The 144,179-nt window shown below is 43.0% G+C and overlaps 4 protein-coding genes and 1 pseudogene across 4 annotated transcripts in view; 3 read left to right on the forward strand and 2 right to left on the reverse strand.

Annotated features, from left to right (window-relative positions):
• Positions 1–16,336: 16,336 nt before the first annotated feature.
• LOC139565170 (CCN family member 5-like) lies at positions 16,337–27,664 on the forward strand. Its single transcript, XM_071385320.1, has 5 exons — positions 16,337–16,605; positions 20,143–20,362; positions 24,797–25,051; positions 25,948–26,207; positions 26,636–27,664. The coding sequence occupies exons 1-5, from the start codon at positions 16,549–16,551 to the stop codon at positions 26,921–26,923; spliced, it is 1,080 nt and encodes a 359-aa protein (XP_071241421.1). The 5' UTR covers positions 16,337–16,548; the 3' UTR covers positions 26,924–27,664.
• A 4,038-nt stretch (positions 27,665–31,702) lies between these two features.
• On the forward strand, positions 31,703–33,201 carry LOC139565180 (P2Y purinoceptor 1-like). Its single transcript, XM_071385330.1, has one exon. It carries the CDS (start codon positions 31,857–31,859, stop codon positions 32,901–32,903), a length of 1,047 nt encoding a protein of 348 aa, XP_071241431.1. The 5' UTR covers positions 31,703–31,856; the 3' UTR covers positions 32,904–33,201.
• Positions 33,202–67,841: 34,640 nt separating this feature from the next.
• On the reverse strand, positions 67,842–69,768 carry LOC139565189 (general transcription factor II-I repeat domain-containing protein 2B-like). The gene is made up of 2 exons (XM_071385343.1): positions 68,461–69,768; positions 67,842–68,334 (listed from the first exon to the last, which is right to left on the reverse strand). Exons 1-2 carry the CDS (start codon positions 69,651–69,653, stop codon positions 68,328–68,330), a joined length of 1,200 nt encoding a protein of 399 aa, XP_071241444.1. The 5' UTR covers positions 69,654–69,768; the 3' UTR covers positions 67,842–68,327.
• Positions 69,769–85,441: 15,673 nt separating this feature from the next.
• LOC139565199 (3'-5' exoribonuclease HELZ2-like) lies at positions 85,442–129,697 on the reverse strand (annotated as a pseudogene).
• A 6,538-nt stretch (positions 129,698–136,235) lies between these two features.
• Positions 136,236–144,179, forward strand: part of LOC139565209 (stathmin-3-like) — a 22,742-nt gene continuing 14,798 nt past the window's right edge. Inside the window, exon 1 of the mRNA XM_071385365.1 lies at positions 136,236–136,427. Within this exon, the coding sequence (XP_071241466.1) occupies positions 136,409–136,427 (19 nt within the window). The 5' untranslated portion in view covers positions 136,236–136,408. The remainder of the gene's footprint in view (positions 136,428–144,179) is intronic.

Raw genomic sequence — 144,179 nt, forward strand, 5'->3', positions numbered from 1 at the left:
GGTCCAGAGCACGAACACCAAATATCATACACACGTAACATAAAAATAATCCCGCACAAAACAAGGGAGGGTAAACGTACTATAAATAAGGAAGCCCATCAAGCACACAAAATAGACACAGGTGCAACTAATAAGACAAAACAAACAGACAACGAAAAAGGGATCAGTGGCGGCTAGTAGACCGGTGACGACGACCGCCGAGCACCGCCCGAACAGGCAGGGGAGCCAACTTCGACGGAAGTCGTGACAGTTATTCCTCTTGTCCAGATGGGATAGGGCAGTGTGCAGTGCGATGGCAATTGCATCGTCTGTGGATCTATTGGGGCGGTAAGCAAATTAAAGTGGGTCTAGGGTGTCAGGTAAGGTAGAGGCTATCAGCTGAGCCTTGTCTGACAGCAAAACAGTTAATTCAGTCTCTTTTACTTCCTTTAAAAAAAAACTGCTGATATGGCTGACTTGCTTAAACAAATGTAATTTTTACTGACAATTGAGATGTACAAACTATGGCATAAGGAGACGACGAGTGGATAAGAGGCAATCCGTAATTTTGATTAAGACATTAATGAGCGAGCTAGGACGGATGTAGTCAGTATAACTATTTGTTCAGCACTTGTGAAATGTACAGCGGCAGAATTTAGAACATGGGCCGTTCTTACAGTATTCTCCCTGTACTCCAAGTCAGAACCGTAGGATAAATAAAGGGGGCATATAAGCACACAATGAAAGCTCTTCTAATATTCAATGATTACATTAATCTTAAACAGGCTATAGGCTACATATGCACAACAAAGTCAGAACAGTACTCTAAATTATGAGAGGAAAAGGGACCAAATTATTAGGGTGAGGCACATGGGCTACTAACAGTTTACTACACAATATACACTTGGCATTACTAGACAAAATGCCCGAGTTCCAGACTTGGAATTCTGAGTTGGATGACCGGTCAAAACTTATTTTTTCAGTCGGAGCTAGTTTTTTTCCCCAAGTTCCCAGTTGTCTTGAACTTACAGAAGTCTGAGATTATCCAGTTCCAAGTTTCCAGTTGTTTTGAACAAGGCAGAAGTCATGCTGGATTGACATGCTGGATTGACAGCATGGACACTGTTGAATGTTTATCCTTTTAAGCTTGGAAAAGAGACCCTTAAACCATGACTTGGACCACACACCCACTCCTCTGAATAGCAGGCTAGTGATTGCTTTGCAAGGCTTGCAGTTAGCCACTGATTCCTTCCAAACCACACATTGTTGAATTTGCAATTTCCAACTTGTTGTGTAGTGTTTATATCCAATGGGCGATGAGCACTGATACGTTTTATCTATGAATTCTCTTCATAATTACTCTTCAAATGACAAGAATTGAAAAGGATTTGCCAGTAGATTGTCGACTTGATTCATGATCAAGAACAAGTTATATTTGAAATATGTTCTACCCTCTTGTGGCTTTGAGTAAGTGACTCTTATCACAGTGAAATTTGAAGGTAGACATAACGTGATTTGACATAATTTTATCTGTGGCCAATGATCTAGAGATTTCTTGGATGGGCACTTCTAATATAACTCTATGGCAGCACCCAAGGGGTTTGAAATTTCAAGCTTCACCGGTAGACTTTGCGGTGATGTAGTGTCCCCATGATTGACAGAACACTGAGCCAATTACGGCGCAACTAGAGAAAATTACCAACCCCTACGTTCCGTATTATCCGCTGGCTTCCCCACCACCACAGAAAGCACTGAGCTAGGCTGGAAACACCAGCATTTTGAAGCTGCCTTACTCAAGAAAGCAAAAAAGAGACCATGTTTGTATGCAGCTTTATTAACTCAATGATATATATATATATTTTTTACATTGTTTGCAAACTGATATGTGACACCTATTAATGCCAAAATAACATGCAAAAGAGGTGGGGCTCAAAACTGAATGACAAGTCGCCGCTGCATCAGTCACTCAGCATCATTCAAAAATACTCCTTACTTCGCAGGGTGAGAGGCTGGAAGAAGACAGCCTAGTGGTTAGAGCTTTGGGCCTGTAACTAGACGGTCGCTGGTTCAAATACCTGAGCCAACAAGGTGAAACATCTGTAGATTTACTGTACTACTATGGCTGACCCTGTAAAACAACACATTTCACTGCACCTATCTGGTGTGAGACAATAAAAAAATAAGACTTCTCGAACTTGACTCTGCTCTTGGCACTGCCAGCTCTGTCACCTCACAACCATAGTCGCGGGAAGTACAGGTGCTGAGGGTGCAGCAGCACTCCCTGATAAAAAAATCAATAATACATTTTAAATACATTTTCTTTCCCCCCCCCACAACATTTGTGAACTAGGCCTTTATTACTCCTGTATGAGCGGAGGAAAAAATACTCCTCAATGGTGGAGGGAGCCATTCGAGACCTTGTGGGGCCCCTCTAGCTAAGCCTCTTGTTCATGACGAAGGCAAAGGTCCTCTGCTCCTCGCTCAGCTGACGCATGCGGGTTTTCCATTGTCTCTGTCAGGTCCACATAGAAAAATAGAGAATTGCTATTAAATAGTAAAATATTTCAGTTGTGTATATTATTTAGATTCATTTGACGGCTTTATCATTTTTAATTCCTCCACAGAATCTGGACAGAGGGGAAATGGAGGAGAGTGAGTGAGAGCAAGGGAGGAAGTCACTAAATAGCCAATGGGCATAAGTGTGATAGGTACTGTTGAGCAAGTGCATGAGATATTTGTTAACGTCTTGTTGATACAGTTAGGGCTAAGGTTAGGGTTATGGTTAAAGTTAGGATTAGTGGTTAAAATTGCTTCAAATCACATGGTTGTGGTTAGAAAGTGATGTACTCCCACCCTTCCCAGCCTGACCAGCCTTCCCAGCCTGACCAGCCTGACCAGATAGTGAAGACTGAGTTGGAATACAGTTTTTCCCCCTCTCTCTTTTTGTTTGGAAGTGGATATCCTCTGCAGGACAACATGCTTTACAGATTAGATCTAACCGAACATGAATTTTTGGGGACGTCACGTTTGCCAATTGATTAGCACCAGTGACATCAAAGGACGTTGAGCTATTAATAAGACGTTATAAAGGCTCATACATAACAAGTAACATAGCATTATAGGCCTACCTGCAGACTTTAAGTATTAAGACTCTTAAGACATGAAGTGTAACCACATTTTTTAGACACCATGAAAATGGTAAGCTTAAAGGGCCCGTTTCAGACTTAGGAATTTATGCCTTTCCTACACACGCCTTTCCTATGTACTTCTCAGTATTTTGGTATTCGGACTCACCTATTTCAGTCACGTAAAGTGCTCTGCATGTGTGGCTACCTTGCGTGCTCTGAGTACATTTCATTCAACTGCTGAAAACCCTCCCACTTGCTGGCCAACAGATTTTCATTCAACAGATGTATCTGTTTTTCAGGACATTGATCTAAAGCAGTTTATTTAAATACGGACTACCTTGAATTCGAGTTTTGTCAACAGACTCAGTGGAATCCATAGAGAGAACGGGTCAGAATATAGGGATCAAGGAAAGAAAAGCCATCTAGGCATATCCGTCTGTTTCAGCACAAAGTGGTAGTTTAAAAAATACTCATATCTTGTAGATTACTTAGGCAAATGTTAAGGTTATGAAAGTATGGGTGAATAAATAAATAAACAATTTGGAGAACCTCTACGGACAAAATATATTGTTGAATAAAAAAATACAGTGGTTTGGTTCATCCTGAAAGCTGTCATATTCAAGTTCAATTCATAAAATATTGGAAGGTGGAAAAAACGTGTACATTAGAGGTTGAACAATAATCCTATACATCTACCCTAATTCTCACTAATCATGGAACTGTATGACACCGGTCCAGTTGTCTTGAACCGTGTGCCAGGCTCCAGGTTTAACCTGCTACGTGTGGTCTGAGTTCCATAATGATTCAAATAGGCTACATGTCCCAAATACAATCAGATCCCCAAATGCGAACATTTATATGCCTACATTTGCATGCAGGCCAGGTAGCCTATAAGCCTATAGGTCTACTTCTATGCGTGCCCGTCCATACTCAACATTCACAGGAAAGCTGCAAACAAATGACAATGACTAAATTGACAGAACTCATAAAAGGAATTAAATCAACCAAAAATAGTTTCTCACAAGTGTAGCCTAGGTTGTGCACTCTGCAAACAATGTGTCCACTCTGACAATGAGAACAGGAAGACTGGAATAATAATATTAAATGCATTAAAAGAAATGACTGTAACCAAAGTAACAAACATTGTAGATTAGAAATTATAGGAATTAATGGTAAATGTACTACTGGTGATATATGTAATGGGGAACTGATATACACTAACAATCAAAGGCAAACAATTCACACAATGAAATGCTCATGCTTAGGTTCAAGGTCAGAATACGCATAGAGAGAAAAGCGCATAAAAAGGGAATTACGTTCCATTTAGGCGAGCTTAACTCGGGTCGGAATTGGGGCCTAAATCACCATCTGAAGTCGAACTGCCTAGACAATTATTTACACAGTTAACAGAGCCTTACTTGAGTGGTTAAAGTCACGTGATTCCATGAAAGTGAATTTATTTTTATGTTTTGAATATGATTTTTTTATGTTTTGTTTTAGAAATTGAATATGCCTATAGAAAATCATTTTAATAAATTCCAAAGGGACATCAGGAGAAACTTGATTAAAAGTGTTACAATTGCGCCATCTAGAGGGGATATAATATAGTGTTATTGACCAGTTGTAAAATGGAAAAGATTTGGTAAATAAACCCATCTTCAAGGTTATGATGTTTTTATTTGATAATTAAGGATTCTCCACTAACGAACAGCGGGAGTTTCATTTGATTATAATTTGTGCCACATATTACATCGATACATTTTTTGTATTTTTTTTGTTGTTGTCAGAAAGTAAGCTCCAAGAACAAGTGTTGCACAAGGTCATGAAACTGCAGTATGCGGTGGTAGCCATGCTCGTTAAGTGTGCCTGATTCATGCAGTCTCCGCTGAACAGTTGATGTTGAGATGTGTCTGTTACTTGAAACTCCGTGAAGCATTTATTTGTGCTGTAATTTCTGAGGTGCAGTTAACAGTAATGAACTTATCCTCTGCAGCAGAGGTAACTCTAGGTCTTCCTTTCCTGTGGCAGTCCCCATGAGAGTTAGTTTCATCATCGCGCTTGATGGTTTTTGCGACTGCACTTGAAGAATGTTCTTGAAATTTTCTGGATTGACTAACCTTCATGTCTTTTAAAGTAATGATGGACTGTCATTTCTCTTTGCTTATTTGAGCTGTTCTTGCCATTGTGTGGACTTGGTCTTTGTAACTAGTGCGCTGAGAGTCGGGAAGCAAGTACAGGGAGTGAGTGTTTTAATAAATAAACAAAACAAAATAATAAACACGAAACACAAACAACGCACCGACATGGAACAGAGTCCATAACACCTGAGGAAAGAACCAAGTGGAGTGACAGATATAGGGAAGATAATCAAGGAGATGATGGAGTCCAGGTGTGTGTCATGAGGCACTGGTGCTCTTGACGATGGTGACAGGTGTGCGGGATAATCAGCAGCCTGATGACCTAGAGGCCGGAGAGGGACTATATGTGACAGTCTTTTACCAAATAGGGCTATCTTCTGTATACCCCCCCTATTTTGTCACAACGCAACTGATTGGCTCAAACACATTAAGAAGGAAGGAAATTCCACAAATTAACTTTTAACAAGGCACACCGGTTAATTGAAATGCATTCCAGGTGACTACCTCATGAACCTGGTTGAGAGAATGCCAAGAGTGTGTAAAGCTGTCATCAAGGCAAAGGGTGGCTACTTTGAAGAATCATACATTTTGATTTGTTTAACACTTTTTTGGTTACTACATGATTCCATATGTGTTATTTCATAGTTTTGATGTCTTCACTATTATTCTACAATGTAGAAAATAGTAAAAAAATAAAGAAAAACCCTTGAATGAGCAGGTGTGTCCACACTTTTGACTGTTACTGTATATATAATTCAAAGGCAATGATTGATACATTTACAGAAATGTACCTTAGATCATTTATTTGAGAAAATGCATTAAATGTCCATAGAGGACATATATTAATAAAAAAAATGGTTTCCTCATTATGTTGAGATCACGACTGATTTATCTCATAATCACTACATAACAAACGCTGTTTTGGTAACGTTCTTCTGGTATCCACCGGGCTGACAGATGGTGATGCGTGATTCGTCACTCCAGAGAACGCGTTTCTAGTGCTCCAAAGTCCAATGGCGGTGAGCTTTACATCACTACACCCGACGCTTGGCATTGTGCATGGTGATTTTAGGCTTGTGTGTGGCTGCTCGGCCATGGAAACCCATTCCATGAATCTCTCGACAAACAGTTATTGTGCTGATGTTGCTTCCAGAGGCAGTTTGGAACTCTGTAGTGAATGTTGCAACTGAGGATACACGCTTCAGCACTAGGCGGTCCTGTTCTGTGAGCTTGCGGCGGCTGAGCTGCTGTTGCTCCTAGACAATTCCACTTCACAATAACAGCACTTACAGTTGACCGGGGAAGCTAATTTGAAAGGGTGTCCACATACTTCTGTATATATAGGTGTCAATCCTGAATGATAATTCTTCACGTTTTACTGGTGAAACTGCATCGGCATGCCAATCATTTGATTGATCTCAATCAGTTTCATGGGAATATGCATTTAGATCTTGAATTACTGCTTTGTGAGCAAATTAGAGCAGATGGTGTTAACAAACTCTTAGTCTTCTTGTATTTTGTTTTAATGAAAGCACATACGCTCTGCTGAGTTTTGGCGCATGAAAAGAAAATTGAGACTTCAGCTTCGGCTAACTGCTAACCATCCTAAAATCTCGTTAGAAATTAGGAGGTGTTTTTGGTGTAACAGTAACATTATAGGCCTACTATCCTATGCTATTATATTTGGTTCTCTTATGTAAAATACAAATTAATCATTATGTGATCTTGCAAGCATTGAATCAAGCATTGATCTAACTTTATTAAACAAGCACCATTGTGAGAAGTGATAATCTTCTATTGGCAATAACAATAATAAGTGATGAGGAGGACTATTAGACGTAGGCAACAGATCTTGATGAGTGTTATTTTAAACGATTGGAGCCCTTCGTGGTACTGAAAGGACAGCGCCAGGATCACGCAATGATGTTAAAGAAGTTGAACCAACTTGTGGTGGTGAAGGACAGCTGAATGATAGCTCTGCCATTCGGCCAGTTCAGAAACAAACAATAGTATAGCCTAATAGGCCTACGACTACGTGGTATACCAATTTGCAGGCTATGGCCTAATGTAAATACCAATACATATAGCTTAATATCATTGAACTGTTTGGGAGGAGAGGTTAAGTTGCAAGTAGGCATTTCATTGTATTTTGAAGCTTACACTACCTTGTATCATAAATAGACGTTGATTTGATTAGCTTGAACACATGGTTACAATATACCCTATTACAGAATAAAATAAAAAAGAGAGGTAAGCTACTAATTCATAGAATGTATTTGCATAGATTAAACATGCTATCAAATCAATTGAGAAAGTCGTGAACATAAATCATTACTACATAGAATTGCAGGAAATGCATTTTTTTTATACAGCCATAAAATCAAGCTTTTGGTGTGGTGTATTCATGCATCTCAATAAACTATAACCTAAATGCATTATTTCCTTCAACTTGGTCCAATTCACAATTCCAATTTCTCGTCCCTGACATCTAGAACAGGCCCTGCGTTGCGGCTCAACCAATAGACAATATGGGCTAAATGTCCCAAGCATGATTACAGCAACTTCCAGAGAGGATCAGGCTCCTTGGGCTTTGCGGTGGCCACTCTGGTTTGGGTGTCTTCGACAGAACGGTGTCGCCGTAACCAAGTGGTCACATATCGTTCTAGGTTCCACTGCGCAAGAGGAGGTCCGTGGAGTTTTAGGAACATCAAGGCAGACACACAGTGAAGTTGGATTTTATCATTGGCCAAAGTGGTCAAGCCTCCGATTGGCCTTCACAGTGCACACACATAGAGACACATTTGTCATTCCATCGTTTTTCGTGGAAATTAAGTATTACTTATTTAGAATTTATCAGAATACATTTTCAGGAAATAGTTTTACCAGCTCCGTGTATTCTCAAATTGAAAAAGGTGAGGGAGCGCCGCTCCCTAGCGCTCTGGCAGCACTACTACCCTCTAGCAAACAACGTTAGCTAGCTCAACTTGGCTAGCTTGGCGTGTAGTGGTAGGCTACTAGCAAGCCCCATTATGGCCAAATCGATCACAAAATTATACTGTAGGCCTACTGAACAACACTGCCTTGTGTGAAGAGAGAGCTTAGCTATATTCAAATCAAATCGTATTTGTCACATGCGCCGAATACAACAGGTATAGACTTTACAGTGAAATGCTTACTTACAAATCCTTTCCCAACAATGTAGCGTTCAAATTTAAGACAAATTTGCTAAATAAAAATGGAAATAGTAACACAATAAAACAACAATAACGAGGCGATATACAAGCAGTACCAGTACCGAGTCAATGTGCAGGGGTCTGAGGTAGTTGAAGTAACTGCGGTAATATGTACATGCAGGTCGGAGTAAAAGAGACTAGGCAATCAGGATAGATAATAAACAGGGTAGCAGCAGTGTATGTGAAGAGTGTGAAAGAGTGTGTGTGTGTGTTTGTGGCGTCAATATTCATGTGTGTGTGTGTGTGTTTTGTGTGAGCGTATGTATTGTATACGTGTGTGTGCGTATTGGAGTGTCAGTGTAGTATGTGTGAGTGTGTGGGTAGAGTCCAGTGAGTGTGCATAAAGCCAGTGCAAGAGAGTCAGTACAAAAAAGAGGTCAGTGCAAATAATCTGGGTAGCCATTTGATTAACTGTTAAGGGGTAGAAGCTGTTTAGGAGCCTTTTTTGTCCCAGACTTGGCGCTCCAGTACCACTTCCCGTGCGGTAGCAGAGAGAACAGTCTATGACTTGGGTAGCTGGAGTCTTTGCCAATTTTTGGGGCCTTCTTCTGACACCGCCTGGTATAGAGATCCTGGATGTACGCACTACCCTCTGGGCTGTACGCACTACCCTCTGTAGCGCCTTACCGTCGGATGCCAAGCAGTTGCCATGCCAAGCAGTGATGCAGCCAGTCAAGATGCTCTCAATGGTGCAGCTGTAGAACTTTTGAGAATCTTAGGGCCCATGCCGAATCTTTTCATCCTCCTGAGGGGGAAGAGGCGTTGTTGTGCCCTCTTCACAACTGTGTTGGTTTTGTTTGGACCCTGATAGGCTCTTAGGGGTGTGGACACTGAGGAACTTGAAGCTCTCAAACCACTCCAGTACAACCCTGTTGATGTAGTCCACGATCAACTCCTTTGTCTTGCTGACATTGAGGGAGAGGTTTTTGTCCTGGCACCACACTACCAGGTCTCTGACCTCCTCCCTATAGGCTGTCTCATTGTCATCGGTGATCAGGCCTACCACCGTCGTATTGTCGTCAAATTTAATGATGGTGTTGGAGTCGTGCGTGGCCACGCAGGCGTGGGTGAACAGTGAGTACAGGAGGGGACTAAGCACGCACCCCTGAGGGGCCCCCGTGTTGAGGGTCAGCATGGCGGATGTGTTGTTGCCTACCCTCACTACCTGGGGATGGCCCGTCAGGAATTCCAGGTTCGTTGCATCACAGACATTCCTCTTCTGTTGGCATGGCTGGACAGCACCCTGCTGTCAGACACCACCAGTCGGAGTCTGACCGTAGCTCCCCTTCGTTACTTGCTGGTCTCGCAATTCTTGTTCTCGCCGTCTCAACTCCTCTTCAGTGTATTCCGGCTCAAATTAATAGGGGTGTATATTCCTATGTTAGTATGTAAAAGAACATCAAAAACTGTTTTGTTGTCCAGCTCTTCTTGGAAAGAGGAATCATCAGAAGTAGCCATTGTAATTATTTAGCTAGCTATCTCAGATAAACAGTGCACTGTAACATAGCTCCTGTGAACCTGTAGAAACTAGTACCGCTTACCGCCCCCCATTTTGGAAAGCCTGCCTTCGAGGGTGGGAACACAATTGGACAAGGAAGTAGGGCTCCCGTCTGGCTGTAGTCTTTACAAAGCAAAGGGAAAATGAGTCTACCTAGGTATTCTACAATGCCGTGGCCGAAAGGAACATCATTGAGACAAGTGTGAGGCTAGTGTGATCGTGCAATCGGTTAAGCACAATTGCCACAATAACTGCTACAAAACATGACTTTATTTATTTAATATTTTTAAAATGAAAAATATGTTGTATTGTATCAATGTTCTGTCATTATTCATTTAAAAATATATATATTTTGCATTAAAAAGCAAAACAGTTACAGTGAAATATATCTGTTTTTGCACATACATATACTGTAGACATTTATAAAGCTATCTACCTCATATGGTGTGCTTGTCTGTATTATAGTAAGTTTTACTTACTATAGTATACTACTCACCACTGAACAGCAGGTAATATACAGTCACTAGTGAAAATGTACACACCCCTTATAAGGGCACACGGCGAGACCCAGATGCGGACACGGGAGGCAGATGGTTTGAGTCTCTGATATTTATTATAATCCAAGGGGCAGGCAAGAGAATGGTCGTGGACAGGCAAAATATCATAAACAGGGTCAGAGTCCAGGAGGTACAGAGTGGCAGGCAGGCTCGAGGTCAGGGCAGGCAGTATGGTCAGGCAGGTGAGTTCAGAATCAAGGGTCAAAACCAGGAGGACTAGCAAAAGAGAGATAAGAACACCATGCTGGTTGACTTGACAAGACAAACAGGCAACAGACAAACAAGGAACACCGGAATAAATACCCAGGGACTAATGGGGAAAACGGGTGACACCTGGAGGTGGGTGGAGACAATCACAAGTGAAACAGATGAGGGTGTGACACCCCTTGCACAGTCTTCACATTTTCTGCTTTAGAATTCAATCTAAAAAGGGATTACATTTAATTTGTTCCTACTGATCGACCCAACCAACTCCACATTTTTAAAGTGAAATAAAAATTCTGGAAAAAAATTCAAAATTAATAAAACATTTAAAATGAGGATGTATTGATTGCGTATGTCTTCACACCCCAGAGTTAATACTTGGTGGAAGCACCTTTGGCAGCGATTTTAGCTGTGAATAATTTTTTTATGATTCTATTAACCTTGTATAACTCAACATGGGCCTTTCCACGAAATGGGTGCCTTTTTTGTGCCTTTGGTATTTAATGTAGAAATTGTGCACCAATATTACATTTTAAACACCTGTTATATAAAGTGAAGTGCCCTTTAATATAGACCACATGGATAATACAATAAATCAGATTGTTATTGTGAATAAAGGCTTGCTAAATTGCCAAAATTCAGCATTTTGATATGTCCCTCCAACACTGTGTCACTTCTAGGAAGATTTAACCCAGTTAATCCCTACACTTCTCCAATATTCACTATTATTGTAAAGCTCTAGTTATTTTGTTGACAATGTCATTTCTGCAAATTATTATTTATTTTATGTGATTAGAGATTAATTTACCCCTGTCCTTCATCTTAAGGTCAACCCTGTTACGTTAACTGAACTCTCATTTTAATGGTGAAACGATTCATTTTAAAATATTTTTTCCAAAGAAAATTTTTCAAATAATTTAGTAAAAGCAGGTGAGCTGGTTCTGGTGTTTTTGTTGGAAAACGAAGTGTGTCGAGCATAACATGTCAACCGTGTAACCCATAGATAGACAGGCTAGATAGTTTTACAAATGACATTTTTTTTGTGAAGCTTGCTTTCTATTGCTACTCCCTGTTGCACACAACAAGCTTCCATTCCCCCGGTCACAAGGGGATTTATGCAGTACCATATATCGGCAAGTATTGTGGTGGAAGCATCATGTTATGTATCACGTTTCAGGAAAATACCCAGATGCAGACAGTGTCGAAGTAACAAAAGTTTATTACTAGAACAAGGGGCAGGCAAAACGACAGGCAGAGGTCAGTACAGGCTGGCCGACGACCCAATGAGTGTGCAGAACGCCTTCCAGAACCGGGACGCGAACTGAAGACCCTGGTCGGATACCATGTCCACTGGGAGTCCATGGATCCAGAATACGTGCTGCACAATGAGCTGGGCCGTCTCTTTGGCAGAGGGTAGCTTGGGGAGAGGAATGAAGTGGGCGGCTTTGGAAAACTGGTCCACTACTGTCAGGATGGCGGGGGAAGACCCCAGGGATATGTGAGACCAGAGACGGTGAGGAACAGGCAGAGGTTGAAGGAGACCAGCTGGAGCTTGCTGGGGAGTCTTGTTCTGCACACAAATCGTGCATGCGGCGACGAATGCGTAGACATCAGGAACTATGGCAGACCACCACAAGCGGAGTCGCACAAAGGCCAGGGTTCGACGGGAACCCGGGTGGCAGGCAAGCTTGGAGGAGTGGGCCCACTCCAGGACCAAGGAGCGGACAGCGTCAATAACAAACATCCGGTTATCTGTGCGCCCCCGGGGTTCGGCATTGAACGCTGCGCCTCAGGAACCTGCTTCCCTATTCCCCAGCTGAGTGCCGTCACCAGGCACTGGTCTATAGCGGTGTGACAGCGCATCCGGCTTGACATTCTTGGATCCCGGTCGGTATGAGAGGGAGAAGTTGAACCGGGTGAAAAGCAGGGCCCACCTAGCTTGCCTGGAATTGAGACACTTGGTGGTGCGGAGATATTCCAGGTTTTTGTGGTCTGTCAACACAATGAACGGATGTTCTGCCCCCTCCAGCCAGTGCCTCCACTCCTGCAATATCATCTTCACCGCGAGAAGCACACGATTCCCCACATCGTAGGTTCTCTCCATGGCGTTGAGGTGATGGGAGAAGAAGGTGCCGGGATGTAACTTGAGGTCAAGGGCAGAACGCTGGGACAGGACAGCCCCCACTCCAACATCCGAAGCATCACCTCCACCACGAACTGGCGGGGCGGGTCAGGATGAACCAAGATGGGAGCTGTGGTGAAATGGGGTCTGAGATCCCGGAATGCCCGGTCATCAGCTGGGGACCACGTGAATGGAACCTTAGGAGGGGTGAGTGCAGACAGGGGGGAAGCCAAGGTGCTGTAACCCCGGATAAACTGGCAATAAAAGTTGCCGTATCCCAGGAAACGTTGCTGTTGCACTCTGGACGTAGGCTGGGGCCAATCCACCACCACTCTCACCTTCCCAGGATCCATCTGTACATTCACTGCAGCGATGATGTAACTCAGGAAGGGGATGGTGGAGCGATGGAATTCGCACTTCTCTGCTTTCACAAAAAGTTCGTTCTCCCGGAGGTGTTGGAGAATGTGTCGGACATGGAGCATGTGTTCTTGTGCGGAGCGGGAGCAAACGAGGATGTCGTCAAGGTAGACGAAGACGAATCGGTTCAACATGTTGCGGAGAACATCATTCACCAGAGCCTGGAACACAGCAGGGGCGTTGGTAAGGCCAAATGGCATGACCAGATACCGTAGAGACTGCTGGCCGTGTTGAAGGCAGTCTTACACCTGTCCCCTTCCCGTATCCGCACCAGGTGGTAGGCGCTCCGTAGGTCCAGCTTGGAGAACACGGTGGCCCCCTGGAGCGGCTCGAAGGCCGAGGAGATGAGTGGTAGCGGGTAGCAGTTCTTCACCGTAATGTCAGTTGAGCCCCCGGTAGTCGATGCACGGGCATTATCCTTCTCCACAAAGGAAAACCCTGCGCCGGTGGGGGAGGCAGAAGGGCGGATGAACCCTGCAGCTAGGGAGTCCTCAATGTAGGTCTCAGTCGTGGCAGAGTGGTTCCTGGGAGAAGGTCGATCCTGCAGTCATAGGGTCGGTGGGCGGAAGCGAAGTGGCCCGGGCCTTACTGAACACCTCACGGAGGTCCGCGGGACTAGCAACTTCCGATCCCCGAGGAAGATACCCCGGGGTAGGCTGCGCTGACTTCAGGCAATGAGCGTGGCAGAACGGGCTCCAGCCCATGATGGCACCAGCAGACCAGTTAATAAGGATATTGTGTCGCTGGAGCCAAGAGAATCCCAATACCACGGGAACCTGAGGAGACTTAACAAGCAGGAATTGGATCGTCTCACTGTGGTTCCCTGACACACGTACGTTGATCAAATCAAATCAAATCCAACTTTATTTGTCACATGCGCCGAATACAAGTGTATACTTTACCGTGAAATGTTTACTTACAAGCCCTTAACCAACAGTGCAGTTCAAGAAGAGTTAAGAAAATATTTACCAAGTAGACTATAATAAAAAGTAATAATAAAAAGTAACACAATAAGAATAACAATAACGAGGCTATATACATGGGGCACCGGTACCAAGTCAGTGTGCCGGGGTACAGGTTAGTTGAGGTAATTTGTACATGTAGGTGGGGGTGAAGTGACTATGCATAGATAATAAACAGCGAGTAGCAGCAGTGCACAAAAACAGAGGTGGGGGGGTCAATGTAAATGGTCCGGTGGCGATTTTATTAATTATTCAGCAGTCTTATTGCTTGGGGGTAGAAGCTGTTGAGGAGCCTTTTGGTCCTAGATTTGGCACTCCGGTACCGCTTGCCATGCGGTAGCAGAGAAAACAGTCTATAACTTGGGTGACTGGAGTCTCTGACAATTTTATGGGCTTTCCTCTGACACTGTTGATTGTATAGGGTCTTAGATGGCAGGAAGCTTGGCCCCAGTGACGTACTGGGCCGTTTGCACTACCCTCTGTAGCGCCTTATGGTCAGATGCCGAGCAGTTGCCATACCAGGCAGTGATGCAACCGGTTAGGATGCTCTCGATGGTGCAGCTGTAGAACATTTTGATGATCTAGGGACCCATGCCAAATCTTTTCAGATTTGGAAAGGAAACAAACAAAAATGTAATTTTGTGATTTTTGGTGAACTATCCCTTTAACCCTGTCAATCACACAAATCTTGAAATGAGTTCTGAGAAAAAAATGACTTCTTTACCACAAAACCTAGAGCAGTGCCAAAGGATGTGTATGGATTCAACATACCTGCAGATGTTCAAATCTAGAACGACGGTGTCCACAGTTGTGCCAGGGATGGTCTTTGCTCTGTAGGTTTTTGCCAACTCTGTGATAAACACACACACAGAGAGAGAGAAATGCGTCACATGACCTCCCCCATAGAGAAACTGTGAAGTCATGGGGTAGAAGCTGCTTTGTGGGGTTATGTTATTGTAACGGCAGATGCTTGAGAATGTTTCAGCAGACAGCGTCATTTATACTTCCTTCATACTGTATTGGTGGGCAAAAATACATCCAACTTTGAGGAAAAGGCTTGTTTTTGGAAGCAGGGAAGCAAACAGTAGTCTAGTCTTTGGTCTGTCTTTGGTAGACAGATGTGGCGAAGTCTGTTGCTAGTTGTAAGTGTAGAAGAATAGTGGTCATATAACATTTTAGCTACATTGGTGGGGCATTGTACCCCTACAATGTAAAGTACTTTGAAACCTAGTGAAATAAAAAATACTGTATCATGTAAATGCAATTCATGATCATTATCTTTCAGGTGTCTGAATAGTTATGTATGGACTAGCGTGTTATTTCTTCTGTGGGAATGCTGTGTGGCAATATACTGTATGCCAAGAAAAATCGGTCAAATCCATTTGATTCATTATTGAGAATACGTTTCACTATGACCTGCCCTGCTTTTACACTGTAGTGCATTGAGACAACAATAGCTGATATTTCACATGCAATACATAGACATAGGCAAGCGTGGGCTAATTATTGACACATACATGTATCTACAGGCTTCTGAGGGCTAAGCTGTTGCCTTAATTCAAATGCAATGATACACCATTTTAAAGTGACTTTTATTCGCCTGTAGAACAACCACAAGTTTCATCACAGTGAAAATAACTCAAATCAAATCCAATTTTATTGGTCACATACACATGGTTAGCAGATGTTATTGCGAGTCTAGCGAAATGCTTGTAAACTTCAGCTGTACTTGTAGTGGTTGAGAGTCACTTAAACTCGGCACCCAGAACAGAATCTCGCCGTCTAATATTTAAATGTTAAAGTCTGTCACAAGAGACTAAAAGTCACTCTAACCAAAGATTGGGCATACAGTAGAAGTTACCTTGGTAAACCTCTGTCTATTACACAGTGCCAACAAAACACCAGGTCAAAGCAGGAACATCATCCCGGTAAGAAATACAGACAATTTAACTCAGCCACGACCAATCGCAAGCACAATTCACCACCTCAATACACAGTATTTGGACCTCAGTCTAAACTGACCCCAAAAGCCATGAAAGTCTTCGGAAAAAGTGCTTGGCTTGGAGAGAAAGAGAGAGAGCGTGAGACTAAGGAAATGGGTAGCAGGAATGTGGAATTACAACTATTTTTGATTCCTGTCCAGTAACTATTTACATTGCAGTCCACCGTCTGTGACATCAGAAGGCAGACTTTATAAATGAATGGACAGAGGCAGGCAGTTTGCTAACACACAGCATTAATGGCATCGCGGCTTTCTTGAGGAGATAGAGCGACAAGAGAGAGCGAGAGAGAACTAGCTAACCCCTGAAGATGGACCGAAGAGATGCTACGCTCCTTGGTTACCTGCTGTTGTGTATCATCACTCAGGTGAGGGTTGACAAGCTCAAGATTTTCCTTAAGAATTCAAGTTGTCAAACATCTTTCATTTGTCAAAGTAAGCTTGTGATATTTTGGGGAAGAAATGGAATTTAATATTTGAGGGATGTCATGGGATGATGAACTTGTTTGCACTTGTTTTTGGTAAGTGAATAGTATATGGTGGTTCACAAACTGATACTAAACGTTATCAATACAAATAAAAACATCCATATACACTATCAGTGGAGGCTCCTCAGAGGAAGAAGGGGAGGACCATTCTCCTCAGTGAATTTCAGTAAAATAAAAATAGTGAAACAATGAAAAAGTTATCCTTTTTAGATAAAACTATACTAAATATATTCACATCACCAAATAATTGATTAAAACACACTGTTTTTCAATGAAGCTCTACAGTAGCCTCAACAGCACTCTCTGGGGTAGCACCATGGTGTTGTACATTGACTTCAATACAAAACCGAGGAGGCACATGGTGCTCACCCCATATCTTAGACTTCCGGAGGACTTCCGGAGGACATCCTCCAAACTATCAGAGCTTTTGCAGCATGAACTGACATGTTGTCCACCCAAACAAAGGATCAGAGAATGAATTTAGCACTGAAAGCATAAGCTACAGCTAGTTAGCACTGCAGTGCATAAATTGTGGTGAGTAGTTGACTCAAAGAGAGAGAAAGACAGAAGCAAGAGAGAGAGAGAGAGAGAGAGAGAGAGAGAGAGAGAGAGAAAGAGAGAAAGAGAGAAAGAGAGAGAGATAAAGCTAGCTATATTTTGTTGTATTTTTTTTTCACTTTCACTTACTTAGCTAGTGAATGCAGCTAGCTAGTTTAGCCTACTCAAACATTCGGCTCCAACAGAAAGGGATGCTATGTTAGCTAGCTGGCTATGGCTATTCAACGTTGAAACTCTTCCAGGTCAAGGTAAGCTTTTGGTTTTATTAATTTATTGCCACCAGGGCCCGAAGGTGTAACTGCTAAACTGCTTGCTGACTATACACTGTACTGCGTGATTGAAGCGGGTTTACTAATGCCTTAGTTCTAGTAGCTATGTTGACTATGACGTTAGCTAATATGGTGACAATGATGTAGGCTGTGTGTAGAGGTTAGCGGTTATGGTATGAAAGTTTGGCTTGGAAAGGTTTCTTCGCCTGGTCACAGACAGCTGTTGTGTTGTGCACTGAAGTCCACAAGCGAATGGAAAAGGTGAGAGGAGGACAGTGCATAAATGCGAGAAGGAATTATACAATGAACAAAGTGATCATGTTGTTTTTATGTGTGCTGCTATGAAAGTGAACTGTATTTGTGGGTGATCAGGGGTGTATTTATTCCACCAATTCAGTTGAAAAACATTTCTTAAACGGAAGCAAATAGAAAGAAACGGGGATAAACATACTTGAATTTGTCCAATCGAAACTCTTGTTTGCAAATGTTGGACTAAATGTTGGACTAACACCCTAGATCAGTTAGATACAAAATAGCCTCCAATACCCTACTCAATAAATTGGATGCAGTTTATCACAGTGCCATCCGTTTTGTCACCAAAGCCCCATATACTACCTACCACTGCGACCTGTAACCTCTCGTTGGCTGGCCCTCGCGTCATACTCGTCGCCAAACCCACTGGCTCCAGGTCATCTACAAGACCCTGCTAGGTAAAGTCCCCCCTTATCGTATCTCTCTGGTCACCCCCAAAACCAATTCCTCCTTTGGCCACCTCTCCTTCCAGTTCTCTGCTGCCAATGACTGGAACGAACTACAAAAATCTCTGAAACTGGAAACACTTATCTCCCTCACTAACTTTAAGCACCAGCTGTCAGAGCAGCTCACAGATTACTGCACCTGTACATAGCCCATCTATAATTTAGCCCAAACAACTACCTCTTCTCCTACTGTATTTATTTATTTATTTTGCTCCTTTGCACCCCATTATTTATATTTCTACTTTGCACATTCTTCCACTGCAAATCTACCATTCCAGTGTTTTACTTTCTATATTGTATTTACTTCGCCCCCATGGCCTTTTTTGCCTTCACCTCCCTTATCTCACCTCATTTGCTCACATTGTATATAGACTTATTTTTCTACTGTATTATTGACTGTATGTTTGTTTTACTCCATGTGTAACTCTGTGTTGTTGTATGTGTCGAACTGCTTTGCTTTATCTTGGCCAGGTCGCAATTGAAAATGAGAACTTGTTCTCAACTTGCCTACCTGGTTAAATAAAGGTGAAATAAATAAATAAATACAATTAAAATAAAATAAAAGATGCAGGCAAGAGTGTGCAAGGTGGTATTGAATGTGTCACTGTCTGTCACCTTGATTACAAAAACATTTCTGTCGACCTGTGCACCTGCGCTGTAAACTTTCATTCGTAGGCTAAGTTGTAGCAACCTCATGATGGGTAAAGTATCATGTACATTAGTAGCCTAAACCTGTCGATGTTACATTGAGCTGGGTGAATGAAATATGAATGACAGTCATCCAATATGCTGTAATAGACTTAAGGCCATGCTCATCAAAAAAGAAGTGTTCTCCCTCATCGTAAACGGCACCGAACACCACTGACACATCAATTATACACCAATATACACATCAATATTCACATCAATACACTAAAAGCAAAACACAATCATAGAAAACAAACACATTTTTCTGTAGAAAGGTCCTCAATCAGCCTTTTGAATTGCCCTAGAGGCACCATTTCAACCAGTTTTAGAGAGCGCTGGAGGTTACAAGTATCTTGCAAAAAAACTAAATGCAGATTTACATAACTCAGTGGAGATTGAAGGGATTTCCAGAGTTAGCCATCCCTGAGACCGGGTCTAGTATCTTGTACGTCGATTAGCTAACAATAAAGTAAGGTAAGGCGGAAGTTTATGCAGCAGGCCTTTATAAACAAAAAGAGTGCAACGCGTTTGGACTGCAAGAGGGCAGTATTTTACCAGAATTGTCGCAGCAAAATAATCCTGCATCAACAGGATTTGAATGTTTAGTCCATAATGTTGCTTGATTGGTGGTTAGGCTATTAGCTGAACAAAATTAGGCTACATGACAAAAGTGCAATACTGTTAATATAACTGTGTTTGTTAGTGCTGGGTTTCAGTGAATGTAATTACATTACAAAGCTTATCTGCATTTCCTGCAGTGAAAAAAGTGATCAAATTAAGATTCTACGTAAATTTAAGGGACGCTATGAATGACCAGCATACGGTTTTTGTGCGTACTATGTGTGCAATATATCCTGTAGGATGTTCATGGTTAAAAAATTCCAGGTTAGAGGATTCCCTTGCAGCTTATTCCCTGCTGATTCCGGAATACCTCCATTGGGATTTGGGGAAGCTGTAAGGATTTTAACCCTACAGGTTACACAAACAAATACACACAAAAGTAACATTTATAGTACAGTCACAGACAAAAAAACTTAACCCATACAGTCAACAAAAGGCTACCGGTGAACACTGCAGTCTCACACATATTTTATCCACAAACGCTACTGCAGTTAATCATCCTACTGTCAACCCACATGTGTTAGGTGTGCTGCCAGCTATGCGGGGGCCCGTGTCACAACTGCCCCTGGGCCGCACCACGCTGCCCACTGGGGGTGCCCACGGTGCTGGATGGGTGCCGCTGCTGCCAGGTGTGCGCCAGACAGGAGGGCGAAGACTGCACGGAGAGGTTTGTGTGTGACAGCCAGCAGGGCCTGCAGTGTGACTACAGCGCCAGCTACCCCGGTGGTCCTGGAGAGTGTGTCAGTGAGTACAGCGCTACCCTGTTAAACTGGTCCCAGGTCTGTTTGTGTTGTCTTGCCAACTGTGAGATATATCTGTTTGTGGTATCTTGCCAACTGTAAGATCCAACTACAAGACAACAAGGCAGTACAGTTGGCAAGACAGCGCAAACAGATCTGGGACCAGGCGACTACTTTGTAGGGTACAAATACTGTACAAAGCCTCAAAGCATTTCCATTATGTGATCATGATAATGATATTAAGAACTCAAATGGAGTGACATGTAAGAGTGTATCCCAGTTTTCATGCACAGCAAATCTTTGACAAAGATGAATGTTGAATGTTCTATTTCATAGCCATAAATAATAGGAAAATAGCCAAGTACTTAAGTTATTTAGGATTGGGAATGGCAGCCATGGGTAATAATCCCACAATATCCAGTTGGATACAACAAGTATTGCGACATTGATGTTAAAGGGCAGCCATTAGAAGTGTTAAACAAATGATGTCGCTCTGGATAAGTGTCTGCTAAATGACTCAAATGTTATTTTAGTACACATGTCTTCTCCCTAGATTTGACACCACATACAGTGCCAAGAAAAAGTATGTGGACCCTTTGGAAATACCTGGATTTCTGCATGAATTGGTCATAAAATTTGATCTGAGCTTCATCTAAGTCACAACAATAGACAAATATAGTGTGCTTAAATTAATAAAACATACATTATTGTATTTTTCTTGTTACTTTTTCTTGCCACTGTACGTTGTCACAAGCAAAAATGAAAGCAGAACGCACCAGTCACTCGATCAATAAAAAAGTGGTCAGATGAAGCAGATGCTAAGCTACAAGACTGTTTTGCTAGCACAGACTGGAATATGTTCCGGGAATCTTCCTATGGCATTGAGAAGTACACCACATCAGTCATTTGCTTCATCAATAAGTGCATCGATGACGTCGTCACCACAGTGACCGTACGTACATACCCCAACCAGAAGCCATGGATTACAGGCAACATCCGCACTGAGCTAAAGGCTAGAGCTGCCGCTTTCAAAGAGCGGGACTCTAACCCGGAAGCTTATAAGAAATCCCGCTATGCCCTTCGACAAACCATCAAACAGGTAAAGTGTCAATACAGGACTAAGATCGAATCGTACAACACTAGCTCCAACGCTCGTCGGATGTGTCAGGGCTTGCAAACCAGTACAGACTACAAAGGGAAGCACAGCCGGGAGCTGCCCAGTGACCCAAGCCTACCAGATGAGCTAAACTACTTCTATTCTCGCTTCGAGGCAAATAACACTGAAACATGCATGAGAGCACCAGCTGTTCCGGATGACTGTGTGAGCACGCTCTCCGTACCCGATTTGAGTAAGACCTTTAAACAGGTCCACATTCACAAGGCCGCAGGGCCAGACGGATTACCAGGACATGCGCTGACCAACTGGCAAGTGTCTTCACTGACATTTTCAACCTCTCCCTGTCCGAGTCTGTAATACCAACATGTTTTAAGCAGACCACCGTAGTCCCTGTGCCCAAGAACACTAAGGTAGCCATGAAGTGCTTTGAAAAACTGGTCATGGCTCAAATCAACACAATTATCCCAGAAACCCTAGACCCACTCCAATTTGCATACCGCCCTAACAGATCCACAGATGATGCAATTTCTATTGCACTCCACACTGCCCTTTCACACCTGGACAAAAGGAACACTTATGTGAGAATGCTATTCATTGACTACAGCTCAGCATTCAACACCATAGTGCCCTCAAAGCTCATCAATAAGCCAAGGACCCTGGGACTAAACACCTCCCTCTGCACCTCCCTCTGCGACTTCCTGACGGGCTGCCCCGAGGTGGTAAGGGTAGATAACAACACATCCACCATGCTGATCCTCAACACAGGGCCCCTCAGGGGTGCATGCTCAGTCCCCTCCTGTACTCCCTGTTCACTCATGACTGCACGGCCAGGCACAACTCCAACACCATCATTAAGTTTGCCGATGACACAACAGTGGTAGGCCTGATCACCAACAACGACGAGACAGCCTATATGGAGGAGGTCAGAGACATGGCCGTGTGGTGCCAGGACAGCAACCTCTCCCTCATCGTGATCAAGACAAAGGAGATGATTGTAGACTACAGGAAAAGGAGGACAGAGCACGCCGACGGGGCTGTAGTGGAGAAGGTTGACAGCTTTAAGTTCCTTGGTGTCCACATCACCAACCAACTAACATGATCCAAGCACACCAAGACAGTTGTGAAGAGGGCACGATAAAACCTATTCCCCCTCAGGAGCCTGGGTCCTCAGGTCCTCAAAAGGTTCTACAGCTGCACCATCGAGAGCATCCTGACTGGTTGCGTCACTGCCTGATATGGCAACTGCTCGGCCTCTGACCGCATGGCACTACAGAGGGTAGTGCGTACAGCCCAATACATCACTGGGGACAAGCTTCCTTCCATCCAGGACCTCTATACCAGGCGGTGTCAGAGGAAGGCCCAAATAAATTGTCAAATACTCCAGCCACCCTAGTCATAGACTGTTCTCTCTGCTACCGCACGGCAAGCGGTACCGGAGTGCCAAGTCTAGGTCCAGGAGGCTTCTTAACAGCTTCTGCCCCCAAACCATAAGACTCCTGAACATCTAATCAAATGGCTACCCAGACTATTTGCATTTCCCCCCTCCCTATTTTACACCACTGCTACTCTCTGTTATTATCTATGTACATATTACCACAATTACCTCGACTAACTGGTTACCCCGCACATTGTCTCTGTACCGGTACCCCTTGTATATAGTCTCGCCATTGTTATTTTACTGCTGATCTTTCAGTACTTGTTACTTTTATTTCTTATTCTTCTTCATATTTTTTAAACTGCGTTGTTGGTTAAGGGCTTGTAATAAGCATTTCACTGTAAGGTCTAAACCTGTTTTATTCGGCGCATTGTGAGTAATGCAATGTGATTTGATTTTGTTTTGTTTTGATCTGCTTCACCTAAAACTCAGCAAAAGAAGAAACATCCCTTTTTCAGGACCCTGTCTTTCAAAGATAATTTGTAAAAATCCAAATAACTTCACAGATCTTCATTTTTAAGGGTTTAAACACTGTTTCCCATGCTTGTTCAATGAACCAGAAACAATTAATGAACATGCACCTGTGGAACGGTTGTTAAGACACTAACAGCTTACAGACGGTAGGCAATTAAGGTCACAGTTATGAAAACTTAGGACACTAAAGAGGCCTTTCTACTGACTCTGAAAAACATCAAAAGAAAGATGCCCAGGGTCCCTGCTCATCTGCGTGAACGTGCCTTGGGCATGCTGCAAGGAGGCATGAGGACTGCAGATGTAATGCAATATCCATACTGTGAGATGCCTAAGACAGCGCTACAGGGAGACAAGACGGACAGCTGATCATCCTCGCAGTGGCAGACCACGTGTAACAACACCTACACAGGATCGAGATACACCAGGAACGCACAATCCCTCCATCAGTGCTCAGGCTGAGAGAGGCTGGACTGAGGGCTTGTAGGCCTGTTGTAAGGCAGGTCCTCATCAGACATTACTGGCAACAGCGTCACCTATGGGCACAAACCCACCGTCGCTGGACCAGACAGGACTGGCAAAAAGTTCTCTTCACTGAGGAGTCGCGGTTTTGTCTCACCAGGGGTGATGGTCGGATTCGTGTTTATCGTCGAAGGAATGAGCATTACACCGCCTGTACTCTGGAGCAGGATCGCTTTGGAGGAGGAGGGTCCGTCATGGTCTGGGGCGGTGTGTCACAGCATCATTGGACTGAGCTTGTTGTCATTGCAGGCAATCTCAACGCTGTGAGTTACAGGGAAGACATCCTCCTCCCTCATGTGGTACCCTTCCTGCAGGCTCATCCTGACATGACTCTCCAGCATGACAATGCCACCAGCCATACTGCTCATTTTGTGCGTGATTTCCTGCAAGACAGGAATGTCAGTGTTCTGCCATGGCCAGCGAAGAGCCCGGATCTCAATCCCATTGAGCACGTCTGGGACCTGTTGGATTGGAGGGTGAGGGCTAGGGCCATTCCCCTCAGAAATGTCCGGGAACTTGCAGGTGCCTTGGTGGAAGAGCAGCAAAAACTGGCAAATCTGGTGCAGTCCATGAGAAGGAGATGCACTGCCGTACTTAATGCAGCTGGTGGCCACACCAGATACTGACTGTTACTTTTGATTTTGACCCCACCTTTGTTCAGGGACACATTATTCCATTTATGTTAGTCACATGTGTGTGGAACTTGTTTAGTTTATGTCTCCGTTCTTGAATCTTGTTATGTTCATGCAAATATTTACACATGTTAAGTTTGCCGAAAATAAACGCAGTTGACAGTGAGAGGACGTTTTTTTTGTTTTGTTTACTTAACTGATCAAAGTTCACTCTCTCACTTCCCCATCTGTCTCCCCATCTATTCCTCTCTCTGTGACCAGGCCAGAACATGCTGGGATGTGAACTGAACGGCATGCAATTCGAGGAGGGCCAGACATTCCAGCCGTCGTGTGCACAGCTGTGCCACTGCCTGGGTGGCGGGGTGACCTGTGTGCCACTGTGCAGCGATGACTTACAGGTTCCTGCCGCAGCCAACTGCCCCAACCCTCAGCTAGTGCGCCAGCCTGGGAGGTGCTGCAGGGAGTGGGTCTGTGAAAGCCTGGACAACAACATTTACACAGACACTATGGCTGCAGGTACAGTAGGCAAAAGGTACTCGATAGGCAAAAATATGAAAATTAGACTTTGATTAGGGATGATTAACAGTAATAATTTATTACATTTGTAAAGCACTTTTCATTTGACAAGTCTTGAAGTAACTTAGGTGCTGCAGTGCGATTTACTGCTTGTTTGCCAGGATAAAACACCCAAGTGCACAACACAGAGGAATTTGGATGTATCACTGATCTTTAATAATCTTTACGTATCGGCCTCACAGCCTTCGCCAGAGCTTTGACGAAGATCAGTGATACTATCAAGAGCAGTATACCGCTTCCTTTTTCCCTCAACTACTTCCTCTTTGAACAAAAGGGTGCAGTTTAATTGCACCTGAATGGCAGTGTTTACGCAGTAGCATTCAGAGGGCAAAATAACACCATGGGATCGTTTTAAATACTATTAATTACAGGTAGACTATTGTTTTGGAGTAACTCTTTAACTGAAGCACTCATTATACCTTCATGAAATACCAGCTTCGTGAATGTTACAGTATCATTAAAAATCTTAATAACAACGTTCTTAACACATGTTATGAATGGTTTCATAATGGTGTTATGAATGCCTTATGTACGGATACCCCCTTCAAGTAAAGTGTTACCCTTTTTTGTAGCTAACCTGTTGATGCTTCAACGGAAGACACGTGTGTGCAAGGAGTAGTCTCATCATACAAATAGGCAGGATGTATTGAATCCAGAAGTCACATATATTTAAGCATTTAAAACCACAATATTCATATTTAATGGACAAGAAATGTACATAGCATTTCCTTTGTGTGTAATAGCATAGCCATATCAATATCCTCACATAACAAACCCAATGAGTATACAAATGGACTAACAGCATCACATTGCCCTTGTCTTTCAACACTACCCAGTGGAGAGACCACCAGAGAGGGAGAGGGTGCGTCAGGGCTTTCGTGGTGATGGTGGTGGGGCTCAGTCTCCGGGCCAGGGCCTGAACTCCAACTGCATTGAGCAGAGCACAGACTGGAGCCCCTGCTCCAGCAGCTGTGGTCCAGGTGTCTCCACCCGCAGCTCAAACAAGAACTGGGCCTGCCGCCCGCAGACCCAAACCAGACTGTGCCAAGTCAGGCCATGCCAGGCCACTGCTGTGCCTCGCAGCAGGCCGCATGTGGTGAGTGGGAGCAGCGGTCTCCGCCTTTCTTTACCTCAAACACTCTCAAACACTTTGCAAATACTCTTACTGCTGTCTGACCATTTTGTTTTCGAGGTTAGTTGAGGTAGAATGGATTGCCACTTGAGGTGGGTGGACAGTTTGGCCATTAGAAATGTTTTGCTTTCATTCTTGTACCTCACTTTTTGGCAAATGGGATGAATTACTTAATATAATTTACATTGTACCTTTACTTAGATACAGCATTGACCATAAATTGACCATAAATGTGTGCCATCAGAAGAACTGCATTATGAAGAATTGTATTGAGAGTTGTCAAAATGTCCTAATATTTCAAAGTCCATGTTGATCAACTAAAAGTTGAAGTAAGAGATCAATTAAAATCATTCAATGTTTTTAATTGAAGTCCACGGTTATGTGTATTGCAGGGAACGGGTGCCTGCGATAGTAGCTTCAGGTCTCCCGTGCCCATTCATCTGGAGCACCAGGGCTGTTTGAGCAAGTGGGCCTACAGGTTCCGGTTCTGTGGCCTGCAGTGTCTGGAAGGCCGCTGCTGCAGCCCCTACCGCACCAGGACCGTTAGCATGGCCTTCCGCTGCCCCCAGGGCAGGATGATCCACCAGCAGGTGATGATGATTGAGTCCTGCTCCTGCCAACACTACAATTGTCCCCAGTCCCCATTCACAGCCTACAGGAGAGCCATTCCCTGGCTTTAGAGTATAGGACCGTGGAGAGTGAAATAGCCCCAAAGCCAGAGATGGGCAGGCCCTGTCAGTGAAGATACTGGACAATGACATACGAATAGGAATCGAAGGGTAGGGTAGGATTCAATCAAACTTGCACTCTGGGAGAAAACACATGGTTCCTGCACTGTTGAAAAAGTACCATTAGTTTAACACAGTAAATATAGTCAAATGCTTTGCATTGATTAGGATATGTGTAAAAACAGTGTTAACAATTTCCCGCAGTGCAGGTTTGATTGAATTTCATCCTCTATTTGATTTTGAATATTGATTAGGGCCATTTAATTTAAATGAATACCTCCATCATCAAGATTCTTAGAAAAGGTGTGTGTGTGACAGAGAGAGAGAGAACGAGAGAGAGAGAAAAAGAGGGAGAGAGAGAGATGATGAGTGACTAGTTGATTGATTGATGCATGGTGGTGGATGGAGGTGGAGGCCTATTGCGGACGTTTCGGTAACCTCAAAGTAAATATGGAACTGAATGTACAGTAGGTAGTTACTGTAAGTAAGAATAGGTTGGTGTCAACTCCAAGTGACTTTCATGTGCAAGCTAAGCTGTCAGTCATCATTTCTATAAACTGTAAGTATTAGGTTATCAGTCAAATCATTTTTTCAGTAATATTGTTATTATGCTATGTTACAATGAGCATAAAGACACCTGAATTACTGTCTTGTAGATTGGTATGGTTAATAATTAAAACATCATCAATTAAATATTGAAATTCTCACATTCATGCCTTAATAGCCTATTCACACTGCGCACACACTGGTTGAATCAACATTGTTTCAATGTCATTTGTCAACCTATTGTGATGTGGACTCTACATGGAAAACATTTACATTTACATTTACATTTAAGTCATTTAGCAGACGCTCTTATCCAGAGCGACCTACAAATTGGTGCATTCACCTTATGATATCCAGTGGAACAACCACTTTACAATAGTGCATCTAACTCTTTTAAGGGGGGGGGGGTTAGAAGGATTACTTTATCCTATCCTAGGTATTCCTTAAAGAGGTGGGGTTTCAGGTGTCTCCGGAAGGTGGTGATTGACTCCGCTGACCTGGCGTCGTGAGGGAGTTTGTTCCACCATTGGGGTGCCAGAGCAGCGAACAGTTTTGACTGGGCTGAGCGGGAACTGTACTTCCTCAGAGGTAGGGAGGCGAGCAGGCCAGAGGTGGATGAACGCAGTGCCCTTGTTTGGGTGTAGGGCCTGATCAGAGCCTGAAGGTACGGAGGTGCCGTTCCCCTCACAGCTCCGTAGGCAAGCACCATGGTCTTGTAGCGGATGCGAGCTTCAACTGGAAGCCAGTGGAGAGAGCGGAGGAGCGGGGTGACGTGAGAGAACTTGGGAAAGTTGAACACCAGACGGGCTGCGGCGTTCTGGATGAGTTGTAGGGGTTTAATGGCACAGGCAGGGAGCCCAGCCAACAGCGAGTTGCACATTTGGATTAGTAAAAAGTAATCAACCAGTACTGTTTTCATTTTATTTCAACCAGCATTGTAAACATTAAAATTACAGTAAAACTTCAACTTAAATACAACGACTTCACCTGACTCACAGGTTGTTACGCCAGTCTAATTTCAACATTATCATCAGAACTATGTAAACATTGAAATTGTGTAGAAAATTCCACATAAAAAATAGTTTTCATCCTGTGCTCATGCATTCGGAAGGAGTCAGACCCCTTGGAGTCAGCCAGAGCCCAAGGGGTCTGAATAGAGTGTGCAAAGCTGTCATCAAGACAAAGGGTGGCTACTTTGAAGAATCTAAAATCTATAATATATATATATATTTTTTAACACTTTTTTGGTTACTACATGATTCCAAATGTGTTATTTCATAGTTTTGATGTCTTCGTTATTATTTTGTCTCAGAACGTATCTCCCCCAAAGCCGAAGTAGGGAGTGACTGGGCACAGACATTGTGGAGACAAGTAATTAGTTCCCTATTAATCACGCCATCCCTTTACATGGTTTGTAATAGGTAAAGATACATATCCACATATGAAGACAATGTTCCCTTCTGTCCTCTTCTCTTTCTGATATTATGTATAGCAACAGGGACATGTGATAGAGAAGCCTGACTTCTCCCATTTCTGGGCCCCAGGTGACTGAGGTCCATCTGAGGGAGGAAGTGCAACTGTCAACACCAGAGTCCGAAGGGATACATTCTAATAACAAGAGTTCAACAGTTCAATCATATAAGCATATTATGCAGATAAGACATCTTAATTATCTATGTTACCGAGCGAATTCTGATAATTCTGCCACACCACTGTGTTCTTGTTGACCTTCAATGCTGCAGACATTTTTTGGTACCCATCCCCAAATCTGTGGCTCGACACAATCCTGTCTCGGAGGTCTACGGACAATTCCTTCGACCTCATGGCTTGGTTTTGCTCTGACATGCACTGTCAACTGTAGGACCTTATATTGACAGGTGTGTTCCTTTCCAAATCATGTCCAATCAATTGAATTTACCACAGGTGGACTCCAATCAAGTTGTAGAAACATCTCAATGATGGTCAATGGAAACAGGATGCAGCTGAGTTCAATTTCGAGTCTCATAGCAAAGGGTCTGAATACTTATTTAAATAAGGTATTTCTGTTTTAGATTTTTTATAAATTTGCAAAAATGTCTAAAAACCTGTTTTTGCTTTGTCATTATCAATCAATCAATCATTCAAATGTATTTGTAAAGCCCTTCTTACATCAGCTGATATCTCAAAGTGCTGTACAGAAACCCAGCCTAAAACCCCAAACAGCAAGCAATGCAGGTGTAGAAGCACGGTGGCTAGGAAAAACTCCATAGAAAGGCCAGAACCTAGGAAGAAACCTAGAGAGGAACCAGGCTATGAGGGGTGGCCAGTCCTCTTCTGGCTGTGCCGGGGAGAGATTAACAGAACAAGGCCAAGATGTTCAAATGTTCATAGGTTACCAGCAGGGTCAAATAATAATAATCACAGTGGATGTCGAGGGTGCAACAGTTCAGCACCTCAGGAGTAAATGTCAGTTGGCTTTTCATAGCCGATCATTGAGAGTATCTCTACCGCTCCTGCTGTCTCTAGAGTTGAAAACAGCAGGTCTGGGACAGGTAGCACGTCCGGTGAACAGTTCAGGATTCTATAGCCGCAGGCAGAACAGTTGAAACTGGAGCAGCAGCACGGCCAGGTGGACTGGGGACAGCAAGGAGTCATCAGGCCAGACAGTCCTGAGGCATGGTACTAGGGCTCAGGTCCTCCGAGAGAGAGAGAGAAAGAAAGAAAGAGAGAAAGAAAGAAAGAGAGAAAGAGAGAGTTAGAGAGAGCATACTTAAATTCACACAGGACACCGGATAAGACAGGAGAAATACTCCAGATATAACAGACTGGCCCTAGCCCCCCGACACATAAACTACTGCAGCATAAATACTGGAGGCTGAGACAGGAGTGGTCAGGAGACACTGTGGCCCTATCCGACGATACCGCCGGACAGGGCCAAACAGGCAGGATATAACCCCACCCACTTTGCCAAAGCACAGCCCCCACACCACTAGAGGGATATCTTCAACCACCAACTTACCATCCTGAGACAAGGCCGAATATGGACCACAAAGATCTCCGCCACGGCACACCCCAAGGGGGGGCGCCAACCCAGACAGGAAGATCACGTCAATGACTCAACCCACTCAAGTGACGCACGCCTCCCAGGGACGGCATGGAAGAGCACCAGTAAGCCAGTGACTCAGCCCCTGCAACAGGGTTAGAGGCAGAGAATCCCAGTGGAAAGAGGGGATGGGGTATTATATGTAGATTTCTGAGGAACAACATTTATTTAATATATTTTATAATAAGGCTGTAACGTAACAACATTTGAAAAAAAGGGAACGGGTTTGAATACTTTCCGAATGCTCTGTGATTTAAATTAATTTCATATTTGATTTAGACATATTTTATTTGACCTTGTTAGAATGTTGATGGTAAAAAGGTATGTTTGATTCAATGTAATTGTTTCGACGTCATGCCATCAACCTAAATAAAGGGAATATTTAAATAAAATGTGAAGCCACAGTCCAACAATTCCTGCCTGAACAGTGACTACTAGTATATGAGGGATAATGCACTTCAGTGAGAACAAGTCTAACATCTAGATGCGTACTCCTATGTACCCTGCTTAGCTTTGGAAACACGCTGCGTTCATTTAAGCTAAGCTATCATGTCAACACATTTAGATGTTGAACATACTCATTTGCGTAGACTACCAAAATAACATTGACTAGTGGAAAGTAACTTCTCTAACTTTTCTTACACAAGCTGTATGTGAAAGTGAACGTAAATTCGGAATGAGGTTTGGCTTATGTGGGCTACATTGACATCTGATTTGCCCAAAGGACACAATCATTTCAGCATGAAGCTAGGTATACTTTCATTCATCCATGGTTGATTGGATCTTTGTAAGTTTAGAAGTAGTAACATTAGCCATATAAATAGGATACCAAATTCATGATATTAGCAATAAACTTTTACCTTTGGATATTGTTTTTTATATATGTTATTCATAATATATACAGTATATACCATCCAAACGGAAGATACATCTCCCTCAAGTGTTGCCCAGTGGGTTGTTACTCATATCTTGACTTGCAGTAATAATTGCAGGATACTATAACTCTGCTAATTTACCTTTCGAATACAGTATCACATTACATCCTGTAAACTAATGGAATAATACTTATATCTCTGGAAATGGGTGTATACACTTTTAGTTTCACATTAGGTCGTCATGCGCAGCATGTTTGTGGACGGCTACGATTTCAGAAGTGTGTCTATGTGCAAGTTTGATCTTATTAACTTTTGGGCGTCATCGATTGACATACGAAACATAGCTTGTGTCTTGACTTCACTCTGATTGAAAAGAACGAAGATGAAAATGTCAGAGGACCACGACGCGCACGTTCTCAACATGACCACATGTGCACAAATTAACCTGTCTTTTACGCGCATATTTTTACCAGCTGTGTTCGTGCTGGTGTTTGTCGTCGGAACTTTTGCAAACTTCTGTGGGTTAAAAACTGTTTTTACAAGCTGGAAGAAAATTGGAAGTATTAACATATTTATTCTCAACCTTGGAATAGCGGACTTGCTATACCTATTTACATTACCATTTTTGGTTGTCTATTACGCGCTAAACAGTAAATGGATATTTGGACAAACATTCTGCAAGATCACCAGATTCTGTTTCAATTTGAATCTCTACGGCAGTATCGGGTTCCTGACATGCATCAGTATTTATCGATACCTTGGTATTGTGCACCCAATGAAGGTGATGGGAAGAATCAACACTCGCCACTCTGTGGCAATAAGTTTTCTTGTCTGGATTTTGGTTTTTATTCAGATACTTCCCGATATGTTCTTTGACAAGACAGCGCCAAATTCCTCAGATGCGTGCTATGACTCAACAGCCGACCACCTTATCAAGGATTACCTGCGGTATAGCATTGGCTGGACCGTTACCGGATTCGTTATACCATTGCTCGTCATTCTTGCTTGCTATGGACATATAGTAGTGGTCCTTGCCACCAAAGCCAACGTCAATACTTTATTGAAACAGAGGTGTCTAAAACTAGTCATCATCTTGACTGTGTTATTCTCAATTTGCTTTATCCCTTACCATGTTTTGAGAAATCTCAATTTGAAGATAAGGATTTTGAAAATGGAAGGCACCTGCAAAGCAAGCTTCGATTACATCTATGTTGCTCATCAAATCAGCCGCGGCCTAGCTTGCCTGAATAGCGCAATCAACCCGTTGATTTACTTGATTGGAAATGATGATTTCCTCATGCGCTTTCATATTGTCAGCAAACGAGCCAGGATGTATTTTGTTCATTGGACTGGTGCTGTAATCTACCGCAAGGCAGATCCACCAACAGAAGAATTTCAACCAGCAAACTTTGACCAGCTAGTTATTTAAACCAATAATGTATCAAAAGCCTGTATGTAAACATGCTGTACTTTATGCTTTATTCAACATTCTCAGAGTATTTTATTGTGTTATGTGAGAGCCTATGAGTGGCTGAATGCACTTGTGTAAAGTGATATACTGTTCAATTTAGTCAGTGATATGTAGAGCTATATCACTGAAAAAAACTAACTCAATATGCATTTCCGATATTACATAAGAATGACAGGTATTCCAGCATCCTATTACATACCAATGACTGAAGTATTCCTCTGTTTTCAATAAACAGTACAAATGTGTCAAGCTCAAAGGCCTTTGTCCATCTTACCTTGTCCTTGAAATAATATGGTAGTATATCATGCTATCTACTTGGCTTCCCAGGGGAAACAAAAGATTTTAACTGAGGGCAAAAATCCCTCAACACCAACATGCACAGGAAATTGATGTCATACATGTTTATTAATTGCATATGACTGTTCAGTAGGGTTTTAGGTGCAGGTTAGAGAATGGGGACTTGAGGCTCACTTTATTTAGAAGACTCAGCAGACAGACATACACAAAGTTGCGTCCCAAAATGCATCCCAAATGGAACCCTATTCCCTTTATAGTGCACTCCTTCTGACCAAGACCAATAGGGCTCTGGTCAAAAGTAGTACACCATAAAGGCAACAGGGTGCCTTTTGGGAAAAATTCTAGAACCTAATGACAAATAGTGCAGTAAAAATAGGAAAACAGAAACGCTTTCTCTCAACATTACTTAAAAAGAGGGGGACTGTTTGACTGGCTAGAATGATAACACACAACAGTTTATACTCTGCATAAATAACTTTCATTTAAGAACAGTTGATAAAAACAAAGCCAAGTCTGTTTGTGCAAGCATTCGAGTACAAGACGTTGGATGTTTCCACAAAACAGGCTTAGTGAAAAGTCTCACTCTCCAGCAACGCAAGCATGCGGTGATATTTCACTCCCTTCTGTTACCTTCACAGACCACTGAGAGCTGGGGTTGGCGTGAGATCAAGTCCTAGCGGAGGACTAGTTTGTGTTATGAGAAAATGGTGCCAAGAGAAGTCTAAATAAAAACATCTGCAATGCAATGTTTTGAATCTATGACCTACACCTTTTATCGATAGAGTATGACCTCAACCGGCAGGCACTCCATTGCTGTTAGCAGTTCAAGAAAACTGTCAGACTACAATTTGCCATTGACAGCATGACAATGAGTGGCAAAGGAGTTCACATGATAGCACAAACAGATCTGGGACCAGGCTAGAGCACTTCTACCAGTCAAACATACTGTAGAGCAGAGTTCCATGTACTCATTTATCTAAAACCTTGTTTAACACGTGTCGAAACACTTGTTAAAGCATAACCAAAATAAACCCAGCCTGGTTTCCAGTCTCTGTTCAGCTATTACATTCCACTCATGTTTAGCATGACAGGAGTGGCAATGAGTGAAATTATAGCGAAACAGACTGGTACCAAGGCTGCAATACACCACCTTAAATACAGTAATACAGGAAAGAAGCATGCTGTATTGTGTTAAGACTCAACGTGCAAGACAAGGGAAACAGTGACTGTGAATGAAAGTCAAGCCGATATTTCCGTTTCATCTGGAATACCCCCCAAAACCCACGAATTACTCATAGTAATTCCAGTCCATTACAATGAGCCAGTCCTCCTATAGCTCCTCCCACCAACCTTCACTGATGTGGGTGTAGTGCGCCTATGGGAGAGCTAAGCAGCCTCTTGGTGTGAAACGTCCACCGAGGATGGACTCAAAAATTTGAAATGGCAGCTCTAGCAGGGCAGCCATTTGACGAACTGACTTGTTGGAAAGGTAGCATCCTATGACTGTGCCACGTTGAAATTAACTGAGCTCTTCATTAAGGCCATTCTACTGTCTATGGAGTTTGCACGGCTGTGTGCTTGATTTTATACACCTGTCAGCAACGGGTGTGGCTGAAATAGCCGAATCCACTAATTTGAATGACTTTTGTATATATGGTGTATTTCATAATACCAAGGGCACTGCTTGTGGTTTCTCATAGTTCATGTTTTCCTTAACACGGCTAGTTCAGACCATTCTCGGCATTTAAAATACAGACAAATCCAAGCACTGATTCATCCACCTCAGTCTGTCTGATACGTGGGAGGGCAGAGATGAGAAAGGGCTGTGTCCCAAATGGCACCCTATTTCCTATTTAGAGGTGGCTGTCCCAAACCCTTCCTCCTAAACTTCATGTATGAAAATAAGAAATAGAACTTCTTGAGTTGTTCTATTACATTGAAAGATACTGATCTATTTTTACTTTCTCAATAAAAATGCTGTCCCACCTTTTGTTGGTAGTACCAAAACACACGATTAAAAAACTCTCTGTGCTCTACTGTACTGTACTATACTGTACTGTACTGTACTCTACTGTTCTCTACTGTACTGTACTGTGCTTTACTGTACTGTACTCTACTGTACTCGAGTTTATTGTACTTAAGTTTCTTACAATTAAAGAAAGGGCCCATGGTCTCTTGACCTAGTGGTCTTGGTCTTGAAACCATTCAAGACCATATCGATTCAGTCTTTAACTAACTTGTCATGGTCTCAACTTACTGGGTCTGGATCTTGGGACCAATGTCCTGGAATAAATCTTGGCCTTGGCTCCTGGATATTACTTTAGACTTTGGTTTACAAACCATAGGTAACCCAATTTGAAGAAGAAAATGCTCTCTGATCACTGGCTGATCACTCCCAGCCCATTGGAAGCCCACTCAGTTGATTACTTTTAAATGGGGAAAGCCCTCAATGGAAATGTTGATACTAAAACGAGTTATATCTTCCATTATATCCTCCATTTATCTCTATGATTGACACTTGACACCGAAGCAGCTGATATTTTGCCAAAATAACGATAGGTGATGATAGGTCAAGTGATAATTAAAATATCTAACAACATCATTAATTAGATCCACAACTAATTCCCCCTTTCTCCTTCGCTGCTGTGGCTGGAAATATTTCAATAAACTCATCTGAGAAAAAAACTAAACAAATTGAAGACAGATAAATGTAGCCATCTTGCTTGCACTTGATACAGTTCCAAATGAACTAGCTAGCTAACTTGCTACACTAGTTAACCATGTGTCTATCATCAACATACTTGTGGACATTGGATAGCTAATTGCCATTATAATTGTGGCAGCAATATTACAGAGTGTGAGTAATATATACACTGAGTGTAGGAACACCTTCCTAATATTGAGTTGCACCCCCGTTTGCCCTGATAACAGCCTCAATTCGTCGGGGCATGGACTCTACAAGGTGTCGAAAAAATTCCACAGGGATGCTGGCCCATGTTGAATCCATAGTCAAGTTGGCTGGATGTCCTTTGGGTGGTGGACCATTCTTGATACACACGGGAAACTGTTGAGCATGAAAACCCCAGCAGCATTGCAGTTCTTGACACACTCAAACCGGTGTGCCTGGCACGTACTGCCATACCCCGTACAAAGGCACAAAATCTTTTGTTTTTCCCATTCACCCTCTGAATGGCACACATTCACAATCCATGTCTCAATTGACTAAAGCTTAAAAACCTTCTTTAACCTGTCTCCTCCCCTTCATCTCTACACCAGGCCTGGGCAATTCTTTTCCACATTAGGGCAACATTAGAATATATTTTTGCCATTGCAGGCCAGAATCATATTACAGGATTATACATTATGTGTATGACTGTGTTGGCAGATATGTCTACTGTAAATCACATCCAGATATGCTACTTATTTTACTTTTTTAACATGCACAGAAATAAACTGCATCCATGTTCTCCTTTTGGTAGGTATTTTCATTATTAAACATTATTAAGCAATGAACTACACGGAGGGGAAAGTACACTGTGCATTCTGCACCACGGATATAACTCTTGTTAACAGGTATGCACAAAAACACAAGAAAGAGGAGTGAAGTCTCTGATGGGCATTGACTAGAGCAGTGACGTCGTTATGCGCAGGATTGCTGAGAGTCGGTAAGAGATGATCTGTGCTTTGAATTGTTATATTTCATCACTGAAAATGTTTGTTCACATACATAGGTTGACCCAAACAGTACAAACATCTTCTGAGCATGACTCCTAATCTTTGGAAAGTTTTGTTCATCAAGAGATGCATAGATGCAAACCTCATCAGTGACATTGTTTTGAATAGTTCTCCAATCACTGCATCAGACTGAAGATCGATAAGCTCAGAGTTTCCGTCAACAGTCCAGAGTTTCCGGCAACAGTATCCAGTCCAGAGCTTCCGGCGACAGTACCCAGTCCAGAGCTTCCAGTGACGGGCCACAGTCCGGAACCTCCAACGACGGGCCACAGTCTGGAACCTCCAACGACGGGCCACAGTCCGGAACCTCCAACGACGGGCCACAGTCCGGAACCTCCAACGACGGGCCACAGTCCAGAACCTCCAACGACGGTCCACAGTCCGGAACCTCCAGCGACGGTCCCCAGTCTGGGGTTTCCAGCGAAGGTCCCCAGTCCGGGGTTTCCAGCGAAGGTCCCCAGTCCGGGGTTTCCGGCGACGGTCCCCAGTCCGGGGTTTCCGGCGACGGTCCCCAGTCCGGGGTTTCCGGCGACGGTCCCCAGTCCGGGGTCTCCGGCGACGGTTCCCAGTCCGGGGCCTCCGGCGACGGTCCTCAGCCCGGGGTCTCCAGCGACGGTTCCCAGCCCGGGGTTTCCAGCGACAGTCCCCAGTCCGGGGCCTCCGGCGATGATCCACAGTCAAGAGCCTCTGGCGAAGATCCACGGTCCGATTCTACAAAGGCGGAGGGATCAGCGTAAGGAGGGGGGCTGCGTCCAGAACTGGAGCCGCCACCGAGGGTAGATGCCCACCCGGACCCTCCCCTATAGGTTTAGGTTTGCGGCCGGGAGTCCGCACCTTTCGGGGGGGGGGGGGGTACTGTCACGCTCTGACCTTAGATATCTCTGTTTTCTTTATATTTTGGTTAGGTCAGGGTGTGACGAGGGTGGGTATGTTAGTTTTTGTATTGTCTAGGGTTTTTGTAATTCTAGGAGTTTTGTAGGTATTTGTATGTCTATGGTGGCCTGATATGGGTCCCAATCAGAGGCAGCTGTTTATCATTGTCTCTGATTGGGGATCATATTTAGGTAGCCGTTTTCCCTTTTGTGTTCGTGGGTTCTTGTCTATGTGTAGTTGCCTGTCAGCACTCATTTGTATAGCTTCACGTTTCGTTTAGTTATTTTGTTAGTTTGTTCTGTGTTCATTCAGTTAATTAAAAGAATGTACGCATACCACGCTGCGCCTTGGTCCGATCCTTATGACGAACGTGGCAGTATTTGAAGCCTCCAAACAAAGTGGTGAATGGAAAGAGACGTCTGTTACACAAAACAACAAAACGTGTAATGACATTTGGCAATTGTCATTAGGACAAAATGAATGACCCCACTGCTTTTGCATAGGATACACCACCTGTTTTCAAGTCCATTTGCAAGTGTTTCATGCCTCTGACATGCAGTAATGATAGATAATGATGTAATAGCCGAGCGGTTTCTTGACATTTTGTTTTCATTATTGTGATAGGCTCATGTTTTACCGGGACGCCGTACCAGACCACACTGCCTTACTTTCACCCCTGGGTTTTATACACTTTTTGCTCAAGCCCATGCCTCATTTGACTACAGCCACACAATACATCCTCCCCTTACACATAACATTTAAGCAAAGTTACAGAACACACTGTCTCATTTAAATGTGATGTCTACACAGAGTCAGGTAACACATTCGTTTCTTCGTAGGTAACGACAATCCGTCATGTCATCTGCTTCATGGCCCATGTGCCATCAGGCAACTCAGCTCACACCCAGGGCTTGAGTTTGAAGGGGGTGTTGCCAAGATAACCTCTGCCCTCCAATAGAGGAAAATCTGCATACAATTCACCCTGCTGCTCGCTCGCTGCTTGTGGTTGAGGCTACTTCCTGACCTTCTTCCGCTTCTTCTTGTTCTTTCTTGTTTATTAGCAGAGTTTATTCTGTGGACTAGAGGAGTCATATTCAGGTAATATTGACTAGGCTAATTCACGACAGCATACAGGCCATGGAAGAACTGGGGCATTTTCAACATCCATGAATTGAGTACAGATCCTTGTGACATGGGGCTGTGCATTATCATGCTGAAACATGAGGTGATGGCGTCAGATGAAATGCACGACAATGGGCCACAGGATCTCGTCATGGTATCTCTGGGCATTCAAATTGCTATTGATAAAATGCAATTGTGTTTGTTGTCCGTAGCTTATGCCTGCCCATACCATAACACCACCATGGGGCACTCTGTTCATAATGTTGACATCAGCAAACCGCTCACCCACACAACGCCATACACACTGTCTGCCATCTGCCATGTACAGTTGAAACAGATTCATCTGTGAAGAGCACACTTCTCCAGGGTGCCAGTGGCCATCAACGGTGAGCATTTGCCCAATGAAGTTGGTTGCGGCGCCGAACTGCAGTAAGGTCAAGGCCCTGGTGAGGATGACAAGCATGCAGATGAGTTTCCCTGAGACGATTTATAACAGTTTGTGCAGAAATTCTTCGGTTGGTCAAACCCACAGTTTCATCAGCTGTCCGGGTGGATGGTCTCAGACTATCCCGCATGTGAAAAAGTCGGATGTGGAGGTCCTGGGCTGGCATGGTTACACATGGTCTGCGGTTGTGAGGCTGGTTGGACGTACTGCCAAATTCTCTAAAATGATATTGGAGGCAGCTTATAGTAGAGAAATGAATATTAAATTATCTGGCAACAGCTCGATTGGACATTCCTGCAGTCAGCACGCCAATTGCACGCTCCCTCAAAACTTGAGACATCTGTGGCATTGTGTTGTGTGACAAAACTGCAGATTTTAGAGTGGCCTTATATTGTCCCCAGCACAAGGTGGATGGATTATCTTGGCAAAGGAGAAATACTCACTAACAGGGATTGTTACGTTCCCCAGTTTCTGTGTTGTAGTTTGTGTATTTGAGTGTGTGTTTCAGAAGATGGCTTCCTGAAATCCCTCAAGCAGCTGATTGGTCGACTCCAGGGCTAATTGGAGAGCTGACCCCGCCCTCTCGCCAGAACGCAGCTGTTGTCAATTACCAACACTTTTTACAGCTGTATATAAACCAGTGTTCTGTTGCTCAGGGGAGATTGATTATGATAGAGAGAATTCAATTGCTGAGAGCGGTGTTGGTTGTTTTTCAGGGAGCTGAGGGTTATATAGTGTTGGTTGTTTCTCAGAAAGCGATTTGGTATGTACTATGTTAGTTGTTGCTGAGGGAGCTGATTGGTTATGTCTGTAATGTGTTATAGGATGCACTGTTTTGATTATTGAAATTGTTTGTTATTCTGTTTCATTTGTTCCCAGGGGGTAAGGGGAAGGCACCTAGGGAGTGCATAGGCAAGAGGCCTGCGGGCATACATATACCCGTAGTATATTCACTGTCTAGGCACACTAGGTAAGACCTGGGCGGACCACCCCTTGTATTTTGGTTAGGGCACCAGGTGGTGTTGAATTAGGTAAGTAGTGGGTAGGCAGGTAAGGTAGGAGAGGGGGCTTTGACATTTACTTTCTTTGCTTTGGTTCCGTCCAGCCCCTTTTCCCCATATTACTGTGTGACGGAATAAATTCCTTATAAACGGTACCACTCTCTCTGCCTTTGTCATCCTTACTCGCACCTACAGTCCATACCTCTTTCACTTCACGGAGAGTTGAGTTGTAGCAGGGTGTTGCGTTCCCTCTTCATAGAGGCGTGCGTAACAGGGATGTAAACAAATGTGTGCACAAAATTTGAGCGAAATAAGCTTTTTGTGCATATGGAAAGTTTCTGGGATATTTTTATTTCAGCTCATGAAACATGGGACTGACACTTTACATGTGTTTATATTTTTGTTCAGTGTATATTCTTACAGATGCCAGATGTATAAAAGGTTAATTGCAGGGCATTTCCCACAAGTGATTAAAAGTAATTAGGTCGTTTTAAAATCATCTGAAAACGAAGCATTTCAATAAATAACACAAAGACATGTCAAAATCAGGTAATGTCAAATTACAGACTGAAGGAAGTATGCTTTGAATTCATTTCCCTCAGTCATTAGTTGTATGTTTTGGTCACTCTCACTTCTAACAAGTGCTTGAGAGCGTCAGAGACACATACGTGTTCCTGAGAGTCGTAGCTTTCAGGAATGGGGTCATAATATTTTGTAGCTTAAACCGTTACAATACTAGAGCCAAATTCAGATGAAGACAAAATAATCAACATGCTACATAGGTAGTAGAAACCCCCCCAAAACTCTAGAAACTACACTATAGACCAGGGTTCCCAAAATGTTGCACTCGGGACCCCCTTCCAGCAGTTTGGGCACCACTGCTATAGACAACCACCATAGTCCTTTTAATTTTGGCACTCAACGTCAGATTGTGGCTGGAATATTTTTGCAGATAATTTATTACTGTTCAGAATTGATCAAAGGGCCAGTCTAAATATAAAAGAAACAGTCCAGATCTTGCTCGCAGGCCGCCAGTTGAATAGCCCTGATGTAGGGAATCTATTTCCAGGTATATCTTTTATGCCTGCTAAGTTAGGTTATGGGCGCAGAATGACAACACCTCACCTGATTGGTTGGAAGAAAAGGCAATGCGCTCATGTGATTGGTCGGAGAAAAAGGTAATGCGCTCACCTAATTGGTTGGAAGAAAAAGCCCTGCGCACACCAGAGTCATCATGTCTTTCTCTTGCAGAAGGACATTGGCTGTGTTCGAGAGGATCAAAACCATAATGCATCATTGGTAAATTGTGACTGAATGATCTACAAATAATAATGAGTAGTTATTTATGATACAAGGTTCTTGGTAGTCGGCACTGTCGGCTGCAATGTCGAACAAGCCCATTGGGCCCGTTCAAGCGGATCACTTTTGTCAAGAAGTTCACCAATGTTGGTCATTGTCTTTCAAAGTGTGTTGCATTATGGGTATAAAATATGTCCGACTTGCAACTACATGACCTTTACAACAACCATGTGATCAAAGGTCATAAACTGCTGTCAACTAGAAATTTCTGCAGTTTCTCCCCACCAACTGAAACTTGAAATTGGAACCAAAGCATTGTGGGAGACAACCTTCCTTGTTTTTTTTGGAAGCTGAAGGCCCTACATGCTCATAAATGGTTGTTGTTGCCACCTATCATTGGTTATTATCAATGCATGTTTGCTTTTTTGGGGATGACTATTTAGAGCTTGAATACATCTTTATCCTTACATCCTTACAACATAATTACATAGGCTTAGATGTGATCCAAATTTCTAACATAAATAAATGAAATATCCTACAATATAGCTAATGCATTTATCGAGATGTTACTGTGATGTTGTGTCCCATGTTATGCCCCAAAATCTGTCCTGTCTGTAATATTGTTGTCACCAAATAAATTCAAATTTGTTGATTATAATATAATTATATTATTATAAATATAATATATTATTATTAATTATTAATATTATAATATTAAGTGTGAATAAAATGGAATACATATTGTTGACTACACAATGGTTATTGTGGGGGATGTCTACACTGGCAATTTTACAAGCTTAATCTATGTCCGGGATACCAGCCCTTAATGAGCAAGCACCCCAGACACCAGTCGTGGGGTCAATACCAAGTGCATTTGACTGCTTGGCATATTGATTGGCATATTGTTTTTGTGAACTGATGTCCATGTAGTCTAATCCTTTTCATATTGTTTACCCAGTATGTGAACTGATGTACATGTATAGTCTAATTCTTTTCTGTACAGTAAGTGTTTTGTCCTTCATGTGATTGAATAAAATGTACGTTCTTTACATGCTTACTGACAAAAGCAACATAAAGGTTGAGAATGAAAGAAATACACTCCAGCTGTAGTGACGCTGACAGTAAGAATATTTGGGGACTCCATCGAATCACATCTATTACAATTCCCTGTTGCACAATCACAAATAATAACGAGGAAGGTTACAAGGGCCTGAAGTAATGGAAACAACATATCAGTGTTACGCTGAAGTACTGAAATTCCCACAGAAGAATGTTGTTTCTTAACGTTCTCGGAACAATTTGAGAACAGTACTTTAAATAAAACCACGTAGGAAACATTATCATTGGTGTAAAGTACTTAAGCAAAAATATTTTTAAGTACTACTTAAGTAGTTTTTTGGGGGGTATCTGTACTTTACTATTTATATTTTTGACAACTTTTTACTTTTACTTCACGAATGAAAATAATGTACTTTTTACTTCATACATTTTCCCTGACACCCAAAAGTATTTGATACATTTTGAACGCTAAGCAGGACAGGAAAATGGTCAAATTCATGCACTTATCAAGAGAACAGCCCTGGTCATCCCTACTACCTCTGATCTGGCTGACACACTAAACACACATGCTTCGTTTGTAAATTATGTCTGTGTTGGAGTGGGCCCCTGGGTATCCATAAATAAAATAAATAAAAAATGGGTCCGTTTGCTTAATATAAGGAATTTGAAATTATTTCTACTTGTACACTTAGCCAAGGCTTGTGCAAGGCTACTTATAGGCCCAACATATGAACATAGTAATCACTGCTCCAGTCAGTGTCCCTCTTTATCCAATGATCCTTACCACCAGGAACTTGAATCCTAGCCCCGTCCTGTTGTATAGGACCAATGAGATTAGGATTAACCTGGTTTGAGTGTCAGGAGGAAAACAATCACTATCGTGCCTCTCTCCGTGGCTCTGGGATTAAGTTTACCCTAGGCACAGATCTAGGATCAGCTTCCTCTCCCCCAATCCTAACCATAACCATTAGTGGGGGAGATACAAACCTGACCCAAGATCACCATCTAGGGCAGGGATGCGCAACTTTGATGGGGATGGGGGCCATAAATAACCTGAACTCATCATGAGGGGCTGCAGGTAGCCTAGTGGTTAGAGCATTGGGTCAGTAACCGAAAGGTTGCTGGATTGAATCCCCGAGCTGACAAGGTAAAAGAAACACTGTCGTTCTGCCCTTGAACAAGGCAGTTAACCCACTGTTCCCCGGTAGGCTGTCATTGTAAATAAGAATTTGTTCGTAACTGACTTGCCTGGTTAAATTAAAAGTGGCTTGTGGGTCTGCGTCCATACCCACACATTCAGTCAGAGCCTGCCCTAGCCTTTTGGGGGACCTAAGCGACGTTACCTTCACAGACCACTGAGAGAATTACTGAGGCAGCTGGGGTTGTTATTAGTGCCAGTCCTAACAGATAAATGTTTGTGTTATGAGAAGACAGTGGCAAATGAAATCTGCAATGCAATGTTTTGAATCTATGACCTAAGTCATTTATTGATAGAGGATGACCTCAACGCAATTTCCCTTGCGGTTAGCAGTTCAAGAAAACTGTCAAACCACAACTTGCCATTGACAGCATGACAATGAGTGACAAAGGAGTTCACATGATAGCACAAACAGATCTGAGACCAGTTTAGGGCACTTCTATCAGTCACACATACTGTACAGCGGAGTTCCATGTACTCATTTATCTGAACCTTGTAGAAACACGTGTTAAGTTGTTTGCCTGATTGCCAGTTTCTGTTCAGCTATTACATCCACCAATGCTTAGCATGACATGAGTGGCAAGGAGTGGAATGATAGCTAAACAGACTGGTACCCAGGCTACAATAAACCTCCTTAACTATTACACTAGACAAGTGCCAAGGAAATAGGCATGTAGTGTGTGTACAGTGTTATGATGGGTTGGGTGGCCATGCAAGAAAAGGGAAACACCTGCTCATCTCCAGCCGTGACTAAACGAAAGTCAAGCAGGTATTTTCATTTCACCTGAAATGGAAATAGTCACTATTTACACGTTTCTGGGAAATAAAACAATACGAGTGAGCAAATACCCCCCCAAAACCCATGAATCACCCGAAGTAAAACAGGAAGGAGTATGGAGTTAATGAGGGGGGATTAAGACACAGTGACTGCAAAATTCTCATGAATTGTTATTCGCTTCTACAGTAGCTCTGTCGTATATTTAGCCCTGTCCAGCAGACCTGGGTTCAAATACTATTTGAAATCTTTCAAATACCTTGAGTGTTTGCTTTAGGGTAAAGACTGTCTGAAATGCCAGGTGGGCGGGGTTTGCATATTTGGGACTTTTCTACTGGTTCCATTGCAACATGCCAGCTCAATCAGGCACACAAAGTATTTGAAATGATGTCAAATAGTATTTGAACCCAGGTCTGCTGTCCAGCTCTGGCCCCTTGTGGTCAATGTGTCCTTTCTGTGCAGTGATCAACAGGATCTGGACGCTGCTCAATACCGTAAATTAATCTGGAGTCCATGACACACTGCACTTCCTCTCAGGTTTGCATTTTGGCTCATGTTATGGCAGTTAACAGGAATACACAGTTGAACAGCATGCCCCTGGTGTGAAACGTCCACACAGGCTGGACTCAAGAACTTTAACTCGAAAATAAACTGGAACAATCTCGGTATCACAATGCACAATTCTTACAGTGCCCTTAGTGCCCAGTGCCCTTCTTGTGTAATCAGTTATACACCCCCAATATGACACAATGTAAAAACTGGGAAGGGCTTAATGCTGGAAGGTTCTAATGCACTACAAGCATTCACATATTTCACAATAACAAGGGCTCTAAATGTCACGTCTCATACTTTTTTTCCTTAACAGGCCTAGTTCAAAGGAAAGCTTTGAGAGTTAGATGTTAGACAAGACAAGTCAGACAAGTTCAGACCATACTTGGCATTTGAAATATGAAGACATCCGAGCACTGATTCATCCCCCTCTATTTGTCTGATACGTTGGAAGCTGGAGATTAGACTTTTGTGTCCCAAATGGCAACCGATTTCTTTTGTAATGCACTACTTTTGACCAGAGTCCATAGAGCTCTGGTCAAAAATAGTGCTCTATATAGGGAATAAGGTGCCATTTGGGATGCAGTCATTGTTTTGTGTAGGGCTTATTAAGGCCTCATATACAGTACCATTCAAAAGCTTTGCCAAGAGTGTGCAAAGCTGTCATCAAGGCAAAGGGTGGCTACTTTGACAAATCTAAAATCTAAAATCTATTTTGATTTGTTTAACACTTTCTCAGTTACTACATGATTCCATATGTGTTATTTCATAGTTTTGATGTCTTCACTATTATTCTACAATGTAGAAAATAATAAAATAAAGAAAAACCCTTGAATGAGTAGGTGTGTCCAAACGTACTGTATGTTTTTGTAGACATATAATAAATATTAGCATTTTCCATCTGTGAGAGAGGCAATCCCTGATGCTCTATATAACCTATATGATTGCATAAACATAGTGTGTTGATGTCACGACTTCCACCGAAGTCGGTCCCTCTCCTTGTTCGGGCGGTGAGCGACGGTCGACGTCACCGACTTTCTAGCCATCACTGATCCACTTTTCATTTTCCATTGGTTTTGTCTTGTCTTCCTTCACACCTGGTTCCAATCCCATCAATTACATGCTGTGTATTTAACCCTCTGTTTCCCCTCATGTCCTTGTCGGAGATTGTTTGATTGTATGTTTTGTGCTAGTCATGTGTCGATGTGCGACGGGTTTTGTACCCACTTTTATTATTTGTTGTATATTTTGTTTTTTGGAGTTTTATGAGCACTTATTAAACGGCTCCCTTTATACCAAGTTCGTTCTCCTGCGCCTGCCTTCCCTGCCAGCAACACACACCCATTACAGTTGCGTTAAATGTCAGATTGTTTGACTGCGAGTATTCCCGACCACAGAGATGCAATACCACACACAGCTTCAAAAGACTACCAATAATAGCATGCTGTTATGTGAGATAAAGCAATATGTCTAGGATGTAGACATAACAATGTCATAATTACATATCAGACAAACATTCTTTTTTTTTCTCTGTATCATTAAAGGACTGGGCTCCAAAAAATTATATATTGACAACGTCTTTTATTAGAGAGATACAAAATAAATATATAGCTATGCACTCACGCCCCACTAGCCCACTACAAGGGAAATATCCTCCTCTGCTCTTGCCTCCTGGTGAAGCCCCCTGGTGGTAGTTTCTGAGCACCTTGGTGTCCTTCCAGAACCCGTTGACCAGGCAGCAGGCATCGGTCCGCTTCACCGTGAACTCGTAGCACCTCTGCGCCAACAGGTTGTTGACCTGTATGCAGAATGAGTCACAGGTCACCGTTCCTAGCTGGTCCCCTTCCTCCATGTTGGTCAGCTGGAGGAGCTTGTAGCGGATCTCGAACTGCTCCCTGGGCTCCTGCTCCTCCTGCCCCAGTGCAGCAGGACGCAGTCAGCCAGAGACGTGTCGAACTTCCCGGGCATCTTGACGGACAGTCTCAAATGGATCTGGGGCATCTTGGCTTTGCCCGTTTCAGAGAGGAGACGTTGCTTTGTGTGCTGCTGCCCTGGCATCAGTATTGAGTTAAAGTCCGCAATCGCCTTAATGAGCTGCACAATCCATTGATTTATGTAGTCGACCTCCTGATATCCATAGGCTATGGCCTCCATCTCCACTTTGCCCTTGCAGCTGCTCATCATTATTTTCGTGTTAGCTGCAAGACATAAATGGACATTTTCCTTTGATTATAATTGATCTCTGTCTGTATTACTTTTACTACATACTGTATATTCTTTCTTATCTGGAGGTTACACTGAACACACTCTCAGGCTTGATGAGCAACGATAAGCTTGGCTAGTTCTTTTTTGGTCAGGTTTTCCATTGAAGACAGATTTGAGACTTCCTCTTTCAACCTAACTTGTTCTCCCCAATTAAGGTGTCACCAATCTCCTCACGAGCAGCCATGTTACAAGACAAGCTCATTAAGTTATAGGCTAGCTAATGGACTCTCAGTATTGATTCATTCTTAGCAGTAGCACCAGTAATCATCATTTCGGCCACATGAAAATATATTCATCTTTACTCCCCAAATTACTAAGATTGTGTCCAGACAATTCATATATGATAGGCTACTAATAGTAGAAGATGGCAAGTGCAAATTTACAGAAGGCCTAGGCTTTCGGAACAGTGGTCAAAACATGCACAGAGAAGCTGTCTTTTCTTCAAGTTGAACAATTCTCCATGACTAACCGACGGTGTACATTGGGCCTACTGTATTTGAAGTATAATAACTTACCTGCTCCGTCTAATGAATTGCCATCTTGCACAACGAATGGTTTGAAAACATCTGGAAGTCTTTGCAGAAATTGTGTTTTGAAAGGTGTGTTTCAAAATTACCATAGCCACGAACACAAATAACACAGGTTCAACGTTGTGAGGTTATATTGTATACATTTTGAGAAAAGTCCTCGAAAATGTCTGAAGATTACAGCAGCCAGAGGTCTTCGTATCAGAGTGTGTGGAATGTTTCAAAAAGTTTTCATACCCCTTGACTTATTCCACATTATGTTATGATACAGCCTGAATTCAAAACAGATTACCACACAATAGCCCATAATGACAAAGTGAAAACATGTTTTGAGATTTTTTTGCAAATGTATTGAAAAGGAAATACAGTAATATCTCATTTACATGAGTATTTACACCCTTGAGTAAATATACAGTATGTTAGAATCACCTTTGGCATCTCGGCTTTGCCTGTCTCGGAGATGACCCGGTGCTCAGCTGTGAGTCTTTCTGGGTAAGTCTCTAAGAGCTTTGCACACCTGGATTGTACAATATTTGCTCATTATTATTATTTTTAATTATTCAAGCTCTGTCAAGTTGGTTGTTGATCATTGCTAGACAGCCATTTTCAAGTCTTGCCAAGCTAATTTAAGTCAAAACTGTATCTAGGCCACCCAGGAACATTCAATGCTGTCTTGGTAAGCAATGCATTTTTGACCTTGTGTTTTAGGTTATTGTTGGAAAGCAGAGTAAACCAGTTTTTTTTCTAGGATTTTGCCTGTGCTTAGCTCTCTTCCGTTTCTTTTTGATCCTAGAAAACTCCCTAGTCCTTGCTGATTACAAGCATACCCATAACATGATGCAGCCACCATCATGCTTGAAAATATGAAGAGTGGTACTTAGTGATGTGTTGTGTTGGATTTGCCCCAAAAATAACACTTTTTATTCAGGACAAAGTTAATTTCTTTGCCACATTTTTTGCAGTTTTATTTTAGTTCCTTATTGCAAACAGGATGTATGTTTTGGATATTTTTATCCTGTACAGGCCTTCCCTTTTTTCACTGTCATTTAGGTTAGTATTGTGGAGTAACTACAATATTGTTGATCCATCCTGTAACGTCCTGACCAGAGTTATTATGTGTTTTGCTTGTTTAGTGTTGGTCAGGACGTGAGCTGGGTGGGAATTCTATGTTGTGTGTCTAGTTTGTCTGTTTCTATGTCCAGCCTAATATGGTTCTCAATCAGAGGCAGATGGTAATCGTTGTCCCTGATTGAGAATCATATATAGGAGGCTTGTTTTGTGTTGGGATTTTGTGGGTGATTGTTTCCTGTCTCTGTGGTTGTCTGCACCAGATAGGTCTGTCTCGGTTTTTGCACATTTTGTTATTTTGTATGTTTGTAGTGTTTCACTTGTTCTTTTATTAAACATGTTGAACACTAGCCGCGCTGCACTTTGGTCCTCTCCTTCACGTATGGAAGAAAGCCGTTACACATCCTCAGTTCTCTATTATCTGTAAAGTGAAATCCCTGAGCGATTTCCTTCCTCTGCGGCAACTGAGTTAGGAAGGATGTCTTTATCTTTGTTGGGACTGGGTGTATTGATACACCATTCAAAGCCTAATTAAGAACTTCACCATGCTCAAAGAGATATTCAATGTCTGCTTTTAATTTTTACCCATCTACCAATGGGTGCCCTTCTTTGCGAGCCATTGTTAAACCTCCCCGATCTTCATGGTTGAATCTGTGTTTGATATTCACTGCTTGACTAAGGAACCTTACAGATGTACAGTATGTGGTGTACAGAGATGAGGTAATCCTTCAAAAAATTATGTTAAACACTATTATTGCACACAAAGTGAGTCCATGCAACTTATTATGTGACTTGTTAAGAAAACTAATCGCCCCTGAACTTATTTCGGCTTGCCATAACAAAGGGGTTGAATATTTATTGACTCAAGATACAGTATTTCAGCTTTACATTTTTTATGGGGTATGGTGTGTAGGCCAGGGACACAAAAATCTAAATGTAATACATTTTACATTCAGTGTGTAACACAACAAAATGTGGAAAATGTCACGGGGCATGAATACCTTCTGAAGGCACATCTTCATAATGCGCTCAAAATGGAATGTTTGATAACATCGATTATAATCAATAATGTGCAAGCTGCATCGGGCGCATAACTGCCTGATATGGCAACTGCTCGGCATCTGACCGCAAGGCGCTACAGAGGGTAGTGCGTACGGCCCAGTACAACACTGGGGCCAAGCTTCCTGACATCCAGGACATATATACTAGGCGGTGTCAGAGGAAGACCAAAAAGACAAAGACACCAGTCACAGACTGTTCTTTCTGCTACCGCACGGCAAGTGGTACCGGTGCGCCAAATCTAGGACCAAAAGGCTCCTTAACAGCTTCAACCCATCATGCCATAAGACTGCTGAACAATTAATCAAATAGCCACCTGGACTCTTTACATTGACCCCCCCTCCCTTTGTTTTAAACTGCTGCTATACGCTGTCTATTATCTATGCATAGTCACTTTACAAATTACCTAGACTAACCTGTACCCCCGCACATTGACTCGATACTGGTACCCCCTGTATATAGCCTTGTTATTGTTATGTGATTTTCTTGTGTTACTTTTTGATTTTATTCGATTTTTTTTACGTTAGTTTATTTAGCAAATATTTTCTTAACTCTATTTCTTGAACTGCATTGGTGGTTATGTATGTCAGTCACAATTGTTTCAAGGCTTAAAAATCCTTATTTAACCTGTCTATTTCCCTTCGTCTACAATAAGGGATCATAGCTTTCACCTGGATTCACCTGGTTAGTCTATGTCATGGAAAGAGCATCATGGAAAGAGCAGGTGTTCCTAATGTTTTGTACAATCATAAGCTCTGTTATATAATGTTATTACCATCATTTGTCAACAGAGTTGTTTTGCTTTCACTTATACATCTGACATTTCTATTGGATTCCACGTAAAATTTCATCCAACACCCAACTGATATTTTTTTTAAAATCCAATTATGTTGGATTTTGTTTATAAATCACAGATAGCATGACTGTGGCAGTGTTAAGATTTCACCAGTAGAGGGAAGCGTTTGTGACGTCTTTACATTGTTATGCAGGCTATTTGTGTTATCAGCAACATCATTGTCTTCCAGAAGCGAGCTGTAATGATGGACCTCTCTCATTATAACCCAAGAACCTCCTATTCAGACCCCAAAATACCAGAGAGAATAACATTTTAAAAAGAAACCCTTAGTAAAAATAACTAAAGGTTCTTCAAATCATACAGTGATTACAGAGGGAAAATCACCCAAGGCATACTGTTTTGCCTCTGCTTGTCAGCACAAATATTTACCCATACACTGCAAAACTGATGAGGTAAAATATGAGCATCAGGCTTACATGTTGACAGACTGTCTGTCTCTGTCTACGTCCCAAATGATACCCTATTATTCCCTACATAGTGAACTACTTTTGACCAGACCCCGATGAGCCATGGTCAAAACATTTTAGTGGCGCTGTCATGCCAAAAAGTGTCCCTCTCTGCGTCACAATGGGATTCGATAAAACAATTAGCGTCCGATGCTATATCAACGGTGTGATGACCTAATGATTAGAATTTTGGAGATCATTACAGCCTAAATGACCTTATTTTCATCATCGCTATGCAAACAAGGCTGATTTACGACGACATTTTTGCCGTTCAAACAAGTTTTGTTTAGCAAATAAAATGAAAACATTACTTCTAACTACTTTTGGGTACCTTGTTAACATTACAACATGAAATCCATGTCTTATACGTTGCTACGATTCGGAAATGGCAAATAAAACGTGTAATCTGCTTGACACATTAAAGTTACTTATCTTACAGATCAGGAAGTCAGCTAATTTCCACTCCATTCATATGCAAATCCATTTGATTCATACACTGGCTTGTCTGGCTGTCATGTTTTTATTTTAACCTGCCCTTCCCTGCATTTTAATTTCAGTAGTCCTTTTTTAAAATTTCACATAGCTCTTTAGTACACCCTTGTGGTTGAATATATATGTATGCATCTATTGTAGGTCCTGAGATACAATGAATAATGTGGAACAAATAAATACCATCAAAGGATACCTTACAACTTACAATAATGAACACCTTGTGAAACAGATGTGAAAACCAACCTGGCAATATTTAGGATTTTAATACATAAACGTTGATATTTTTGGCACAGTTGGTGTCATGAATTTATTTCCGCCAATTTTTTTGTACACTCACATGGCAATCATAGACTAAAATACTGAATTCTGGTGTGTGGAATTTTGAGGAGGTGGTTGCTGTGTGGGTGGGAGGTTCTGCCTGCCACTTGTTCTCAACAGGCAGCCAGTCTCGGGAAGGGGGACCTGACGAGGGAGACTGCAAAGTCCAGGCACTGCTGCTCTCTTTGTTCTGCGTGTTTGCAGTGCTAGTGTTTTTAGTTAATTAATCTGTGTATCTCACATATTATGTGCCCAGTATGACAGAGTGAGAAAACTTTCTAAGCAGATAATGACGACAACAGTAAAAGCTGTAGATGATGTCATGAAAAGTTGGAGGGTGGTTGGTAATGGAGGACATCGGGTGGATCCACGTCTGGGTGTTGGGCAGAACCCCTAGCTCCTGGAGAACTGGAGAAGAGTTTAAGGGAACAGGGTAGGAGACAGAGATGTAAACAAGCAGACACACAGGTTACAGTTTACTGTGAGAAAATGTGATGGATTAGTGCAGTGTTATAAATAGGAGATATATACCTTCAAAACTTTTGGAAGGTACAGCCTACCTCAAGCTGGTCCCCGTCCGACTCAGAGCACAGAGAATCAGACTGATTCGAACTCACTGGCTCTGGTGGATGGGATACCTCCTGGGTGGCTTGGACAGTCGATAGTCCTAAGGTAATTTTGAGAGGTAAATTGAAGAGGTACATTTTTATAAGCTCAGCATAACTACCATTTCTTGCTTTCTCAAATGTCAACCAAAGCTTAACATACTTTGTCTATTGGGCTTCACCGAAGTGTAGGGTGTTAGTGCTTTCAGTGGTCGACCGTCCAACTGGAGAAGATTGTTGGCTTTCACCGAGGTAACCCAGAGAAAAATATCAGTGTTAGGGAAACTAAAACTAGCTTCAAGTTATTTTGTGTGCAAATGCAAATAGTTATTATCTGAGATTTTTAATATTCACCTTAAAAGATGTAGACGCCAAATACAGTAGGAGCGAAAGAGCAGCAAGGTTTCCCAGGTCTCGCCTTCCTTTCGTCCTTCTTCCAAACCAAGGAATTCGCCCGGATGTTGTGGGCACATGTGCCCCTTCTTGATTCTGCTCCAATAGCTCTCCTTCTGTTTCTCCTGCGCCTTGTTGATGTTCAGTCTCACCTTGATTGATAACAGGAATAAATGCAATTATATTTCATATTACAAATACATTTCTTACATATCTCTTGGAAGGCCAGAAAATAAACTAACAGCGGACAATCATTTTTACCTGGTCAAAAATCTACACATCCTCCTCAGTCCGTGCCCGAAGGTGGTCCTCAAAGGCGTTCTGATCTGGTTTGACAACTTCCACCACCTCAGGTGGGGTTTCAGTGAAAGTACATTATACAAAATTAGCAATAGACCAACAACAACACCATGTAAATCATCGGTGAACCGTGGGTTAAGGATGTCCATCATCACCTTGGTGGTGGCCTCGCCAGTCTCGTCCTTGATGGGTATTATAAAAAACGAAAATCTATTTTCGGTTCCAAGTACCCTTTTTAATGGGTTACAAAAGGGAATTCAGAGTTAAGCACGTACTCTTCATTTACTGACCTTAAAACCTCTTTGGGCTAGGCGTGCCTCAAGCGACCCACCTCGACAACATCCGGTGAAATTGCAGAGCGCCAAATTCAAATTACAGAAATCGTAATATTAAACTTTCATGAAAATACAAGTGTCATACATCATGTAAAAGCTTAACTTCTTGTTAATCCTGCCATGTTCTCAGATTTCAAAAAGGCTTTACGGCGAAAGCACACCATGCGATTATCTGAGGACAGCGCCCCGCATACAAAGCATTAAAAACATTTTCCAACCAAGCAGATGCACCGGGAAAGTCAGAAATAGCGATAAACTAAATCGCTTACCTTTGAAGATCTTCATCTTTTTGCAATCCCAAATGTCCCTGTTACACGATGAATGGTCGTTTTGTTCGATAAAGTCCCAAAAATGTCAGTTTATTTGGCGCGTTTGATTCAGAAATATACCTGTTCCAACTCGCCCAACATGCCTACAAAGGAATGTAAAAAGTAACCTGTAAACTTGGTCCAAACATTTCAAACAACGGTTCTAATCCCACCTCAGGTACCCTAATATGTAAATAATAGATACAATTGAAGACGGAATAAACTGTTTTCAATACCGGAGAAAAGCAACGAGGAGCGCGCAGTCATTCACACGCACCAAAATACTAGAGTCCTTTTGAGTGACACTTAGAAAGAATACGAATACTTCTTCATTTTCCCCCACAAAAACATCAAACTATTTCTAAAGACTGTTGACATCTAGTGGAAGCCATAGGAACTGCAATCTGGGTCCTAATAATTAGGCTTTCCCATCGAAAAGCATTGGAAAGTCGAATGACCTCAAAAAATGTTTTTCCTGGATGGATTGTCCTTGGGGTTTCGCCTGCCAAAACAGTTCTGTTATACTCACAGACATTATTTTAACAGTTTTTTCACCTGGATTTAGTTGGTAAGCCTATGTCATGGAAAGAACAGGTGTTCCTAATGTTTTGTACACATACTTTTACAGCTTTACCATTGAGAGCATCCTGAATGGTTGTATCAACGTCTGGTATGGTAACTGCACCGCCCACGACTGGAAGGGCCTACAGAGGGTGGTGCGGATGGCCCAGCGCATCACTGGGGGCGAGCTCCCAGCCATCCAGGCGGTGTCTGAGCCATGGAATGTTCTCTCCATGCTCCTGTCCGGCAGGTGGTACCGGTGCATCAAGGCTCAGACCAACAGACTCCTAAACAGCTTCTATCTCCTGGCCATAAAACAGACTATCCACACTGACTCTATGTCCATCCACAGGTCTATACCCACTCAGACACAAATGATGTTGCTGCTAAAAAGATTATTGATTAGATTTATTGGTCCCGCTTTAAATGATGTTCAGCTTATAAAGGCTTCATAAAGCCTTTATAAGCACTACATACATGTTCTAAAAAGCATCTATAACCGTATGTCATGCTTTATAAAGGGTTCATAAATGTAGAATAACTGTGTGACATAATCACCAATGTCAAATGTGACATAATCCAGTATGTTGAATATTATACAATCATGTGCTTTATAAAGGGTGACATGTGCTGACCTAATTTTGTTCCCAGACACTTCCGCCCCAAATGTGCGGAAGGTCTGGTGGAACAACTCATCAAACGTGGCCTTCATTAGTTAGGGTCAGGTTTAAAATCAAATTTTAAGAAGAGTAATTGTGGAAATTGGCAGGGTTTAGCCATAATTATGACTTTGTGGCTGTGTTAACTAGAGACGACTAGGGGGAATGATGACTAATACTTTACTCAGTAAGGTCCCTCCCATAGAATTCTATGGTCACTCCCACTAAGGCCAACTTTGAATGGTTGATATCCCAGGGTTATATAGGCTGGGTGCACAATAGCCTGGGGATGACGTTACACCAATAAACAATTACCTTGATGAAAGCCCCCAACATAAGGACATTGAAAGTAATTTTCTTCTGGAAGCAAGTTCCATGTTCCTCATTACACAAACACACACACAACAATATAACGAGCCATATCGTGTGATTCTGAACCCAGTCAGGTCTTTGACACATTCACCCACTCCCCCACTGAAAGATCAGTCACAAAATGTTGGTACCATTGTAACAGGTTGTAAACACATCCATAAAGACTCTATATTGCATGACACTGTAGTTACTTTAAAGTCAGACCCCTTTGATCATTTATAACATATAGATAAATGCCTTATATCATATGACGCTATACTTACTATAAAGTCAGACACCTTTGCTCATTCATAATACATACATAAAGGCTCAATGATGTAACCACAAATGTATTAACACTTAGGGAATCATCACTGACAAAACACATACATATTAAAGGCATGATTAAACCATACATTTCCTTTTATTTTTTACATTTAAATCAATAAAAAGTGAAGTTTCAAAAAGTCCAGAAATGCAATTACATTGAACATTACACAGGGGTGTGAATAGTGTAGCTAGTCCCTGAGCTGGCAGACAAATGGTTCTTGCCTCTCTGCCTTCTGGAGGTACTGCATGTTTGTTCCAACCTTAAAAGTAACAACAAAGAAAGTTAGCAGGTCTGTTAGGAAATGCCTTTGTCACACTAGCTGGATAAGGGCATTTATTTTCAGCACCAGAAAGAGTCGAAATGGGGAGATGGTAAACATTCGATTTGTATGATTATATTCCGCTTTCATTTACGAATCTCATGACGTGACAATGAGACGTGGCTGTATCTAGGGGGATTTTTATTTAGCTGAGCCTGTTAGTGAGCTAAATTTAATTAGCTTGCTAGTAATTCATGTGAAGTCGCCGAATTTATTTGAAATAACGATTAAGGTAGCTATGTAATCTAACTCAACACTTAACTACTACATTTAAATGATACATTTACAACTATACATTTAAAATTACAATAAATATAGGTTAACTTACTCGTTTTTTGCTCTTCAGTTGGACCAAAAGTGGGCATTTGATTTGCGAACTCATTACATGTGCGCTTACTGCGCTACAGAAACACCCCTAACCAAACAATAGTGCACTGAATTAAAGAGCAACTACTCTCAAAAAAAGATTTTTCTTAGATTTTTCCCAGAACTCAAAAGTCATCCCCTGATGTGGTTTAAGCATTGATGTGAACACAGAACATCCAATTATGTTGTTTTTCTATTTTAAAAGTGTGAAAAAACTGGGTCAAAATCTGAAAAAATTGAGATGAAACGTAAAAACAGATTTTTGAGGAAAAACAAAACAGAATTAGGCAAAAGAAAATCAAACAGATAGCTAGCTATGCACCCAGTAGGGGAGAGAGGTTGGGCCATCCTAGAAATGTTTTAGAGAAATATAATATATACAATTTAGCAGACGCTTTTATCTAAAGCGACTTACAGTCATGCGTGCATACATTTTTACATATGGGTGGTCCTGGGAATAGAACCCACTATCCTGGCGTTGCAATGCTCACCAAGATGCGTGACAAGGTTATAATTCCTTTGTGAAGCCTCATTTTAATATGTTTTATAAAGCCTTTTTAAAACATAGGTTTATGTCATATTTGAAATAGTGGGTTATGTCACATTTGACATTGGTGGTTAAGTCACACAGTTATGACACATTTATGAACCCTTTATAGAGCAGGACATATGGTTACAGATGATTTGGGCTCCCGGATGGCGCAGCGGTCTAAGGCACTGAATCTTAGTGCTACAGGCGCCACTACACACCCTGGTTCGATCCCGGGCTGTATCACAACCGGCCGTGATCGGGAGTCCCATAGGGCGGCACACAATTGGCACAGCGTCGTCTGGATTAGGGGAGGGTTTGGCCGGGGTAGGCCTTCATTGTAAAATAAGAATTCGTTCTTAACTGACTTGCCTAGTTAAATAAAATAAAAGGTTCAATTTGGGACACATTTATGTAGTGTTTATGAAGGCTTTATGAAGCCTTTATAAGCTCCACGTTATTTAAAGCGGGACCGATGTATTACTACATTATGCTGCTAACCATTGATTATTGATTGCCATTACTATTAGTATTTATCCTGCTACTGATCATTCTTACACCTGTTTACATGTATTTATTACCATTAGTACCATTAGTATTTATACTGTATATCATACTACCAGTCACTTTTTATGTTTAAACCCACCTCAACCACTCCAGTACCCCTGCAAATTGAATACGATACTGACACTGGCAAGTATATATACTATATATACAAAAGTATGTGGACACCACTTCAAATTAGTGGATTTGGCTATTTCAGCCACACCCGTTGCTGACAGGTTTATAAAATCGAGCACACAGCCATGTAATCTCCATAGACAAAGATTGGCAGTAGAATGGCCTTACTGAAAAGCTTGGTGACTTTCAATGTGGCACCATCATGGGATGCCACCTTTCCAACAAGTCAGTTCATCAAATTTTAGCCCTGTTGGAGCTGCCCCGGTGAACTGTATGTGCTGCTATTGTGAATTGGAAACGTCTAGGAGCAACATCGACTCAGCCGCAGAGGTGGTAGGCTACACAAGCTCACAGAACAGGACCGCCGAGTGCTGAAGCGCGTAGTGAGTAAAAATTGTCTGTCCTCGATTGCAACACTCACTACCTCTTGAAACAACATGAAAACAATAACTATTCGCCGGGAGCTTCATGAAATGGGTTTCCATGGCCGTGCAGCCGCACACAAGCCTAAGATCACCATGCGCAATGCCATATGCAAATATAATATTTTTTGTTCTATTTTCTATTAATATCTATATTATTATTATCACTGCATTGTTGGATAAGCACTCTCAACGTAAGAATTGCAATGTACTGTTTTATACCTGCTGTATCCTGTGCACAGGCGAATAAACTTTAAAACTTGTCTCCCTCTGCCCATTCATTGAGTACACAGACACACTCACTGACACGCACACGCACACACACACACACACACACACACACACACACACACACACACACACACACACACACACACACACACACACACACACACACACACACACACACACACACACACACACACACACACACACACACACACACACACACACACACACACACACACACACACACACACAAACTCCTCCTCCAGCAGCCTTTCTCCAATCGCCCTCTATTTTTCCTCAGACGCTACCCCTCCCCCATGTTGGGAGCGCATATACCTAAACGTGACCATACTCTTCGCCCTTGTTAGCTAACCCCCCCTCCAGCATAGGTTGGCTGTAGCTTCCTGTTTTTGTATTTGTTTCCCATGTTTAGCTGTACTGTATGGTTGTTGTCTGGCTGGCTGTGTAGGCCTTAGGCCAACTGTACTACCACATGTCAGTCTGGTCCTCTTAGGAGATATACACAACACCACCTGTTGAACACTTGGTTTTGAGTGCTCGCCTCAAACAAATCCAATTAAATTTGTCACAGGCTTCATAAACAACATATGTAGATTAACAGTGAAATGCTTCCTTCACAACAATGCAGAGACTATTTTTTTTTAAATAATATAAAAAATAATAACACGTGGAATAAATACACAATACGTAATGATAACTTGGCTATGTACACGGGGTACCAGTACTGAGTAGATGTGCAGGGGTACGAGGTAACTGAGGTAGATATGTACTTGCCAGCTGGTCAGCGCATGCTCTGACGTCCTGGTAATCCGTCTGGCTCTGCGACCTTGTGAATGTTAACCTGTTTAAAGGTCTCACATCGGCTACGGATGAGCCTCTATATCAGTAACTCCTTAGGAAAGTGGGTCTGTGGGATAGAACTTGTGTGAATTATTATTTAAGAGTTAACTATTTATTAATTATGTTCACACCGAATATATAAACAGGCATGGGGATGAAAAAAATACTGTAAAATGGGAAAAATGTGTTAATTTAAGTAATTTTTGGTCCATCATTTTATTTTATTCTATTGTCTGCTGATGTCAAGATTTTTCTAGACCAGGAAATTATTCAGGGACCCCTCCCCCCCGGAAAAAATTATTATTACGCATTTTCAAGTCAACGGACCATTCAATCTTGCAAAAGTGAGCCAATCAAGCTTTTTATGATAAAAAATATATCCCCCAGTAGTGAACACAAATGACTACAGCATGTGAACCCAGGCATGCTTGCAGTGTATACATTTTTACGAGGTCAGCATCTCCTTGTGTGCTAAGCTGGGCTGTTTGACCGTGTCTTTTATGGCCATGTTAGTACACGGTTAGCAGACATGTTGGAGATCTTGATGGGATACTTCGGGATTTTGGCAAGGAGGCCCTTTATCTACTTCCCCAGAGTCAGATAAACTCGTGGATACCATTTTTATGTCTTCGTGTACAGTTAGAAGTAGTTTTACGAGCCAATTGCTAACTAGCGTTGCCTGTGTAGAGGCATAAATGGTTATGAGATTATGCTTATGAAATCTACACAGTCACCATATACTGTTAGTTATTTGTTATTTGTAGTTATTTGCATGTTTTTCTGTCATGTTTCTCCTCCTTTATTAATATGAAAACAGAATCACCCCTGAGAGGAATTCACCTGGTCTGATGTTTGACTTGGGATGTGTTCTGACATGTTACCAAAGTCTTTCAGCATCTGATTTTTTATGAGGTGATTCCAAATAAGTGTAATATGACTGGGCTTGTTGACATCAGTACTGGCCCCTTCTAACATCACTTTGAAATCCACCGGTTGATCCACTGCGCCATGCCTGCAATGATACGGGTTCAGCATAACATTGGCTTTTTTTTAAAGCAGTGACGGGGGTTATTCTAGAATGTACAAAACCAGTATTTCATGAGAATCAACAGTTCTCTTTTTAACAGACTTGCCTGTTCCCAGCCAATAATGGTTGAGCCAATATCCTTTGGGTATTGGGCATGATTAAACAAGCAAAGGCAGCATCCAACCATCCAACATTTAGAGCTAGTTTATTGCATTGTCGCACCAGGCGGACTACACACTTTTTACTTCTCTTACGGAAAGGACAAAACTCACAATTGTTAGAAGAAAGAACATACTGTATTTTTTTTTCTAAATGTATTGAAAGAAATCACAAGATGTACAATGTGCTGTACGATACCAAAGAGAAGTCTTCACTGAAGCTAACATCGAAACTATAGGAAACACATTTTATATCACAACAAGATGGAGATTCCTCCTCTAAATCCTCAGAGAACGATGGCAAGCAGAGAGCGAGTTAAATAGAAAACAAACCAATTTAAAACTGCTTTGTTGCAGTGTTTGAGTGAGGGATGGTTGCATAGAAGAATGTTGTGGGAATCACCAAATGGAAATACAAAGACCTGATGGGGTCGCATCAGCTCTGCATGATTGAGAAACTTAAGAACATGAGATGAAAGTGTCACTAATCAGCGGCAAACCACACATTACTGAACATCGTCAGGTAGATCTGTAATTTACCAAACCCAGCAGCAGAGTCAGTTTTCCTGTACCAAATACCTTTACAACGGAGACTATTGGGATATCTGGGGGCATCTTTTATACTGCAAACCTGCCATGGAATTTTCCATGGTACACTATAGGAAGATTTTCAATTGAGTAAAAAGATTGTATTCAAAGAGTTTGTAATATACTGAATTAAAGAAGTATAAAAAAGAGGAGAGGCCTGAAAGAAAGAGGCCTGAATTTCTAAAAGTTCTCTCTTATAGTTTCGGCTCATGGTCCCTTTCATTAATTGGATAGATCAAATGATAAAATCAGGGCTCGCCTTCTTACAATTTACCAACACCGGTAGAAAACAAGTAGTTGTGTCACGACTTCCGCCGAGGTCGGTCCCTCTCCTTGTTCGGGCGGCGTTTGGCGGTCGACGTCACCGGCCTTCTAGCCATCACCGATCCACCTATCATTTTCCATTTGTTTTGTCTTGTTTTCCTGCACACCTGGTTTGCATTCCCTCATTACTCGTCTTGCATATAACCCTCTGTTTCCCCCCATGTCTGTGTGTGGAATTGTATTATGTAAATGTATGTGTACTCCAGGCTGGTTTGCGCCGGGTTATTGTAACCTGTGTGTGTTTAGTTTTCTAAGTACCGTGTTTTGTTCGCCTCAATAAAGGGCTCTGTTTGCTACCCATTTCTGCTCTGCTGCGCCTGACTTCCCTGTAGCCAGTTACGCACTCCCTTACAAGTTGAATATTAGGTATATTTCTCAAACAGAGGGTGACCAAAGCATGACAGATAAACCTGAAGAGACTGATGACAATTGTATTAGAAAGACAGAATTGTCTACTATAAAAGTAAGCTTAATCTAAATGTAATCTAAATCGGTGCAGGGTCAAACAGCCAAAAAACATAACTGTCCAGTTTATATTTAGTAAAATGCGAACTTTGTGTTATTCGGGTATCCATTTAAAATGTTTATAGATCAAACAACACAAAAGGACCCTTTTAAGCCAGAGTCTAAAATGAAAACTAAGCAACAAATAAAATAAAAAAATACAGTTGAATAGAACCGGCACACAATTTACATATACTTACTGTAGTTCTGATAGCGATGAGATTCACAATCTGTACTTCCCAAAGAATCTGAAAATACAAATATTACATGATGGCTCAATCGAGAAATGTCTCTGCAAATGTGCAGGAAAACGAGGTAGCATTATATATAAAGGATGATAGGATATATATTTGTGGCTGCTTGGTGACTGTAAACCACAAATGAAAAAAATGTTGAGATGCAGAAGTAAAAGTGATGTCAATTAATGGTAATGCTTTGCAAAGCAACAACTTTGGTTAAGTGTCTACATTTCATAAATCAGAGATGGTAGTTTTGCTTAATTTAGATAGTTCAATTTAAAAACTTTGGACTAAAGCAATTATGTGAATTTATTGTCATCATATCTCTTCTGATATTCAAAGAATATATTTCTCTAAATGTGATCAAGATTTTTCATTAGTAGTCTTCAATCAATATGCCATATAAAACTAGGCTATTTCCTTTTTCACGCTGGTCACAAATTTCTACCATTGCAAGAAGATCATTGTGTAAGATCCAACAAGGAATTTGGGAAACTTATCAAGATAACACCGTTCAACAATACCGGCTCGACAAGCAAAGAAAAAGGAACAGTAAAAATTTTTGAACAAAGAATCTTTAAACAGAATCAAATAAAGAAATATGCTGTGTTACGTAAAGTGTAAAAAGGCAAAAACAATTAACAAAATACAAGAAAATCATGACCAATTCATATATATTTGAGTTAGGAAAGAAGAGGTGGAGTAGGGTGGTGGCCAGTCTCTCATAGCAATCAGGGTCTCGTTTCTCAAACACAGATTTAGCCAAGTCCTGGACTAAAAAGCACTTTCAAATGGAGAATCTCCATTGAGAATGCTTTTTAGAAATGGACTATGCTTAATCTGTGTTTGGGAAACCGACCCTAAACGTAAAAGTGCGGTTCACCTTAAACAGGTTTTTGATATACTAGGCTTATATGACATAATATCTTCATGTCCACTCCTCATCATCAATCTAAACTCACCCATTGGCTTTAAAAATAAATTCTAAACAAAAATCTTGAAAAAAGGACAAGTTACTCAAAGAAGAAAGTGCCAAAATAAAGAAAAATCAAATGATCATCTCTAGCCCACTTTTAGGTATGGTGGGCATAAAAAAAACTGTTTATTTCCTCAAATTTAGGCTTCTTGGATTTCGTTATCATTTCCAATTGGGGGGAGCAAGGCTGCACAGAGTATCTCTACAAACGTTTATTTTAAGTCCACTGAATTTCAAATCAACTTTTTGCTCACCAATCTATGCCACGCCTTCTCAAGTGATGGAGAATCGACACGAGTTTGATCAAAACGGGATGAAAATCTGTATGGGCTTGCGCTAGGGTAATGCGTTTTGTCAATTGAAGATGGGGCAAGATGGTGGGGTGTCAGTGAAACATGCAGACTTAATAAGGCAACGAGAGCCCACGGTGTATTATTTTCAAAAGTGTCTGGATATACAGGGCCAACCGTTTACGGCGTTCTGCGCGAACGAGCATGAAACCACAACAAAAACACATTCCATTCAAACAAACACCTTACTAGGAAGCAGCAGATATAACAAAACATATATCAATACAAATAGAGTACGTGTCATCATTCTTCTCTTCATCTAAAATATTTCAGGCCAAGTAAAACATTCCCTGTAACGATGTACTGTAGGTTGAGAACCGTACTGTAAACAAGATTCCATTTGCAGTATACGAATTGCAGTTGGGTCAAATGCTTCCCTTTTCTTCACATTTGTCTCAATAGACGTTTCACAGTCTTCCACAATTAAAGAGTCCCTTTCACTGATTTATTGGGTCCAGGGTGTTTGAAGTAGTATCTGAGGAGAGAAAATAAATAAATAAATGCAACATTCAAGTCCTGCTAACTACAGAGCAGGAAAAAACAACAAAAGTTAGTATATTTGATGAAACAATTAATTAGGCATGATGGCGGGGGGAGGGGAAAAACAGCGCAGGAAAGCAGATGTAACCTAACAGCTAGGCCTTTCAACCTGAGGTTATGGGTGGCATCATCAGATAGAGAATTTCTGAGCCAAGACAAAGGACAACATCTAAAACCACAAGTGAGCACATTCACAGGGCCTACGTTACATTTTCTCACAGTTAACCTTTTAATCTCAATAATTGCACTATTAAAAGCCAACGGTTAGTTAAGCCAGTTGATTTCTCTGTTGCATGACCTAAAGGTGTGGCTTAAGCGCAAATGGGTGAGAGGAAGCCAGCGTGACACATCAAACCACTAGAGGCTCTTCATACTTCAAAGAAAAATCCTCCTCTGCACGGAGTAAACAAACATGGAGGGCCACCCGGCTCTTCCACACTGGCCATACTGAGGCCAGCTGAACTTGTTAGACCAACAGCTAGCTACTCCCAGAGGGAATATACACTCTCAACAGTGTGTTTACTTAATCTGAAAGCCAGGCATCGAGTGCATATGTGTATGTAAAAACAGGTCGATAAACACCAAAACCTGGCAAACTTATTTATTTAGTCAAACAAAAGCCACACTCACTATGATAAATTAATTGTACTATAGTCTACAAACCCAGGCTTGTGTGGGCTCTTTTCTAAACCATGATTTAGCCTAGATCTGTTGAAATCTGCTGAGTCAATGCAGCAGTGCTCCATCCTGCTGCAGTCCATTATGAGACTATGTACTGTACATGTCCGACTCACCTGCAGCAGCCACTGAAGTGGGGCCGATTTCGTTACTCAGCAAAAACACAACGTCGTAATAAGGTAATATTTTGGTCATATGTGACACCTTTAATATTAAGAAGTTTGTTGTGACAATGTGATTTTGTTAGATGGGCACTCTTCGCACTGGAATTTACAGTGCATTCGGAAAGTATTCCGATCCCTAGGCTTTTTCCACATTTTGTTACATATTCTAAGATTTATTAAATTGTCCCCCCTCATCAATCTACACACAATACCCTATAATGAAAAAGCAAAAAAAACATGTTTATAGATTGCAAATGTATTAAAAATATAATAAATGGAAATATCACATTTACAAAAGTATTCAGACCCTTTACTCAGTACTTTGTTGAAGCACCTTTGGCAGCGATTACAGCCTTGAGTCTTCTTGGGTTGGACCCTACAAGCTTGGCACACCTGTATTTGGGGAGTATCTCCATTCCTCTCTGCAGATCCTCTCAAGCTCTGTCAGGTTGGATAGGGAGCGTCGCTGCACAGCTGTTCTCTCCAGAGATGTTTGATCGGGTTCTAGTTCGGGTTCTGGCTGGGCCACTCAAGGACATTCAGAGACTTGTCCCGAAGCAACTCCTGCGTTGTCTTGGCTGTGTGCTTAGGGTCGTTGTCCTGTTGGAAGGTGAACCTTCAGTCCAGTCTGAGGTCCTGAGCATTCTGGAGTAGGTTTTCATCAAGGATCTCTCTGTACATTGCTCTTTTCACCTCTCCCTTCCTCCTGACTAGTCTCCCAATCCCTGCTGCTGAACAAAATCCCCACAGCATGATGCTGCCACCACCATGCTTCACCGTAGGGATGGTGCCAGGTTTCCTCCAAACATGTCGCTTGGCATTCAGGTCAAAGAGTTCAATCTTGGTTTCATCAAACCAGAGAATCTTGTTTCTCATAATCTGAGAGTCCTTTAGGTGTCTTTTGGCAAACTCCAAGCAGGCTGTCATGTGCCTTTTACTGAGGACTGGCTTCCGTCTGGTCACTCTACAATAAAGGCCTGATTGGTGGAGTGCTGCAGAGATGGTTGTCCTTTTGGAATGTTCTCCCATCTCTGGAACTCTGTCAGAGGGACCATTGAGTTCTTTGTCACCTCCCTGACAAAGGCCCTTCTCCCCAATTGCTCAGTTTGGCCAGGTGACCAGCTCTAGGAAGAGTCTTGGTGGTTCCGAACTTATTCCATTGAATAATGATGGAGTCTACTGTGTTTTTGGGGACCTTCAATGCTGCAGACATGCAACAATTTCAAAGATTTTACTGAGTTATAGTTCATATAAGAAAATCTGTCAATTTAAATAAATTCATCTGGCCCTAATCTATGGATTTAACATGACTGGGAATACAGATATGCATCTACTGGTGACAGATACGTAAAAAAAAAGTTAGGGGCGTGGATCAGAAAACCAGTCAGTATCTGGTGTGAACACCATTTGCCTCATGCAGCGCAACAGAGTTCCTTCTCATAGAACTGATTAGGCTGTTGATTCTGGCCTGAAGAATGGTCTAATTCTCTTCAAAGTCTGTACAAAGTTGCTGGATATTGACGGGAACTGGAACACGCTGTCGTACACGTCAATCCAGAGCATCCCAAACATACTAAATGGGTGACATGTCTGATGAGTATGCAGGCCATGGAAGAACAGGGACATTTTCAGCTTACAGGAATTGTGTACAGACCCTTGCGACATGGGGCCATGCATTATCATGCTGAAACATGAAGTAATGGCGGAGGTTGAAAGGTGCGACGATGGGCCTCAGGATCATTGATAAAATAAAATGCAATTGTCTTGGTTGTCCGTAGCTTATGCCTGCCCATACTATAACCCCACCGCCATCATGGGGCACTCTCTTCACAAAGTTGACATCAGCAAACTGCTCGCCCCCACGGCGTCATACACATGGTCAGCGGTGGCCTTTTATTGTCCCCAGAAGTTCATAGGAACATGTCAAATTTGGTGCCAAATGAAAGCTTCGACTTTCATTTTTATTAAGGTATACAATGCCTTCAGAAACTATTCACACCCGTCTACTTTTTCCACTTTATGTTTCAGGCTGAATTTAAAATGGATAAAAATGTATAAATTAATAACAAATGAAAAGCTGAAATGTCTTGAGCCGGTAAGTATTCAACCCCTTTGCTGTTATTATGGCAAGCCTAAATACCTTGAGTAATTAAAAAAAAATTAAGTTGCATAGACTAACCGTGTGCAATAATGGTGTTTTTGAATGACTATCCCATCTCTTTAGCACACACACATACAATTATCTGTAAAGTCGCTCAGTCGAAAAGGGAATTTCAAGAACAGATTCAACGACAAAGACCAGGGAGGCTTTCCAATGCCTCGCAAAGAATTGTTCTATTGTTAGAAAAAATCATAAAAAGTAGACATTGAATATCTCTTTGAGCATGGTAAAGTTATTAATTACACTTTGGATGGTGTATCGATACACCCAGTCACTACAAAGATACAGGCGTCCTTCCTAACTCGCTTAGGGATTACACCATGACGCCAATGGTGATTTTATGGCTGTGATAGGAAACTGAGGATGGATCAACAACATTGTAGTTACTCAACAATACTCACCTAAATGACAGAGATAAAAGAAGGAAGCATGTAGAGCAGGGGTGTCAAACTCATTTTCACCGAGGGCCACATCAGCATAATGGCTGTCCTCAAAGGGCCAGATGTAACTTATAAATGTAATCGAATGTAATGTAAAATAAATGTAACTCCTCCTTAATGTTAAATAACTCATTATTTATTATAACTTATTCAAGTGACAATTACAGTTGCATAGAAAATATATGTTTGCTTGTAGCTCTAACATAAATCCTTTTAAATTTTGTCAGCTTATGAAAACCCACATAACTCCATTAATGAAGGATCAAACTGTCCAAGTGAATAAAGAAAAATAACATAAAACTTAGCTGCAAAGAACATGTATGACACATGTAGCATTTTACAAAAAAAGGCTGCACACAGCCGTGCACCCAACTGATGGTTTGATGACAACAATTTGTCTGCATACACACATAAACCTGCAAACATTAAATAATTACTACAGCAGCTACACATAAATAATATGTAATCAACTAAAAATACCAAAATAAAGGTTGACTCAGTTCACAACTATATTGGTCAAGTTTTTCGGTTAGTCTTTGATGAGGAGATGCTGCCTGTCCTTGAACACACCAAGTGGATTCTCTCTCTACTATCGATTGATCATGTTCTGAAAATGATAAACACAAAACAAAATGCAAGCACAATCATTAAATTGCACACAGTTTAACTGTTCTTCTTCTTGGTTGAATTACATTTTATTATATTTTAATTAAGTTTAAAAAAAAATGCTTGCCTGTGTGTTTTCTGACCAGATGTCTGACACCGTTTTCCCGTTACCAGTGTGTCAATGTCTGGTTTTAGGTCCTGTGCTGAGGCAATGCGTAGAACAGCATGGAGGTTGTCATCCGTGAGGCGTGATCTGTGCTTGTTTTTGTTCAGATTCATTATGGAAAAAAACTGTTCGCACAGATAGGTGCTCCCAAACATGGACAGAACACGGGCAGCATGAAGTCGAAGCTGTGGCATCAAACCAGGAGGCAGCAGACGGTAAAAGTCCTGGATTGTAGCATCCTGAAACTTTGCTCTCAGGCCACTGTCGCTTTGAAGCTCAATTAGCTCCATCTGAAGGTGTTGGGGTGCAGTGCAGACATCGGTGGTGAAAGGATTGGCAAAGATGTCAAAGCCAGACTGTTGTGCTCTGAAGTCAGAGAAGCGCCGATCAAACTCAGTCTTTAACCAGCTCAGTTTGGTAGCCAACTGAGCACATGAAAAAGTCTCGGGAAATGAGGCTGACATGCTCTGACAAACAGGAAAGTGAACAAGATTGTCCTGTTTCACTTGCCACATCCATAAGTCCAATTTACGCTGGAAAGCCGTGATCGTGTCGGACATCTGCGTGATGACTTGTTTGCGTCCCTGCAGCTTCTGATTCAGCTGGGCGAGATGGTCGGTTATGTCACACAACACAGCAAAGTCACACATCCACTTTGGATCTGATAGTTCAGACATGAGTTTTCCTTTACTCTGCATAAAAAGAGCAATGTCTTTCCTGAGCTCGAAAAATCGCTTGAGGACTTTGCTCCTACTCAGCCACCGCACTTCTGTATGGTACAGCACATCCCCGTGTTCCGAGCCCATCTCCAGCAAAAACTGCTGGAACTGACGGTGATTCAGGCCACGCGCCCGAATGAAGTTCACTGTTTTCATGACTGTGGTCACAATGTCCTCCATCCCCAGCACCTTCCCACACAAAGCTTCTTGATGGATAATGCAATGATACGTTATCAAAGGCGTGTGACAGTTCATTTTTTGCATTTTCCCCTTCATTAGTCCAACCAAGCCCACTTTTCCTCCACACATTGCCGGTGCACCGTCTGTAGTTAATCCTACCAAGTTTTCCCACTGCAATGCATTTTTACTTACGGACTTCTCTACCGCATCAAAAATGTTCTGTCCCCGTCGTGGTCCCATGCATTGCAGCCACATCCAACAGCTCCTCAGTGATAGAGAGGTCCGACTTTACGCCTCTAATAAAAATTGATAACTGCGCTGTGTCCGTGTTATCTGTGCTTTCATCAACAGCTAATGAAAAAGCTGTGTAGCTGCGTGTCTCCTCGGCCGGCTGTGTTGTAAGATTTTCTGCTAGTTCCTTCACTCGGTCGACGATGGTGTTTCTTGATAAACTGACATTTTTAAAAGTCTGTAACTGGTCGGGACACACCTGCTCACAGACCTTCAGCATGCACTGCTTCAAAAACGCTCCCTCTGAAAAAGACTTGGAAGCGTGGGCGATTTCTTCAGCCACAATGAAGCTAGCTTTCACCGCGGCCTCGTTTTTGGCTGTGGATTTCATGAACAAACTCTGCTGCGACCGCAGTTTGCCTTTTAATTCTTGGGCAATTTGTTGCTTTTCTTGAAGGCTAGCTTTAGCGTACTTAGCTCCGTGTTTGGTGTCAAAATGTCGACGCAGATTGTACTCTTTGACAACCGACACCGCCTCGTAACACAAAAGACATACCGGTCTTTCTCCTTGAAGCGCAAACAAGTATTCGCCTTCCCATCTTTCTTGAAACAGTCTTCCGTCTGCATCAACTTTTCTCTTTCTGGACATTTTGGGATCATTATTTATATCTCAATTCCACTCGTTGGCATGGACACTGCCGTGGCTAGCGTAGTCGAAAGGCATTGTGGGAATGTAGTTTTTGGTCAAAGCACGCTCTTAATTTATTTTTTGGTATTTATTTTTAGACACTCAAAACTTTTAAGCTCTCGCGGGCCACATAAAATGACCTGGCGGGCCACATCTGGCCCGCGGGCCTTGAGTTTGACACATGTGATGTAGAGAATAAAAATAATCCAAAACATGCATCCTGTTTGCAAAAAGTCATTAAGGTAATACTGCAAAACATGTGGCAAAGAAATTCACTTTTTGCCCTGAATCCAAAACAACAAATCACTCTTCATATTTTCAAGCATGGTGGTGGCTGCATCACGTTATGGGTATGCTTGTCATCGGCAAGGACTAGGGTGTCCTAGAGTAATAACTGGTTCAGTCTGCTGTCCACCTGACACTGGGAGACAAATCCACATTTTAGCAGGACAATAACCTAAAATGCAAGGCCAACTATACACTGGAGTTACCTACCAAGATGACATTAAATGTTCCTGAATGGCCTAGTTAGAGTTTTGACTTAAATCTATGGCAAGACTTCAAAATGGCTGTCTAGCAATGATCAAAAACCAACTCAACAGTGCTTGAAGAATTCTTAAAATAATAAAATGGGCAAATATTGCACAATTCAGGTTTGCAAAGCTCTTAGAGACTTACCCAGAAAGACTCACAGTTGTAGTCACTGCCGAAGGTGATTCTAAAATGTATTTACTCTGGGGATTGAGTACTTATCAAAATATCTTTGTGTTTTATTTCCCGTTATTACAAACAAAATAAACAAATCTTCCACTTTGACATGAGTATTTTGTGTAGATTGTTGACAAAAATGACAAATCCATTTTAATCCCACTTTGTAACACAACAAAGCGTGGAAAAGGTCAAGGGGTGTGATCTCTCTCTCTCTCTCAGTGAATTATATTCATATTTATGCATTTCCATATAATACAGATCAGGGACCCTTGATGTAATTCCTTTACTGGATGTAAACCCACTTCACCTACTGTTGTTCAATAATAAAATAAAATAAATATATCTTTTTTCAAAATTCAAGGTGTCATGTCATAGCTGACACTCCATTCCTTCTGCAGACATCTTTAAATCTTAGTTCGGAACAGATCTTTTTGGAAAACATGTAGGCTACACTACTTTTTTTAACGTCAACATTCGTTCAGAACAATTAGCTTGATAGCAAGAGAGAATGTCGCTCTCAAAAAGTATCAAAAGAAAGGTGGATAAAGAAACTCGAAGTTTCTTTTCCCAATGCCAAGCCAGTGCGTCAAATTTGCAATGAAAATGTCGCTGCTTGCAAATAATTTAATCTCAGACGTCATTATGAATCTAAGCATGGAACTTTCGAAGTGGCCCGACGCACAAACATTGAAACATTAACTGCAAACTACAAACACAGCTTTTTTTGGCTGACATATTCTGTCACTTAAATCTGCAGCTACAAGGAAGAGGGAAAAAAGTTGTGTACATGGTGGAAAAACTTGAGGCCTTTACTAGGAAGCTTGAGTTGTTCGATTTGGACTTGTCATCTGGAAGGCTACTGCACTTCAGCACACTGAAGAAACTACAGACAGAGGGACCAGGCCGCGGCATTGTCACAGAGACAGTGGTGGGCCGTCAGGGCCTGCAAGGCCTTCTCTGCTGGCCTAAACATCATCAGAATATAATTTTTTTTTAAATATATTTTCCCACAAATATGTATTAAATTATTCCCCAGAGTAAGAGTTATACTCTTCATTTCATAGCTTTCCTCTTGGTTGCACTGCTTCCAGCCCCAGGTTGAGATTTGTAGGGCTGGTCTTTATGTTAGATCTTTTATCCAATCATATTCAGCCATCATGTGTTGCCAGGGGTCTAAAATCTGCCCTCAGGCCTTCAGAATCAACAGTGCGGGCGCTTGTAGCTTATAGTGAATGGAAATGAAAATTTAGTGTTGACCAATCAGCTTTAGAGTTGGCTATTGTACGCCTGCTAGCTGGCTCCAGTGTTACACAGGAGCCAGCTAGCAGGCGTAGTGCGTGCACGTCTTTTGATTGGATTACCAATATTGAGAGGCAGGTCCTATGGGCAGGTCTATGCAGATCAAGGAAACTGAATTTGATAAACGAATTAATTTGCGTACTACTAAGCTGTTTTTTCAACCCACAATGGCGGAAGGAGGAGAAGATATCGATTTGGTCGAGGATATAATTATAACGCCATTCTCAAGACGAACTTTTCAAGAAAAGTTAGACATTGTAAGGAGAGGTCGCCCGACGCCACAAAGCCTGTCACAGGCGGGAAAGGGGTTCGTTCGCCACTTTCAAAGTTCCAACTATGAGCGCTATCAATGGCTCACAGGCTCCGAGAAGCACTGCAAACTGTACTGCTGGGAATGCCTATTATTTGCAAGTGATCGATTTGATGTTTGGAGCCACACTGGCTTTGCAAACTTGAGTTGTCTAACCAAGGCAGCAACGAGACTCCAAAGTACGGCTGGGCACTTACAAGCAATTGTGCTTTTGAAAACTTTTGGGGACACAAGAGTGGATCTACAGCTCAAAAAACAAGCGCGCAGGGCAACAGAGCTGCACAATGAAAAGGTGAAGGGAAATATTGAAAAGACTCATTGATTGTGTCATGTTTTTTGTCAAATGTCAATTTGTCAATTTCAAGGTGACGCAACGCCTGGTTATACTGCGTTTCTGTCTAAATGTATAGTGTCTAGAGCCATGGCATCATAATGATGGTAATAAGAGGTGGATTAATTCGGGTGGGATTGTGTAGTACCTCACTGAAGGCCCAGGCCCCAGGCCCACGGCACGCCACTGCACAGAGATGATGGTAGATTTCATCAAGCAGCTGAGGGACAACTTCTACACTGGATTTGAAGACTGCAGCAGGCCCTACAGCAGACTGGGATCCTCTCAAAGTCTGCCCAGGTGGAGAATTCTCCTCCCTTGCTAAAGAAACGCTACCCTCGCTGGATGAGGCCGCAATTCAAACCGAGTTGATTGAATTCCAGACATCCAGCCAGATCAGGTATGCGCTCAGGAGTGCAGAGTCCTTGTGCGCGTTTTGGGTGGCATGCTCAGAGGAATAAAGCACAGTAGAGAAACGTGCATTTTATGCGCTGACAATGTTTGGATCAACTTACACCTGCAAGTCCTCACGACAGGAACCGTCTTTCACATAAGTCATACACATACACACATTAAAATCAGAACTATCTCACCCGACATCCACAAGATCGTGTCCGAGTAAGTAACTTAGTGGCCTACATGACTGTATTTAGTAAATACTAACATTATTGTGAGTGCCTATCCAGGGCTATTTAGGTCTCAAGCTGACAGTATTTTCTGTATGTTCTGTCGTTACAGGAGCATGCTATCCCGAGACTCCCAATACAGACATTCAGGCACAGACATTGCCTTTTTTCTTTACATTATTGTTTTATGTAGGATGCTACATTTTTGGCCAGTTGCAATTGTAAGTAGGCTTAATTTAAAAAAAATCACACTTCTATTAGGCAATATATTTTTTGCTTGTGAAAGATGCTGTTAAGCCTCATAGCCTACATCAGCCAGGTAATTTATTTTATATAGGCCTAGGCTTGGAAGAAATAGACTCCAATTAAGCCCTCTTGTTGTTTAAAATGAAGATTATTGTTGAAGTGAATTACTCGACTGGTGTAGTTTTTCTCCATCTGTTGCTGTGCGCTACATGCATAACAAGTTAGCTATATTTTCAGCACCAGGCACTGTGCACCTCCTATTGATTGCGCTGCGGTTGCAGTTTTATGTTTCAGCACCACAAAATTGTCCGCTGCCTGCTTTATTAGTTGACTGTCTACTGTATTCTTTCGCCTCATGAATTAAGTTAAAATTTAACTTTTGCATTTTTTAGGTACTGTAGGGATAACTTCCTGCTTGGGACATTGCATTTGCATCTCGGGCCCTAGATTTATTTTATTATTATCATTTTTTAAATGGAACAAAAAATATTCATAATAATTTGGGGGGCCAAATAATATTGCTGGTGGGCCAGATTTGGCCCACGGGCCGCCAGTTGGGGAACCCTGGTGTAGTCCATAAGATGAGGCTGGGCATCGTGGAGTCTGCTGGAGGCTAAACTGGTGCATTTGGAAGCACGGGATATGGATACCAAAACTCGGGCTGTGGCACTGGGTATGGTGCTGGCTGTGGCCAGGGTGGTGGAGCTGGTGGTGGCCAGTATTGTGGTGCTGGCTGCGGCCCAGGTTGTGGAGCTGGCTGAGGCCCGGGTTGTGGAGCTGGCTGCGGTCCGGGTTGTGGGCTGGCTGTGCTGGATCTAGGGGCTGTGGCCCAGGAGGTGGAGGTGTCTGGGCAGGCTGAGCTGAACCTGGACCTGGCAGTGGCCTAATTGGTGATGCTGGTCGGGATGGTTATATTGGGTTGATTCCCGGTAGCAGAGTATGAATTGGGCTATGTGGATCCAGGAGAGGAAGGCTCTGATGGTGTTTGAGCTGTGTGGACAGGGAACTTGTCTGACTTCGTTTAGTGACTACTGACAGCGCCCTCATCTGTCTGCTAATGTCCTGCCCATAGAAATATAGTGATCCTCTAACTGTGGCAATTTGATTGGTAAACTCAGGGGTACTACTCGCAATGGCTGCCTGGTAATGTGATGCAATTTCCATGGTAATGTAGAATGTTCATTCAAATTATGCTAACTGATGTGGCTCATGTCTTTTTTTCTGATGTCTGAGTTGATTCAACAAATCACAGCACAGATTGATGGGTACACTTCCTGCTTTTACTTCCTGCTTTGCTCCAATGTGTACACTCACAATGGCCGCCAGTCCACCCATTATTCCATCATTGACTTCAATGGGGACGCCTGTACTATTCCTTCTATTTCTATGTTCCTGCCAACATGCCTCCATCCTACTCCATCTCTGATCTTCGCTTACCCTCTCCTCGACATGGGCAGCCACTGTTGAGTATTGGACCTGTGGTGCCTGTTTGATGACTGCTGTGGTTGACAGAAGATACTGTTGTGGAGGGTAACTCAGGATGTAGCTCTCAAGCCTTCCTTGGATCCGTCGGTTCCTGCTGGGTCGGGAACATTGTCCATTGTTGGTTGTCCATGCTGGTTGTTGTTCATCGTATGGATCTCTGGAATAGGCCATGACGCAGCAGTTGTACATACGGCTTTGAAGGACCACTTGTGAATTATTAAACTATTTTGATGGTTGTACAATGCTGCCCTTAATCTTCCTGCACTCCAGGAATCCAGTTTGTGATGTTTAATGGAATGTTGTAAATGTGTGTTTAGTATCTGAACGCACACACAACAGTTGTAGAAAACTTGGAGACAATCTTCAGATGGACACCTCAGTAGGAAATCTCACTCTGGCTTGAAGGGGGACAGGGAGTGGGATGTGTGAACACCTAAGATGTGATTGACTGAGAGAGTGTGTGACCGCATAGATACATACAAATGAATCATATAATGGATAAAAGATTGAACTGTATGAGTGACGAGGTACCCAATATGTGATATAAGGCAGGGGACTAATTGTCACGACTTCCACCGAAGGTGGCTCCTCTCCCTGTTCGGGCGGCGCTCGGCGGTCGTTGTCGCCGGGCTACTAGCTGCCACCGATCCCTTTTCTTTTTCGTTTGGTTTTGTCTGTCTTGTGTTCACCTGTGTCTAGTTTAGGCTAATCAGTGGGGTATTTAATCTCTCCCTACCCGCTAGGTTTTGTGCGGGATTGTTTGTGTTACTGTCGTTAGCTTGGGTTGCGCTTTTCCCTGTTAAGCAGGTTTAATTTCACGGGACTGTTTTTCCCGCACGTTAGTTTAGTAGAGGAGTGTGTTCCTCCGTTTTCGACTAGACTGCGTTCCTGTTTTCTAGTGGCTGCTTCTGTGGTCCTGTACCTGTTTTGTTGGTGTACCAGTAAATAAAACTCCCTTCTTGAAATTCTTGCTCTCCTGCGCCTGACTCCACACCCACCTCTCCTAGGGAGATACTGACACTAATACAATTATTATTGTGTAAAATGTGCAATTGCGCATGGTCGTTTGACCATTCCTGGAAGATGAAAATGTCCCAATTCTTCCATGGCCTCACCAGACATGTCACCCATGTATAACATGAATGTATCGCAAATGAACGTGTAGCAACCGAAAGGTTGTGAGTTCAAATCTCATCATGGGCAATTTTAGCACATTTTCAACTACTTACTACTTTTTAGCTACTTTGCAACTACTTAGCATGTCAGCTAACCCTTCCCCTAACCCTAACCTTAACCCTTTCCATAACATTAACCTGAACCCTTAAAACAACCTATAGCCTAGCTAACATTAGCAACCTAGCTAGGATTCGTAACATATCATCCATTTTGCAAATTCGTAACATATTATACGAAATTCTCGGAGACCAGGTTGCAACGACGAGCACAGTAATTACCCTATATTTTAGCCCATTGTTAAGAATGAGAATTGTTCTACTGATCAGACTAAATAAAGTAAATACATAACAAAATCTCCTGAAAACAAGATTACATAAATCTGCCCCTATACACCTAACTTATTTATTGTCCCCCCTCTAGAATAAAACTTAACCTTTAAGATTGTGATTCACAATCTGTTTAACTTCCCTGCTAAAACATACTGTTGTCACATCTGCTCCTGCCACGCCCTCTAGTGCTCATCCGGTGTCTCCTTGACCTGCCGCCACTCCCCCAGTGCTCTCTCCTTCTCCCTCTCCCTCTCTCTCTCCCTCTCTGTGTGATTGTGTGGGCGGAGACAGGTGTGCTGGAGTCAGAGCAGATCCCCACTAGCTGCAACCTGTTCCATAATCAGGACCTCTACAAATACTCAGTCCTGCCACTTCCACACTACCAGATCGTAGTCTCTGCCCAGTAAGTCCACGGTTCTAGCTGTTTGTGCCTGGTTTCCCTTGCCTGACGCTGTTTTCCTCTCCGCTACAGTTCTGCCTGCTCTGACTCTGGTCCCTGTCTCCAGTCTGACTTCTCGTCAGTCCTACTATTCTATCCTGGATTCCTCACTCTATGCTCCCTTGGATTCCCCTCCGGACCTGCTTACCCTGTCCCCACACCACTCGCTCCAGCCTCAGCCTCAGCCTCTGCACCTGGTTTCCAGCAACCTGCCTGAGCTTCCCCTGGCCTGCACTCAATCTTCCCCCAGTGTTTCAATAAATACCTTGGTTACCTCATCCCAGTCTCCTCATCTGAATCTGCTCTTGGGTTCACCTGTTCCGCTCCGCGTGACAACTGTAGGTCTGTCTGCTGCCTTTTCATTGACACAGCCTAAATGGCAATCACCAAACGAGAGGACTAATGTGGATTAAATCATCTAATATATATATATACATATATTTTTTTTCTTTTTCTCACCTTTATTTAACCAGGTAGGCAAGTTGAGAACAAGTTCTCATTTACAATTGTGACCAAGCCAAGATAAAGCAAAGCAGTTCGACACATACAACAACACAGAGTTACACATGGAGTAAAACAAACATACAGTCAATAATACAGTAGAAAAATAAGTCTATATACAATGTGAGCAAGTGAGGTGAGATAAGGGAGGTGAAGGCAAAAAAAAGGCCATGGTGGTGAAGTAAATACAATATAGCAAGTAAAACACTGAAATGGTTGATTTGCAGTGGAAGAATGTGCAAAGTAGAGATAGAAATAATGGGGTGCAAAGGAGCAAAATAAATAAATAGAGTAGGGAAAGAGGTAGTTGTTTGGGCTAAATTATAGATGGGCTATGTACAGGTGCAGTAATCTCTGAGCTGCTCTGACAGCTGGTGCTTAAAGCTAGTGAGGGAGATAAGTGTTTCCAGTTTCAGAGATTTTTGTAGTTCGTTCCAGTCATTAGCAGCAGAGAACTGGAAGGAGAGGCGGCCAAAGGAAGAATTGGTTTTGGGGGTGACCAGAGAGATATACCTGCTGGAGTGCATGCTACAGGTGGGTGCTGCTATGGTCACCAGCGAGCTGAGATAAGGGGGGACTTTACCTAGCAGGGTCTTGTAGATGACCTGGAGCCAGTGTATTTGGCGACGAGTATGAAGTGAGGGCCAGCCAACGAGAGCATACAGGGGGGCTTTGGTGACAAAACGGATGGCACTGTGATAGACTGCATCCAATTTATCGAGTAGGGTATTGGAGGCTATTTTGTAAATGACATCACCGAAGTCGAGGATTGGTAGGATGGTCAGTTTTACAAGGGTATGTTTGGCAGCATGAGTGAAGGATGCTTTGTTGCAGAATAGGAAGCCAATTCTAGATTTAACTTTGGATTGGAGATGTTTGATGTGAGTCTGGAAGGCGAGTTTACAATCTAACCAGACACCTAGGTATTTGTAGTTGTCCACATCATGACCAGCTCTGAAACCAGATTGCATAGCAGAGAAGGTATGGTAGGATTCGAAATGGTCGGTAATCTGTTTGTTGACTTGGCTTTCGAAGACCTTAGAAAGGCAGGGTAGGATAGATATAGGTCTGTAGCAGTTTGGGTCAAGAGTGTCCCCCCCCTTTGAAGAGGGGGATGACCGCAGCTGCTTTCCAATCTTTGGGAATCTCAGACGACACGAAAGAGAGGTTGAACAGGCCAGTAATAGGGGTGGCAAAAATTTCAGCAGATAATTTTAGAAAGAAAGGGTGCAGATTATCTAGCCCGGCTGATTTGTAGGGGTCCAGATTTTGTAGCTCTTTCAGAACATCAGCTGACTGGATTTGGGAGAAGGAGAAATGAGGAAGGCTTGGGCGAGTAGCTGTGGGGGGTGCAGTGCTGTTGACCGGGGTAGGGGTAGCCAGGTGGAAAGCATGGCCAGCCGTAGAAAAATGCTTATTGAAATTTTTAATTATAGTGGATTTATCGGTGGTGACAGTGTTTCCTGTCTTCAGTGCAGTGGGCAGCTGGGAGGAGATGTTCTTATTCTCCATGGACTTTACAGTGTCCCAGAACTTTTTTGAGTTTGTGTTGCAGGCAGCTAATTTCTGCTTGAAAAAGCTAGCCTTGGCTTTTCTAACTGCCTGTGAATATTGGTTTCTAGCTTCCCTGAAAAGTTGCATATCACGGGGGCTGTTCGATGCTTATGCAGAACGCCATAGGTTGTTTTTGTGTTGGTTAAGGGCAGACAGGTCTGGAGAGAACCAAGGGCTATATATGTTCCTGGTTCCACATTTCTTGAATGGGGCATGCTTATTTAAGATGGTGAGGAAGGCATTTAAAAAAATAACCAGGCATCCTCTACTGACGGGATGAGATCAATATCCTTCCAGGATACCCCGGCCAGGTCGATTAGAAAGGCCTGCTCGCTGAAGTGTTTCAGGGAGTGTTTGACAGTGATGAGTGGAGGTCGTTTGACCGCTGACCCATTACGGATGCAGGCAATGAGGCAGTGATCGCTGAGATCTTGGTTGAAAACAGCAGAGGTGTATTTGGAGGGCAAGTTGGTTAGGATGATATCTATGAGTGTACCCGTGTTTACGGAATTGGGGTGGTACCTGGTAGGTTCATTGATAATTTGTGTTAGATTGAGGGCATCAAGCTTAGATTGTAGGATGGCTGGGGTGTTAAGCATGTTCCAGTTTAGGTCGCCTAGCAGCACGAGCTCTGAAGATAGATGGGGGGCAATCAGTTCACATATGGTGTCCAGAGCACAGCTGGGGGCAGAGGGTGGTCTATAGCAGGCGGCAACGGTGAGAGACTTGTTTTTAGACAGGTGGATTTTTAAAAGTAGAAGTTCAAATTGTTTGGGTACAGACCTGGATAGTAGGACAGAACTCTGCAGGCTATCGTTGCAGTAGATTGCAACATCGCCCCCTTTGTCCGTTCTATCTTGTCTGAAAATGTTGTAGTTCGGGATGAAAATGTCCGAATTTTTGGTGGTCTTCCTAAGCCAGGATTCAGACACGGCTAGAACATTCGGGTTGGCAGAGTGTGCTAAAGCAGTGAATAAAACAAACTTAGGGAGGAGGCTTCTAATGTTAACATGCATGAAACCAAGGCTATTACGGTTACAGAAGTCATCAAAAGAGAGCGCCTGGGGAATAGGAGTGGAGCTCGGCACTGCAGGGCCTGGATTCACCTCTACATCACCAGAGGAACATAGGAGGAGTAGGATAAGGGTACAGCTAAAAGCTATGAGAATTGGTCGTCTAGAATGTCTAGAACAGAGAGTAAAAGGACGTTTCTGGGGGCGATAAAATAGCTTCAAGGAATAATGTACAGACAAAGGTATGGTAGGATGTGAATACAGTGGAGGTAAACCTAGGTATTGAGTGATGATGAGAGAGATATTGTCTCTAGAAACATCTTTGAAACCAGGTGATGTCATCGCATGTGTGGGTGGTGGAACTGAAAGGTTGGATAAGGTATAGTGATCAGGGCTAGAGGCTCTACAGTGAAATAAACCAATAAACACTAACCAGAACAGCAATGGACAAGGCATATTGACATTAAGGAGAGGCATGCTTAGTTGAGTGATTATAAGGGTCCAGTGAGTAGAGGTTGGTTGTGGTCACGGCGATTCAGACAGCTAGCTGGGCCATCGGTAGCAAGCTAGCATTGGATGGAGGTCTGTTTTTAGCCAACTCGTGCGTTTCCGTCGGTAGATTAGTGGGGTTCCGTGTGGTAGAGGGGATCAATCCAATTGGCAAAATAGATATAGTTATAGTGTCCGATAGACATATTCAGATAGCAGCCGATAAGACAGCTAACGATTAGCGGGCCGCAGATGGGCGTTCAGGTAACGTCGCGAAGGAGGTGCCAGTTGGATAACTCCCTCAGGCAGATAACGTCGGTAGTCCAGCCGTGAAGGCCCGGTGGGGGTCCGCATTGGCAGTAAAACGGGTCCGGATAGGTGATTGTAGCCCAGGAGTGGCTGATGGAACTCTTCAGCTGGCTAGCTCCGGAATAATTGATGTTTGCTCTGGGATCAACGTAAGCCAATAGTCACACAGGAAGCAGCTATCTAGCTGCAAAATCCAGGAGTAAATGTCCAGAGCTTGCGGTTGAAATCCGGGGATATGGAGAAAAATAGGTCCGGTATGTTCTGGTCTGAGTCGCGTTGTACAAAAGTGGCGATAGATTTTCGAGCTAAAGGAATAGCTGAAGACCACAAACCGTGGTTAGCTGAAATACTAACGTTAGCCAGTAAACTGGCTAGCTTCTGGCTAGCTTCTGGCTAGCTTCTGGTTAGCTTCTGGCTAGCTTCTGGTTAGCTTCTGGTTAGCTTCTGGATTAGCTTCTGCCTAGCCTCTATTGTGGATTTTCAGTATTGAGGTAAATAATACTTGAAAAAAAAAATTGGTAATACGGGTTGCAGGAAAGTGTTTTGAAGTTGAGTTTTTGGAAAAGAAAATATATAAAAGATATGCGAAGAAAGGTGTAAATATATATATACGGGACACGACAAGACGAGGACAAAGGAAGTCTGACTGCTATGCCATTTTGGTAACAGATGATGGTGTCAAAAGGCTGCATTCTACAACAGGGACGGGAGTAATCGAATTTTGTTGACACGTAAAACAGTTCTACCATGCTGCTCTTTTTATACACTGAGCAGAGAAAGGTTCTCTCTCTCCATTCAGCCACTCACCGTCTCTTTAACACATGCATCCAATCCCCTTGATCCCTGACATAATTAGACCAATCATATGATTCAGTGTGCCGTGGTTCAGTGCTGTGGCAAGACAGGAAAATGATATGAGTTTCCGCTCGTGATGTTAAATTGCAGGCGCAGATGCTCCGATTTCAAAACAATTTGGAGTACATTTGAAAAGTTAACACGCTGACTATACAATGGACCAATTAGAAAAATAAAAGCAGTACTTTTCAATGTGTGTGATATAAGAGGTGTGCCGTGAGATTAGGGTCAAATGCATGTGTCTCGCGGCCAATGTGTGAGTTGGCAGCTCTGCATTGCGGCATGCAATGCTGAATGTGTGCTTTCGACATCAGCCAACTAACTAGCTAGCTAGCTAACGTTGGACACTAGCAATAGCTAACACGTGATCTCGTCAGCTGTTCAGACAAACAACTAAAGTTAAACTAACTAGTTAGTACATGAATGTGTCCATTATGAAGACCCGCACAGATTTTAAAAATCCTGAATTGGTGTTCTGGCTAGCCAGCTAATGAAAAATTATGCAAATCATATTTTTTTATCTGTTTTCTTTCAGGGACTAATAAGGGCAATTCACTCTTTGGCAGGAGACAGCAATCCTTTACGTGGACCACAAAAATATGAAATACTTATGATGCTTAAGTGACAACGAACAACAAATATATATAAAGATAACTTTATTCCATTACTCAACAATATGAAAGCAGATCTAATTAAATTGAATAATCTTCCCATAAATCCTACAGGTAGCATAAACCTCTTTAGAATGGCATGGTGCCAAAGTTTTTCTATTTATTTTCGGTAATACCAATTTAAAGACATTCTTTAAAAAAGTATACTCGGTCATAAGATTTGATATGGGAAAATAAAATTCATAGAATAAAAAATAACATTTGACATCTTCCTAAGTTTGAGGGTTGTTTTAACCTTCCATACTTGGAATTGTATCAACTCGCTACCCAAGGCTTTTACTTCCCACAAATACAGTGCATTCGGGAAATATTCAGATCCCTTGACTTTTTCCACATTTTTCAGCCTTATTCTGTGTTACAGCCTTATTCTAAAATCGACTAAATAGTGTTTTCCCCTCATCAATCTACACACAATACCCCATAATAATAAAGCAAAAACAGGTTGTTAGATTTTTTGGCAAATTTATTACAAATAAAACATGTAAATATAACATGTACATAAGTTACAGTTGAAGTCGGAAGTTTACATACACTTAGGTTGGAGTCATTAAAACTCGTTTTTCAACCACTCCACAAATTTCTTGTTAACAAACTACAGTTTTGGCAAGTCGGTTAGGACATCTACTTTGTGCATGACACAAGTAATTTTTCCAACAATTGTTTACAGACAGATTATTTCACTTCTATTTCACTGTATCACAATTCCAGTGGGTCAGAAGTTTACATACATGAAGTTGACTGTGCCTTTAAGCTTGGAAGCTTGGACAGCTTGGAAAATCCCAGAAAATTATGTCATGGCTTTAGAAGCTTCTGATAGCCTAATTGACATGATTTGAGTCAATTGGAGGTGTACCTGTGGATGTATTTCAAGGCCTACCTTCAAACTCAGTGCCTCTTTGCTTGACATCATGGGAAAATCAAAAGAAATCAGCCAAGACATCAGAAAAAAAATTGGAGACCTCCACAGGTCTGGTTCATCCTAGGGAGCAATTTCCAAATGCCTGAAGGTACCACGTTCATCTGTTCAAACAATAGTATGCAAGTATAAACACCATGGGACCACGCAGCAGTCATACCGCTCAGGAAGGCGATGCGTTCTGTCTCCTAGAGATGAACATACTTTGGTGCAAAAAGTGCAAATCAATCCCAGAACAACGGCAAAGGACCTTGTGAAAATGCTTGAGGAAACAGATACAAAAGTATATACAGTGGGGAGAACAAGTATTTGATACACTGCCGATTTTGCAGGTTTTCCTACTTACAAAGCATGTAGAGGTCTGTAATTTTTATCATAGGTACACTTCAACTGTGAGAGACGGAATCTAAAACAAAAATCCAGAAAATCACATTGTATGATTTTTAAGTAATTAATTTGCATTTTATTGCATGACATAAGTATTTGATAACCTACCAACCAGTAAGAATTCCGGCTCTCACAGACCTGTTAGTTTTTCTTTAAGAAGCCCTCCTGTTCTCCACTCATTACCTGTATTAACTGCACCTGTTTGAACTCGTTACCTGTATAAAAAACACCTGTCCACACACTCAATCAAACAGACTCCAACCTCTCCACAATGGCCAAGACCAGAGAGCTGTATAAGGACATCAGGGATAAAATTGTAGACATGCACAAGGCTGGGATGGGCTACAGGACAATAGGCAAGCAGCTTGGTGAGAAGGCAACAACTGTTGGCACAATTATTAGAAAATGGAAGAAGTTCAAGATGACGGTCAATCACCCTCGGTCTGGGGCTCCATGCAAGATCTCACCTCGTGGGGCATCAATGATCATGAGGAAGGTGAGTTATCAGCCCAGAACTACACGGCAGGACCTGGTCAATGACCTGAAGAGAGCTGGGACCACAGTCTCAAAGAAAACCATTAGTAACACACTACACCGTCATGGATTAAAATCCTGCAGCGCACGCAAGGTCCCCCTGCTCAAGCCAGCGCATGTCCAGGCCCGTCTGAAGTTTGCCAATGACCATCTGGATGATCCAGAGGAGGAATGGGAGCAGGTCATGTGGTCTGATGAGACAAAAATAGAGCTTTTTGGTCTAAACTCCACTCGCCGTGTTTGGAGGAAGAAGAAGGATGAGTACAACCCCAAGAACACCATCCCAACCGTGAAGCATGGAGGTGGAAACATCATTCTTTGGGGTTGCTTTTCTGCAAAGGGGACAGGATGACTGCACCGTATTGAGGGGAGGATGGATGGGGCCATGTATCGCGAGATCTTGGCCAACAACCTCCTTCCCTCAGTAAGAGCATTGAAGATGGGTCGTGGCTGGGTCTTCCAGCATGACAACGACCCGAAACACACAGCCAGGGCAACTAAGGAGTGGCGCCGTAAGAAGCATCTCAAGGTCCTGGAGTGGCCTAGCCAGTCTCCAGACCTGAACCCAATAGAAAATCTTTGGAGGGAGCTGAAAGTCCGTATAGCCCCGCGACAGCCCCGAAACCTGAAGGATCTGGAGAAGATCTGTATGGAGGAGTGGGCCAAAATCCCTGCTGCAGTGTGTGCAAACCTGGTCAAGAACTACAGGAAACGTATGATCTCTGTAATTGCAAACAAAGGTTTCTGTACCAAATATTAAGATCTGCTTTTCTGATGTATCAAATACTTATGTCATGCAATAAAATGCAAATTAATTACTTAAAAATCATACAATGTGATTTTCTGGATTTTTGTTTTAGATTCCGTCTCTCATAGTTGAAGTGTACCCATGATAGAAATTACAGACCTCTACATGCTTTGTAAGTAGGAAAACCTGCAAAATCGGCAGTGTATCAAATACTTGTTCTCCCCACTGTATATCCACAGTATATATATATAGTATATATAGTATATATATCCAACGAGTCCTATATCGACATAACCTGAAAGGCCGCTCAGCAAGGAAGAAGCCACTGCTCCAAAATCGCCATAAAGAAGCCAGACTACGGTTGGGGACAAACTGCACATGGGGACAAAGATTGTACTTTTTGGAGAAATGTCCTCTGGTCTGATGAAACAAAAATAGAAATGTTTGGCCATAATGACCATTGTTATGTTTGGAGGAAAAAGGGGAGGCTTGAAAGCCGAAGAACACCATCCCAACAATGATGCACGGGGGTGGCAGCATCATGTTGTGGGGTGCTTTGCTGCAGGAGGGACTGGTGCACTTCACAAAATAGATGGCAGTCATGAGGATGGAAATTTATGTGGATATATAGAAGCAACATCTCAAGACATCAGTCAGGAAGTTAAAGCTTGATCGCAAATGGGTCTTCCAAATGGACAATGACCCCAAGAATACTTCCAAATATTGTGGCAAAATGGCTTAAGGACAACAAAGTCAAGGTATTGGAGTGGCCATCATCAGGCTCTGACCTCAATCCCATAGAAAATGTTTTGGCAGAACTGAAAAAGCGTCTGCGAGCAAGAAGGCCTACAAACCTGACTCAGTTACACCAGCTCTGTCAGGAGGAATGGGCCAAAATTCACCCAACTTATTGTGGGAAGCTTGTGGAAGGCTACCTGGAACATTTGACCCAAGTTAACCAATTTAAAGGCAATGCTACTAAATACTAATTGAGTGTATGTAAGCTTCTGACCCACTGGGAATGTGATGAAAGAAATAAAAGCTGAAATAAATCATTCTCTCTACTATTATTCTGACATTTCACATTCTTAAAATAAAGTGGTGATCCTAACTAACCTGAGACAGGGAATTTTTACTAGGATTACATTTCAGAAATTGTGAAAAGCTGAGTTTAAATGTATTTGGCTAAGGTGTATGTAAACTTCTGACTTCAACTGTATGTATACAGTGTATATATTAACAAACAGTATAGTTAGCAGTAAAAAATATACACTCTAATACAATTGACAGATAATTTAAAGGTCACTTAAAAATGACAGTGAGTACAGATTATAACTGATTTGATTCAACATTGCAATATAGAAATTAAAAGCACATAATACATTTGTCTCTGAAAACGACTTTTAATTTGACTATTCATAGTGCGCTGATCTGGTGCCGAGACCATGTCTTTCAATGTAGACTGTGCTTACAGGATGCTTTGCGCACAGAGATCTTGTCAGCTTCTGTGACAAAGTTCCTTGCTCTATAATGTTTGAGGAGCTGTCTCCAAGCGCCACTGCGGCTCAACAACTCTTGGTTACCTTTTAAGAAAGGAAGAAAATACATTTTAAAATGACACTAGTTTAGATTAGGCTTACTCTAATGATCTTAACACTAAGCTCTGGATGAAAAGTCTTGCTCACCGATAATGCACAGTCCCTCTTTGGCCCTGGTAATGCCCACGTTGATCTGGTTGGGGTCGCCAACAAAGCCCACATGTTTAGACCTCCAGGCCCTGTCCGGCTGGATCTCGATCTCCTTGCTGGGTAATGAGCGCACAGTGGACAGAATGACGTAGCTCCATTCACATCCTGCATTGGAGGCGAAGCATCGATTGTTATAGCAATGGCTAACCTAATCAGATTAAAGTTGACAAAATGACAATGGGGGACAACCATAGCATCACAACCAAGATAGAACAGAGGGAATAGTATGAAAGAGAAAATTGTCACCTTGACTTTTTGTGATGGTGGTGACAGTGATTTCGTCCATTTTGTGTTCATGAAGTTCTTTCTTAAGTTCAGACACCTGGGCGTTGTAGGGTGATAGAATTGCAATATTCTGTTGTTTTATTTTGGAATCTTTTATCAGTACTTTGGCGAGCCGGATCTGTGATGAACAAAAAGATAACCATAAATCATATAACTTCCTTTTAGGAAAGTGACTCACCTGACTCTACCAGTAGAATGGCAAGATTTGAGCTGTATGTGTTGAAGTGTGAGTTATGTGTTAAGACAAAACAAAAAGGGTTCCTTACCACTACATCTCTCTCCACCCTATTCGCTTTGGAGTTTTCAGTTCCCTTTTTTGTGCTCACAACCAGGCTGACCTCCTCTCCAATGACGTTCCCGAAAACAATGTGCGTCTGTTGGCTGTTAGCCTGAAGGACACTGCTTGAGTGATTCACTTCAGTCTTCAGTTTTCCTCCATAATATTCCTCCGATGGGAACTTGCATATATCTTCATGCTACAAAAAGGTAAACAATGGAGAATACTATGTACTTTGTCATTGGATATCAAATCAAAATCAAATTGTATTTGTCACATGTGCTGAATACAACAGGTGTAGACCTGACAATGAAAAGCTTAATTACAAGCCCTTAACCAACAATGCAGTTTTAAGAAAATTAAGTGTTAAGTAAAAAATAGATAAGTACATTTTTTAAAATATAATTAAAGAGCAGCAGTAAAATAACAGTAGCGAGGCTATATACAGGGGGTACCGGTACAGAGTCAATGTGCGGGGGCACAGGTTAGTTGAGGTAATTGAGGTAATATGTAAGTAGAGTTAAAGTGACAATGCATAGATAATAAACAGAGAGTGGCAGCAGCGTAAAATGAGGGGGGGGGGGGGGGGGGCAATGTAAATAGTCTGGGTAGCCATTTGATTAGCTGTTCAGGAGTCTTATGGCTTGGGAGTAGTAGCTGTTAAGAAGCCTTTTTTGACCTAGACTTGGCGCTCCGGTACCGCTTCCGTGCGGTAGCAGAGAGAATAGTCTATGACTAGGGTGACTGGAGTCTGACAATTTTTAGGGCCTTCCTCTGATACCGCCTGGTATAGAGGTCCTGGATGGAAGGAAGCTTGGCCCCAGTGATGTACTGGGCCATACGCACTACCCTCTGTAGTGCCTTGCGGTTGGAGGCCGAGCAGTTGCCATACCAGCAGTGATTCAACCAGTCAGGATGCTATCGATGGTGCAGAACTTTTGAGGATCTGAGGACCCATGCCAATTCTTTTCAGTCTCCTGGGGGGGAATAGGCTTTGTCGTGCCTGCTTCATGAAGATCTTGGTGTGTTTGGACCATGATAGTTTGTTGGTGATGTGGACACCAAGAACTTGAAGCTCTCAACCTGCTCCACTACAGCCCCGTCGATGAGAATGGGGGCGTGCTCGGTCCTCCTTTTCCTGTAGTCCATAATCATCTCCTTTGTCTTGATCACATTGTGGGAGAGGTTGTTATTCTGTCACCACGCGGCCAGGTCTCTGACCTCCTCCCTATGAGCTGTCTCATCGTTGTCGGTGGTTAGGCCTACCACCGTTGTGTCATTGGCAAACTTAATGATGGTGTTGGAGTCGTGCCTGGCCATGCAGTCATGGGTGAACAGGGAGTACAGGAGGGGACTGAGCACACACCCCTGAGGGGCCCCTGTGTTGAGGATCAGCGTGGCGGATGTGTTGTTACCTACTCCTACCACCCTGGGGCGGCCCATCAGGAAGTCCAGGATCCAGTTGCAGAGGGAGGTGTTTAGTCCCAGGGTCCTTAGATTATTGTTGAGCTTTGAGGGCACTATGGTGTTGAACGCTGAGCTGTAGTCAACAAATAGCATTCTCACGTAGGTGTTCCTTTTGTCCAGGTGGGAAAGGGCAGTGTGGAGTGCAATAGAGATTGCATCATCTGTGGATCTGTTGGGGCGGTATGCAAATTGGAGTGGGTCTAGTGTTTCTGGGACAATGGTGTTTGTGAGCCATGACCAGCCGTTCAAAGCACTTCACGGCTACAGACGTGAGAGCTACGGGTTGGTAGTCATTTAGGCAGGTTAGCTTAGTGTTCTTGGGCACAGGGACTATGGTGGTCTGCTTGAAACATGTTGGTATTACAGACTCAGTCAGGGACAGGTTGAAAATGTCAGTGAAGACACTTGCCAGTTGGTCAGCACATGCTGATATTAATCAATATGCATCTTAAAACATATGTGTGCAGTCAAAGGCACTGTTTTATAAACATTTGTCAAATTAGATTATATGATGTGATAAATTCATAGCCCAAACATTTCCGGACCTCTTACCATTCTGTACTGGGTATCCAGCATCACTGTCTGGGACCGGCACTCAAAGTAACGCTCAAACAGAGACTTTGACATCCCCAACTTCCTCAGAAGTTCATTCTTAACGATGGGACCTAGCTGTTTGTGGTCACCGAGCAACACAATCTAGGAAGTGAAAAGAGGTTATTTCGCCATCAATCTTCATCACTTGCAAATGTGGTGATGACCTTTATTAAACATATAGGATGGCTGGAATGGAATAAATGTAACACAGTCAAACATGTGGTTTCCATATTTCATGTGTTTGATACCGTTCCATCTGATCCATTCCAGCCATTACAATGACCCCATCATACTATAGCTCCTCCCACCAGCCTCCTCTGCTTGGGATGCAGGTGAGAAAACAGGGTTGCTGTTAAGGCTTAGTTGAACAGATTCTGTATCAATGCAGTCTTTATATGCCCAAACTCAATGGTTAGACTCCATGCAAAAAAATCTACATTATTTTTACAGAAATGCTCACACTAACACATTCTTCAAATGTAATTTCATAACACTACACTTTTAGAAAAAAAAAGGTTCCAAAAAAGGGTTCTTCGGCTGTCCCCATAGGAGAACCCGTTTTGGTTCCAAGTAGGACCCTTTTGGGTTCCATGTAGAACCCTCTGTACAAAGGGTTGCAAATGGAACCCAAAAGGGTTATACCTGCAACCAAAAGGGTTCTACCTGCAAGCAAAAAGGGTTATTCAATACATAAATAGGCAGCATCACAAACATACAAAAAGGATTTTAATCTCAAAGTCTAAACCGGTGGGGGGTGGGGGTTCTACTAAGCTAACATATGGAATCATTTAGCTATTTCATTTTAAATTTTAGGACCCCTTTAGGTACATCATTTCACTTAAATGTTTTATGATTTGATAAAATATAGAATTTCGACTTTCTAACTATAGGCCATAGAAGCGCATTGCATAACACATTCAAAAATGTCAAAAAAGAAAGGAGAAAAATCTATCATAAGGAATAAGGTTTTGAAGTGTCTGTCCTAAATCTAGGCAATGTAAGAAAGCTCAGGAAATATTGTAGTTTTTTTGGACACATATTTAACCCCTTATTTTTGTTGCCCCAAAACTACCTCCATACTTCCATTCATTTCCATTTGTTACCTACAGATGAGTCCCGTGACACTTGTGTGGGTCGTAAAGCAAAATGGAGAATCTCCCCTTTCCACAGTGGGGTCATATTAATTTGTAGCCAAAACAGTTTGGACACTACAGACAGAAGTTGGCACATCAGTGTTACCAACTTCAGAGTCCCGTGGGGCATGGGGGGTCGTAGACGCTACAGATTTTCGGGATGTCTCCTGGTGTGACATTTTCAGATATCACTAGCTTAAATTTACAGATTTTGATGGGGACTTTTTTGTTATATTTATTAGATTGACACACGGGTGCATCAATAGAGTCTTAAGGATTTTAAACCATCATACATGGAAATATCATTCTATAACAAAAAGTAAATGAATACATGGATTTCAACACACCTTTTCTGGTTTGTTGCTGACCAATGGGATGAGGGCTTGAGGTTCTGTTGCCATGGCACATTCATCAATAAGAATCTGGCGTGCACTGACTGTTTTAGTGAGGTTAGGAGAAGAGGCTGTTGTACAGGTGCACAGAATGACATCGTGCCTCTGCAGCTCATGCACACGAGCTTTATTCAGAAGATTTTTGTAGCTAGAAGAAAAAACAAAAAATTGACGCACTTATATATGTACATCAGTCAGATGTAGGTTTATATTTTTTTTCTTCAAAAAATTGCATTACAGCAAAATTCTATACTTACTCCTCAACTTCTTCTTCTGTCAACTCCTCTCCCTTTGATTCTATTGCTAGCTTTATTCTGTGGTCAAACTCTTTTATTGCCGTGGAATGTGGATTTTGTTCTTCCCGTATGCGATGATGCAAGGTAATATCTCTAAAAATGGTACAGACATGGTCAAATACTGTGATATGGGGAGTTTGTGTAATGTGAACCATTTGACAAAAACATGCTGAGACACTGGTCAGACATGATGAAGCCAGCCGTACGATCAGATTATCAAAGACAGAGATTCCCTGAAAAAGTGGCCACTACTGCAGAGTGATGTGTGTATATTTTATACCGGAGTTCTGCCTTGGACCGCTCATGGCGAAGTGACCTGGGAGAGAGCTGAAGGACACTCCCCGGGTAAGGGTACTCCGCCATCTCCAGTTGTCGGCTGTACACCCTGAGGGGCTTCAACTTGTCTCCAAACTTCACCAGGCACTCTACAGAATGTTCAGAATGAATAGAATGTGACCTAGAACGTTCCCTGCAGAACTTGGATCATGTTTAAGCTGTGGTTGTATTATACATTATTTTGTAGAGACCATTTCAATTCAAGTATGAAGTAACTTGCCAGCAACCACATCGACAGACTTATTGGAAGGACCACAGCAGAGAATAACTTCTTTCTTGTCCTTGTCATTCGGATTTTCAAATATCCTGGGGTTTTTGGAGTTCAGCACAAGGAACCAGTACACAATGTAAACTCCTAAAACAGTCTTTCCAGTCCCTATGAAACAGGTGTGTATTTTTTATTCCAGTAAACATAGCAATGGGCAATATAACAGCTTCAGGTATTCTGGTAGTAGTACTGTATTTCTTAACTTACCAGGTGGCCCTTGTACGATTGTGAAGTTGTTATTCAGAGCTTTCTCCACTGCATCAATTTGACTCTTATTCAGCTCTGGGAGACCCTCTGTTACCTTTTCCCTCATGAGTTGGTACCGTGGTGGTACAACAGATTGCGAAGCTACAATCCCAAGCAAGACCACAAAACAACACTTTCAAGCATATAGCTTAAAAACAAGGTTGTTGTAAATTCCCACAGATGTAAAATGGGGTTACTTTACCTCCTTTTGGAATGTGTTGTCCTAGGGCTATTTTCTGAACAAGCTCATTTGCAGACACAATGTTGTTCACAGCCATTTCTTTACGTCTAGACAGTAGAAATGTTAACAACCATTAATTATATATACTCAATTAATTATGGGAACATTATGTCCATCCAATAAAAATATGGGATAGTACTTTTACATTATCTTATTTTAAAGAGTGTACTTCAAAAAAATCTTATTTTAAAATGTGAGTAGTACTTTATATTTGACTGCAGCAATTACCAGGTATTTACTAAAAATGGTAATTACATTTGAAGCACCATTTTGAAGACTTAAATGAGACTTAAATAAGAACTGGAATTGTAAAATAAAGTGTTACGGTAATGCATTTGTTCAATCTCTTTTTTTGCATACTAATTTAATACTTGCACGTCTGTCAGAAGCTTTGGGATTATCTCAACCGTGTATGTTGTCTTTCTCTGGTAGACACACTCTGGAATGGTATCCATTGGCAAGTGGTTGATGTAGAAGTGCACTTTTCTGGCTTGATTTTGGTTGTTTTTTGGTTCTTCAAAGTTGGTTGTAACACCATGTGCCACCCATGTGTAATTCTTAGGGTCGACTACTTCCTCTGATTGGTCAGGGGTTGAAGTCAGTTTCAATCCCCTTTTTCGGATGCACAGAAAGCACTTGCTAAGGTTGCATTCAATGGCCCATTCTTTAATGTATTTGAGTGGAAGGTCAAAACTTCCTATCAGTGTGTTAATCACTTGCTTCAAGTTCAGCTTCAGGTCCTCAATTATTATGCTGTCACTTTCATCCACAGCATTGTCTGCAGACTCCATCTCACAAAGTGGTCGCCAGATCTTCACATACTCTCTTGCGTTGCTATATCCACTCTTGGATGGACAGTCTGCATGTTTGGAAAAGCATGTGATAGGACTGTGGGCATGGTCTACACACACCTCAAATATTGGTTTGATGCACACCAACTGAACAATGGGTGTCCAATAACCTGTTTTTCTTTCAGATGTCATTTGGACTTGAAGCGTGTCTCCTGGCTTCAAATGTAGGGTAAGATCAACATAGTGCTCCATTTCAATTTTCTCAGCTTGTCCATGTGCAGTTCTATGGGAGTCATTCCCAGCTTCAAGCAAATCCATCTTGGCATGATTTGAGAGACTCTTTACATTTTCTGTTTGCTTTGTTGTGGCATCTACTATGAGAGACCTTGCTTTGTTCCATTGTTCATGGTCCATTGCATTAACAATGGCTTGCCAAGTCTTTTGTGGGAGCTTGATGCAGGCAGTTGAATTTTGCACCTTTTTTAGCTCTTGGTGAACTTTGGCAGTGTCAATTGAGTACACTCGTCTTCTCCATGTCAGAGTCATTTGGTTCTCATTTGAATCGTACAGTGGTTGATCCTCCAGTTGCAAATCTCTGTACATAACAGGCAAACACTCTGGCAAAGAGTGCCTGTCGAACGGAAATGACAGCTTGAAACTGTCTCCTACTTCTACACCAACAACAAATGCTAGCTTCAGAGAATTTTGTTTCTTCATGTTGATGGCAAAAGATATCATCGCAGCCTTCTTTTCATACTCATTGACCTTCTTGTAGATGTCTTCAGTCTTCTGACACAGAATGTCAATCTCTTGTGGAGAATATTGGACCGGAGTGCCGCTTAGGACCGAATGCAAAAGCCTTTGCAGGACAATATCCATGTAGCGACGAATGGGCGAGGATGCTTGTGTATAGGACTCAAGTTGCAAGGAATAGTGCCCAACTTTTTCCTGGGATGAATTGGAACGGATGACATAGGCTTCGTTAAGACACTTCCTAAACTCATATATCACTGGAAGGAGCTGGGGGTAGATGTCATCTGTACCAATCAGATCAATCATTGTGTCAGTGTCAACTTCCTCTTTCTTGGCAGCTGACAGGATCTCATTCCATATTGATGTTAGCACGTAGAAGCTTTTGCTCTTGCATCGCCTTCTGGTCAAGTTTATTGTCATGGTCAAGGTTGTGCCTCAGGTGTGAGGACAGTGGTATGATGTCTTTGTATTGCTCTTTCAAGTCTTCTAACATTTCAGGGTCAGGTCTTACTTGACATCGGAGTGGAGTGCAGTACATGGTTTCATTTGCATTGATCAAAAATTCAGACACAGAATAGTTGAACAGTATACTAAGCTCCTCAATCATCTGACTGGATCTCCTCTTCCCTGGCTTCTGGTGATCGTCCAATTGTTTATAGCTCCAATCCTTGCCAAGCCTGGCCTTCCTTTGGACTTTGGCAAAACGATATGCCACAGAAACACAGTCTTCTATAGTATCAAACTTGGCCTCTTCTCCTGACCGCTTACTGAGGATGTCCTCTGCCTCTTCATAAGACAACTTTCTATCGGACTTGATTTGCGAAAGCTGGAATTTCTTTTCAGTGATTTTGTGTGTTGCCTTGTCCACTTTTACCATTAACGAAACAACCTTTCGATCTTGACCAGGCAGGAGACTCAAGTGGTAGATGCTAACTGTTTTTGGGAACATGTAAACTGGTTCTTTTCTAGGGCTGTAAAATGTTGCACCATGTTTTTGTGCAGCATCATCCAACGAACTGCCAAGATTCACAAAACTTGCCACATCTGCTATGTGGACTCCAACCTCATAATGGCTTTCCATGTCAATGACACTGATTGCATCATCCAAGTTTTGGGATTTCTTTGGGTCAACAGTGAAAGTAATCAACTTTCGGAGGTCCTTTCTGTTACCATTTTGGGTGTCTTCCCAGGAACATGGTTCAGCTAAAACATGGCTGGGAGGCAACGGTTGAACTTTAAATTCTGCATCCAAAATCCTTAAGCCCTCCTCCAAAGATGATCCTATGGAAATAATATCTATCACTTTCCCTAACGGATAGGCATAGTTTCCTTTGTTTTCTGTTTTCGTTTTCCAGCAAAACACTTCCACCATAAATATATGACTGTGTTTGATTTCTTCATCAAGGTGTTGATATCTGACAATCTCCCATTCTCCATCATCGTGCTTCCATATTGGAATTGAATTGCGACTCTTCTTGCTGACCAAGGTACACATTTTGGTGGTGTTTGTGTTGAGGGGTACCATAATTTTTCTGAGGAATTGATATTCAGACTTCGTTTTGGGTTTCTGGTCATCTTCAACTCCAAGGGTACAAGCAAACACACGGCGGGATTCAGCTGCCTTGATGGTGCCTAACACTTTTCCTTGTGGAATACCCTCACAAGGAACTACTTCGGCCACCACTTCATCACCACAGAAGGACTTGCCGAGGTTACCTCTACCTTTGATGATAATGTGGTTAGTTGGGTTGTCAAATGGAATGATATAACCTGCATTATGTTTCTCCATGACCAATTCACCTCGCTTGTACACATTGGGCTGCTCTCTCAACAACTGCAACAAGGCATCTCTTTCCACTTTGGCACTATCGTATGGTCTCTTTCGTTCCAGTACATGTTCACATTCTGAACTGTCTCCATAAGATGAATTGGAGTGTGCCCTGTTTTGCTCCTCTTGTAGTTCTTGGAGAATAGCATCCATGTCGTTCTCTGTATCGAACATAACGGACTGATTGCTGCTCTCATCCAGGTATTCTGTCCTTTGGAATCTTGAGATTTCCTTGATATCGCCATCAATGAAGTCATTGGTAAGGTGTTTCGGTTCAGCACTTCCCTTGCTAATACAATGGTGAATGTAGCTTCTCCAGATTCTTGAGCACTTCCCAAAGTAGCAAAGCGCAGCAGCATCTCCAACCACAACAACCTGGGATTGAGCCCTAGTCATGGCTGTGTTCAGCATGCGAGCATCGTTGAAAAACTCCACACAATATGAGTCAGGAGGGTGAAGGCTGTCACGGGTTAGAACGGCTGTCATTACTATTGCTCTGAACTGTTTGCCTGTCAAGAAATAATGAAAGGGTTATATGGTTAACAACCCATTATTTTGATGAATAGAAAGGTTTCAATACAAAGATCAAAATAACATAAAATAAATGAAGTCAACAAAAATATTACAAAAATGTATTATATTAACAAATAATGCATTAATTTCTGATTGAGTCGACATATGCAGCTACTGTGAATGACGTCTCCTCGAATGCAGGAACATTGCCTTTAAAAGCCGCATTGTCCACAAAGCACAATTGGAATAAATTCCAGCCCAAATCTTTGAGTTGTTTTCATGATAAATACCTTGAACATTGGATATATTCTCCACAGTCACTCGGCCAAGGAATCTTTTCCGAAGCTCTTTCCTGATCATTGAAACCTATGAAAAATACATAAATAATGTCAACCAAACAAGTTAAGGACATAACACAACATTGACTTGGGAGAGGTTTTTCCTCATTCTCTCAAGAAATGCATTAGAATTCTTAAACTGTACATGGTAATTGATAAGTTTAAATGAGGAACAACTGTTTCACCTGGCATCGTTCCGAGAGAACACAGATTGAGCTTTGATCATGAGTCCCCCATGCGAGTGGCCAATCTCTGAGCAGATTTTGCACTATTTCAACCACGCATTCAACCTCGTCAAGATTAAACCATGACATGGATGCGGTGTCCAAGTGGGATTCTCCTCTGACATGGTGAAACCTCAGGGGGTGGCTGTTCGGATGAGCTGGAACATTACCAACAGCCTTGATGACATCCGACTTGCCAACGTAGAAATGAGTGGACACAAATTCTACTATCTCTTTTGTGGTGCGATAGTTCTCGTAAAAAAATATTCTGCTTTTCAAAGCTGTACGACTCTCACAGCCTTGATAGAAGTGGAACAGACGGTTCAGCAAAGAGTGATTGGAGTGTTGGTCATCGTCCATTGAAAATAGTTTTGGTCCCATCTGCATATGATCTCCGGCTAGAACCACCCGAGTTGCTGGCCCTGCCAGACCAAGGGGCATTAGGGCTTGACATTCGAGCATCTGGGAGGCTTCGTCAATCAGGATGTGGGTGAAGTAGCCATCGGAAAGCTTTAGGTCATTGAAGTGTCTTGCCATTGCAGTAGTTGTTATGACTATTCTGTGGTGATCCAAAGCAGATTTGGTAGGAGGTAGAAAAAACTGACCATCTTTGGATAGAAGGCAGTACTTCTGTGTGATCTCATCCGTGGAACTCACTGGAACCCCTTGTTTATTTGCTTTTATTCTCAGTGGCTTCATCTCAGGGTGTCCAGAGTTGACGTATGGATGGAAGTGGTCTTTGATATACAAATCTGCAGAGCTGACCAGAGAAAGAGAGGGGTTAACTATGCTTACCATTTAACAGTTCCACTAAAATGTGACTGTCCTTTAAACCAGAATGGAAAACTGGTCTCCCTACTTTTTCATTAAATGTATGTTGCACCAGTAATTAAAAAGCAGGTACATTGCAACTATAAGTGTGTGTGTGTGTGTGTGTGTGTGTGTGTGTGTGTGTGTGTGTGTGTGTGTGTGTGTGTGTGTGTGTGTGTGTGTGTGTGTGTGTGTGTGTGTGTGTGTGTGTGTGTGAACATTTGGATTCAAATCTGTGTATTAACATTGGGATTAATACATGGCATAATACTTATAAATGTTCATTTATAACTGTCAAACCCATATGAGGCTTACACAATTCAAATGATTGATGAGCAAACTCATGAGAGCCCTATGACCTAACTGAGCTATCTTAATTAATCATTACACAGAGGTCAAATAAATGTATTTTGTTGTACATCTAATGTTTACAAAAATCTCACATGTTATTAACAGTTTTAAGCACTATTATGTAACAATGCGTGCCTGTCAACTCAGGGCTGGGGTCAATTCAAACTGAAGAAGTAAACTTGAACAATAATTCAAAATGCATCTATTTTCAATGACTTCTCAATCAACTTAGCTATTTATTTCAAATGTTTTTTTATTTGAATTTTATATTAAAATAACTTCCTGAATTGACTGCATGTCAACTAAATGCATTATGTAAGACTGAACATATACAGCGCGTTCGGAAAGTATTCAGACCCCTTCCCTTTTTCCACATTTTGTTGCGTTACAGCCAATATTCTAAAATTATTTTTCCATCATCAATCAACACACAATACCCATAATGACAAAGCGAAAACAGGTTTTAACAATTTTCTGCACATTTTTTAAATACAACAAAAAACAGATACTTTATTTACATAAGTATTCAGACCCTTTGCTATGAGACTCGAAATTGAGCTTTACCACCCGTGGTAAATTCAATTGAGTGGACATGATTTGGAAAGGCACACACCTATCTACAGTACAAGTCAAACGTTTGGACCGACCTACTCATTCCAGGGTTATTCTTTATTTTTCAATTTTCGTCATTGTAGTATAATAGAGAAGACATCAAAACTATGAAATAACACATATATAATCATGTAGTAAGCAAACAAGTGTTAAACAAATCAAAATGTATTTTATATTTGAGATTCATCAAAGTTGCCACCCTTTGCCTTGATGACAGCTTTGCACACTCTTGGCATTCTCTCAACCAGCTTCATGAGGTAGTTACCTGGAATGCATTTAAATGAACAGGTGTGCCTTGTTGAAAGTTAATTTGTGGAATTTCTTCTTGTTAAAGTTCATTTGTAGTAAAAGACCAAGTGTCACGACTTCAACCGAGGCAGGCTCTCCTTCCCGTTCGGGTGGCGCTCGGCGGTCGTCGTCACCGGCCTACTAGCTGCCACTGACTCTTTTTCTTCCCCCTCCTTATGTGTTAATTTGTATCACCTGTGTTTAGGTAATTGGGAATTAGTGTGGCTTTATTAGTCAGCCAGCCCGTACGCTTCTTTGTGAGGGATTGTTCATTTGTAGCTTTGGATTTCGGGAGTGGTTTATGTATTGTGGACTGGGTTTGTCTCCCGTGTTTTTGGACAGTTGTTTATGACACCCAGTAAGTCCGTGTTGGACATTTTGTTTGCCAGTTGGGCATTAAAGAATCAACGTATTGAAGCTCTGCTGTTCCTGCGTCTGACTTCACACCCCCCGACACCCAGGTCGTTACAGAATCCCGCACCACTAGAATGGAGTCAGCAGGAGCAGCAGCCAACCCTCTCCCATCGATGGAGGAACGGGTTCTCCACCACACCACCGTCCTCCATCGGATCGGATCAGCCATGGACCAAATGATGGAGAGAATGGAGCGATGGGAGAGGAGTGGGCTCCTCTCTCCACCTTCGGCTCCCCCCCCCAGGACTCTCCATCCCCCGGCTCCAGCGCGCTCCGTCTTACGCTCCCGAGGGATTATAATGGAGCGGCGGCAGGTTGTCAGGGGTTCTTACTCCAACTGGAGCTATACCTGGCCACTGTTCGCCCCACTCCCTCGGGAGCGGAGAGAGTGAGTGTCCTCGTCTCCTGCCTAACGGGTCGTGCTCTGGAGTGGGCCAACGCAGTCTGGAATGGCCCGGACTCTGCAAAGGAGCACTATCCGGAGTTTACCCGTCGTTTTCGTGCCGTGTTTGACCACCCCCCAGAGGGCCGAGCGGCGGGTGAGAGACTATTTCATCTCAGGCAGGAGAAGAGGAGCGCACAGGATTTCGCGCTGGAGTTCCGGACCTTGGCCGCGGGATCAGGGTGGAACGACAGGGCCCTTATTGACCACTACCGGTGTAGTCTCCGGGAGGACGTCCGCAGGGAGCTAGCGTGTCGGGACATCGCTCTTTCTCTGGATGAGCTTATTGACATGTCCATCCGACTGGATAATCTGCTGGCTGCCCGCGGGCGTTCGGAGAGGGTCCTGTGCGTTCCACCACCCAGCGCCTCGGCTCCCATCCCGATGGAGTTGGGAGGGGCCGCGCCTAGGGGTACCGGAGGAGGAGGCCCCCCCTGCACCAGCTGTGGTCGGAGAGGACACACGGCCGATCGGTGCTGGGGGGGTCTGTCTGGGAGTCGAGATGTCAGGCGGAACGCTTCTCGATCACCCCAGGTGAGTCAGCACCAAACTCACTCAGAACCCCCTGTTGGTCACATGTTTGTCTCAATTTTTTTCCTTTATTTTTTCCCCTCTTCCCAGCATAGGGCACTAGTCGATTCAGGGGCAGCTGGGAACTTTATGGATCGCGGACTCGCCCGTAAGTTGGGCGTTCCGCTTGTGCCGATAGATTCTCCCTTTCCCGTGCACTCCCTAGATAGCCGGCCATTAGGGTCAGGGGTGGTCAGGGAGGTTCCCCTGGACATGGTGACGCAGGGGAATCATAGGGAACGTATCAGTCTCTATATTATTGATTCACCTGCGTTTCCAGTGGTGCTGAGTATTCCCTGGTTGGCCCGGCACAATCCCAATATTTCGTGGAGACAGGGGGTTCTCCAGGGGTGGTCAGAGGAGAGTTCTGGAAGGTGTCTGGGAGTTTCCATTGGTGCCACGTCGGTGGAGAGTCCAGACCAGGGTTCCACGGTGCGCATTCCCCCCGAGTATGCCGATTTGGCAATCGCTTTCTGTAAAAAGAAAGCGACGAAATTACCACCACATCGACCGGGTAGGGATTGTGCGATAGATCTCCAGGTTAACGCTGCGCTTCCCAAGAGTCACGTGTACCCTTTGTCCCAAGAGGAGACGTTGGCTATGGAGACATATGTCGCGGAGTCTCTGGGACAGGGGTACATTCGGCCCTCCATCTCACCCGTCTCCTCGAGTTTCTTTTTTGTGAAGAAAAAGGAGGGAGGTTTGCGTCCGTGTATTGATTATAGAGGTCTAAATGCCATCACAGTGGGGTTTAGTTACCCACTACCTCTCATCGCTTCGGCGGTGGAATCATTTCACGGAGCGCAGTTCTTTACAAAACTGGACCTCAGGAGCGCGTACAGTCTGGTGCGTATTCGGAAAGGAGACGAGTGGAAAACCGCATTTAGTACTACATCGGGCCACTATGAGTACTGCGTCATGCCGTATGGGTTAAAGAATGCTCCAGCCGTTTTCCAATCCTTTGTAGACGACATTCTCAGGGACCTGCACGTGCAGGGGGTAGTTGTGTATATCGATGACATTCTGATCTACTCAACTACTCACGCCGCGCATGTATCTCTGGTACGCAAGGTGCTTGGCAGACTGCTGGAGCATGACTTATACGTCAAGGCTGAGAAGTGTGTGTTCTCCAAACAAGCCGTCTCCTTCCTGGGTTATCGCATTTCCACCTCGGGGGTGGTGGTGGAGAGTGACCGCATAAAGGCCGTGCGTAATTGGCCGACTCCGACCACGGTAAAAGAGGTGCAGCGGTTTTTGGGTTTTGGCAACTACTACCGGAGATTTATCCGGGGTTTTGGCCAGGTAGCGGCTCCCATTACCTCACTGCTAAAGGGGGGCCCGGTGCGGTTGCGGTGGTCAGCGGCGGCGGACGGAGCTTTCAACAGGTTGAAGGCTCTGTTCACGGATGCTCCCGTGTTGGCGCATCCGGATCCCTCTTTAGCATTCATAGTGGAGGTGGACGCGTCCGAGGCTGGGGTGGGTGCCGTGCTATCACAGCGCTCGGGTACGCCACCAAAACTCCGCCCCTGCGCTTTCTTCTCTAGTAAGCTCAGTGCAGCGGAGCGTAACTATGATGTGGGGGATCGGGAGTTGTTAGCGGTGGTCAGGGCTATGAAGGTGTGGAGACACTGGCTTGAGGGGGCTAAGCACCCCTTTCTCATCTGGACCGACCACCAGAATCTGGAGTATATTCGGGCAGCTCGGAGACTGAACCCACGTCAGGCAAGGTGGGCCATGTTTTTCACGGTTTCCGGTTTCGGTTCACGTTGTCCTATAGACCCGGCTCCCAAAACGTAAAGGCAGACGCACTGTCCCGCCTTTACGACACGGAGGATAGGACCACCGAACCCACTCCCATCATCCCCGCCTCGAGGCTGATAGCGCCAGTGGTATGGGAGGTGGACTCGGACATCGAGCGGGCGCTACGGGCGGAACCCGCGCCTCCTCAGTGTCCGGCGGGCCGTAAGTACGTACCGCTTGGTGTTCGGGACCGACTGATTCGGTGGGCTCATGTCCTACCCTCCTCGGGTCACCCTGGGGTGACGAGGACAGTGGGGAGCCTTCGGGGGAGGTATTGGTGGCCTACCTTAGCTCGGGACGTTAGGGTTTATGTCTCCTCCTGTTCGGTATGCGCTCAGAGTAAGGCTCCTAGGCACCTTCCTAGAGGGAAGTTGCAACCCCTCTCCGTTCCACAACGGCCATGGTCTCATCTGTCCGTAGACTTCCTGACCGATCTTCCCCCCTCTCAGGGAAACACTACGGTTCTGGTAATTGTGGATCGGTTTTCTAAGTCCTGCCGTCTCCTCCCGTTGCCCGGTATCCCTACTGCCCTACAGACTGCGGAGGCCTTATTCACCCACGTCTTCCGGCACTACGGGGTGCCGGAGGACATCGTTTCTGATCGGGGCCCCTAGTTCACGTCCCGAGTATGGAGGACGTTCATGGAGCGTCTGGGGGTCACGGTCAGCCTGACTTCCGGTTATCACCCCGAGAGTAATGGGCAGGTGGAGAGAGTGAACCAGGAGGTGGGTAGGTTTCTGCGGTCGTATTGCCAGGACCGGCCAGGGGAGTGGGCGAGATACATTCCCTGGGCCGAGATGGCCCAGAACTCACTACGCCACTCCTCTACTAATGTGTCCCCCTTTCAGTGTGTGTTGGGGTACCAGCCGGTCCTGGCACCATGGCATCCGAGCCAGACCGAGGCTCCTGCGGTGGAGGAGTGGGTACAGCGCTCCAAGGAGACCTGGAGGGCCGTCCAGGAGTCCCTCCAACAAGCTACTAGAAGGCAGAAGAGGAGCGCTGACCGCCACCGCAGTGAGGCCCCCGTGTTTGTACCGGGGGAAAGGGTCTGGCTCTCGACCCGAAACCTACCCCTCCGCTTGCCCTGCCGGAAGCTGGAGCCGCAGTGTGTAGGGCCCTTCAAAGTCCTGAGGAGAATAAACGAGGTGTGTTATCGATTAAAACTCCCTTCCTATTATCGTATTAACCCCTCGTTTCATGTGTCTCTCCTCAGGCCGGTGCTAGCTGGTCCCCTGCAGGACGGTGAGGTGCCGGAGGTCCCTCCTCCCCCTCTGGACATCGAGGGGTCCCCAGCGTACACGATACGGGCCATTCTGGACTCGAGACGCCGGGTGAGGGGCCTGCAGTACCTCGTGGACTGGGAGGGGTACGGTCCGGAGGAGAGGTGCTGGGTACCGGTGGAGGACATTTTGGATCCATCTATGTTAAGGGATTTCCATCGCCTCCATCCGGATCGCCCTGCGCCTCGTCCTCCGGGTCGACCTCGAGGCCGGTGTCGGCACGCTGCGGGAGCCGCGCGTCAGAGGGGGGGTACTGTCACGACTTCAACCGAGGCAGGCTCTCCTTCCCGTTCGGGTGGCGCTCGGCGGTCGTCGTCACCGGCCTACTAGCTGCCACTGACTCTTTTTCCTCCCCCTCCTTATGTGTTAATTTGTATCACCTGTGTTTAGGTAATTGGGAATTAGTGTGGCTTTATTAGTCAGCCAGCCCGTACGCTTCTTTGTGCGGGATTGTTCATTTGTAGCTTTGGATTTCGGGAGTGGTTTATGTATTGTGGACTGGGTTTGTCTCCCGTGTTTTTGGACAGTTGTTTATGACACCCAGTAAGTCCGTGTTGGACATTTTGTTTGCCAGTTGGGCATTAAAGAATCAACGTATTGAAGCTCTGCTGTTCCTGCGTCTGACTTCACACCCCCCGACACCCAGGTCGTTACACCAAGTCCATATTATGACAAGAACAGCTCAAATAAGCAAAGAGAAATGACAGTCCATCATTACTTTAAGACATGAAGTGCAATTGCAAAAACCATCAAGCGCTATGATGCACCTGGCTTTCTTGAGGACCACCACAGGAAAGGAAGACCCAGACTTACCTCTGCTGCAGAGGATACGTTCATTAGAGCTACCAGCCTCAGAAATTGCAGCCCAAATAAATGCTTCAGAATTCAAGTAACAGACACATCTCAACATCAGCTGTTCAGAGGATACTGAGTAAATCAGGCCTTCATGGTCAAATTGCTGCAAAGAAACCACTACTAAAAGACACCAATAAGAAGAAGAGACATGCTTGGGTCAAGAAACACGAGCAATGGTGGAAATCTGTCCTTTGTAGGTGAACGGATGATCTCTGCATATGTGGTTCCCCCGTGAAGCATGGAGGAGGAGGTGTGATGGTGTGGGGGTGCTTTGCTGGTGACACTGTCAGTGATTTATTTATTATTCAAGGCACACTTAACCAGCATGGCTACCACAGCATTCGGCAGTGATACGCCATCTCATCTGGTTTGCGCATAGGTGGGACTATCATTTGTTTTTCAACAGGACAATGACCCAACACACCTCCAGGCTGTTTAAGGGATATTTGACCAAGAAGGAGAGTGATAGAGTGCTGCATCAGATGACCTGGCCTCCAGAATCACTCGACTTCAACCCAATTGAGATGGTTTGGGATGAGTTGGACCGAAGAGTGAAGGAAAAGCAGCCAACAAGTGCTTCAAGACTGTTGGAAAAGCACTTCAGGTGAAGCTGGTAGAGAGAATGTCAAGAGTGTGCAAAGCTGTCATCAAGGCAAAGAGTGGCTACTTTTTCTAAAATATATGTTGATATGTTTTACACTTTCATGGTTACTACATGATTCTATGTGTTATTTCATAGGTTTGATGTCTTCACTATTATTTTACAATGTAGAAAATAGTAAAAATAAAGAAAAACCCTTGAATGAGTAGGTGTGTCCAAACATTTGACTGGTACTGTATATAAGGTCCCACAGTTGACAGTGCATGTCAGAGTAAATACCAAGCCATGAGGTCAAAGGTCCGTAGAGCTCCGAGACAGGATTGTGTTACGGCACAGATCTGGGGAAGGGCACCAAAAACTATCTGCAGCATTGAAGGTCCCCAAGAACTCAGTGCCCTCCATCATTCTCCATGGAAGAAGATTGTAACCATCAAGACTCTTCCTAGAGCTGGCTGCCTGTCCACACTGAGCAATCAGGGGAGAAGGGCCTTGGTCAGTGAGATGGCCAAGAGTCTGATGGTCACTCTGACAGAGTTCCAGAGTTCCTCTGTGGAGATGGGAGAACGTTCCAGAAGGACAACCATCTGTGCAGCACTCCCCCAGTCAGGCCTTTATGGTAGAGTGGCCAGACGGAAGCCACTCCTCAGTAAAAGGCACATGACAGCCCGTTTGGAGTTTGCCAAAAGGCACCTAAAGGACTCTCAGACCATGAGAAGCAAGATTCTCTGGTCTGATGAAACCAAAATTGAACTCTTTGGCCTGAATGCCAACTATTTAGTCTGAATGTCACGTCTGGAGGAAACCAGGCACCATCCAGGCACCATGGTCGTGGCAGCATCATGCTGTGGGTATGTTTTTCAGTGGCAGGGACTGAGACTAGTCAGGATCGAGGGAAAGATGAATGGAGCAAAGTACATAGGGATCCTTGATGAAAACCTGCACGAGAGCGCTCAGGACCTCAGACTGGGAGGAAGGTTCACCTTCCAACAGGACAATGACCCTAAGCACACTGCCAAGACAACGCAGGAGTGGCTTCGGGACCAATCTATGAATGTCCTTGAGTGGCCCAGCCAGAGCCCGGACTTGAACCCGATCGAACATCTCTGGAGAGACCTAACAAAAGCTGTGAAGCAACACTCCCCATCCAACCTGACAGAGCTTCAGAGGATCTGCAGAGAAGAATGGGAGAAACTCAACAAATACAGGTGTGCCAAGCTTGTAGCGTCATACCCAAGAATACTTGAGGCTGTAATCGCTGCCAAAGATGCTTCAACAAAGTACTGAGTAAGGGTCTGAATACTTATGTCGTTGTGATATTTCATTCTTGAATTTTTTTTATAAATATGAAAAAAATATAAATTTTGCTTTGTCATTATGGGGAATTGTGCGTAGATTGATGGGGGAAACTATTTAATCCATTTTAGAATAAGGCTGTAATGTAACAAAATGTGGAAAACGTAAAGGGGTCTGAATACTTTCCAAATGCACTGTAGTAAAGTACTAGAAAGTTAAACTCAATGTAAGTGAATCTATATAGAACACTGGAGTCATTACCTGTTGGTGAGGGTGCAGATCAGTACTCTGGTGTGTGGCTGCCGTACCAGCTCTTTGGCTGCTGTAGCAAGCGTGAAGGTTTTCCCAGTTCCAAACGGTCCATAAATGAGGAGTGGTGCCACACCTCTTCCATCTGAGTCGCCTACGATGAAATCAATGGCTGCATGCTGCTTTGCATTGAGTTTGGGATATTCCATTTCATTAACAGGGACAATGCAGTTCCTGAAGTCTGGCAACACTCTCTCTGTGTCTGGAAGGAAATCTATGGCTTTGTGCATCTCACAGAACTTCAGACGATTCAGGTGGAACTGGACCTCCATTTCATATGTTTCATTTCTTTGGAGCTTCAGATCAGAGCAGCATCTTTTAGACAGCTGCAAGTGCATTTTGTTCTCACTTGTGGCGTCTCGGAGGATGATGGCTTCGTAGACCTTATGACTTTGATTATCTGAAGATACTGGTGCTATGAGAGCTGACCGGACGCTTCGCCTAAGCACCCAACCCTCTGGGCTGTCTGGGGTTAGAGTATAAGGGACTGAGACGGCACAGAATAGTTCCCCTAGAGGAGCCATCTTCATTCCGAACTGAGGGTCGTCTAGGGTCACAGACAAGGTGATGGTCCCTCGAACATTGAGTCTAAAACCCGAAAGGCAATGAAGAGATTTAAGCCATGTTCACATCTAACATTAGGAGAGACGAGATAAAACTAGACAGATCAAAAAGACAAGATGCGTGGTTGAGACCGTTTCCACAGTAACATTGACACTGTACAATGACATGATAAAACTTTGAAACAAATGTGGTACTTTTTGTAGCAAGCGAGTATCATGTAACACAAGTAGTCACTTGCTCACCAGAGACAAGGCATACTCTGAGTTGAGAGCAGGGTTTCCGTTAGCTGGTAATAACCAGAATTAGATTTTTTTTAAATGTAAAAGCCGATAAATAAAATTAGGAGAAGGAGAATACAAAATGACATTGCGAAGTCATGCTTTTTAGCCTATTCAGTGATGGAAATACCAGTCGATGGAAATACATTTGACTGGTCATGCTTATCGGTCTATAGGTTAAGTAGCATAATTACATGGAAAAATGTATTTGCCATGTGTGTACAGTAGCCTATGTTCATTTTGGATCTTACTTATCAAACGCGCACTGCATACAGATGCAGAGCCTTTGAGTGGAAAATCTGCCAGATAGTGCAAGAGCTGCTACTGCAGCTTTGTATGGTGCTTGACACTGGGAACTCGGAAAAATACGAGGTCAAATCATAACGTCAGTGATCTTCAGGTCGGAGCACTAGAAAGAGGCCAGAATTCCCGAGTTGGAAGACCGTTCAAATAGATTTTTCCCAGTCGGAGATAGTTTTTTCCCCAGTTGCCTTAAATGCACTGAAGTCGGAAGTCGAGATTTACGAATTCCCAGTTGTTTTGAATGCGGCATCAAACGACAATGGAAGGCATGCTTCATCAGCACGTCACATACTAGTTTGCAATGAGCTGGAGGCAGTATGCATTTTGAAAACATATATCCTACTTTATTGTTTGGATCCTGAACGTTGTAATATATTGAACAAAAATATAAACGCAACATGTAAAGAGCTGATCCCATGAAAGATCCTAGAAATGTTCCATATGCACTTATTTCTCTCAAATGTTGTGCACAAATTTGTTTAATGCTCCTGTTAGTGAGCATGTCTCTTTTGCCAAGATAATCCATCCACCTGACGGGTGTGGCATCAAGAAGCTGATTAAACAGCATGATCATTACACAGGTGCACCTTGTGCTGTGGACAATACTCTAAAATGTGCCGTTTTGTTACACAATACAATGCAACAGATTTCTCAAGTTTTAAGGGATATGCAATTGGTATGCTGACTGCAGGAATGTCCACCAGAGCGGCTGCCAGAGAATTGAATGTTAAAACTGTCAGAAACCATCTCCGGAAGCTCATTGGCGTGCTGGTTGTCCTCACCAGGGTCTTGACCTGACTGCAGTTCAGTGTCGTAACCAACTTCAGTGGGGAAATGCTCATCTTTGATGGCCACTGGCATGTTGCAGAAGTGTGCTCTTCATGGATGAATCCCGGTTTCAACTGTACCGGGCAGATCGGTTTGCTGATGTCAACATTGTAAACAGAGTGCCGAATGGTGGCGGTGGGGTATTGGTATGGTATTGTCAGGCATAAACTACGGACAATGAACACAATTGCATTTTATCGATGGTAATTTGAGATCCTGAGGCCCATTGTCATGCCATTCATCTGCCGCTATCACATCATGTTTCAGCATGATAATGCAGGAACCCATGTTGCAAGGATCTGTACACAGTTCCTGGTAGCTGAAAATGTCCCAGTTATTTTATGGCCTGCATACTCCGATGCTGTTGGAAGTGGTGTTGGAGGGCCAGTAGGAGGCACCCTTTCCTCTGTTCCCCCCAAAATAATATCCCAATACCCCAGGGAAATGACTGGGGACGTTGCTCTGTGTAGGGTGCTGTCTTTCGGCTGGGACGTTAAATGGGTTCCCTGACTATCTGTGGTCACTGAAGATCCCATGGCACTTATCGTAGGGGTGTGAACACCCTGGTGTCCTGGCTAAATTCTCAATCATGCCCTCATACGGTCACCTAATCATCCCCAGCTTACAATTGGCTCATTCATCCCCTTGTAGCTATTCCCCAGGTCGTTTCTGTAAATTACAATGTGTTCTCAGTTAACTTACCTGGTTAAATAAATGGTGGTCGGTCACACCAGATACTGACTGGTTTTCTGATCCACACCCCTACTTTTTTTTAAGGTATCTGTGAGCAACAGATGCACATCTGTATTCCCAATCATGTGAAATCCATAGATTGGGGCTTAATTCATTTATTTCAATCGACTTATTTCCCTATATGAACTGTAACTCAGTAAAATCTTTGAAATTGTTGCATTTTGTTTATATTTTTGTTCAATGTACATATTATGAGGCATGTATCACCTTACTTCAAAGTAGCCTATTAGATTTAGTCTGTCAACATTTCTAACAGATTGTGTGCAGAGCCCTTCTGACAACTATTTTCCCCATAATTGCATTATGGTGCGAACATTCGCACTTAGCCTGCTGCCTTGAGTGCATTGCTGCGCTTATAATGTGAAGAAATAATCGTTTATCAACCTTTTAAGCTAAATGTTCTGATCTGTTGCATCACTCATTGGTTTTAAAGTTGTTGTTTTTTTGTAGCCTAGGCCTATTGGTTGTATGAATTTGTGGGACAGTCCAAGTCTGTTTGGAATAGTCCATTTCTTTCTTGACAAGCTGACCAAAAGAATAGGTAGCCTAAACGTTTCTACTATAGTAGATTGACACAGGCTAGTGATTTTGCTGTGCGTTACTCATCTTGTTGGCTGAGAAAAAGTAAATGTGCACATCAGAATTCGGTAAGAAGAGCCGCACATCGTTCTATCCTCGACTTGCATGTTCTGTTAATATAAATGAACATATTCTAAATGTGATTTCTGTCATTCTGAGCACCGTGGGTGGACACCCTAATCAGGTTACGCACCCAATGCATGGGTCTGGTAAATTTCTCAAATGTCTGGTCAATTAAAATGTTGGCGGGCAAATGTCCAGCACCACATGTTCCTAACGGAAACCCTGCTTGAGAGAAATCTGAGCACCTTAGGCTTACTAACTGGAGCTTCAGATCAAGCAAACTTTGTTTGAAAACTGCATTAAACCATCTAGCCTTGTCTCTGCTGTTAGATGTGAACCGGACTTTAGAGGTTGTTTTTTATGTGTATTTATAATAGTATTGGAGATGATTAGTAAGGAAACAAAGCCATGAAAAAGTGACTGATGTTATTACCTTGAAACTACCTGATCTTCTGCCTGCTCCTCTGTGTACAGGAAGCTGTGCATTATCTTTTTGTAGTTCTGGGGATTCATGGCCGTGTTGCTGTCATCAAGTGGTTTATACTGCAAGCTAATCTGAGGGGCCTTGTACTCCTTCAGAAGTTCTTCCTGTTCTTCTGTCTTGTCCATGCATGGGACGATGACCCTGTTCCCCCGATGCCAGTGTTCCAGATTCTGGGATGGGCGCCCAAAATCCTCAGGTGGCTCCTCGAGGTTAGGGGATGGCTGCTGTCTGACTTTAACTTTGAGTTTCTGTAGGAGGACTGGCCTCATGTCGAAGTCAAACACCAACCACTGTTCATAAAGACCCGGGTTGTTGGATTTGAAGGACACAGTGATGTCATAGGTCATGTCTGAGTTACATAACTGTTCACCAGTAGAGTAAGTGCAGGGCTCAGGACTGTTTTCATCCAGGGAGAAAGAGGCTCCAGGTTCCTGTTTCAGTAATGCTACATGTGCAAGTAGTCTCTGTGAAGACACAGGCAAAATGCACACGTGACCAATGACATTAAATAAACAATGAAAGTGGAGACATCACAAACAGCAAAATGTAAACTGAGCTGGAGCCACCCCACTGGGCACACACTGGTTGAATCAACGTTGTTTCCATGTAATGTCAATGAAATCTCTGATTTTTCATTGACGTCTGTGCCCAGTGGGACCTCATTATTATTAGAGGCATGACGCAACATTACAGTAGATCGCTTAAAGTGGAACGACAGCGTTTTAACTACTTTGCAGATATGATAAAAGACAATCATATCAATTCCCAGTTAATGCTACAAAACCAACTTCATAAGAGGTCTTACAAATAGGTTCTATTTGACTCAAAATTCAATGACCTACAATAAGGTATTGTTGGCAGAATAGATGGATGCAGTTCAATGCATGATTAATATAATTCACCAATATTTTTCTTTTGTATTCCAAAAATGTTTGCTGTCAGGTTGTAAATCACAGCTGGCCTGGTACATTGTTTGCTGCTCCACCCATTCGGGATGCACTTTTTCAGTTTCAATGACTCAATATTTTGGACAAAAACAGACAAAAGGCTGGGAATGTCAATCCAATCAAACTTGCAAGGGCAATGATCACAAGTCAGGAAAAATGTGGCTAATAGGCTAGCGTATCTATTTATGTCGCTTTTTATTTACCAAGCTAAAAACACGGTGTCTAACATTAGTTAGCTAGCTAGCTGCTGGGAGGATTGGAGGAGTGGGTGAGTGCGACTTTTTCCCCTCATCGTTTTTCAGGGGCTACAGCTAGAGATGTGTCATTTGGTTAGCTATAAATAAATGTTAATCGCTTTGCTAGCTAGCTAGCTATGCTGAACTTGAATGACTGTTATCCAGTTAGCCAGAGTGAATTTACGAACACAAAAGACATGCTATCTACTCCGATTTCAGAGCACTCTTGTCTGAGTGTCCCAGATCACAGAATAACGGATGAATTTACGAATGTGCAACACCCGCTGAATATGACCGGTGTCAGTGAACGTTGACAAAAAAAGTTTGAACATTTTTCCCAGCAGCACAGTTAGTCACTAATGTTCTCGATAACATGTAACAGCCTAACCAGCTCTGCTAGGGCTATTAAAATGGTCAGAGTGAGGTGTTTTCTAATGTGTGTCTGGAAGTAGCTAGAAAGCCAGACAACTTTAGCCAGTTCGCTTGGGTGCTTGACTGCCGTTGTGAGGAACACTCGGAACAACCCTACTCCTCAGCCAGAGCATCTAGTGTCAATAGTGCAGTGTATGCTTTGAGAGTGAAACACTCTGAATTTACGAACCGACAATCTGGCAATGCTCTGAATTTACGAATGACCCAGTGCACACTCTGGCACACTGAAGGTAATTTACAAACACACCCTTAGTTGTCAATCAAATCTATTTGGCATCGATCAAATGGGCGGGCAGGCAAATTCCCATTCAGTGATCAAAACGTGGTTTGGGACAAGCATGCAGAAAGGATGGCAGGCAAGCTGCAGAAGGATGATCAGGCTACTATTCCCCATCATTTATCAGTGTAATTCTGATGGCCAACCAGCTGAAAAAGTTTGAGAGATTTTAACTCATCTTGCTCTGGCTAGCATTAGTTGTTGATCTTGTTGTTGTTGTTGATGTGCATAAATGAGGGAGAGAGAGCCTACCTTTCATGGTTGTTTGATAAAAGATCCCAAATGTAAGAGGACTCCTGTGCTATTTACATATTTGCAGAAATCCATTCAGGTGCCTTTTGTGGTGTTTGGCAAATTCGTTCTAATGATCTAAAGTTTCGCTGTTGCTACTACCTGTAAACACCTGGGCAGGTAGCCTAGTGGTTAGAGCGTTGGACTAGTAAACGAAAGGTTGCAAGATTGAATCACCGAGCTGACAAGGTAAAAATCTGTCGTTCTGCCCCTGAACAAGGCAGTTAACCCATTGTTCCTAGGCTGTCATTGAAGATAATAATTTGTTCTTAACTGACTTGCCTAGTTAAATAAGGGTAAAATAAAAAATAAAAACAGTCCACTTCAAAGTCAATGATGGAAGGCCCATATGGCTTATTTGCATAAAGCTCTACTGTAGCTCTGATTGGCTATGGCGCACCATTCTGCGTAGACTCAGGTCCTGAATGAGACAGATGTTTTAATTCGGTTTTATTCACTGCAGTGTCTCTTAATTGACAAATGCACGTCTGCTTTCCCACTCTCTATTGTTATAGAATTTTCACAAATGCCTCATTCTACGTCATTCCCAAACAATCTGTGAAAATGACCATATCTAAGTGCTCGCTTGTCGTGTTACTAAAACACAATGTAACACAATGTTGTGTTACTAAAAGGCTGTCAGTTCCATTTTAACAGTGGTGGAGCACTACCTAACATAAATGTAAATAAATATAAATAACCCTTGCTTGGGGAAATACAATACATTTTTTGTTTCGTGCAAGAAATGTGCTTTATAAATAAAAATAGCATTATCACTTCAGCCATTTGATAAAACAGATAGAAGAATGAGTCACCTTCAAATCAGAGGTGGGACCTTCAAAGTTTAGTGGAGGGAATATAGGCCTACTCTGTTTCTAGGAGACCAAGCAGATAGCAACAAAGGACTAAAAAAGTGGAAACAGTTGTGGGTAACAACTGGCCTTGAAGCTTAGACTTGCAACAGTACACAGATTGAGAAGAACCACACATTGGGAAGAAACTGTAAGAGCAGAGTGTATTCACAAACATGAGCAAGCAGTGTGTTAACAGTGTATTTGAGGCATTCCTCATGAAACCAGGACAAAGAAATACCATGATTTTGGGGATTTCACAACATTTAATCCCTAGAATGGTCCTGTTGAGGAAAGATTGTTGCAGTTTATTAGGTACACCCATCTAGTACCGAGTCAAACCCCCTTTTGCCTCCATAACAGCTTGACTTCTTCGGGGCATGGAAACATTGCTCAATTGGTATCAAGGGGCCAGGAAACATTCCCCCGCCATTAGACCAGCATTACCAGCCTGTACCATTGACACCAGGCAGGATGGGGCCATGGACTCATGCTGCCTACACCAAATCCTGACTCTGCCATCAGATGGTCACAGAGGTAAATGTTAGGACTCTCATGAAGCAGAATTGATAGCAGTGACAAACGTATTTCTACAATGGAATTTGATCTTGAGCTGTATCTGTGTTCTCACTGCCATTTCCCACCTGGACAAAAGGAACACCTATGTGAGAATGCTGTTCATTGACTACAGTTCAGTGTTCAACACCATAGTACCCACAAAGCTCATCACATAGACCCTGTGACTATACACCTCCCTCTGCAACTGGATCCTGGACTTCCTGACGGGCCGCCCCCAGGTGACCAAGATCCCAGAAATCTTTCATACACACAAAAAACATCCCTGTTAGTGAACATTTGTCCTTTGCCAAGATAATCTATCCACCTAACAGGTGTGGCATATCAAGAAGCTGATTAAACAGCATGATCATTACACAGGTGCACCTTGTGCTGGGGACAATAAAAGGCCACTCTAAAATGTGCAGTTGTGGCACACAACACAATGCCACAGATGTCTCAAGTTTTGAAGGAGCGTGCAGAACATCCTGAATTCTTTGGGGCATGGAAACATTGCTCAATTGGTATCAAGGGACCTAACATGTGCCAAGGAAAACATTCCCCACACCACTACGCCACCCGCCTGTACCATTGGCACCAGTTAGGATGGGGCCCTGGACTCTTGCTGCTTGCGACAAATCATGACTCTGTTTGACGCAACAGGAACCGGGATTCGTTGGACCGGGCAATGTTTTTCAGCTTCTTCTTGTTTTTATCTGATAGGAGTGGAACCCGATGTGGTCTTTATGCTGCATTAGCCCACCCGTGACAAGGACCGATGAGTTGAATGAAAGATTCTTACATATTGTACCTTTAAACATATAATACTCTACGTGTCAAAGTTCCAGAGCGGGATCTCTGAAAGTGATGGTTTATATTATACAGAGAAATTGGTATAGTAGGCAGTGTAACCAATCACTACTCTGGCTGACACCTAACTGAAAAGGCTATTTTGAAGGGTATGTGCTTTTGTTACTGATTGTTTCTCCTCTGTGTCTTTCTCACTCAACCAACCACATGGAGTGGTGTACTAGTGCCTGGAGAAGTGGAAATACTCAAATTTTGCCCAAAATTTACCAAACGGCCCGTCCCACCGAAGGAAAGGCGCCCTGTGTGAAAATAAATATGTGAGAAACCGGGACATACACTCTTAATGACCTAAAATGATAAATCCCATATTGGTCTTTCACAGTCAGGTCAAGCTTTACTGTGAAAGTAGGCTAATAATAGGCCTACTGTTGAAACAGATAAATGAGTCTGTCAACTCAGATATGCACAGGTTTCAGATTTTTCCAATTTTCCAATATGCTCCTAAAGTCACACTTTTGTGATAGAAAAACAACAAAATTGGATGTTCGAAGTCCATAAGAATGCTTAAACCGCATCAGGAGACCACTTTTGAGGTCTAGGAAAAATCTAAGAAATGTGGATTTTTTTTAGGGTAGTTACCCTTTAATTGATGTGCACAGGCACCTAGTACAGTTGTTTGGCTAGCGGTGTTTGTTGCACATGAGACGGAATTTGCTAAACAAATGGCCAGTGGAGCGATGCAAATAATCATGATATTATTCTTCCAGGTAGGCATAGGTATAATATCAGTATTATTTGCATCACTCCACTGGCCATTTGTTTAGCAAATTCCATCTACCAGAAGGTTAGGCCTATTTGTAGGCCTATTTGTAAACTCAGCAAAAAAATAAACGTCCTCTCACTGTCAACTGCGTTTATTTTCAGCAAACTAAACGTGTAATTATTTGTATGAACATAACAAGATTCAACAACTGAGGCATAAACTGAACAAGTTCCACAGACATGTGACGAACATAATTGAATAATGTGTCCCTGAACAAAGGGGGGAGAAGGTCAAAATCAAAAGTAACAATCAGTATCTGGTGTGGCCACCAGCTGCATTAAGTACTGCAGTGCATCTCCTCCTCATGGACTGCACCAGATTTGCCAGTTCTTGCTGTGAGATGTTACCCCACTCTTCCACCAAGGCACCTGCAAGTTCCCAGACATTTCTGGGGGGAATAGTCATAGCCCTCACCCTCCGATCCAACAGGTCCCAGACGTGCTCAATGGGATTGAGATCTTGGCTCTTTGCTGGCCATGGCAGAACACTGACATTCCTGTCTTGCAGGAAATCACGCACAGAACGATCAGTATGGCTGGTGGCATTGTCATGCTGGAGGGTCATGTCAGGATGAGGGTACCACATGGGGGGTACCACATGAAGGAAGAGGATGTATTCCATGTAACGCACAGCGTTGAGATTGCCTGCAATGACAACAAGCTCAGTCCGATGATGCTGTGACACACTGCCCCAGACCATGACGGTCCCTCCACCTCCAAATCGATACCGCTCCAGAGTACAGGCCTCGGTGTAACGCTCAATCCTTTGACGATAAATGCGAATCCGAATGAGACAAAACCGCTTTCCACCAGGGTTTCTCTAACTCCATCAAGGATGAACTGGCCTCTCTGGAACTGGGTGAGGACCTTGAGTCCCTGATAACGCTGGCAATTAGGATGGACAACCGCCTTCGAGAACGTTTTTTGTTGTTGACACCATCCCAGTATCCCGGTTTCCTGAGCACCCCAAGCCCCCCGAACCCAGCATTGAGGAGCCCATAAATCTGGGACTGCGGAGGTCTCGGCCATCTCCGTGCTACATGCCCAGAACTGACGGAAATGCCAGGGCTCGCCAGGACAAGGGGAGACCCAGACGAGCTGTGCAGTTACCTCCCGGCTACCCAGTCACTGTCTGTCACTACCCGTAACCCTCCACTGGGACAACTGTCAGCACCAGATTCAAGCCTTTGTGGACTCCGTGGCCGCATATAATTGAATTGATCAGGACTTCGCCAAAGAATTACAAATCCCCTGCGTGAATTGTCCCATCCCTCTGCAGATTGGCTCCGGTTAGGTGGCTCTGGTCAGGTGGAATTGGCTCCGGTCAGGTGGAATATCAGACCAAGCCCATTCTACTGCAGGTTGAGGTGAACTACTCAGAGACTTGATCGCTGCTCCCGAGAACCCCCTTATCCTAGTGTACCCCTGACTAGTGCTACATAACCCACTATTCTCCTGGTCCACAGGACACCTACTAGACTGGTGTAAGGACTGCCAGACTTAATGTCTAAGACCCCTACCAAGAGCCTTGCCGTGTCCTCCTGCATCCACTGAATACCAAGACTTTTCCGCTCTCCCTCCCGAATACTTTGACCTCGGAGAGGCAAGCCGCCACCCCATCGTCCATATGGCTGTGCCATAGAACTCCTACCCAGCTCCACACCTCGCCGGGGCCGTCTGTACTCCCTCTCGGCCCCTGAAGCAGCAGGCATGGACTATTACATCCGGGAGTTGCTGGAGGCAGGTTTCATTCTCCCCTCTACATCCCCAGATCACAAATATATGTTGAATCGGTTTATCTTTGTTAACCTCGACGACATCCTGATCTTCTCCAAAACCATTCCGGAACACATTCTGCACGTCTGCCAAGTCCTGAGACACCCCCTGCAGAGCCAACTATATGTCAAGAGAGAGAAGTGTGAGTTCCACGTATCAAAAGTTTCCTTCCTGGGTCACATTATCTCTACCGCAGGCATCCAAATGGACCCCATAAAGGTTGAGGCGGTTGCCGACTGGCCCCACCTCACTCAAGCAGATCCAGCGGTTCCTCAGGTTTGCCTATTTTTACAGGTGTTTTATACGCAACTTTGGTGCAGTGGTAGCGCCTTTCACGTTCCTAACCCGCAAGTCCCAGACCTGTTTTTGCTGGACTCCCGAGGCAGACAGGGCATTCACGGAGTTCAAGGGACGTTTCATCTCTGGACCCATCCTTGTTCATCCTGATCCTACTTGTCCCTTTGTGGTAGAGATGAACGCCTTGGACACCAGAGCAGGGGCGGTCCTTTCACAGCAGAATAAGGAGGACAAGAAACGGCACCCATGCGCCTTTCTCTCCAAGTAGTTCTTGCCAGATGAACGCAACTACAGTGTAGGTAACCAGGAGCTCTTGGCAGTTAAGTGGGCCCTTGATGGGTGGAGACACTGGTTGGAGGGGGTACCTCATCCTTTCGTGATCTGGATGGACCATAAGAACTTGGTCTCCATTCAAGAAGCCAAAAGTTTGAAAGCTCACCAGGCTAGGTGGGCTCTGTTTTTAAACAGGTTCGATTTCACACTAACCTATAGCCCAGGATCCAAGAATCAGAAATCAAACGCCCTGTCCCGCCAACACGATGTCTTTAACAAGGAGAGGGACTCAGAGCCCACCATCCCCAGCTCCAGCATTGTGGCTCCTGTGATATGGAGTATTGAGACCACGGTCCAACAAGCCCAGACCGGAGAACCTGACCCCGGCAGGGGACCAACTAACAGACTTTACATTCCGCGATCAGCCCGTTAATTAATTATTAACTGGGCATCCAGGGGTTAACTGGGCATCCAGGGGTTAATCGGACACTGTCTGTAGACTTTATCACAGGGTTACCAACATCCCAAGGGCTTACCACTATCCTGCTGGTCATTGATCGGTTCTCCAAGGCAGCCCATTTCATTGCCTTACCCAAGTTGCCCTCAGCGATGGAGACCTCATGATTACCCATGTCTTTTGACCACACAAACTTCCCCAGGACATTGTCTCGAATCGTGGGCCTCAGTTCATTGCAAGATATTGGAAAGCCTTCTGCTCCCAGTGAGTCTCTCCTCAGGATTCCACCTACAGTTGAATGGGCAAACAAAGCGGGCCAACCAGGAGCTGGAGAAGATCCAGCGATATACAAATTATCTTAATTATTTACTTACTAAATAACTAAACAAATTACAGAAATACATCAACAATATAATTATTGGTTACTAACACAATGCATTGATAAGTCCCTAGTGGGCTAAACCGGTATGACGGCTTGGTAAACAATGGAAAGGGGTGAGGACGGATAAAAAGCGGGAAAGACCAAATAGATTCATTACACACAGTTGCTAATTATATTAATTGAAATGCTAATCCTTTGCACATGAACGGCCCTCATTCTAAAATAATTGCAATGTATATGTTTACGCCCGTATGCCGTTGTTGTCTTCTCTGTTGGAATCGCCGGTCCGTCTCCTGGAGAGTCAGTTCATCAGAGAGTCTCTGGTTAACTTCCCCAGAAGTCACAATGTCTTTCGTAGTTGTCACATTCTCAGTGGCTCTGTATAGTGGATAGTGGATACATCAGGCGTACAGATGGTCATTGCATAGAATAGATGCCTCCGCAGTTGTCGGTATTCTCATACTAGATTTACGTAATTTCCAACTGCAGACTAGTAATTCTACGTCTAGGATTTGCTCTTCTTCACTTCTTATTCTGTATCTTTTCACAAATAATTTCACATGTAATCATATATTTTACACAATCATCAGTAAACCCCATAATTTGAAGGTGTACATGTCACGCCCTGACCATAGTAAGCTGTTTATTCTCTGTGTTGGTTGGGGCGTGATAGTGACTTGGGTGGGTCATCTAGGTGAATTTGTATGTCTATGGTGGCCTGATATGGTTCCCAATCAGAGGCAGCTGTTTATCGTTGTCTCTGATTGGGGATCATATTTAGGTAGCCATTTCCTCATTTGTGTTTGTGGGATCTTGTCTACATTTAGTTGCCTGAGTGCACAACAGTAGCGTCACGTTTCGTTTTTTGTGCTTGTTTGTTTTGTTTTGCTGATTTTCTGTTTATTAAAAATATGTGGAACTCTACTCACGCTGCGCCTTGGTCTATTCATAACGACGAGCGTGACAGTACACAACCAGAGATACAGTAATGTGGGTCTCCTGTCTTTCATAAGGTCACCCCATTTTGTATTTAACTAGGCAAGTCCGTTAAGAAGAAATTCTTATTTACAATGACAGCCTAGGAACAGTGGGTTAACTGCCTTGTTCAGGGGCAGAATGACAGATGACCTTGTCAGCCTGGGGATTCAATCTAGCAACCTTTTGGTTACTGGCCCAACGCTCTAACCACTAGGCTACCTGCCGCCCCAAATGAAACAACTTTGACAGGATTGTTCTTTAAATACCCATGGACCATTCCCACATTCTCAAAAATAGAAATATTGTTTAATTATTCAAACTTTTGATTGTCCAATTTTGTCTCTCTGTGTTCCACAATTTACATTCCAATCTCGAACACTACAGAGCATAGAGGCAGCGTATTTTATGACTGTCATAACAGCAGACTTCCTTGCTCCCCCCTCTGAGAGAGAGAGCACGCTGTAGAGCGGACCCACTGTAACCTGATCCTTCAGATCGTCACAGCAGTGTTATGACACTGCTTACAGGGAAAGTAAACCAATGTGTTATTTAGCAACATAGCGTACACTACTTATAGCTAGCTGTTACCTCTGTTTTGATCTGGAAGTTCCACTTTAATTTGGCATCAGTCTCCACACACTCCACACGCAAATCCTCATCAAAAGTGACACTCACGTCATCAACTTGTTCTGAAATCTGTAAAATGAAGTCATAGTTAGTTTGTTGCTTGAGGATAATTAAAATGTTATAGTTAACCAAGTTGGATAATACTGTATGTACAGTAGTAAGTAGAATATCTAAGCGATCATTGCACAGGAGGACAATGTCTTACGCTGTATTACAATCATATAAAATGTTGACTTTAAGTAAAGTATTGGCTATTTGATCAGTTCTCTGTTTAATAGTAACTATTCAGAGTGCAGAAACCTGCACTGCTAAAATAATTATGTGCAGTAATTCCTGCAAAATGTTGTTTTTTAATGACACTACTGCTTTGTTCTTTTTCACACAATAAGCATTAATTATTAGCCTAACTTGGTTTACTCAAATGCAGGTTTGATTGAATCTATTGATTGAATGTGCTCCTCATCTGAACTATGATGACTTACAATTTGCACTTCATTGCTGCTCTGTCTGTACTCCTCTAAGAGATGTTCCCTGTAGGACATGAGGCCTTGAGCCTTTATGTTGCGCCTCATCACCTTGTCCTCTTCGGCTCGCATTAGCCACTCTTCAAGCTCCTCCACAGAGTGAGCTTTCACGCAGTTGGTGCCATATTCACATGTGTCAGGCCTAAGATGAAATGGCAGTGCAAACTATAATGAGACGCTAGAGGCACAATCTGTAAGATGTCTTGCTGCTTTTTGGTAATTAAACAAATGAAATGTATACCCCATGTTTTTTTTAAGAATATGTCTTATTGATTACTTATAGACAGTAAGGGCTGTTTACATTTTTACACACGTTTAGGCTTTGCATTGTTCGCAGACATAGGTGTCTCTCATTGTTTACAAAAACATGTTTACCTGTTGCAAAACCAAAACTCTGCTTTGCGGCTGTTAGGTGGGGGACGATGTTTCCACTCCGTGGTTGTGTCCCCAGAAATCATCTGGGAGTGCCCCGAGGAGGCACAATGTTTGAAAAAGCTCTCCTGAGAGGAGAGGGCTATGAAGCAAGCCTTACAGTAGATCGCCGCCTGCAGGTTAGGGGCGGGCACTACGTCTTGAGACGACTGTTGCCTCTGCCGTTGCCTTTCCTGGGAGAGCTGCAGGAGTTCCTGGCGTCTCCACTCCCCATGTGCCTCTGCTCTCCAGACAGCCAATTCCACCTCGCTGTGCAATAACTGGCACTGGCTGGGCCCGTGCCAACAGGGCACACCTTGCATGAAATAGTTGCAGTACTGGAAAGGGAAGACTGGAGGCAGAAGCCTGATCTGATTGTAGACTTCCTTCCCCTGACTTTCTGCCAGGTGATGAACCAAGACTGGGCTCCAGACATGTGCTGTATCCGCTGAGCAAGTGTTGTTCCACCGTTTACCTGTAATTTTTGTTGGAGTGCCATAGAAGCAGTCTTGACAGAGCTCTTGAAATTCCCCTGAGAACTCAGTGAGAATTTTTTCGGCTGGGTTTTGCTGTTGGACAGCGATTCTCTCTGACTGAGTTATCAGTCTAATTAACGTGCTGTGATCTATCTTCTGGTGCTTTAAAAAGTTCCACATGGCAGCCTCCTCAAGGCTCCTTGCGAAGGTGCAGCGGTTCCTGTGCTTTGAACACCCAAACCCCTCCACAAAGAACCAACACACCTTATACTGGCTGGGGTTTGTAAATTTAGGGCGGCAGGAAACAGGCCTCCATTTGCTAGTACCTTTGCCTTTAGCTAATAGAAGTTCTCTGCTGCATTGGTGGTCGACTGCTTTAAGGCTGTATGTGATTTCGTTCTCTTTGACAGAGCATGCAGAACACACAACTTTAAAGTTATATGCCACTAAGAGCACAGCCAGTTTGGACCTATTTGTCCCTTTGGCTGGCATTGTTGAATCTTCATAGAACTATGCATAAAATGTGTCCTTCTTTGACTTGAGTCTAGAGGAGATGAAAATACCATTGTTAAAAATGTAAAATCTGTAAATAAAAATGTAAATATGTGCTGCACATGTACATTTACCATTATAGCCAACACTGGACTGGAGCAAGATGGTTTTAGGATTTAAAACATAACACATTGATGTCATGAATTAAAGAAAAAAGGGTAACAATTTACATTGACTATACAGTGCATTCTGAAAGTATTCAGACCCCTTGACTTTTTCCACATTTTGCTACATTACAGCCTTATTCTAAAATCGATTAAAAAAAAATCACTTATTAATCTACACCAATACCCCATTTTTGCAAATGTATTAAACATTTAAATTCTGACCCTTTACTCAGTACTCTGTTGAAGCACCTTTGGCAGCGATTACAGCCTCAAGTCTTCTTGGGTATGACGTTACAAGCTTGGCACACCTGCAATTGGGTTGGATTTGGTTCAGGTTGGAAGGGGACCGTCGCGACACAGCTATTTTCAGGTCTTTCCAGAGATGTTAGGTCGGGTTCAAGTCCGGGCTCTGGCTGGGCCACTAAAGGACATTCAGAGACTTGTCCCGAAGCCACTCCTGCGTTGTCTTGGCTGTGTGCTTAGGGTCATTGTCCTGTTGGAAGGTGAACCTTCACCCCAGTCTGAGGTCCTGAGTGCTCTGGAGCAGGTTTTCATCAAGGATCTCTCTGTACTTTGCTCCGTTCATCTTTCTCTCGATCCTGACTAGTCTTCCAGTCTTCCAGGTTTCCTCCAGATGTGACGCTTGGCAGTCAGGCAAAATAGTTCAATCTTGATGTCATCAGACCAGAGAATCTTGTTTCTCATGGTCTGGGAGTCCTTTGGGTGCCTTTTGGCAAACTCCAAGCAGGCGTTCGTGCCTTTTACTGAGCAGTGGCTTCCGTCTGGCCACTCTCATAAAGGCCTGATAGGTGGGGTGCTGCAGAGATGGTTGTCCTTCTGGAAGGTTCTCCCATCTAAAACTTGTTTTCACTTTGTCATTATGGGGTATTGTGTGTCTGAATACCTTCCAAACGCACTGCATATCCCATAACGCATTCATTACACATTTTAATGAATTACACGTTATACAAATGTGGTGTGGGCTATATTGGCATATTCACTAGGGGCTCTACTCAATCTGTAAAATGGAAGGGTTCCAGATTCCGCAATAGAAATGTAAAGGTAATGTCAGATTGAGCCGACATATGCAGTGTTTACCGTGAATGCAGTCTCCAATAAAGTGGGAACATTGCCTTGAAATTTCAATCATGGTGTAAAGCTGAACTTCCGCGATATGGATTGAATAGAGCACTAACACTGGTACGGCAGAAGTACACTTTTGAGAACAGCCATAATGGTGACCGAGGTAAAATTCGTTTTATATTGGATATTAGGTTTTCTCTCGTCAATAGCTATTGAACCAAGTAAAGCAAGCCATGACTATGAAGATGGTATATTCTGACTCAGGGGTGGTTGCAGGGGTGGTTGGAGAAAAATGCAATGCTTTTTTGTTGTTTAAATTTAGTTTTTTGTTTTGGGGGGCTTTCAATTTTCAATAGCTCTTATACAAAGTGTATCATGTCTATGGAAATTATATATTCTAAATCAGGGGAGGGTAGAGAAAAATCCATGACTTATTTTGTTGTTAACATTTAAATTTAAAAAATGCTCTTCCAACTTTAAATCTTCAATAGTCTTTACACAAAGTGTGCCATGACAACCCCAAAAGCAGTTACAGTTAATTATGGCTAGGCGTCCCACTAGCGGGACAACTTTGGTTGAAACTGGAGGGCGCACAATTCAAATAAATAATCATAAAAATTATGGATATTAAACATTTAGGTACATACAAGTGCCTTATATCGGTTGAAAGCTTAAATTCTTGTTAATCTAACTGCACCGTCCGATTTACAGTAGCTATCACAGCGAACACATGCCATGCGATTGTTTGAGGACGGCGCCCCACATTAAAATATTTTTCCACTGGCACAGATTTCATAATTTCACAAATAGCGATTAAATATTCACTCTCTTTTTCAAAATCTACCTCTGATATGTCATCCAAAGGGTCCCAGCTATAACATGTAGTGTCGTTTTGTTAGATATCTTTATGTCCCAAACACTGGAAAGAGGAACTCTGCCTAGAAGGCCAGCATCTCGGAGTCGCCTCTTCACTGTTGACGTTGAGACTGGTGTTTTAATGACGCTGCCAGTTGAGGAGTCCATATTATGGTAAGAACAGCTCAAATAAGCAAAGAGAAATGACAGTCCATCATTACTTTAAAACAAAGGTCAGTCAATCCGGAAAATTTCAAGAACTTCGAAAGATTCTTCAAGTGCAGTTGCAAAAACCATCAAGCTCTATGATGAAACTGGCTCTCATGAGGACTGGAATGGAAGACTCAGAGTAACCTCTGCTGCAGAGGATACGTTCATTAGAGTTACCAACCTCAGAAATTGCAGCCCAAATAAATGCTTCACAGAGTTCAAGTAACAGACACATCTCAACATCAACTGTTCAGAGGAGACTGTGTGAATCAGGCCTTCATGGTCGAATTGCTGCAAAGAAACCACTACTAAAGAACACCAATGAGAAGAAGAGACTTGCTTGGGCCAAGAACCACGAGCAATGGACATTAGACTGGTGGAAATCTGTCCTTTGGTCTGATGAGTCCAAATTTGAGATTTTTGGTTCCAACCGCCGTGTCTTTGTGAGACGCAGAGTAGGTTAACAGATTATCTCCCCATGTGTGGTTCCCACCGAGAAGCATGGAGGAGGAGGTATGATGTTGTGTTTTTTTTTTGCTGGTGACACTGTCAGTGATTTATTTAGAATTCAAGGCACACTTAACCAGCATGGCTACCACATTATTCTGCAGCGATACGGCATCCCATCTGGTTTGCGCTTAGTAGGACTATCATTTGTTTTTCAACAGGACAATGACCCAACACACCACCAGGCTGTGTAAGGGCTATTTGACCAAGAAGAAGAGTGATGGAGTGCTGCATCAGATGACCTGGCCTCCACAATCACCCGACCTCTACCCATTTTGAGATGGTTTGGGATGAGTTGGACCACATAGTGAAGGAAAAGCAGCCAACAAGAGCTCAGCATATGTGGGAACTGCTTCAAGAATGTTAGAAAAGCATTCCAGGTAAAGCTGGTTGGGAGAATGCCAAGAGTGTGCAAAGCTTTCATCAAGGCAAAGGGTGGCTACTTTGAAGAATCTAAAATCTAAAATAAATATTGATTTGTTTAATACTTTTTTGGTTATTACATGATTCCATATGTGTTATTTCATAATTTTCATGTCTTCACTATTATTCTACAATGTAGAAAATAGTACAAATAAAGAAAACCCTTGTATGAGTAGGTGTGTCCAGACTTTTGACTGGTACTATATACAGTGGGGAGAACAAGTATTTGATACACTGCCGATTTTGCAGGTTTTCCTACTTACAAAGCATGTAGAGGTCTGTAATAACAGACCACTTCTCAGTTCCTATGCTTCCTGGCTGATGTTTTGGTCACTTTTGAATGCTGGCGGTGCTCTCACTCTAGTGGTAGCATGAGACGGAGTCTACAACCGACACAAGTGGCTCAGGTAGTGCAGCTCATCCAGGATGGCACATCAATGCGAGCTGTGGCAAAAAGGTTTGCTGTGTCTGTCAGCGTAGTGTCCAGAGCATGGAGGCGCTACCAGGAGACAGGCCAGTACATCAGGAGACGTGGAGGAGGCCGTAGGAGGGCAACAACCCAGCAGCAGGACAGCTACCTCCGCCTTTGTGCAAGGAGGTGCACTGCCAGAGCCCTGCAAAATGACCTCCAGCAGGCCACAAATGTGCATGTGTCAGCATATGGTCTCACAAGGGGTCTGAGGATCTCATCTCGGTACCTAATGGCAGTCAGACTACCTCTGGCGAGCACATGGAGGGCTGTGCGGCCCCACAAAGAAATGCCACCCCACACCATGACTGACCCACCGCAAAACCGGTCATGCTGAAGGATGTTGCAGGCAGCAGAACGTTCTCCACGGATTCTCCAGACTCTGTCACGTCTGTCACATGTGCTCATGTGCTCAGTGTGAACCTGCTTTCATCTGTGAAGAGCACAGGGCGCCAGTGGTGAATTTGCCAATCTTGGTGTTCTCTGGCAAATGCCAAACGTCCTGCACGGTGCTGGGCTGTAAGCACAACCCCCACCTGTGGACGTCGGGCCCTCATACCACCCTCATGGAGTCTGTTTCTGACCGTTTGAGCAGACACATGCACATTTGTGGCCTGCTGGAGGTCATTTTGCAGGGCTCTGGCAGTGCACCTCCTTGCACAAAGGCAGAGGTAGCTGTCCTGCTGCTGGGTTGTTGCCCTCCTACGGCCTCCTTCACGTCTCCTGGTGTACTGGCCTGTCTCCTGGTAGCGCCTCCATGCTCTGGACACTACGCTGACAGACACAGCAAACCTTTTTGCCACAGCTCGCATTGATGTGCCATCCTGGATGAACTGCACTACCTGAGCCACTTGTGTGGGTTGTAGACTCCGTCTCATGCTACCACTAGAGTGAGAGCACCGCCAGCATTCAAAAGTGACCAAAACATCAGCCAGGAAGCATAGGAACTGAGAAGTGGTCTGTGGTCACCACCTGCAGAATCACTCCTTTTTTGGGGGTGTCTTGCTAATTGCCTATAATTTCCACCTTTTGTCTATCCCATTTGCACAACAGCATGTGAAATTTATTGTCAATCAGTGTTGCTTCCTAAGTGGACAGTTTGATTTCACAGAAGTGTGATTGACTTGGAGTTACATTGTGTTGTTTAAGTGTTCCCTTTATTTTTTTGAGCAGTGTATATATTGTATCATAGTTTTGTCAGAGGTTTACTCCCCCAGTGATTCCTATAGAATAAACTATATGGGAACTACAGCTTCCCGCATTGCAAGCTCAATGTGAGCTTCCTTAAATATTGCTTCAGATCTGCATCATCAAGCGGCCATTTGATCATCAGTCACACCTTGGCTGTCTCACAAAATGCACCCTATTCCCTATATCGTGGCCTTCTTGCAATTAGAGCCCTATGGGCCCTGGTCCAACGCAATGCATTATATAAGGAATAAGGTGTCAATTGAGACCCAGCTCTTGGCATGACTGAGGCAAATCCCTGAGATCTCCAATCAGCAATGGAAACCATCTGATCCCCTGAAGTAATCCAGTTCTTTAGGAACATGATACACAGCATGGTTGGTCATTTTAGATGGACATAAAAAATGCAACACTCAGTTTCTACATATGACCTTTTATAAGCATTCAAAATTAAACAAATGCGATACCTAGATCCTCATCCATTTATAAATGGTCAAATTTGATGTGGCCAGACATTAGGTAAAACTATTGTACATGTAAAATTGTTTTATAAAAAAATAAACCACCTATATGTGCAATACATCTCAGTTCATACCAAAATACCCCCCACTCATCAACGCATCTTCAATAATATCTGGATATACATATTATATTACTTATTCATAGTCATGGCACGCTTTGTGTAAGAGTTTTTTGAAGATTGAAAGACGGAACATTTTGGGGATAAAGTCCAACAAATAAATAAAGCTGTGATTTTTTTTTCCATCCTCCCCTGATTCAGAACATAGAATTTTCATATTCATGGCTTTGTGTAAGAACTATTGAAGATTGAAAGTCAAAAATACATATATATATATAGAGCAAGAGAGAGCCACAGGAGAGGAGCGGTTCTTTGGTTTATGGTTAATCCATATGGTACTCTTTGATCGTGTGACGAAATACTATTGAACAAAAAGAAGTTGATGCTGGATAGTAAACAATGCCTTTGTGCAAACAACCTTCCAGAAGTAATCAAGGCATTCTCATGTAGTGGAACATTTCAAAAACCTTGTTTTAGGGCTTATACATGGCAATAATTTAAAAAACACCGACCTGTTAAGGCTACAGCCTTCATCAGGATCATCTACTTATTAGATGGTGTGGATTACTCTCCATCCACCCCCAATTCAGTATACACCATCTTCATAGTTATGGCATGCTTGGTCATAGTTATGGCGTGTTTGTTTCAATAGTTATTGATTAGAGAAAACCGAATATCCACTGAACATCCAATATAAACATAATTTTACCTCCCGAATATCTAGTACAAAACTTATTTTACCTCGGTATATTGGTGACACTATGCCTTCATTGTAATGATGCATCTATTAAGATACCTAAAGACCTCTTGCATAGCATTATATGAATGCACAATGCTATGGATATATTTCATTAACCTTTAATAATGCATTTTGGAACTATTAGAACACATTCATGAAATGCTTATAGATATGTAATGAATGTGTTTTGGATATATAATCAAAGTAAATTGTTACCAAAAAAAGACAGTGTTAAATAGTTAAATTACTTTCCCATCACATTTCACTCTAAGTCCCAACAACAGACCAATAATGTGCTTCTGTAACAGAAATGCCTGTTACATACTGTTATGAAATTTAAGATTAAAACGTTTTCTTTGCCTGTTTAATCTACTTTCTTGGCTGACTTTTCACCAGGAAACAATTAGTCAATTTGTTGTCATTACAACAAAATGCACCATCAAGTAATTACTGGTTTGAGCTAGGAGGAAGTAGCAGGTGCCTCTGACACTTCCCTTTCACAGTTATATTATATCAACACGTTCATGTGTAGGCTACACATTGTAAATTAACTCATTTTGAAAATCTGAACTTACCACAATAGTTTCAGGAGGAGTTTTTAACAGGCGGTACACCACAGACATTACCCATTCAATTAAAAGTCCAGTTTTTTCTTCAGTTGTATCTCATTGTGGATATTTGAGACAATAATCCCTCCCATCGCTGGAGGATCATTTCATTTGCTGTCGAGTTAAGTTTTGTTTCTGTCATTCTGGGCGTCGGCATCATGGAGTTACTCCAGTCTAAAAGCAGTGGTTCTCAACTGGTTTTACCTTGGGGACCCAAATTGAACCAGGTTGTCTCAGTCGCGACCCAATATTCGAATCCCAATTCTTTTTTTGTTTGTCTAAATGCAATCTAGAAAAGTGTTTTTAATGCTATATTGATAATACATGTAGCAATTATATGGCAAGAGAACAAGATTCCCACCTTTTTCATTGTCAATAATAACAATTGTTTAAAAAACTTATAAAAAACAATGTATTATTAGCTAGCTACAGCAGGTCACTGTGTGTAGGCTAATGAGCTGCTAGCTAGCTAGCCAAATGTACATACTATAGCTAAGTGAAAAATCAGCTAGCTGGAACACTGAAATCAAAGAATGGTACAGACCACAATACGCAGGTATCCTCACCATAATAAAAAAAACTAGGCATATCCGAAGGGCGTGCTTAGATGAACAGAAGCAGAAATTGGCTAATGCATTAGAAAAGAGTCAAACGTGAAACCAGGAATTAGAGGGAGTGCTTGAGGATAGACAAAAGCAAATATAACAGCTCATGGTTGCGCTTCAACTGTATTAAAGTACCTGTGGAGTAGTATATGCCACTCCTCCACCGTTCGCCCCAGGCTACAAAGTGAAACGGGTCACATCATTATATCCCTCTCTTAAAGAGGAAAAAGAGCAATATGGGTTGCAAAAGGCGGAGAGAGGAATGCTGCTGTTTCTGAGGGCAGTACAGGTGATAGAAATGGTTTTGTATAACACTGCTTCGATCACAGTGGGTCAAAAAGTACAGTAGATCTGTATGTTCCACACGCTGTAGCCAACCATAGTTAACAGCACGAAAGCACAACGTGTTACTAGTGCGAGATGACAAAATGGGAGTTAACGTTAAATGGGGAAAGTTTGAATCCTGCGTCGTTGATGCCATTGCCCGGGGAGGGAGAATCGGCATGTATGTAACCCAGATCAAATTACTCCAAAGCTGCTGCCTGTTTAGCAAGAGACAGAATTGGAAACTGGCAAGTATTGTACACAAACTGCTCTAGTTACATGACCACAAAAGGAAAGAGGGTGACGGAATATTCTGTGTGTGACGACGGGGAAGTAGTGAAGGCTGGCTTGCTGCCAGCCTCTGTGTCAGCCCAGGGGCCAGAGTTATATGCTTTAGCAGAGGCTTGTAGGTTGTCAGAAGGGGAGAGTGTGACCATATACACAGACTCTCGTTATGCATTTGGGGTGGTACATTGTGGTCACAACAGGCCATGTTAACGGTGACAGGAACACCAATCAAAAGAAGTAGAAGCATTATTAGAAGTGTGTCTATTACCCAGTAAATTAGCAGTAGTGAAATGAGAAGTTCATACGAGTCGTACAGATAAAAGAAACAGAGTACGGAAGAGTAAAGGCTGTTATAGCAGATAAGGAGGGACCAACTCCATATTAATGCCCATGATTTTGGAATGAGGTGTTTGACGAACAGGTGTCCACATACTTTTGGTCATGTAGTGTGGATAAGTACTAGTTAGATAGATAGAGCAGGTTGTGGGAGGAAATTATGAAAAGATTCTCCAGTTCTAGTCCCTGGAGAGTAAAACTATGAAGGCAGACAGAGAGATAATAGTCAGGGTTGTCTAATTGTAATATAATGAAGCCTGTTTCTTTGTGATGTCTGTCCTCATACATGGAGAGCTGCAAAAGCCTGTCTGCTGTGAGAGAAAAGGGATGTATTTACCTGATTAGTTTGATATGACTAGTTATCAATTAATACTTAAGGAATAGGAAATCATTTCTGTTCTGCTAATGCTGTGTTTTTATGGCCTCCACTCTAGTTCCCTGCAGCTAATCTGGGCGTATGGTCACTAGCGATGGCTTGAGCTGACAAATCAGTTATAGACTGCTCCTGTCTCAGCCTCCAGTATTTATGCTGCAGTAGTTTATGTGGAGGGGGGGCTAGGGTCAGTTGGTTATATCTGGAGTACTTATCCTGTCTTATCCAGTGTCCTGTGTGAATTTAAGTATGCTCTCTCTAATTCTCTCCTTCTCTCTTTCTTTCTCTCTCTCGGAGGACCTGAGCCCTAGGACCATACGTCAGGACTACCGGGCATGATGACTCCTTGCTGTCCCCAGTCTACCTGGCCTTGCTGCTGTTCCAGTTTCAACTGTTCTGCCTGCGGTTATGGAACCCCTACCTGTCCCAGACCTGCTGTTTTCAACTCTTAATGATCGGCTATGAAAAGCCAACTGACATTTATTCCTGATTATTATTTGACCATGCTTGTCATTTATGAACATTTTGAACATCTTGGCCATGTTCTGTTATAATCTCCACCCGGCACAGCCAGAAGAGGACTGGCCACCCCTCATAGCCTGGTTCCTCTCTAGGTTTCTTCCTAGGTTTTGGCCTTTCTAGGGAGTTTTTCCTAGCCACCGTGCTTCTACACCTGCATTGCTTGCTGTTTGGGGTTTTAGGCTGGGTTTCTGTACAGCACTTCGAGATATTAGCTGATGTAAGAAGGGCTATATAAAATACACTTGATTTGATTTGATTACATAGACAAGATGTGGTGGGTGTAACCGAGATGGAGATTAAAAAAAAAAAAAACTTTATTTAACCAGATAGGCCAGTTGAGAACAAGTTCTCATTTACAACTGCGATCGGGCCAAGATAAAGCAAAGCATTGCGACAAAAACAACAACGCAGAGTTACACATAAACAAACGTACAGTCAATAACACAATAGAAAAATCTATGTACAGTGTGTGCAAATGTAGAAGAGTAGGGAGGTAAAGGCAATAAATAGACCATAAATGCGAAATAATTTCAATTTAGCACCAATACTGGAGTGATAGATGTGCAGATTATTATGTGCAAGTAGAGATACTGGCGTGCAAAAGAGCAAGAGGATAAATAACAATATGGGGATGAGGTGTGGTATTTACAGATTGGCTGTGTACAGGTACAGTGATCGGTAAGCTGCTCTGACAGCTGTTAGAGAGGGAGATACAAGACTCCAGCTTCAGTGATTTTTGCAATTCGTTCCGGTCATTGGCAGCAGAGAACTGGAAGGAAAGGCGGCCAAAGGAGGAGTTGGCTTTGGGGATGACCAGTGAAATATACCTGCTGGAGCGCGTGCTACGGGTGGGTGTTGCTATTGTGACCAGTGAGCTAAGATAAGGCGGAGCTTTACCTAGCAAAGACTTATAGATGTCCTGGGGCCAGTGGGTTTGGCGACGAATATGTAGTGAGGGCCAGCCAACGAGAGCATACAGGTCGCAGTGGTGGGTAGTATATGGGGCTTTGGTGACAAAAAGGATGGCAATGTGATAGACTACATCCAGTTTGCTGATTAGAGTGTTAGAGGCTATTTTGTAAATGACATCACCGAAGTAAAGGATCGGGAGAATAGTCAGGTTTTGCTTGGGCAAGTTGCTGCAGTGGGTGCTGAGCTGGAAGCCTGGAAGAGTTTAGAACAATCCTTCATTGTCTCTAAATTATCCTGACATCTGGGAAACTAAGCTAAAGTGGGGTTAAGACAACAACCAAGAGCAGATAATGACCGGATGAACCCAGAGTGGCTTATGATGCCCCCTGGTCTGCATGGGAGGGGTGGAACCAGCCATAACAAAGCATTCTTAGTGTCAGCTATATAAAGAACAGCATTTCTGTAAAGGTTAGGTTACTCGTCAAGACTGTTGGGTTGACCAGCATCATTATTGCAATAATTCATTGATATTAAATAAAGATGATTGTTTGAAGAAATGACAGTCTCTCTCACTTGATTAGAATATTCCACAACACTGCAGATGAAGAGGTCCCAAGAGACTGCTGGCACATCCTTATGCAGTGCATTCGTAAAGTATTCAGACCCCTTGACTTTTCACACATTTTGTTATTTTACAATTTAAAAAAGAAACATTTTAATTCAAAAATTTATTTCTTTCCCTCATCCATCTACACAAAATACCCCATAATGACAGGGCAAAAACTGTTTTTTAGAAATGTTTGCTAATTTATCAAATAAAACTGAAATATCACATTTACATAAGTATTCAGCCCCTTTACTCAGTACTTTGTTGAAGAACCTTTGGTAGCAATTACAGCCTTGAGTCTTCTTGGGTATGACGCTACAAGCTTGGCCCACCTGTATTTGGTGAGTTTCTCCCATTATTCTCTGCAGATCCTCTCAAGGTCTGTCAGGTTGGATGGGGAACATTGCTGCACAGTTATTTTTAGGTTGTCTTGTTGGATTGTGATCCTTCACCCAGTGGGAGGTCCTGAGCACTTTGGACCAGGTTTGCATCAAGGATCTCTCTGTACTTTGCTCCATTCATCTTTCCCTCGACCCTGACTAGTCTCCCAGTCCCTGCTCCTGAAAAACCTCCCCCCACATGATGCTGTCACCACCATACTTCACCGTAGGGATGGTGCCAGGTTTCCTCCAGAAGTGATGCTTGGTATTCAGGCCAAAGAGTTCAATCTTGGTTTCATCAGATCAGAGAATCTTGTTTCTCATGTTCTGGGAGTCCTTTAGGTGCCTTTTGGCAAACTCCAAGTGGGCTGTCATGTGCCTTTTACTGAGGAGTGGCTTCCGTCTGGCCACTCTACCATAAAGGCCTGATTGGTGGAGTGCTGCAGAGATGGTTGTAATTCTGGAAAGTTCTCCAATCTCCACAGAGGAACTCTGGAGCTCTGTCCGAGTGACCATCGGGTTCTTGGTCACCTCCCTGACCAAGGCCCTTCTCCCCCGATTGCTCAGTTTGGCCGGGCGGCCAGCTCTAGGAAAATACGTGGTGGTTCCAAACTTCTTCCACTAAAGAATGATGGAGGCCACTGCGTTCTTGGGGACCTTCAATGCTGTATAACTGTTTTGGTACCCTTCCGCATATCTGTTTCTCTACACAATGCTGTCGCGGAGCTCTACGGACAATTCCTTCAACCTCTTGGCTTGGTTTTTTCTCTGACGTGCACTATCAACTTTGGGACCTTTATATAGACAGGTGTGTGCCTTTCCAAATCATGTCCAATCAATAGGATTTACCACAGGTGAACTCCATTCAATATGTAGAAACATCTCAAGGATGATCAACGGAGACAGGATGCACCTCAATTTCGAGTCTCATAGCAAAGGGTCTGAATAGTTATGTAAATTTGGTATTTCAGTTTTGTTTTTTAATACATTTGCAAAAAGAAAATCACTTTGTCATCATGGGGTATTGTGTGAGGAAAAAATGTAATGTAATACATTTTAGAATAAGGCTGTAACGTAACAAAATGTGAAGGGCTCTGAATACTTTGCAAATGCACTGTATGCCATGGGTTGTGTGGGTACTCTACACATGTATTACAACTGTAGCACGCCAATCCTGCTCCTGGAGGAATGCGGGTGTTCAGGCTTCTGTTCCAGCCCTGCACTAACACACCTGAATCAACTCATCAAACCAAATGAGTTGATAATAATGTGTATTATTGCCAGTATTATTGAATAGTATTATTGAATAGAAGTCTGCTCACCCAGTATTACATTTTTATTTTATCCTTATTTTACCAGGTAAGTTGACTGAGAACACCTTCTCATTTACAGCAACGACCTGTGGTATAGATACATGGGAGAGGAGGGGGGATGAATGAGCCAATTGTAAGCTGGGGATGATTAGGTGACCGGGATGGTATGAGGGCCAGATTGGGAATTTAGCCAGGACACTGGGGTTAACACCCCTACTCTTACAATAAATGCCCTGGGATCTTTAGGAACCACAGAGAGTCAGGACACCCGTTTAACATCCCATCCAAAAGACAGCATCCTACACAAGGCAATGTCCCCAATCACTGCCTTGGGGCATTGGGATATTTTTATTTATTTATTTTTTAGACCAGAGGACAGGGTGCCTCCTACTGGCCCTCCAACACCACTTCCAGCAGCATCTGGTCTCCCATCCAGGACCAACCCAGCTTGGCTTCAGAAGCAAGCCAGCAGTAAGATGCAGGGTGGTATGCTGCTTGATCAGGGAGTGGAGCAAGGTTGGACTAAATTTGAAAAAGTCGCTTTTAGATGGAAAATAAATTGGAAGGCTGGACAGAAAATGAAATCAACAATTAAATAACACAGGTGTTACATTAAAGGTGGCAGGGAACTGTAGATGTAGAAATTGAACAATTGAAGGCAGAGACAACCAGGGGTTGGAACCAAAATCGTTATTATCCAAACTCCTATTTATTTACTCAACCCCCAAAATAGTAATGGTTCATATAGTTCCTTTCATACATTTTTATCTTGTGAAGTCAACATGGATTTTACATTTAGCTAATAAATTAGCTCCACCAATTGATGTGGATAGAGCAGCCTGCTATTGCACAGGTAAGCTAGTTGTTTACATGTTTGATGGACAGATAAGTGCTGGTGCGAGAAGCGATTATAATTTCACAGGTGGTGAGAGAGCCAGAGAAAGGGGTGCTCATGGAGGAGGCTTGGTTTGCAGCGCTGAGCATTATGACGTGTTTAGGCTATTACTAGCATAATAACTTCACTGTATTACATAATGGAACAAAACTTTTTTAGATTTTTGGTTCTGTTACCTGAACCGGTTCCAACCCCTGGGGACAACCACATTCGTCTAGCAGGGAAGTGTGGGTGTGTTCCATCCCTCCCTCGCATATCCTCTTTTGAGGATGCACATCAGATCCTAAGATGTTCTATATAATGTTACATTTTAAGAATAAAACATATTAAAGCTACCTATTTAGTGCTTTAGCGAGAGGTACTGTAGTATGCGTGCCTGCCTGTGTGTATGTGAAAGAGAGAGATGTGTGTGTGTGTGTGCATAGGCCTCTCTCTCCCCTCCACCCCTCCCCCTCTCCTTGTCTCTGGCAGGTTGCAGCAGCCCCTATCGAGTCGAGCCGGCTGGTCATTGTCCACGCAACACCGCAGAGAGGCTTGTGCATTGCACCACTTGGAGACAGATATACACACAGAGCCATCTCTCTCCTCCTCCTCTCTCACATCCTTGCCTCTCCTCCATCCGGCAGCATCCTACTCTCGCCTCCACCTCCAGCAACCATGGCCAGCACCGTATCAGGTAAGACATCCAACATTTTGTTACCAACTATCTGTTATAAAATGGGGGTGGACATGTATTTATCAGATTAAATCCTTCTGTTGCATGATTTTAGACAGAATATCTAGATGTTATTGAAGATGCGTTGCTGGGTTGGGAGTATTTTGGTATGAACTGAGATGTATTGCTCATATAGGTGGTTTATTTTACATGTAAATAGATCTCTGAGAGAATCATTTATTTGACCTAATGTCTGGCCACATCGAATTTGTCCATTTATGAATGGAAGAGGATCTAGGAATCGCATTTGTTTCATTTGAATGCTTATAAAGGTCATATGTACAAACTGAGGGGTGCATTTTTTATGTCCGTCTAAAATGACCAACCATGCTGTGTATCATGTTCCTAAAGAACTGGATTACTTCATGCAATCAGATCATTTCCATTGCTGATTGGAGATCTCAGGGATTTTCCTCAGTCGTGCCAAAAGCTGCGATCTTAAATGGCACATTATTCCCTATATAATGACCTATCTTTGACCAGGGCCCATAGGGCTCTAGTCGCAAGAAGTGCACGATATAGAGAATAGGGTGCATTTTGTGGCACAACCAAGGTGTGACTGCTGATAAAATGGCCGCTTGATGATGCAGATCTGAAGCAATATAAAAGGGCTTGGGCACATTGGGATTGCAATGCGGGAAGCTATAGGTCCCATACAGTTTATTCTATATTAATCACCAAGGGTTTAAACCTCTGACAAACCTATGATACATTACAGTATTTGATACACTATATTATATAGAATGTATCACAATATGAATCAATAAAACCTGATACAGCACAGTATAACAGCTCCACCCTTTAGGCCTGCTTCTTTGATTCTAGAACAGTTCAGAGATCATCATAGTATCTGTCAGCATCATCAGCCACGCAACCAGCTAAAAAGGCAGGTAGTTTGTGATGAACATCAATACTCATTTCACCACGTTTCAATCAAAGACTAACTGTTCTTAGCGTAGGTATCACTGTTGGAGTATATATATGCAGCATGGGATAAGTATTCAACATGTTATGGCGCTGTAGATTATCAGCCTGTTGTGTCATATCAAAAGCTAAGCGCTGCAACCAACTCTACAGTTACTGCAGTGTCAAAATAATGTGTAAAGAATCAGTAGCATACATAAGATGATCCTGTCAGTCAATTCTTTCGTTCGTGGAAGTGAACTGTAGATCTCTTTGAAGAGCTGATCTTCAGTAGGGATGAGCTAATCCAATCTTAAACCCCCCCCTATATGGCGTTCACATCAGTGATCTTTTATCTAACCCCATGGTAAATGTATTTTTAAGTGCGGTACACCACACTTAACATGTTTGACATTAGAGAAGCTTCCATTAAAGAAAATCCTCTCAGTTCTATTAGATAGATAGCTCTGAATCCACAATATGGCAAAGGTTCAAAAGCCATAACACATAAGTTCTCAACAACATGCTATGGTCAATAATATCAAAGGCTGCACTGAAATCTAACATTACAGCTCACACACTCTTCTTTCAACCAAGCATCAGTCATTTGTGTCAGTGCAGTACATGTTGAGCGCCCTTCTCTACAAGAATGTTGAACATCTATTGTTAATTTGTTTACAGAGAAATAGCATTGTATTTGGTCAAACACATTTTTTTCCAACGGTTCGCTAAGAGCTGGCAGCAAGCTAAAAGCTCTACTGTTAGAACCAGTAAAGGCCGCGTTTGTAACGTTCGTCTAAGTCGTTCTCCTCCTCAGACGAGGAGGAGCAAGGATCGGACCAACATGCAGCGGGTGATGAATACATGATAGATTTATTTTAAACAAGACGAACACGAAGAACACTTGATAACTACAATACAATAAACGATGTGAACAAACCTGAACTAGAGAACATAACGCACTAACAGGAACGAACACATACATGAACGAAAACGAAACAGTCCCGTGTGGTGCGACATACACAGACACAGGAACAATCACCCACAAACAAACAGTGTGAACAACCTACCTTAATATGGTTCTCAATCAGAGGAAACGTAAAACACCTGTCCCTGATTGAGAACCATATCAGGCTAATAGACAGTGAACCTAAACATAGAAACACATAACATAGAATGCCCACCCCAGCTCACGCCCTGACCATACTAAACAAATACAAAAACAAGGAAAACAGGTCAGGAACGTGACAGCGTTACCACTCTTGGGTAGCGGAATGACTTTGGCTTCCCTCCAGGCCTGAGGAGAAAGACATTCCTCTAGGCTCAGGTTAACGATATGCAGATAGGAGTGGCTGTAGAATCAGCTACCATCCTTAGTAGCTTTCCATCTAAGTTGTCATTGCCAGGAGGTTTGTCATTATTGATCGATAACAATAATTTTTCCTTACAAATTTCAAACCTACAATGCTTTTCTTTCCTTATTTGTTTTTATGCATGAGTACAATGGCTCACTGGTCATTGTTGGCATTTGTTGGCATAGTATCATGTAATATCTTATGTTTCACCGAGTCGTGGCTGAATGACGACATGAATAACATACAGCGGGTTTATACCCTCTATCGGCAGGATAGAACAGCAGCTTCTGGTAAGACAAGGCGTGAAGGTCTATGTATATTTGTAAGCAACAGCTGGTGCACGATATCTAAGGAAGTCTCAAGGTTTTGCAAGCCTGAGGTAGAGGAACTCATGATAAGCTGTAGACCACACTATCTACCTAGAGAGGTTTCACCTGTATTTTTCGTAGCTGTCTACATACCACCACAGACTGATGCTGGCACTAAGACCGCACTCAATGAGCTGTATTACACCATAAGCAGACAGGAAACCGCTTACCCAGAGGCGGCGCTCCTAGTGGCCGGGGACGTTAATGCAGGGAAGCTTAAATCCGTCTACCCAAATTTCTATCAGCATGTTAAATGTGCAACCAGAGAGAAAAAACTCTGGACCACCTTTACTCCACACACAGAGACGCATAAAAAGCTCTCACTCGCCCTCCATTTGGCAAATCTGACCATAATTCTATCCTACTTACAAGCAAAAATTAAAGCAGGAAGCACCAGTGACTCGGTCAATAAAAAAGTGGTCAGATGAAGCAGATGCTAAACTACAGGATTGTTTTGCTAGCACAGACTGGAATATGTTCCGGGATTCTTCCGATGGCATTGAGGAGTTTACCACATCAGTCATTGGCTTCATCAATAAGTGCATCGATGAAGTCGTCCCCACAGTGACTGTACATACATACCCCAACCAGAAGCCATGGATTATAGGCAACATCCGCACTGAGCTAAAGGGTAGAGCTGCCAATTTCAAGGAACGGGACTCTAATCCGGAAGCTTATAAGAAATACCGCTATGCCCTCTGACGAACCATCAAACAGGCAAAGCATCAATACAGGACTAAGATCGAATCCTACTACACCGGCTCCGACGCTCGTCGGATGTGGCAGGGCTTGCAAACTATTACAGACTACAAAGGGAAGCACAGCCGAGAGCTGCCTAGTGACATGAGCCTACCAGACAAGCTAAATAACTTCTATGCTCGCTTCGAGGCAAGTAATACTGAAACATGCATGAGAGCATCAGCTGTTCCGGACGACTGTGTGATCACGCTCTCCTCAGCTGATGTGAGTAAGACCTTTAAACAACAGGACTGATTACCAGGACGAGTACTCCGAGCACTCGCTGACCAACTAGGAAGTGTCTTCACTGACATTTTTAACCTCTCCCTGTCTGAGTCTGTAATACCAACATGTTTCAAGCAGACCACCATAGTCCCTGTGCCCAAGAACACTAAGGTAACCTGCCTAAATGACTACTGACCCGTAGCACTCATGTCTGTAGCCATGAAGTGCTTTGAAAGGCTGGTCATGGCTCACATCAACACCATTATCCCTGAAACCCTAGACCCACTCCAATTTGCATACCGCACTAACAGATCCACAGATGATGCAATCTCTATTGCACTCCACACTGCCCTTTCACACCTGGAAAAAAGGAACACCTATGTGAGAATGCTAATCATTGACTACAACTCAGCGTTCAACACAGTGCCCTCAAAGCTCATCACTAAGCTAAGGACCCTGGGACTAAACACCTCCTTCTGCAACTGGATCCTTGACTCCATACAGGGCACCCCCAGGCGGTAATGGTAGGTAACAACACATCCGCCACACTGATCCTCAACATGGGGGCCCCTCAGGGGTGCGTACTCAGTCCGCTCCTGTACTCCCTGTTCACTCATGACTGCACGGCCAGGCACGACTCCAACACCATTATTAAGTTTGCAGATGACACAACAGTGCCAGGCCTGATCACCAACAACGACGAGACAGCCTATAGGGAGGAGGTTCACCAACAACGAGGGGACAGCCTATAGGGAGGAGGTGTTACATCTGCTCCTGCCACGCCCTCCACTTCTCATCCTGGACCACCCTAACCTGCCACCACCCCCCCAGTGCTCTCTTTCTCTCCTTCTCTCCCTGTGTGTATATGTGATTGTGTGAGTGGAGACAGGTGTGTTGTAAGCAGAGCAGATTCCCACCAGCTGCAACCTGTTCCATAATCAAGAACTCTACAAATACTCAGTCCTGCCACTTCCACGCTACCAGATAGCAGCCTCTACTCAGTCAGTCTGCATTTCTAGCTGTTTGTTCCTGCAAAGATTTAGTTATCCTGTTGTGCCTGTTTTCACAAGCCTCACGCTGCTTTTTCTCTCTGCTACAGTCCCGTCTGCTCTAACTCTGGTACCTGTCTCCAGAACCTCGTCTCCTCAGTCCTGCTTCTCTGCCCTGGATACCCGCTCTACTGCTTAATTGGATTCCGCTCCAGACCTGCTTACCCGGTTCCTAATCTCCTTAACCCCAGCCTCAGCCTAAGTCCGGATTCCATACCACCCGCCCGAGATTCCCCTGGACTGCACCCCATCTCCTCTTCCGCCTTTCAATAAATACATTGGTTACCTATTCTTGTGTCCTCGTCTGAGTCTGCATTTGGGTTCACCTGCACTGCCCCGCGTAACAGGAGGTCAGAGACCTGACCGTGTGGTGCAAGGACAACAACCTCTCCCTCAATGTGATCAAGACAAAGGAGATGATTGTGGACTACAGGAAAAGGAGGACTGAGCACGCCCCAATTCTCATCGACAGGGCTGTAGTGGAGCAGGTTGCGAGCTTCAAGTTCCTTGTCGTCCACATCACCAACAAACTAACATGGTCCAAGCACACCAAGACAGTCGTGAAGAGGGCAAAACCAATTCCCCCTCAGGAGACTGAAGAGATTTGGCATGGGTCCTCAGATCCTCAAAAGGTTCTACAGCTGCACCATCGAGAGCATCCTGACTGGTAGCATCACTGCCTGGTATGGCAACTGCTCGGGCTCCGACCGCAAGGCACTACAGAGGGTGGTGCGTACAGCCCAGTACATCACCGGGGCCAAGCTTCCTGCCATCCAGGACCTCTATAACAGCCATTGTCAAAGGCCCTAAAAAGACTCCAGCCACACTAGTCATAGACTGTTCTCTCTGCTACCACACGGCAAGAGGTGCCGGAGCTTCAAGTATAGGTCCAAGAGCCTTCTAAACAGCTTTTACCCCAAGTCATAAGACTCCAGAACATCTAATCAAATGGCTACCCAGACTATTTGCATTGCCCCCCTTCCTCTTCTACGCTGCTGCTACTCTCTGTTATTATCTATGCATAGGTACTTTAATTATTCTACCTACATGTACATATTACCTTAATTACCTTGATTAACCGTTGCCCCCACACATTGACTAACCGGAACCCCTTGTATATATACAATTGAAGTCAGAAGTTTACATACACTCAGGTTGGAGTCATTAAAACTAGTTTTTTAACCACTCCAAAAATTTCTTGTTAACAAACTATAGTTTTGGGAAGTCGGTTAGGACATTAACTTTGTGCATGACACAAGTAATTTTTCCAACAATTGTTTACAGACAGATTATTTCACTTATAATTAACTGTATCACAATTCCAGTGGGTCAGAAGTTTACATACATTAACTTGACTGTGACTTTAAACAGCTTGGAAAATTACAGAAAATTATGTCATGGCTTTAGAAGCTGTTCTGTCTCCTAGAGATGAACGTACTTTGGTGCGAAAAGTGCAAATCAATCCCAGAACAACAGCAAAGGACCTTGTGAAGATGCTGGAGGAAACAGGTACAAAAGTATCTATATCCACAGTAAAACTAGTCCTATGTAAACATAACCTGAAAGGCCGCTCAGCAAGGAAGAAGCCACTGCTCCAAAACCGCCATAAAAAAGCCAGACTACGGTTTGCAACTGCACATGAGGACAAAGATTTTACTTTTTAGAGAAATGTCCTCTGGTCTGATGAAACAAAAACAGAACTGTTTGGCCATAATGACCATCGTTATGTTTGGAGGAAAAAGGGAGAGGATTGCAAGCCGAAGAACACCATCCCAACCGTGAAGCACGGGGGTGGCAGCATCATGTTGTGGGGGTGCTTTGCTGCAGGAGGGACTGGTGCACTTCACAAAATAGATGGCATCATGAGGGAGGAAAATTATGTGGATACTGTATATTGAAGCAACATCTCAAGACATCAGTCAGGAAGTTAAAGCTTGTTCGCAAATGGGTCTTCCAAATGGACAATGACCCCAAGCATACTTCCAAAGTTGTGGCAAAATGGTTTAAGGACAACAAAGTCAAGGTATTGGAGTGGCCATCACAAAGCCCTGACCTCAATCCTATAGAAAATGTGTTGGCAGAACTGAAAAGGCATGTGCGAGCAAGGAGGCCTACAAACCTCACTCAGTTATACCAGGTCTGTCAAGACGAATGGGACAAAATTCACCCCACTTATTGTGGGAAGCTTGTGAAAGGCTACCCCAAACATTTGACCCAAGTTAACCAATTTAAAGGCAATACTACCAAATACTAATTGAGTGTATGTAAACTTCTGACACACTGGGAATGTGATGAAAGAAATAAAAGCTGAAATAAATCATTCTCTCTACTATTATTCTGACATTTCACATTCTTAAAATAAAGTGGTGATCCTAACTGACCTAAGACAGGGAATTTTTACTCGGATTAAATGTCAGGACCTCTACACCAGGCGGTGTCAGAGGAAGGCCCTAAAAATTGTCAAAGACCCCAGCCACCCCAGTCATAGACTGTTCTCTATACTACCGCATTTCAAGCGGTACCGGAGTGCCAAGTCTAGGACAAAAAGGCTTCTCAACAGTTTTTACCCCCAAGCCATAAGACTCCTGAACAGGTAATCAAATGGCTACCCGGACTATTTGCATTGTGTGCCCCCCCAAACCCCTCTTTTACGCTGCTGCTACTCTCTGTTTATCATATATGCATAGTCACTTTACCTATACATTCATGTACATACTACCTAAATTGGCCCGACAAACCAGTGCCCCCGCACATTGGCTAACCGGGCTATCTGCATTGTTTCCCGCCACCCACCACCCGCCAACCCCTCTTTTATGCTACTACTACTCTATGTTTATCATATATGCAGTCACTATAAACATATCTACATGTACATACTACCTCAATCAGCCCGACTAACCGGTGCCTTTATAAAGCCTCACTACTGTTATAGCATCGCTACTGTTATTTTTCACTGTCTTTTTACTGTTGTTTTTATTTCTTTACTTACCTATTGCTCACCTAATACCTTTTTTTGCACTGTTGGTTAGAGCCTGTAAGTAAGCATTTCACTCTAAGGTCTACACCTGTTGTATT

Source organism: Salvelinus alpinus, chromosome 2 (assembly GCF_045679555.1).
Source record: "Salvelinus alpinus chromosome 2, SLU_Salpinus.1, whole genome shotgun sequence".
Classification (NCBI taxonomy): Eukaryota; Metazoa; Chordata; class Actinopteri; order Salmoniformes; family Salmonidae; genus Salvelinus; species Salvelinus alpinus.

Excerpts from the sequence above, each read along its gene's own strand:
- LOC139565170 (XM_071385320.1), top strand. The coding sequence starts at position 16,549 with ATGGACCGAAGAGATGCTACGCTCCTTGGTTACCTGCTGTTGTGTATC. Across the intron at positions 20,363-24,796 it reads TGGTCCTGGAGAGTGTGTCA|GCCAGAACATGCTGGGATGT; the intron begins GTGAGTACAGCG and ends CTCTGTGACCAG. Across the intron at positions 26,208-26,635 it reads CTCGCAGCAGGCCGCATGTG|GGAACGGGTGCCTGCGATAG; the intron begins GTGAGTGGGAGC and ends TGTGTATTGCAG.
- LOC139565180 (XM_071385330.1), top strand. The coding sequence starts at position 31,857 with ATGAAAATGTCAGAGGACCACGACGCGCACGTTCTCAACATGACCACA.
- LOC139565189 (XM_071385343.1), bottom strand. The coding sequence starts at position 69,653 with ATGTGGCTGCAATGCATGGGACCACGACGGGGACAGAACATTTTTGAT.